The sequence below is a fragment of the Neofelis nebulosa genome, chromosome 6 (assembly GCF_028018385.1).
Source record: "Neofelis nebulosa isolate mNeoNeb1 chromosome 6, mNeoNeb1.pri, whole genome shotgun sequence".
NCBI classification, from domain to species: domain Eukaryota; kingdom Metazoa; phylum Chordata; class Mammalia; order Carnivora; family Felidae; genus Neofelis; species Neofelis nebulosa.
In genome coordinates, this window is record NC_080787.1 from 21548896 (window position 1) to 21693074 (window position 144179).

Genomic DNA, 144179 nt, shown 5'->3' on the forward strand with positions numbered 1-144179 from the left:
TGGATCACTCCACCAGGTAAAGAACCCTGAGCACCTGAAGTTCTAGCTGAAAGCACGAGAGATATAGAATGGGTAGTGGAAGGAGAAAGTCATAGCTATAATGTGTAAACTGGTGACTGATTAAAAAGTGAGGATTGTAATTGAGGATGAATGTAAAATGGTATAGTCACTATGGAAAAGAATATGGAGTTTCCTCAAAAATGTTAAAAACAGAATTATTGTATAATCCAGCAATCCCACTTGTGGGTACACATTCAAAATAATTAAAAGTAGGACCTTAAAGATATATTTCCATACCATTGTTTTTTCAGCATTATTATTCTTACTAGCCAAAAGGTGGAGGCAATTCGCATTTCCATCAATGGAGGAATGGATAAAGAGAACGTGGTCTATACATACAGTGGAATATTATACGGTCTTTGAAAAGGAGATCCTTGGGGCGCCTGGGTGGCTCAGTCGGTTGAGCAGCCGACTTCGGCTCAGGTCATGATCTCGTGGTCTGTGAGTTCGAGTCCCGCGTCGGGCTCTGTGCTGGCAGCTCAGAGCCTGGAGCTTGTTTCGGATTCTGTGTCTCCCTCTCTCTCTGACCCTCCCCCATTCATGCTCTGTCTCTCTCTGTCTCAAAAATAAATAAACGTTAAAAAAAAATTTTTTTTTAAAAAAAAGAAAAGGAGGCATGTGAGACGCGACGAGGAGTGTTTGATTTCTTCAAAGCATTTGTCCAGTCAGACATTTAAAAATGGCATCCAAAGAAGAAATAATGAGTGACCAGCGGTTTAGGAGGGTTACAAAGGACCCAAGATTTTGGGAAGTGCCAGAAAAGGATCGAAAAGTCAAAATTGACAAGAGATTTCGAGCAATGTTTCATGACAAAAGGTTCAAGTTGAATTATGCTGTGGATAAAAGAGGACGCCCCATCAACTACAGCACTACAGAGGACTTGAAGCGTTTTTATGACCTTTCAGATTCTGATTCAGATCTATCTTATGAAGATGATAAAGCATTGAATCAAAAGAAAAGGAAGAAGAAAAAACCCCAGACTAACAACAAAATAGAATCAAAAAATCTAGTTGAAGAGAAAAAGAAAGAAAGCAAAAAAATTAATCAAAAGGATTCTGGAGATAAAAATGATTTGGATAACTCCGACAGAATTCAGAAAATGGAAAAGTCATGCAAATCTAAGAAGGTAGATTCAAAAATAGGTTCTAAGAAAAACAGAGAAGAATTTACACAGAAAAGTACAACAGGGAAAAAAAACATTGTTCAACATAGTACAGATTCATGTCCCAAAGGAAAAGTAGACTTGGGCGTCTCTGAAATTGTGAAATCTCCCAAGCTCAAGTACTCTAAGACAAGAAGAGAAATGCTATCAGTGGTTTCGCTAATGGCAAGAGACAGTGATGGTTATGAAAACTCGACAGGTGGTAAGAGGTCTGACAAAGATGCTCTGGAGGAAGAATCAGAAAGTGCTAGTGAAATAGGTGATGAAGAATCTGAAGATGAGATTACAGGCGTTGGTAGAAGTTCAACTGATGAGGATGATGATGATGATGATGATGATGTTGATGGAAATGAAAACGATGAGGAGGAGGATGAAGATGAGGAGAGTGAGAATGATGATGAAAGCGACAGTGGTCCTGATCTTGCAAGGGGTAAAGGAAATATAGAAACTAGTTCTGAAGATGAAGAAGATATGGCAGATTTACTGCCAGAGGACTCTGGTTTTGAGCATGCTTGGAGAGAATTAGATAAAGATGCTCCTCGGGCTGATGAGATTACACGTCGATTAGCTGTTTGCAACGTGGACTGGGACAGATTAAAGGCGAAAGATTTGCTGGCTTTGTTTAATTCATTTAAACCTAAAGGAGGTGTTATATTTTCTGTAAAGATATATCCTTCAGAATTTGGAAAGGAGAGGATGAAGGAAGAGCAAGTTCAAGGACCAGTAGAGTTATTAAGTATACCTGAAGATGCCCCTGAAAAGGACAGGACTTCTAGAGAAAAACCGAGAGATTATCAATTCAAACGACTCAAGTACTATTATGCAGTGGTGGACTGTGATTCCCCTGAAACAGCTGGCAAAATTTATGAGGATTGTGACGGCCTGGAATTTGAAAGTAGTTGTTCATTCATAGATCTAAGGTTTATACCAGATGATATTACCTTTGATGATGAGCCCAAGGACATAGCCTCAGAAGTGGATTTAACAGCATATAAACCAAAATATTTCACATCTGCTGCGATGGGAACCTCAACGGTGGAAATCACTTGGGATGAGACTGATCATGAAAGAATGACAACACTCAACAGGAAGTTTAAAAAGGAAGAGCTTTTGGACATGGATTTTCAAGCTTACTTAGCTTCCTCTAGTGAAGATGAAGAGGAGATAGAAGAGGAGCTACAAGGTGATGATAAAGTCAATATGGAAGAAGACGGGAAAACAAAGAAAAGTCAGAAGGATGATGAAGAACAAATTGCTAAATACAAACAGCTCTTGCAAGTTATTCAAGAAAAAGAAAAGAAAGGCAAAGAAAATGATATGGAAATGGAAATTAAGTGGGTTCCAGGTCTGAAAGAAAGTGCAGAAGAGATGGTGAGAAACAAACTGGAAGGAAAAGATAAACTGACCCCTTGGGAACAATTTTTAGAGAAAAAGAAAGAGAAGAAAAGACTGAAAAAGAAACAAAAGGCTCTTGCTGAAGAGGCCAGTGCAGATGAACTTCCCTCTGATGTTGATCTGAATGACCCATGCTTTGTCGAAGAAATTACAAAAATAGGTATAAAAGAAAAGAAAAAATCAGTGAAATCTACAAAAGATGGCATATCTCCAGTGGAAGAAGCTGAAATAGAAAGACAAAAGGCTGAAATGGCTCTGCTCATGATGGACGAGGAAGAAGAGAGCAAGAAACAATTCAATGGTAATAAGATTTTAGAGCACCAGAATCTAAGCAAAAAGAAGAAAAAACTGCTGATGAAAAAGAAGGAATTATTAGAGGATGACTTTGAGGTAAATGTTAAGGATGCATGGTTTCAGGCAATGTATACTTCCCACTTGTTCAATTTGGATCCTTCAGATCCTAATTTCAAGAAAACAAAAGCTATGGAAAAAATCCTTGAGGAGAAAGCCCGGCAGAGAGAACAGAAAGAACAAGAACTTACTCAGGCAATAAAGAAAAAAGAGAGTGAAATTCAAAAGGGATCACAAAAGAGGTCCATTGATCCTGCCTTGTCAATGTTGATTAAATCTGTAAAAAAAAAAACAGAGCAGTTTCAAGCAAGAAAAAAACAAAAAGTCAAATAGCTGTTTGTTGTTTCTTTTTGGATTGAGAATGTGTTCTCCTAAAGTGTACTGAAGTGATGGAATATTATTGGGAACAAAGCTTTCTTTCAAGAATATGAACAAAATCTTATTCTGACAGTTGTAAAATTTCTTCCCCTATACAACAGTTTGACTTAATTGTGGATGATTGACAGATTTGTTCTGTATGTTTCCACAGATTAATCATAATTAATTTAATTAAACTGAAATACAAGATTTATAAAATTTTTGTATTTTATGAAATTGAGTCATACTAGTAGAAAATTACTCTTGTCCTAATTTTTTAAAAGATTATTTACAATTCTATATAAAAATAGAGCAGTGCCCAGTTGTTAAGTCTGAATAAGAGTTAGGAACAACTTGAAACTATGTAGATGCAATATGTTAATTTCTCTGGAAAAGGAGGCAGATTTAGGTGTCTATGTAAATTTATTTTTCTGGCCATAATGGATAGAAGCCAATAACTTCATTGTTTGTTCATGTTTATTATAGTTTGTTTATGAAATTAATTTGTAAATAAAGGTATAAAATATTTAAAAAAAAAAAAAAGAAAGAAAAGGAGATCCTGTCACACACTACAACATGGATGGAACATGAGGGCATTATACTAAGTGAAATAAGCCAGTCACAAAAGGGCAAACACTGTATTATTCTACTTAGATGAGGTATCTCCAAATAGTCAACTCATAGAAACAGAAAATAGAATGTTGGTTGCCAGGAGCTAGCAGGAGGGAAAACGGAGAGTTGTTGTTCAATGGGTATAGAGTTTCAGTTTTACAGGGTGAAAAAGTTCTAGAGCTCGGTTTCATAATACTGTGAATATACTTAACACAATCGAACTGTAGGCTTAAAAATGGTTAGGACGGTAAATTTTATGTTATGTGTTTTTAAGCTCAATTTAAATAAATGATAGAAACATTGAGGACTATGGTAGCTTTGCATGTTTTCCCATTGCTTATGTTTATCTGTATATATTAACCATTTTTTCCTCATTCTTCCCATTATTATTATTATGTATATATATATTTTTAAATTTTTTTAACGTTTATTTATTTCTGAGACAGAGAGACACAGAGCATGAACGAGGGAGGGTCAGAGAGAGAGGGAGACACAGAATCTGAAACCGGCTCCAGGCTCCGAGCTGTCCGCACAGAGCCTGACGCGGGGCTTGAACTCACGGGCCATGAGATCATGACCTGAGCCGAAGTCAGACGCTCAACCGACTGAGCCACTCAGGCGCCCCTATTAGGTATATATTTTTATACATACAAGTCATTGAAGGTCAACTTTACAATGTTTTCCTTAGGCAGTGGAATATTCAGTGCGACGTGAATGGAGCCAGTGATGGATACGATAGCTGTTTTGACTTTGTGTCTCCCAATTTTGGAGAAGCGTGAGGTCCTCTTACTTACCCAAAGGGTAGCCAGATCTTGTTGGGTGAAAACATAGAGTTGTTTCATTGCATGGAGAAGTTCAAACGTGTGTAGAAAAAAATTACCTCTAAGCTCCAAATGTATCCTTTTTGATGCTGGAACTGGATCCTCATTTTCTCGTATCATTTAGCTAATTCAGCAATAAGTGAAGACTTGAGTGATTCACATAAGAATATAAAGGACGTTTTCCTTCATAGATGTGTGTGTGTGTGTGTGTGTGTGTGTACGAGGGTGTGTTCCAATCCGTTAACACTGGCACGTATAGCCAGAAAGACTAAACAGATGGACTCCGGATGAGTGAAGTGTTACTATACATCGACAGTGAGTTTTCGGTCTCCACCCAGTGATATAAACACTAAAGCTTCTCCTCCCAGCAGTCATGGCCCCTAAATGCACTGCTTCATTTTGTTTTAAGTATTGTTGTTTACATTTATTAACAATACACAAATCATCCCTTGAATACATACAACAAATACCTGCAGAACTAAACAGGGTATTTTTAATGTCTTTTTATTTATTTTTGACAGAGCACAAGCAGGAGAGGGGCAGAGGGAGAGAGGGACAGAGGATCCAAAGCAGGCTCTGCGCTGACAGCAGCGAGCCTGAAGTGGGGTTCGAACTCACACGCCTCGAGATCGTGACCTGAGCTGAAGTCGGTTGCTCAACGGACTGAGTCACCAGGTGCCCCAGGATATTGTTAACAAAGGAAAAGAATCACAACTTATTGTACACATCTTTATACAAGCTATCAAGGAATGTACACCGGCCATTTTAATCACGTGATTGAGAACTAACAAGCTATAGTTGGAAATATTCTTTTTTTTTTTTTTTTTATTTAAATTCAAGTTAGTTGACATGCCGTGTAGCCCTGGCTTCAGGAGTAGAACCAAGTGATTCATCTCTTACATTGACACCCAAGGCTCACCCTGAAAAGTGCCCTCCTCAATGCCAATCACCCCTTCAGCCCATCCCCCCACCCGCCTCCCCTCCAGCAACCCCCAGTTTGTTCTCCGCATTTAAGAGTCTTTTATGGTTTGCCTCCCTCTCTGTTTTTATCTTATTTTTTCCTTCTCTTCCACTATGTTCATCTATTGTGTTTCTCAAATTCTACATATGAGTGAAATCGCATAATGTACCACTTTAAATTTCCCTTTCTGGGGCACCTGGCTGGCTCAGTTGGGAAAGCATGCAACTTTTGATCACGTGGTCATGAGTTCGAGCCCCACATTAGATGTAGAGATTACTTAAATAAACTATAAAATAAAATAAAATAAAATAAAATAAAATAAAATAAATCTCCCTTTCTTCTCCATAGCAGATTCCTTAATAAATAGCACCTTGAGCAGATTCCAGAACTTCCAGGTCACCTTCGGTTATTGAAAAATCCATTCCCTGAAAACCGGTGCAGCCACTCTGGAAAACAGTACAGAGGTTTCTCAAAAAACTAGGTATTGTGCTAAGCGAAGTTAGTCAGTCAGAGAAAGACAAATATCCTATGACTTCAGTCATATGAGGACTTTAAGAGACAAAACAGATGAACATAAGGGAAGGGAAGTAAAAATAATATAAAAACTAGGAGGGGAACAAAACAGAAGAGACTCTTAAATACAGAGAACAAACAGAGGGTTGCTGGAGGGGCTGTGGGAGGGGGTTGGGCTACATGGGTAAGGGGAGTTGAGGAAGGCACTTGTTTGGGATGAGCTCTGGGCGTTATACATAGAGGATGAATCCCTGGAATCTACTCCTGAAGTCAGTGTTGCACTATATGCTAACTCACTTGGACGTAAATTTAAAAATTAATTAATTAAAAAATAAATAAAATAAAATAAAACTTAAAAAAAAGAAAGAAAGAAAGAAAAAGAAAACTCCATTCCCTTTAAAGCTATAACCTCATTCCAATCTAAAGCTTTCCTTACCTTGTCACTGACCAAACTCCTGGATCGAGGGAGGCTGAAGCATGGTGGGAGGCAAGGTCTTGTTCTTTGAGCCCCCTTCACTCTTCGTCACCTCTGAGTGTGTGGTTTGATGGGGATGAGAGGACACGTCATCTTGCCTGTCTCTTCTTGGGAACAGATGAGTGTCTTGTACTGATCTGCCTGCTGATGTGGCCTTTCGTTGGCTGCGGCTGTCTCTGTTTTTCATTCCAACTGGTTATGGATACCCTACTTCATGGCGGGTCACCAGACACTCTATCTCTGCAGCATCGTGTGTATTCTTGGGAAAGCCTACAAGCCTGCCTATTGACCGGGTTCTCTGATGTGAGAGGTCTGGTCCCTCCTCAAAAGGAGTCTTTGGGCAAAGATGCAAATCCTCTTAGATAAAATTAGGGCAAAACCAATCAAGCTCAGTTTCGTTCCATAATGACCCCTGGAACTAAGGGAATTTTACATGTCTTTGTCACCAGATGGTTGCTCATTCCTTGGTTTTACTATCTCTTGCTGCCCTGCCAATTATTTCCAGTTCTTTTCCTTGTTTCCTTCTCTTCCTTCTTTTCCTTTCATTCCTGAAGTGCAGAGCCATAAGTTCACTCCTTGGGCAAAGATCTAACTAGAGAAGGAGATGCCAGTCTTCCCTTTGTGCACATCTTGTATTTTCAAGTGATTCTCTTCTCTTCCTCATTTTGCGTGGGAGTAGGAGGTGGGGGGCAACCACAGCAGTCCCGTCGGGCTGATAATTCACATTTATGATGATACTCTTTCTCCCTCATCAGTCTTAGCCTGATATTAGGGAGGAGGGAATGTGTATATCTGGAGTCCACAAATTACAGCCCATGGGACAAATCAGGCCCACCGCCTGTTTCTGTAAATAAAGTTTTATTGGAACACAGCCACATTCATCTATTGTCTATGGTTGCTTCTGCACTACAAGGCAGAGTTGAGTATTTTTTTAACAGTCCCAAGCTGAGTGTGGAGCCTGCTTGGGATTCTCTCTTTCCCTCTCTCTCTATCTCTGCCCCTCCCCCGCTCTCATGCGCACTGGAGCTCTCTCTCTCAAAGAATAAAATAAAATAAAATAAAAATAAACGTTTTAGAAAAAGAAATAAACATTTTAGGAGCGTCTGGGTGGCTGAGTCAGTTAAGTATCCCACTTGGGCTCAGGTCATGATTTCACAGTTCGTGAGTTTGAGCCCCACATCAGGCTCTGTGCTGACAACTCAGAGCCTGGAGCCTGCTTCTGATTCTATCTACCTCTCTCTCTGCCCCTCCCCAGCTTGCGCTCTGTCTCTCTGTCTCTCTCTCAAAAATAAACATTAAAAAAAAATTTTTTTAAGAAAAATAAACACTAAAAAAAGAAAAAGACTGTTTTTGCCATCTCTTAAGAATCTCTTATGGAGATTTATGGCCCTAATTGTATGAAACTTAACACCCCTTTGACCACTCTCCATTCCATGGACAAGAGCTTAATCCTATTTAATATTTTGTTACAATTGCTTAGACACACACAAACACACACTCCCCATTTGAAGTTTGACTCTGCTTGATACTTTAGTCTTTGGAACATAGACTTAAAGTCACCAAATAATATTACTTGAATTTTTTTTAAGATTTAATTTTTAAGTAATCTCTGCACCCGTTGTGGACTCAAACTCACAACCCTGAGATCAAGAGTCACATGCTCTGCCAACAGAGCCAGCCAGGCTCCCCTAGTTGAATTATTTATAGCCAAGATTCAATGTGACTTTCAGAGACAGAGAGAAATAGAATTATTTCTTACTCTATCCCTCAAGAAACTTATGTTTGAGATCTCTGAATAACGAAGAATTAGCTAGCCCCTGACTTTGTTGATTTTCTTTACAGTATAGTGTTTCCTATTTAATTAATTTCTGCTACCTTTATAATTTGTTTTTCTACTTTCTTGGGTTTATTCGGTGTTCATTGTCTACTTCCTTTTTTTCTTTTTTTTTAGTTCTATTTATTTATTTTGAGAGAGAGAGAGAGGCAGACAGAGAAGGAGAAAGAGAATCCCAAGCAGGCTCTGTATTGTCAACACGGAACCCGACAGGGCTTGGAATCATGAAGCGTGAGATCATGACCTGAGCCAAAATCAAGAGCAGAGACCTTAACCAACTGAGCCACCCAGGCGCCCCTGAACTCTTGCTTTTAAGGATGAGCCCAGGACCCTCATGCAGTTCTTATTTAAGATTTTTTATTTTGGTTTTGTTTTGGGTTTTCTGCAGCTTAGCTATGGTGTCTCTGGGTGTAGAATACTATTTGCCAAATTTCATTGACTTTAAAGTTCACTTTTTTCCTTCATGTTTTAATATTTCTGAAATCAGGATGCGTCTTACAACTAAAGGCCTTTTACAATAAGCTGCTGGTCAGACAGCCATCATGGTATGATTGTCATTGCCACATGGGCAAGCATGGGTTAAGCTTGGGTGACTTCAGGGCTTCCATAACCAATCTCTTTGGACTTTGACTTTTGTCTCCCAGCCCAGGCTTCAGCAAACTGTGGTTCACAGGCTGGCTGCCTATTTTTGTAGGCAAACTGTACAAAACACGGTAAAGTTTTATTGGACCTGTTTTTGTACAAGCAAACTGTAAAAAACGTTGTAAAATTTTATTGGAACACACCCACGCTTATTTGTTTACATATTTTTTATGACCACTTCTTTTTTTTTTTTAATATGAAATTTATTGTCAAATTGGTTTCCATACAACACCCAGGGCTCATCCCAACAGGTGCCCTCCTCCATGCCCATCACCCACCCTCCTCTCCCTCCTACCCCCCCCCCCATCATCCCTCAGTTTATTCTCAGGTTTTTGAGAGTCTATGACCACTTCTTTAAAAACCTTTTTTGAATATTTTGATCTACATTAACAACCTCATTGATATTCTTTTCTGGTATTACTGCCTTTCTTTCTTTCTTTCTTTCTTTCTTTCTTTCTTTCTTTCCTTTCTTTCTTTTTTGATAGATAGAAGGAGTGCAAACAGGAGACAAGGGCAGAGGGAGAGAGAGAATCTTAAGTGCCATAGTCAGTGCGGAGCCAGACTCAGGGCTCAATCCCACAACACTGTGACCATGACCTGAGCTGAAATCAACTGGCGGATGCTCAACTGACTGAGCCACACGTGCGCCCCTGCATACATTCTTTATTGCGGGTGCGCCCCTGCATACATTCTTTATTGCGGTTAAAAAAAAATAATGACATAAAATTTACCCTCTTGACTATTTTTAGTGTATAGTTCAATAGTGTGAAATATGTTCACATGGTTGTAAAATAGATCTCCAAACCTTTTTCATCTTATTAACCTGAAATTCTATATTCATTAAATAGCAATTTACCTTTTCCCCCCTTCCCCAGCCCCACAGAGTCACTTTCTATGTCTATGACTTTCGTTCCTTTTCAAGGCCGAATTTTCTCATCCACTTATCTGTCACTGGGCATTTGAGTTGCATTCATGTCTTCGCTATTAGGAGTAGTGCTAGTTAACATGGGGGGTGCAAACATCTCTACCCATAAACTGCTTTTGTACTGCAATGGTGGAATTGAATAATTATGACAGAGAACCAGAGACTATATGGTCTGCAACCCTAAAATATTTACCATCTGGACTCCTTTTTTTTTTAATGTTTTAATGTTTATTTTGAGAGACAGACAGACAGAGTGTGAGTGGGGGAGGAGCAGAGAGAGAGGGAGACACAGAATCCGAAGCAGGCCCCAGGCTCTGAGCTGTCAGTGCAGAGCCCGACACGGGGCTCGAACTCACAAACCCTGAGATCATGACCTGAGCCGAAGTCAGACGCTTAACCGACTGAGCCACCCAGGCACCCCTTAATATCTGGCCCCTTAAGAAAAGGTTCCAGACCCCTGATCTTAGGCCAGTAAGCCTCTCAGCTGTTTTTCTCAAATCACAAATCTCTTGACGTCCATTTCTCTGGTATCTTGGCTTACTAATGCCTCAACATCTTGCTGTGTCTTTCATGCTGTTAGAAAGGATGCATTTAGGGGCGCCTGGGTGGCTCAGTCGGTTAAGCGTCCGACTTCGGCTCAGGTCATGATCTCGCGGTCCGTGAGTTCGAGCCCCGCGTCGGGCTCTGTGCTGACAGCTCAGAGCCTGGAGCCTGTTTCAGATTCTGTGTCTCCCTCTCTCTCTGCCCCTCCCCTATTCATGCTCTGTCTCTCCCTGTCTCAAAAATAAAATAAAAAAATGTTAAAAAAAAAAATTAAAAAAAAAGAAAGGATGCATTTATATTTCATCCAGCTTCTTGGTTGTTTTCAGTAGAAGGGTTGGTCTGAATTGCACAGTCCATTAAAAAAGTAAAAGTCAGCTCTAGCACCTTTTAATAAATTCTTTTTCTCTTTAAATCGACCGGAATCAGTTTCTGGGAATTTTTTTTTTAACGTTTATTCATAATCTTTGAGAGAGAGAGGCAGAGACAGAGCGCGAGTAGGGTAGGGGCAGAAAGAGAGGAGACACAGAATCTGAAACAGGCTCCAGGCTCTGAGCTGTTGGCACAGAGCCCGATGTGGGGCTTGAACCCACGAACTGTGAGGTCATGACCTGAGCTGAAGTTGGATGCTTAACCCACTGAGTCACACAGGAGCCTCTCTAAATTTTTATTTTCATGCTCAGAGCATCCCATGTTAGCCAGTAGAGGCCCTTCAAGGTGACTCTGGTGCCTTTGAAAGGTTCTCATCCTTCTTGGAGCACTACCCAACTTTCTGTGCCACCTTGTTTTGCAGACTTATCTTACACTTTCCCTGGCCAAGCTCTGGAACTGGTCTTTTCTCCAAGGAGCTTTAGATTAGCTGAAATGTTACCAAAGCCCAGGAACACATTGGTACAAGCAAGTCTTAACATCCAACTACAGTCTTTGTGCTCAATTGCAAATAGCAAGACTCTAATCTCAAAATAAGCCTTGCCTGACAGCCTCGTCTCTTTTTTTTTTAATTTTTTTAATGTTGATATTTATTTTTGAGACAGAGAGAGACAGAGCATGAGCAGGGGAGGGGCAGAGAGAGAGACACAGAATCCGAGGCAGGCTCCAGGCTCCGAGCTGTCAGCACAGAGCCCGAAACTGCGAGATCATGACCTGATCTGAAGTCGGACGCTCACCCAACTGATCCACCCAGGCGTCCCCTTGACAGCCTAAACTTTGAACATATAAAGCACCATGATCACGGTGATAAGTCCACTTACCTCCTGTCAGCATACAAAGTTGTTACAATATTTTGCCTATATTCTCTGTGGTATGCTTTATACTTTATATCCCTGTGACTCATTTATTTTATAACTGGAAGTTTGTATCTCTTTTTCAAATGTTTATTTGAAAGAGAGTCAGAGAGAGGGGGAGAATCTCGAGGCTCCATGCTGACAGCAATATTTCTATTTTTAGTGTTTTGTGGAAACTCCATACTGTTTCCTATGGAGCCTGAACCAACTTACATTCCCACCAACAGTGCCCAAGGGTTCCCTCCTCCCCACATCCTCACCAATATTTGTGATTTCTTGTCTTTTTGATACTAGTCATTCTGACTGGCGTGAGGTGGTATCTCACGTGGTTTTGGTTTGCATTTCCCTGGTGATTAGCGACGGTGAGCATCTTTTCGTGTATCTGTTGGCCATCTGGATGTCTTCTTTGGAAAAATGTCTATTCAGGTCCTCTGCCCATTTTCAAATTAGAGTGGGGGAGGGTTGTTTGTTTGTTTCTGGTGTTGAGCTGTATGTGTTCTTTATGTATTTTGGATGTTAACTCCTTATTGGATATGCCATTTGCAAATATCTTCTCCCGTTCAGTAGGTTGCACGTTTTGTTTTCTCGAAGGTTTCTTTAGCTGTGCAAAGTTTTTGACTTTGATGTAGTCCCAACTGTTTACTTTTGCTTTTGATGCCCTTGCCTGAGGAGATGATCAAAAAAAAAAAAAAAAAAAATGTATTGCTAAGACCCATGTGTAAGAGTTCATGGCCTGCGTTTTCTTTTAGGATGAACAGCCTAATCTAATGGACCCTGTCTCCCTCTATGTCTGTTGATCTCTGCCACCTCACTTTGTTTTATTCTCTTCCCAGAACTGACTCACGGTCTAAAATTGTCTTGCTTGCTGATATATTCTTATAGTTTTTCTATCTCTTCACCGTGACTAGGAAAGATCTATCTGTTTAAATACACAGGAAAATTGCCAGCGTGTGAAACTGGCACAATTTCTTTGCGAAATATATAAGTGAATAAGTGGAATCTTCTTGCTTAAAAATCCCATGAATGGGGTGCCTGGGTGGCGCCGTCGGTTAAGCGTCCGACTTCAGCCAGGTCACGATCTCGCGGTCCGTGAGTTCGAGCCCCGCGTCGGCTCTGGGCTGATGGCTCGGAGCCTGGAGCCTGTTTCCGATTCTGTGTCTCCCTCTCTCTCTGCCCCTCCCCCGTTCATGCTCTGTCTCTCTCTGTCCCAAAAATAAATAAAAAATAAATAAATAAATAAAAATCCCATGAAAACACAACCTATTTCTTTACCCTTATTTTACATTTATGACTGTTTTTCCAATGGCATTTGCCCAGAGTCCCACCATTGCTTAGAAAAGTTTCTCAACTACATATCCAGATAGGAAAATTTGGATGCACGGTAATGACTACCCCGTTAGGGTTTTAGTAAATTTCCTACGTTTTCCATATCTTTGCCTACCAGTCTACAATGTAGTCAAGTCACACTGTTGCTTTTTGTAACCGTATCCCCCATCAATCTCATGCTATGACTGTGGTTACTCTTTAAACCATTCTTCTTCCACTGGGTGGGTCATCTCTGATACGCAGCCATGCAAGTGGAAAGTCTAATTTAAACACTTCCTGTGGAGTCCTCTGTAAAGGCCACCACATGAATGCTAATTGTGGAGTCTCCATGCCTGGGCCACTCCGAGGTATGCGGAAAGGGATCACCAAAGGTGTTGAGCATCAGAGTTTAAACGTGTAGACGTGGCAGTAATCAGTGCTTTTCCTCCCGGCTCTTCATGACCCAGGAAATCTGCTTAGTGAAATCCTGAGAAAATGAATCTAAATGATAGTTTTCCAGCCAGTGATCCATGAGATGCAAGATGCACGTTAACCACCATGCACCTGTTTTCTCCTCCGCATTTTCTTAGTGATATAACTATGGATCTACTCTTTTGCCTTCATCTTTTATCTCACTTCCATAGTCTGGAATAGACAACTACAGAGTTTTCTTTTCTGTAATAAAATTTTCATCAGGAAAAAAATCACTTGAGATCAGGCCCTTGCTCTCATTTGGTCTAATGTTCTACACTACACTACATGTTCTTGGGACTCACGTACTGTCTGCTCTGTCCTGGGCAAAGGTAAGAGGCAGCTGGCCACAGCTCTCAATACACAGCCAGCGTGGAATTAAAAACCAAACAAACCGGTTTCGATAATTCAGCTTTGGTTCTGTAAGATGGTAACATTGGAAGTAGTGGGCTGAAGGATATACAAGAACTCTCTGTAATTTTTGTAACTTTTTTCCAAATTTAAAGTTATTTCAAAATAGAAATTTTTAAGAAAGCCCTCGAAAACCCTACCTTTTTGCTTTGCGCACCCGGCCTGAAGTTCACTAAGAATTCACTTTAACTGAAATAAATGGCCCCAAGTTCATAAAAAATTCACTTTAATCTTGCACTAACTTTCTCACCTGTTTCTCTTAATAGTCTCAGCTCCTGATCACATTATGCCCGAGATTCACCTCTACAGTTTTTTTTTTTAAATTTTTTTTTCAACGTTTTTTATTTATTTTTGGGACAGAGAGAGACAGAGCATGAACGGGGGAGGGGGAGAGAGAGAGAGGGAGACACAGAATCGGAAACAGGCTCCAGGCTCCGAGCCGTCAGCCCAGAGCCTGACGTGGGGCTCGAACTCACGGACCGAGAGATCGTGACCTGGCTGAAGTCGGACGCTTAACTGACTGCGCCACCCAGGCGCCCCTCACCTCTACAGTTTGACACTGGATGCTGGCCATCACTTTCTGAATTTTGTTTTCTTTTCCCAAGCACCCTTTATTTTTGGAGCCCACTTATCTGATATAGCTCCTGGGATCCTTCCCAAGATGTAGGTCAGGCTTCCGGGGGCTCACAACAGGACTCTCGTCTTCCAGATAGCTACCGTGGGTGCCCATCACTTTTAAGTTTGTAGGTTCTTCCCTCACGGAAGAATGAACATGGACAGCCCCTCACCCTCCTCTCAGAGACGTTGCTGACAGTCCTCCTTCACCAGTCAGAACTTGGCTCTGAGAGGTTGACCTCTGGTATGTTTCCCATTGGCGCTTAAGCCCTAAGCCACCCTGACCAGAAGAGGGAGTAGTTACAATAAGGAACCTTCCAGTTTAGTCATTAGTTTTCCCAACTCCAATTGTTTGCCTACTAGTCTGTTCAAAAGGATCCTTGATCCAGTTTCCCACTTGGCATAGACTGCTGCACTAAATTCTTACCGTTTAAAAAGATTAGGACCTTTTCCTCTCATTTTTTGAAACAACGTGTGCAAAGAAAAAAAATTTTAAAACCAAAGTCTCTCTTAATTGCATCAAGCAACGAAAAAGAGATAGCAACTGGGATAGCAACTGCCATATATATATATATATGGCAACCAAGATGTGTGTGTGTGTGTGTGTGTGTGTGTATTTAATTAGAATTATCATATATTTCAATGTATATTTATTTTCTGGCATTTTGATTCTTAACTCAATAAAGAGTATCTACCAGAAAGACCTACATCAGACCTCCAACATCGTGCACAGCAGTTAACGTGCTCTCTAATGCTGGGAAAACTCAAGGATATTGCTATCACTGCTACCATTTAAAATTGCATCACAAATTTCTGCCAATGTAAGAAGACAAAGAAGAAGAAGAAGAAGAAGAAGAAGAAGAAGAAGAAGAAGAAACAGGCAGACTTAATACTGGGAAAGAAAAGACAAAACTGTTATTTATAGATAATTACCACAAAATGCGAGGTATACTATACTGTGAAACTACTAGGAATAATGAAAAAGTTTAATAAAATCCATATACATGATCAAAATCATTGTTTTCTTTTATACTATCAACAACAACACAGAAATACACTTTAAAAATCCCTGCCATTTGCAACTACGTGGATGGAAACTGGAGGGTATTCTGCTAAGTGAAATTAGTCAGAGAAAGACAAATATCATATGACTTCACTCATAGGAGGCCTTTCAGAGACAAAACAGATGAACATAAGGGAAGGGAAACAAAAAATAAAAACAGGGAGGGGGACAAAACAGAAGAGACTCATAAAATAGGGAGAACAAACTGAGGGTTACTGGAGAGGTTGTGGGAGGGGGGATGGGCTAAATGGGTAAAGGGCTTTAAGGAATCTACTCCTGAAATTATTGTTGCACTATATGCTAACTAACTTGGCTGTAAATTTTTAAAAAATAAAAAATAAAATTAAAAAAAAAAATAAAGTAACTCTACCCCCAACAACTACACACTGAATCACATTGCCTTGAGTTGTTTCTTTTGTAGCTCATGTAACTTGTAAAAATTATCTTATTTCTATATTTGTTTACCTGTTTGTTTCCCCAGCCAAATAAAAATCATAAAGGAAAGGAAAAATCATCCCATTCCCGGTAAGCACAAAGAACTCTTTAAAATACAGAGCAATAAACATAACATGATATGTGCAAGACTTACATAAGAAACACCTGTATTAGTGAAATAGGGACACTTGGGTGGCTTAGTTGGTTGAGCGTCCAACTGATCCCACGGTTCGTAAGTTGGAGCCCCACATCCAGCTTGCTGCTGTCAGCAGGAACCCTGCTTTGAATTCTCTCCCTCTCTGTCTCTGTCCCTTCCCCTCTTGTGCTCTCTCTCTCTCTCTCTCAAAAATAAATAAACCTTAAGAAAAATATATTAGTGAAATAGGGGCGCCTGGGTGGCTCAGTCGGTTGAGCGTCCGACTTTGGCTCAGGTCATGATGTTGCAGTTGATGAGTTCGAGCCCTGCGTCAGGCTCTGTGGTGATGGCTCAGAGCCTGGAGCCTGCTTCGGATTCTGGGTCTCCCTCGCTCTCTGCCCCTCCTCCACTCACGCTCTGTCTCTCTCTGTCTCTCAAAAATAAATAAACATTTAAAAAAATTTAAAAAATATTAGTGAAATACATAAATGAGGACCTGAATAAATAGATGTATTCCAGAGTGATGTTGTCAAGGTATAATTACCCCCAAATTAATCAATATGAATTCTGTGCAAATTCCATCAAAATCCTAACAGGATGTTTCAAGGGATTTGATAAACTGTTTCTAGCATTTGCCTGAAAGTGAATGAGCAAAGATTGCCATGAACATGTTGTAAGGGATTCTTTGTCCTGTGCAGAGCAGAGATCTACTGTAATTTTTGAAATACGGTTTTGGCACATGAATAGCCCCAAACATCAATAGAACAGAGTAGATTCAAGAAAAAGACCCCCAAATATTGAGAATTTAGTACATAATCATATTGGCATTTCAAAGCAATGGGGGAAAAGATGGTATTTTGGGATAACTGGCTTTCCTTAGCAGAGTAAAAATTTAGGTGCCTACCTGAAATAAATTATAGATATTAGATGTACACACACACACACACACACACTAGGTGCCACAAAATAAATTACAGATGGCTGAAATCCTGAAGAGTTAAACATAGAGGGAAAAATAACTACGAAAGAAAAAAAAATACAGGAAAATTTTTGTATCTTTTGTGTGGGGAACATGTTATAGGTGAGGTTCTCCCAAAACCAGGCTCTGAAATGGAAATTTGTGTGCAAGGGAGCTCTTCAGATTCAGTACTTATGGGGGAAGAGAAGGGATCAGGATTAGGTAAAGAAGCCGGGCTGAGATACAATTACAATGAAGCCTCATCCAGGCACTGGGTGCAGGCTGACCCCCATGGGGAAGGTGACCGGGGATGCAGGGTGGCTCTCTTAGGCTGAGAGTGACCCTCAGAGAGGGCTGCCGGCTTCCGTCCCGAGGAGATCTCATTTGTGCAGTGCACAATCCACACTTGAGCAGCATGGATCAATTTCTTCTTGTACATTTGGGCAGCAGCTCCTCCAAGATCCCACAAGGATCTTTTCTTAGGGAAAACTTACAAAGGGAAGATTAGTAGAATGACTTACAGCTTCCACTGCTGCCGCTGGTCTTGAAGCCATAACTGATAGTGTCTCCTTCTCTTTCCCAGTCCAGATTCCCCGTGTCCTTCACCAGAACCCCAGCGAGTTTGGATGGCTTACTTGTTGAGGTGAGCCAGACCCTCATCTGAGGGTCCGAGGCTCTGATCACTATGCACTTCTTTTTTTTTAATTAAAAAAAATTTTTTTTAACGTTTATTTTTGAGACAGAGCACAAGTGGGGGAGGAGCAGAGGGAGAGGGAAACACAGAATCGGAAGCAGGCTCCAGGCTAAGAGCTGCCAGCACAGTGCCCGACGCGGGGCTCGAACTCACGAACTGCGAGATCGTGACCTGAGCCGAAGTTGGACGCTTAACCGACTGAGCCGCCCAGGTGCCCCTGATCACTATGACTTTTCATGCCATGGCTATTGTATTCATTTGTCCTCACAACCGAATAAGGGGGGCGCCTGGGTGGCTCACTCGGTTAAGCGGCCGACTTCGGCTCAGGTCGTGATCTCGCAGTCCGTGAGTTCAAGCCCCGCGTCGGGCTCTGTGCTGACAGCTCAGAGCCTGGAGCCTGTTTCAGATTCTGTGTCTCCCTCTCTCTGACCCTCCCCCATTCATGCTCTGTCTCTCTCTGTCTCAAAAATAAATAAACATTGAAAAAAAAATTAAAAAAAAAAAAAAACCGAATAAGGGACATAGATGCTTGCACATTCTGCAGTGCCAGAAAATAAGAAAGCATTCAAGGAAAAAGCCCAACAGTGATGGGAGTGTGTCGAAGAGAGGCGGGAACAACGTGAAAAGAATTACCTCTGGCCAAAGCTGAAACAATTGGGGGGGGGGGGAGGGAGAGGGGAGGAGTACTGGATTATAACCTGAAGTTTAAAATAAATATCTACGAGCCTCACTGATATAAATATTCGAATGAACTAGGGAAATTGACAAATCTCTCTTTTTAAAAGAAGTTTATTTTTCTTTATTTTGAGACAGAGATAGAGAGCAAGTGGGGGAGAAGCAGGGAGAGAGAGGGAGACAGAATCCCAAGCAGGCTCTGTGTTGTCAGCGCAGAGCACGAAGCGGGGCTTGAACTCAGGGACCATGAGATCATGACTTGAGCCGAAATCAAGAGTCGGACGCTTACCTGGCTGAGCCACCCAGCTTCTCGGAGACAACTCTCTTTTATAGAAGAATTCCAAACAATTGATGTGGGTATTCTACTCTAAAGAAGGTGGGGCTCAACTCCCCATTCCTTATATACAGGCTGCGAATAATGATTTCCTTCCAAAGAGTACTTACTGAGTGGAAAGGGGAAAAAAGAGTAACCTTACAGTGGAGAAACATGACAAACATTACTTAAGTCAGGTGATCAAGGTTAGCCTCAACTCTGATAAGTCATGTACCCTTGATATGATGTGATAGAAATGGCACTTAATCTCTGTGGTCTTCCTCCTCCAGTCTAACCATGAGCAAAACATCGGACAAAACCACAGTGGGGGCGGTGGCGGGGGGGGGGGCACTTTACAAAACACCTGACTAGTACCCGTCAAAATCGCCAAGGTCATCGAAAACAAGAGAAGTCGGCAAAACGATCATAGCCTGATGACCAAATGCCATGTGGCCTGCTAGATGGGATCCTGGAACCAAAAAAAGGACATTAGGTAAAAATTTAGGAAATCTAAATAAAATGTGCCATACTAATGTAATATGTTGATAGCAGGGGAAACTGAGTTAGGGGGTATATGGGCACTTTCAGTGCAACCTGCAATGTGTCTGTAAAACTATTCTAAAATGAGAAGTTTATTTATTCTTATGTATTTATTTATTTTTTTAAGATTTTATTTTTAAGAAATCTCTACACCCAGCCTGGGCCCGAACTCACAACCCCGAGATCAACAGTTGCACGCTTCACCAACTGAGGCAGCAAGGCGCTGCTTTGCACATATTTAAAATAAAAAAAAAAATGCTAGAAGAATTATCTTGTGAAGCTTGGTCTTTGGTGCATATTACCCAACTATCGAATAAAGATACACCATAGCCCCAAAGGTGGAAAACAATATATTAATTTATTTCCAAGACAACAACATGGAACATCATGAAAAACAAGGATGGGTTTAGAAGTTTCAGCCATCCCTGGAGGCTAGTGGAAACCCACTTGCCCAAACACTACAATCTTCCAATATTAAGGTTTTTAAGACACAGAGATGGACCAACGACAGACATGTAAACATCTTCTATTCCCAAAGGCTTCTCGTTCTAGAGGAGAACAATCCAGTGTAAAATGTGTCTTCTTCTCAGGTGGGGTCATTTAAAGAAGTTGAAAGAAAAGATGATTTTTAGACTCATTAGCTCCAGATGGGTTCCTTATGCTTCAACCCTTTACCACTTTGCACAGTTCCGTCTTTTTCGGTAGCTGGACAAAAATAAGGCTTTACTTCAAAGGCATTCCCTTAAATACAACGAACATTCAACAGACACAGTGAGAGAAAAAAAAGGCAAAACCGTATTAAGGGTATCATTAGCTGTAGTTAACTTTTTTTTTGGTGAGAATAAATAAATATTAAGGAACTCAATGGATGTAGGAATACAAAAGTAGACTTCACATTTTTCTGACGTGATAGGACATTTTCTCATATTAACACTGACACTGCTCTTAAAACCTACCCTCTCTGGTATACTAACTACGGCTTTATTTCACCTTCTCAGGAAACTGAACTAAGGAGACCAATAAGAACATCCCAATCCTCAGAGAACTTGTTTCCTAATGCTTATCAACAACCTCTCTAAGCCTTGCTTAATTTATCTGCAAAATGGGGGTAATCGTGTGAGCCTCCCAAGAGTGTTTGTAAGGTTTTAATGCAATGAGCCCGCTAACAGGCCTCAGCTTCGGTCTATTCCTTCCCTTCTTTCTTTGGAATGGTCTCTGATTTAGACCCTCATTTCTGACTACTCAGATCCCTGGCCGGACAGCCCAAACTACGACCCTGGATGTGAATGCGTTAAAATACAAGCAATCTGTGAGATTCTCTAGAGCAGCCTTCCCCACATGGATGCTATTATCAAGAATTTCAGACGCAAGTAGCTTCTGTCTTACTTTTCTCCTTGTCTCAAGCACATATCTGGTGTATAACAGACGCTCAAGAAATATTTACTGTGTGCTGAGGGAACGAATTGGGTAAGAGAACGGGACAAGGGATAAGCGACAGAGAAGCTCACTCACAGCTGAAAGCTCTTAAAAATCTAGGCACTCTTATCAGCACCAAGCATTGTAAAGCTACTCAAAAAATACTCTGGAGTCTTTAAAGTGTCTCGGCATAGAGTCTGGATTCCATTTTGCAGGTAAGATCACTTTGGTGGGGGGTGGAGGGTGGTGATCCAAGAGGCGAGTGATTCATTCCTGAGGGTTAGAGACTTGGGATGAGAGCCATGCAACAGCACCTCAGTTCTAGAAATATCTTCCTTCTGTGGGAACTTTTTAGCATTCGCCATGGAAAACAATGGAAGAGGGACCAGAGTACATTCTGACCCACAAGAAAGGTCCTGTTTCCCTGGGGTCCCTTTGCCGAAGCAGCCGCCAGTGACTGCTGTCTGATAGCATATCCCGCCTCTTGTTAACGACTTTACATTCTATACAGACCTTCAGACACGGTAAGCTCACCGTGCTCGTGTTGAAACTCAGGAAACATGATCTAGTTCTCCATTCTAGCAGCTCAGGTTTTAAAGGAGATTGCTGAGGTGCCCAGGAAGCTGTTTCTATGCCCGGGGGGCCGCTGAGCAAAGAGGAGGGGTATCCATGAACGCGTGGCTACGGGTCTGGCATAAGAGATTCCTTCTCCGGGGAAACACAGTTCCTATTTTCCTAAACAGTATTATCTATAGCTCTCCTTTCCGTGAGAGCATATCTCTCTGATGAGTATCTGGTGCAAAGGTCTGACGCCAGTTCCACTGGCCAGGGATCCGATCACGAGCCCGACGTGGAATGACCGTTAAGAGAAGGCCAGGATGTCGAACGTGCCAGCATCGACCTGCGCAGCCCTCCTGATTGCACAGTTCCCAGTGCCCGGCGGATGTTGTAACACATAATAACCTGGCCAGGTCCTGCAGCCGTGACCTCGCGGCTACAACCGTTACCGTAAGCGAGGCCGGGTTCTCTCACGAAGAAAAGGCCGTGGCTGCCCTCCGATCACGGGTTAGAGTGGCTCAGAAGTACCAGCTGGGTTGGATCACGGTTTCGCTCTGATTCAGGGTTCTTTCTCGAAGCCTCAGTTCCAGGCATTCCACAGTGAGGGGGTACGTAGTCAGCTCAAACTTGTTAGCAAAGAGGCTGGGCGAATTGATCAACCACTTCAAGTCCCCGTTTCCATAGATACAAATGCCATGTACATAGCGGCCTGCAGAGGAGAGAAGAAACCGTCAGAACATGCCTGGTCTGGAAAGCTGGGGGTGGTGAAGGGGCGCAGCGGCAGAGTGGGGCCTGTCTACTGAGTAGCTAACGCTGTGCCCGGTGGTCTGGGACTCGGTATGACACGGGGTCGTGTCGGCCCGGCCCACAAGGAAGTGAAACCCCTTCTGGAAAGCTAAGGGGGACACATCCGTGCTTGAACAACAGGAGGGTTCAATGATATGAGGCAAGAGCGGCCACAGGCATCGTGAGACGATTCATGTGTTCTGGCCTGAGGGTTATGGGTAGGAAGTTCCAGAATCGGACGGGTGGGAGAGGTCTTTCTGGGAGGCACCGGTCAGACCTCTTCTTTGAGCCGGGGCTTAGTCTCTCCGAGTGCTTACGTTCGTCTCCTCTTAGAGGAGAATCAACCCCACTGATGTGACCTGTCTCCACACGCCAGCTTGACTCCCCTCCCAATCCCCGCCACGTCTTTCCCGTGACACCCACACCACTCCTATTTTTTCAGCGCCCTGGGCATTTCTCCCCCTTTCTCTCACAGCCCCGACCCCTGGTAGCAACTTTGGCAGCTGCACCTTCAAGATCGTCGCAGAATCTGATCGCTTCGCACCGCGTCCGCTACTCCCGTCCCGGCCTGTGCCACCTCTATCTTCCCGCCAGAACTGTCACAATAACAACTGGGTTCTACTGTCCCCACCTCCGCCTGTTGGTATGTTCTCAGCACCACGGCCATGGGGACTGTTCTGCTCGCAAGGACACCATGATGTCTCCTCATCTCATGTGCACGCACAGCCCAAATCCAAGCAATGGCATCGAAAGTTCCTGAGTCTGGCCTTTGACCTCCGGCCCCTTGCTCACCTGATTACAATGCTTCCCAATGCTGCTCATTCACTCCGGCCGCAGTGGCCTCCTTGCTGCCCGCCCCCCAACCCCCCCACCGCACACCAGGCATGTTCTACCTGAGAATCCACATAGTTCTTCCTCCCCAGGCAGCCCCCTTCCGCCAGCTTCCGCCAGACCTCCCGCAGACTCCCTCTCTCACCACCCCAGGTATCTGCCTCAAGGCCGAGTTCTCAGGGAGGCCTCCTCTGACCCCCTTCCGCCTTCCCCAATTCATTTTTCTCTTGGCTCTCACTGCCAACGGATAGATTGGTATGCCACAAACGCAAATATTTGGCTTATTGTCTTTCTCCCTGGCCTGGGATGAAAGGTCTGAAGAGCTGGAACTGGAGGCCCTTTTGCTGTCCTCTGTCCCAACCTGCATCCGGGACAGCTCCTGGGAAGTATTAGGTGTTAAATTAATAGCTGTTGAATGAAAGGATGGAGACGAATGAGTGGAGAGTTAGTGGAAGGACAGGACTTTGCCGGGGGGGGGGGGGGGGGCGGGGAGGGAGGTGGCATCAGGGGCATGGATGGTGGCTTCATTTGGGGAAAATGTGCAGGGGGCGGATTTTCTCTACAAGAGGGAATTTGGTTGGCAAGGGGGTTAGAAAAGGAATGGGAGGAAGTTGAACCTCTTTTCTAGAGGTTTCTTGGCGCACACTGGAAAGACTACGGTTGACTGACTTAAACTGAAGGGCTGGGCCTTTTTTAATCCCATAAATAGGGAGAGTCTTTGAAGAGTTTTGAATGGAAGAATCAGAGGGTAAATTGGGCTTTAGCAGCATTAGTTTTACAGAGCTTTGCAGGGTACAGTTAGAAATCCACCACGAGGCTGCAGTAATAACGTAGACCAGAGAGCTGGTTCCAAGTTCATGGCGTTGGCATGAGTGGGAAAGGAAGGGTAATCGAAACAGAACAGAGAGAGGCTGACAGGATTAATGTCATTAATCGTGATTCATTTAATACAGCTGGCAGGAAGCACAATAGAGAGGGGAAATGGATGGGGGACAGAAGCCAGAGTAGTGGGCAGTCGGAGATAACTGGGGAGTGAGAACGGAATGCAGGTGCATAAGCACACCCATGCTTAAGAAAACAAAGTGGAGAGACCATTTCAGGGCGCGTGAACTAGAGGCTCACAGACGACGGGGTCTTCAGGCTACAGGCGATCATGACACTGAAGGAGAAGGAAAAGGGCCAGCACGAGGGCACCACTGGGACGCAAGAAAACAAGGGGATCCCTTAAGGGAAACCCGCACATAACCGAGACCCCGGATGGGGACCCTGGTTGTGGGGATGGGTGACTTTTCCTTCTCGGGACAGGAAGGAACAATGAGAAGCGTGTGTCCAAAATACCCTGAGATGGTGGAAGGGGACGGCATGACAATCCGGTAAGGGGATTTGGGTCACGTGTCTTGAAAGTTCTTCCTCAGGTTGAAACTGTTACCTTTTGGGGTCCGAAAGGCCGTTTGGGCATAGGATTGAGAGTTCAAAGCAAGCAGGAAAGATGAAAAGAAGTACGTCGGGAAGGGCACCGGGACAGTTCTGGAACAGTCCCCAGCAATGCTCTGGTCAGGGAAACACAAATGGCCAAAAGCAGATGGTGGAAGTGATTCCATGTGTGAGTTGGCCTTGTAGGGTCAAATGGCAGGGGAGCCTGGTTTGTTCGTGAGAACAGCAGGGGACGGCTGACCCAGTATAGAGGCTGGAAAAGGAGTCCTCAGAAGGATGCTAGCAGAAGGAGGAAGCTGGGACCGTTGAAACTCTGGCAATCCCAATTTTATTTTATTTTATTATTATTTTTTTTAACGTTTATTTATTTTTGAGACAGAGAGAGACAGAGCATGAATGGGGGAGGGTCAGAGAGAAGGAGACACAGAATCTGAAACAGGCTCCAGGCTCTGAGCTGTCAGCACAGAGCCCGACGCGGGGCTCGAACTCACGGACCACGAGATCACGACCTGAGCCGAAGTCGGCCGCTTAACCGACTGAGCCACCCAGGCGCCCCAATCCCAATTTTAAAAAAGCAAACACATGGGGGACTTAGGTGGCTCTGTCGGTTAAGCAACCGACTCTTGATTTCGGCTCAGGTCATGACCTCAAGGTTCGTGGGTTGAGCCCCGCGTCGGGCCCCACACTGCTTGGGATTCTCTCTCTCCCTCTCCCTCTGCTCTTTCCCCCTCCTCTCAAAATAAATATGTAAACTTAAAATAATAATAATAATAATAATAATAAAGCAAACGCATTTCAAACAACAACACATTTTAGGTGTGGGATATAGCAATAAACAAATTGGTCAAAAATCCTAACCCTCTTGGGGCTTCACTTCTGTTCTGGGGAGAAAGACAGTAAAGATATAAAGTCTGTAAGTCAGTGAAGAAAACCAGCCGAGTAACAAGAAATTGTCACCAGAGATGGGAGCTCCAAGTTCAAGACTGCAGAGCTAGAGTATTCTCTGTGATTCTAAGGGCCTATAAAGTAGGTGTGCATCCACGGGTTTGGAACAAATCCACCACTCACGACAAAGGGGGAAAGGTCCGGATTGTACTCCAGACTCGCAGGCACTGTTCTGCCTCCTCTGGGTTATGTCTTTTCTTTTCCCTATCTAGTGGTTTGGGGGACAAACTATTTTTAGGTTCGGAACCATATCAGGCTTTCAGATGTTCACTGGCATCACAGGCACTAAGAGAAGAAAAATGAGACATTTGTCTCAGAGGCTTGGGCTACCCAAGCTGTGTACCCTCTGCAGGTTCCTGGCTTGGAGCTACTCTCATGGGCCCACCTGTCGTGTGATAAGTAAAGGTCCCTATAAAAATGGAAACCTGACTAGCTTGTACCTTGTCTATGGGGTAGGGCCTGGATACAGGTGAGGACAAGGAGAATGAGAGTAAAGTTCTAGGGAGGGGCAGGGCTTGGTGCTGACACACAGAACAGAAGCTTCCGTGGTAGAGGCCAGAGGCGCAAAGTAATGACGTCACAGGGGTCCCTGCCGTGGCGGCTGAAGTCTTCCAGTGTTACAGCTGGAGAGGAGGTGGAGAAGCAGATCAGGTGACCACAGCAGTCCCACAGGGAGGACGACAGGGTTACAGGAGGACTGTGGAAAAGGCAACACATCTCAAGTATTGGGACCTCGACTAATGGCCATGGTCTCTTTTCTAAAGAAGTCCCCCAGAGATCAAAGAGCAAAGCAACCTTCTCTCCACTCTCTTCCTGCTCCAAGGAGGGCAGGCTGTGATGAGAATGCAGGCAGGGGGCGGGAGATGTCTTCTGGGGAAAATGTTGGCTGATTAAGGTAAAGACATGAAGATCCTGAAGAGCAGGGTGTACGGGACGAGAGCGTGTTGCCATCTTCAGCGGATGGGGCCCTCAGGAAGACACGAGAAGGGGATGGGGTGTAAATCTGAGACAGAGCCTTTAAAGAGGAAATCAAGTGAAAATGAGGTCACACAGGATGGGCCCTGATTCAATATGGGTGGTGTCAGTATAAAAAGAGATTGGGACAGAGCCGCACACAGAAAGAAGACCACGTGAGGACCCGGGAAGAAGGCGGTATCTCTAAACCTCTCAGAAGAAACCAAATCTATAGCCACCTTGATCTCGAACTTTGAGCCTGCAGAACTGGGAGGGAATAAGTTCCTGTTATTTAAGCCATCCGGTCATTCATCCTAGTGAATGAATACCATGCTGAGTAGGTACCAGACAGTGTGAATGGAACGTATGCCAGGGCTGATAAAAACACTTCTTTAGAAAGTTCTATCGCAGGGTCGCCTGGGTGGCCCGGTCGGTTAAGCGCCCGACTCTGCGTTTCGGCCCAGGTCACGATCTCACGGTTCTCGGGTTGGAGCCCTGTGTTGGACTCTGTGCTGGCAGCGTGGAGCCTGCTTGGGTCTGTGGTGAGACCATGACGTCACTTCTCATCCTGACCACTTCCCCTCCTCACCACCGCACTCCCAAAAGAAAGAGAAATAAATCATGTGAAGACAGCAGAAACTAGCAAGAAAATACCATTATAAGTCGAGCCCACCTCTCAACCCCCTCAGGAATCATGAGCTGGAGCATGTCGGCGAGACCCCGAAGTCTCCTTTTCAAGGCCCATGTCTTCAAGCCTCTAGCTACTCCGGGAAGTCGGATTGTTTTAAATACACAAGCAGTTCTCTCCGCGAGAACCCCTGTATTCCACAGCTACCTCCGTGCCAACACCAACAAGCAGTGTGGCCTCAAAGAGTGAAGTGAGTGCCTCACCATGGCAGCCTCCGTGTTTATCTTCCATGTCCATCCACTTTATAGCCCTGAGGTTACCGGTCCACGACGCATTTGGCATGGAGCCCGGGACACCTGGAACATTGATAAGGGAGAAAAGCAGACATGAGAACCAAGACAGAAGGGTGTCGATTGCATCAGTGAAGCCTCCACATCATGTTCACTTTTTCACTACGTTATCTTTCGCGTTAGATTTTCCATCACTGGTGCAAGACCTCAGAAGCTCGTGGTGTGAGTAGCTGGTGGTTATGAGCTCTGCCATGCTACCAGTAAAAATACATACGCACATATAGGTGTTTTTTCATAATGTGTGCCCAAGCCTGCAAAATAGAGGTTAAGAAATACCGTAGCAGGAAACCGTAATGCAGATGGACAAGTTGAGGAGTTTTGGGTCATCTCTCAATGGCCTTGAGCTGAATTCACTTTCAATCCTAATATCACAGCTATTTCGGACTTTCCATGTGACCTCGATCTTAAAATGAAAGCTCAGGAAACAGGCTACCCTAGGTGCTAAGCACTAATTAAGTGAACTTGCAGTATGAGGCATACAGAAGGGAAATATCTTGCTTACTACATGTAAACTCAAACAAATCCCTTAACACACGATCCTTCTTTATTTGTTAAAGTGCTTCTTGAGCATTTGGTGTTGCCGAGCATTGTGTGAGGCCCTGGGAACAGAGAGAGAGGAGACAAGACGTGATTGCCGGTCACCCAAAGAAGATGAACAGTTGACCCCAAGCAGGAAGTTGTGAGCTTTGAGTTTTTCCTAGGAAGACTGGTGTGCCCTGACCTCCCCAACTTCTCTATTTCTTTCAGGTGTTCTTTTGGCCAGACGTTTAGTTGCCAACCCACTACCCAATTAGTTACCGGATTCACCTTTGAAAAGTAAGAAGCCTTGGGGCACCTGGGTGGCTTGGTCCGTTAAGCGTCCGACTTTGGCTCAGGTCATGATCTCATGGTCCGTGAGTTCGAGCCCCGCATCGGGCCCTGTGCTGACAGCTCAGAGCCTGGAGCCTGCTTCCGATTCTGTGTCTCCCTCTCTCTCTGACCCTCCCCCATTCATGCTCTGTCTCTCTGTCTCAAAAATAAATAAACGTTAAAAAAAATTAAAAAAAAAAAAAAAAAAAAAAAGAAAAGTAAGAAGCCTTGAAGAGAGGAGAGGACAGCTCTAGAGGTCGCCATCTTGCTAAGCAGGGCTTTTCCTCCTTGGCATTATTGACACTTTAGGCTGGATAATTCGTTGTTGTAGGGCCTCTCCCGGGCATTGTAAGATAGCAGCATCCCTGGATTCCACCCACCAGATGCCACTAGTACATGCCCCCCAGTTGTGACCATTAAAAACATCTTCCGGTGTTGCCAAATGTCCCCGGGGTCGGGGGTGGGGGGGCAGAACTGCCCCATTTGAGAAACACTGTGCTAAACTATTTTAAATAACCCTCTCCATCTCAGTAACTTTTGCCTACTTCTATCGAATAGTTTTACCCCAAGGTTCCCATTATTGGAAAATAAGTACGTGGGAATCAAATGCAAATACAACAAAAGAAGAAATATTTTGCTTCATAAGAGCTCCGGCAATTTTCACCAGTGCGCAATGCAATCTGAATGTGATTCTAATGTATTGACACAGGTATGACATGTGTACCCAAACGGTAACAGTCCCTTCCTACAAGATCTGGTAGGCTGAATAATACCACTCCCCTCGACATATGCTCAAAGAAGTCCGAATCCTAATCTCTGGAACCTGATAATATGTTATGTTACAGGTGAAAGAGAATTCAGTTTGCTAATCAGCTGACCTTAAAATAGGGAGATTATTTTGAATTATCAAGGTCAGTGCAATGCAATCACAAGGGTCTTTAACAGTGGAAGAGGGAGGTAAAGAGTTAGTCTTTTTTTTACTATTTAAAGGTAGAGGAATGGGGTAAGGACCACGGTCATTAGAAGCTGAAAAAGGCCCAGATCCTACAGAAAGGAACGGAGACCAGCCAATGTTTTGGTTTTAGTCTGGTGAGACCGTGTCAGAATTCTGTCCTACAGAACTGTATCATAATACATTTATGTTGTCTAAGCTTCTAAGTCCGTGGTAGATTGTTACAATGGCAAATAGAAAACTAATACACATACTAACTAGACAAAAACTTACTCAAGATGATAAGAATTTTTTCATAAGAAAAAAGAAACTGGGCAAGACCAATAATTTTCAAGAAGTTTAAGTGGATTGGGCACACAAACATGTTTCCTCTTTAAAAACACTAATAAAAATGTGCATCTTCAGAAGAAAAAAGTTCTGTTCTTCTGCCCTGATGTCACATGATAATTATATGATGCTCTGAATCAAGAAGTGTACCAAGGTCTCCCAACCAAGATTAAATTATGCAAGCCTTTCCTGTAAATAGCATGAATCCTTACCCCCAAGGGCTCACTATAAGACTGATTCTTTTTTTCTTGTTGCCAAACTTGAAAAGTTTGCTTATAAATCTTGAGTAGTGAAGAAAAACAGTATTTATTAAGCAATAATTTTTCCTATTGCTTTGAGTTGCATTTATTACTTTAAAAACTACTTTAGCATTTGCCTTTCCCAAAAGAAACTTCTTTATTTTGTTCTTAGTACACATTTTAAAAGAATTCAGAATAAAACTTGCCTTGGTTGAGTTGGGGGTTGGAGGGAGGACCGTCCAGAAAACAAAGAGATAATTTGGTATATTTAATTGTGTCAGCAAGATTAGCTGACCTGGACGTGATTTTTTTATGATTATTTGTTTGTTTATTTGTTTTTATTAACTTTTTTTTATGGGGGGAGGGGCAGAGAGAGAGGGAGACAGAAACTGAAGCAGGCTCCAGGCTCCAAGCTGTCAGCCCACAGCCTGACCTGGGCTTGAACTCACGAAACACAAGATCATGACCCAAGCCAAAGTTGAATGTTCAACCGACTGAGCCACCCAGGTGCCCCTACATGGATGTGATTTTTATGAGTCTATTTTGATTAAATAACTACAGCAGAAGAGGGTGAAGAACGCATTGCCATGAGAAAAAGTCCCTACCCTCCTTTACATTTTTTTTTTTACAAAACGAGATATTTTTTTCCCTCTCCTTTTCGTTAATACTGTTCACCAAAAACTGACTCTTCCTCAGAAACACATTCCTTATTCTAGAGATAAGATGGTGACATTTACAATTAATGACTGCTGTCTTTTTTTTTTTTTTCTTAATGTTTATTTATTTTTGAGAGAGAGACAGAGGGTGAGCAGGGCAGGGGCAGAGAGAATGGGAGACACAGAATGGGAAGCAGGCGCCAGGCTCTGAGCTGTCAGCACGGAGCCCAACACGGGGCTCAAACCCACAAGCTGTGAAATCATGACCTGAGCTGAAGTCAGATGCTTAACCGACCGAGCCACCCGGGCGCCCCATAATGGCTGCTTTAATGTCTTTAAAGTAAACACATAGCACATGTGAACCTCCTGCTCATGAAATTATAAACCTCAACTTCTATACTTTCTGTTTAATGACAAATCTCCAACATGTCTGTTTAAATACTACTCGTATTCATGCCTACAAAAATTATAGTTTGAAAAATAGAATCGGAGAGGGGCACCTGAGCAGTTCGGCTGGTTGAGTGTCACACTCTTGATTTCGGCTCAGGTCATCATCCCAGGGTTGTGGGATCGAGCCCCGAGTCAGGCACTGCACTGAGTGTGGAGCCTGCTTGGGCTTCTCTCTTTCACTCTCTCTTTCTGCCCCTCCCCTGCTCACGCGCGCACGCTCTCTCTCTCAAATACATAAAATGAAAAAAAAATTGAAAGGAAAAAAGTAGAACAAAGGAGACGGACAAAGTCAAATTCTATGTTGTCTTTTCTTGCAAAGAATGCTTCCTGAGGCACAGGAATAACTGGCAGGAGTGGGCAGAGCCCCTAGCGTTGCAAGTGTGGTGGTTGTCGGACTGGGCACCCCCTTGGTGCTTGTTAGAAATGCAGACTACCAGGCCCCACCCAGACATCCTGCACCAGAATTGGCATCTTCACAAGATCCCCAGAGGATCCTGGCACACGAGGAAGTCTGAGAAGCCCTGGGCTTTCACCGACATTGCAAAGAGGACAGAGCTCCTGTGTCTCCTCTCCTTGAAGTCCCTCCCTCAGCCTTCAGCAGGTTTCCAGTTAGCTTCTCTCTCCCCTTTCCTCACACTTTGCCCTTGGGAAGGAATCTCGTACTGTGTACCTTCCATCCTTGGGTTAATTTAACAAACTCGTCCCCATGGCCAGGAATACATGCGTTTGAGAAGACCTCTCAAGTCACTTCCTTGGAGATGATCAGCCTCCTCCGTGTGAGGAGAAGCCATGTTGAACAGAAGACCAGTCTGCACCGTGCCTTGACTTCACAGCATTTGGCCCACCGGGGATTTTCAGTCAATGTTAAAAGGGTCAATGAGTGCCCATGGTCAAGGGTTGCCCCTCAACTCGGTCTTCAGGGATGGCCGCTTAGCTTGGGTGTCGACAGGACAGGCCTGCTTGCTACCTTGGTTTTCCAACAAGCCACTGTACTTTAAGGTGTAATCATGTTCTACCTCTTGATATCAAAAAGTACTTATTCAATTCTCTCAGCCAAGGCCAGCCAGCTTCAGTTTGCCTCCCAGCAATTGTTTAAGTGGCCACCAATCACTTATTCTCCACATCCGTCCTACTGGTGCAACTAGCTTCGGGAAGTGATAAGACCCTCAACAAGACTTCTGGCCACAGCTCGAATATCAGCTCAATGTGAATACTTTGCAGGCATCGCTTGATTATTATTTTGAGGAGATAATGGCAAGCAAGAGACTGAATGGTCTAAATGTGCCATGTGACCACTATTCAGTAACTGAAGGGGCCTTGGTTTAAAACATACATGGAGACCCCAAAGCTACTGATCCCATCACTTGGGCCAACGTCCAGATGCTCCTTCTCTTCTAAAAGTGTCCACTAAGCATAACTATTTCCTGTTTTTCTCCCAGAGATTGACCCAAGGCATAATCATCTACCACCCCCCTCCCCATGGAACACACTGGCCTTCCCGCTGGGATTGGGGAACTTAATTATTATCCCAGCTTTGTTGCTAACCAGCTATGTATGCTGGAAAACCATTTAACACCACATAGTCTCTCTTTCAAATGAAGCATAGATCACATCAGTGGTTGTTCAACCTTTTACACATTTTTTAGAATTTTATTTTATTTAATTTTTTTGAGAGAGAGAGAGAGAGAGAGCGCACACACATGTAAGCACAGGAGAGAGAGAGGGAGAAGGACAGAGAGAATCCCAAGCAAGCTCAGTGCGGAGCCTGACTCCAGGCTTGATCTCACAACCATGAGATCATGACCTGAGCCAAAATCAAGAGGTGGGACGCTTAGCCCACTGAGCCACTCAGGCACTCTGATTTTTCAACCTTTTAGATTGCAATCTACAGGAAAACTATTTTATTTTATTTTCAGAGAGAGAGAGAGCACAAGCCAGGGAGGGGGGAGAGAGAATCCCAAGCACGCTCCAAGATGTCAGCGCAGAACCCAAAGGGGGGCTCGAACTCACAACTGTGAGATCGTGACGAGCAGAAATCAGGAGTCAAATGCTTAATCAACTAAGCCACCCAGGCACCCCAAAACAATCATATATCATCATATGCACACACACATATGTAAAGTAAATGAAAGTTTCACAAATTACTCAGGCTTATTACATGTAAGTAAGGCACTTGTTTATTTTATGTTATTTTTTCATAATAAAATTCTGGTCAAAACCGACTCAAGTGATTTCTGGAACCACTAAATGGGAAATAGTGCTGTTTTAAAGATACTGTACTGGGGGAACCTGGGTGGCTCAGTCGGTTAAGCATCCAACTCTTGGTTTCAGCTCACGTCACTTTCTCACAGTTTCATGAGTTTGGGCCCCACATCAGGCTCCATAATGACAGTGCGGAAGCTGCTTGGGATTTTCTGTCTCCCTTTCTCTCTGTCCCTCCCCCACTCTTGCTGTCTCTGTCTCTCTCAAAATAAATAATAAACCTTAAATTTTTTTTTAAAAAACATAAATAAAAACACTTTACTTGATGACTGTGTTATTGTTACTGCTGTTATGATTATGATTATTATTGTGCAGGATTCTGGGAGGGTAGTTATGAGGTATTATGGATAAAGTCTACCCTCCATTCCTAAGCGTCCTAGGAAGGGTCTATTTTGCATTATTTCTAGGACAGGGCAAACAGAATACACCGATATTATCAGAGGAACCATCTTAAACTATAAAATCCAATTCTTTGATTTGCTCTTCATAGGCTAATGTAAACAAAAGATTTGAGATAAGTTTACAGAGTAACCAAGACTGTTTTTCTTGGAGCTTAGCCATTATTAGTCAAATAACTGCATTTGTTGAATAAATGAACATGGTTCTTTGAAATGCAAACTTTATTTATATTGACTTGACTTTCTCCTTATTGTTCTTAGGCAGTGCTGGCCTCATTTTGCGAGACCTCCATGTGGTAACAATTCCAGCAACTGCTTACTCCTTAAGCTCAGATATATACTTTTCAACTTACCAAATTTTGTTTTTAAGTGTCAAAAGTCAATGCTAATGCCAATGTACAGACAAGGGTTTTCTCACAATTAATGGTGGTGCCGTAAATCGGCATGACTCTGGAAAATCACTTTGGAAATACGTGGGGAAAGTCACCATCGCCCTCAGTTCCCTTTGGCCCTTTAAACCAATAGCTTCACAATAAGCTAAGAAAATCATTTTTTAAGTATTTATATATGAAGGTGTTTATTTTGACATTATTTATACATAATGATTAACATCACAGGCTCTCAGGTCAGAGTCAACATTTCAAATCCTTATCTCTGCTATTACTGGCCGGGTGACCTTGAACAGTTAGGCAATCTCTATAAGACATCACACACTAATCTTCAAAACCTCACGGGGTTTTGTTAATGTTAAATAAAATAATGTATGTGTTGTGCTTAGCACAGTGCCTGGCATACTTAACTAAATAAATGGTTGAAAACATAATCTATTAAAATCACGGGGACAGGGTAGCTGTGGCAGAGATTGCTTCTTTACTATAACCAGAAGCAAGTTTACCAACTTCGGCGCTACTGACATTTGGGCTGGATAATTTGGGCTCTGGGGACTTTCTTGTGCACTGGAGGATGTATATATACCAGCATCCCTGGCCTTTACCCACCGGATGCTACAAAGCAGTCCCCATCCCTGTGCCTCCTACTCCCCACTCCCCACCCCCCACCCCCATGACAACCCAAAACGTCTCCAGATGTTGCCAAATGTCCCCCAGAGGGCAAAACTGCCCTTGACTGAGAGCACAAAATTGTCCATTATTAATAAAATCACGAACAAATATTTGCATGTAAAATGACCATATAGTTTTTAGTTTATAAAACTTTCTTCAACGGTACTGCTTTTATATTTTTAATGAGTTTATTTACATACTTCTGAGACTTATCTGCTTTGCTGACCTAGGAATTGTACTTGTGAATATTTTAAGAATAAGGCAACAAAAGAAAAAGATGCACAGTGTTCAGTGGTGATTCACTTTCACAACAACAACAACAACAACAACAACAACAAAATGGAAAATTATCTAGTAAGTGGGAAATATACCGTTAAGTAACTTGTAGCCTTTTTGTCTCATTGTTAATTACAGTCATATTTAGCCATAAAAAGGTACATTTTTGGTTGTTGTTCATTAATCACTTAGGATCTGTAACACACAAACTTACTAAAAGAGATCTTGCTTTGTTTCAGGTGGATGTTTTCTAGAGCTCTGCAGTCTGAGACAATGGCATAGTATCCTTAAAACAACATCACTGCATTCAGCTCAGATAATTGCCAACAAACTGACTCACTTTTGGTTGTAAAAGGAAAAGATGAAATGAGTAAAGGAAAAAAAAAACAAAACAGAATTTTATTTTATTTTTTTTAATGTTTATTTATCCATCTTGAGAGAGAGAAAAAACTGGAGGGAAGGGCAGAGAGAGAGGGGGAGGGGGAGAGGGAGAGAGACAGAGAGAGAGAGAGAGAGAGAGAGAGAGAATCTCAAGCAGGCTCTGTGCTATCACAGCCCTACACTGGACTCGATCCCAGGACCCTGGGATCAAGACCTCAGCCAAAATCAAGAGTCAGATGCTCAACCGACTGAGCCACCCAGGTGCCCTTAAAAAAACCGGAATCTTAGACTCAAAAGGCTTTTAGAAATTTTAGTATGTTTCAATATTTTAATATATTCCTTCTCATTGGCATGCCATGTAAACTAGAGCCTAGGAAATTTAAGTGAATTACCCAGGAGTGTGGATGTGCTAAATACCTTGTTGATTTTGTTTCAAGATAATTCACCCAATTATTCAGTTTTCCTGAATGCTTCCTATGTTCTAGAATAGATGCTGAGGGTATAGCTATGAACGAGATGTCCTTGGAGCTGTTGGCCTACAGTATTCAGAAATTATATATTTATTAATATTTTTCCGAGTAGCCAGAACCCTCCCCTCAAGAGGGGAGGTGTCGGATTACTTTGAACTGTCTGCCCTGTGTCTGTTTTTTCAAGCCACTTGGAGATGCTAAACCCACCAACCACTCATCCCCGACAAACGAAAGCAAATTCACACTTGGCCATCATCCCAAACCTCTCCTGTGGGTGCCCATTCTACCTCTTACTAGAATTCTGTCTCTTCGCTCCGTTTCTCATTTTACCTCTGCTTCTGCTCCCCCTGGATCCAGTTTGACATTTATCTCCTCTCCCAAAAGCTTGACTCTCAACTAGCATTTTTAATTTCCTGCTTTGGATGGCCGCTAATCAAGCAGCTCGCCCCAGTGAGCTCCCCAGAACCGAAATTATAGATCACATTCAGGCCACTCGGACCACATTATAGGTCACATTCAGGCCAGGGCGATGCCAGAATACTGACCGTGACGCGGAAGGACTGTTGCCATCTTGTCCCCAGACTACAAACAGCAAACTGGCCGCTCACAGGCCGCATGCGATCGATCGTAGGCCTGTTTGGTTCGACCCTCACAGAAGTGTGGGTTGAACACTGAAAAAGAAAAAAAAAATTTCCCCACGGAAGTTCAGATTGCCAGTGTCCCTCGACAACAATTCACTGGGGCTTTGAGAAGCCAGGGATTCTCCTACTGCCCTGTTCCCCACCATGCTTCACTCACTCATATTGTCTACCTGGCCCTGTCAACGCGTAGTCTGTAAAAGTGTGTTCCCAGACCTCGTCTTTCACATTGCCCACCTCATCATGCATCGCTGTCCACGCACACCTGGCTGTCCCGCCACCCTCGGGGGAATTCCTAAATTGGTCTCCCATTTTCAGCGGTCAGGGGTAAGGCTCAGACTTTAATGTTTTTCAACACGTCCCCATAATCTTAAGGTGTAGCCAGGGTTGAGAGCACCTGTTTTTCACAGAATATTTTGTTGAACATCCCTTCATAGGGATAAGATTTTTTAGCTTCTAAAACGCCAAGCGTTGTGCCTCAGTAAGGAGAGATTTTCTTTTTCACCAAAGAAAGCAAGTTAAAGTTTTAGAGACTCTAAAAGTACGGAACACTCCAAAGGGACCAGTTATGTTCCAGCTGCCCAAAATTAGTCATCGTGGCACCTTTGCCTTGTGAATATTTCCTTCTTGTCCTCTTAAAAATATTATCCTATCGTTGGTGAAAAATTGAACCCTGGTTATGGGAATGGATTCATATAATGCGTAAAAGCACAAAGAACAAAACTGAAAAGTTAACACAAAACCCAAACACCACACCATCCTACACCTACTGGTAACAACCATTACAAAAACATTATTTCACAAGAAACAACAAGTGTTGGTGAGGATATGGAGAAAAAGGAACCCTCTTGCACTGTTGGTGGGAAAGCACACTGGCACAGTGTCCTCAAAGAGTTAAAAATGGAACTACCTTATGATCTAGCAATTCTGCTAGCGGGTATTTACTCCCCAAATGCAAACACATTAATTTATGCACCCCAGTGTTTATAGCAGCATTATTTATAAAGCCAAATTACAGAAGCAGTCCAAACGTCCATCAGTTGATGAACGGGTATATCTACATATGATGGATTATTACTCAGCCATAAAAAAGAATGAAATCTTACCATATGCCATGACAAAGGTGGAACTGGAGGGTGAAATACTGAGTGAAATAAGTCAATCAGAGGAAGACAAATACTGAATGATTTCACTCATGGGGAATTTAAGAAATAGAACAAATGCGCAAAGGGAAAAAAAAAGAGAGAGAGAGAGAAATCAAGAAGCAGACTCTTCACTATTGAGAACAAAGTGATGGTCACCAGAGGAGCAGGGCTTGGGGGGGTTGAATTAAATAGGGGATGGGGATTAAGGAGGGCACTTGGGATGAGCACCAGATGATGTACGGAAGTGTTGAATCACTATGTTGTACACCTGAGACTAATGTAGCAATGTATGTTAACCATGGGATTTTTTTTTAAAAAAAGAAAAAGAAAACATTATTTCATAAAGTATCTTCTTATACAAATAAATATTTCCATGTCACCTTAAGATTTCAACATAGCGGGGCACCTGGGTGGCTCAGTCGGTTAAGCATCTGACTTCGGCTCAGGTCATGATCTCGTGGTTCGTGAGTTCGAGCCCCACATCGGACTCTGTGCTGACAGCTCAGAACCTGGAGCCTGCTTCAGATTGTGTCTCCCTCTCTCTCTGCCCCTCCCCTGCTCGTGCTCAGTCTCTCTCTCAAAAATAAGTAAAAACATTAAAAAAAAAAAAAAAGACTTCAACATACCTATTAACGAGTTGACTAACCTATATTGGGTAATGATTGCAAATAACCCTACACAAGTGGCTTTTACCATTGAGATATATGGGTTGGGTTTCCTTAAATGAGTCTAGGCATTCCCTTTGCACGTGTTTACTGCTTTCTAAGGTTTATCAATTCAAAAAACTGTTACCTTAGGACTGAAGTTTTATTAGATTCTAGAAACTTGAGAGATTCTGTTATTTGTAGCATGTGAACATTAAGTACAGTAATTGTCTCTGTGATCTATTTGTTTAGACGTGTTTGTTTAGAGCTCCGTTCCCTTACATGATAAAGATTTCTCGTCAGGGTCATTTGCTATTAAATCAACTGAGTATAGCATGCCCTGTATTGCTGTGTTGTCTGGGAAGAGGTTCTCAGCAAATCCATTAGATGAATTTTCATCTTGCCCAGGACACAGGGCCTTCTTCACCTTCAAAACAAGGCACCAGGCTACACCCAGTTGGACGTACATCAAGAATTCATTTGCAAGTGGTAGAACGTTTCCTCCAATTCCTTGTAAAAGCAGCCAAATAAAAACCATGCCTGTTTAGGACTCTTGTCTGATTTTAATCCCTATTTTCAACCCAAGACAGGTCCAGAGGAGCTGAAGGTCCCTGGTAAGTTGCATTTGTTGCTGCACGTACTGGGGTGTATATACAGGTTGCCAATTCTGAGAATTAAGTGCTTATCTATAGCAAGCCTAATCTTTTATACAGAACGGGACAAGTAGTTCTTCTGTTTACAGTAGTCTTCTGCAAAAATGAGAAACATCTAAACAAACTTTCAAAAGAGAAGGAACACGGGAGGAAGAGTCTTGGGATGTGCCCCGGATACGTGGGGGAGGACCTGCCCCCACCCCTACCCTGCCACCCCCTCACCCCATGGAGTTTGCAGCTGTTTTTAGAAATACAGAAAGCCACAGAGTAGGCCTAGCATTTCTCCTGGAAACATCTCCTGAAGCTGAACATTTGGATAAAAAGCACTGGGCTGCAATTAGCACAGCAACCCAAAGAAAGGCAGAAGTAATTTATGGGGGTGGGGATGGTTGTCACTTTTGGAAGTGACCGGGGTTTTTTGGAGTACTAGCCTAACATGGGTTCTTGTGATGGTTACTCAGGTAAGGATCAGTTTGAGAGTTCAGTGGTCAATTCTAATAAGTGCAGTTTTGTTTATATGCAAAAGTTCAATAAAAAGTTTAAGAAAGTGGGGCGCCTGGGTGACTCAGTTGGTTAAGCGTCTGACTTCGGCTCAGGTCATGATCTCGTGATTTGTGGGTTCGAGCCCCACGTCGGGCTCTGTCCTGACAGCTCGGACCCTGGAACCTGCTTCGGATTTTGTGTCTCCCTCTCTCTCTGCCCCGCCCCTGCTTGTGCTCTGTTTTTTTCGGTTTAAGAAAGTTATAGAATGTGTAGGAAGGTGATAAAATAAAACGTGAGCCAAAGAAACGTTGGCCCCTTCAGTTTCTTGCCCTTGTCTCTCGTCCTCCGCCCAGAGTCGTTTTAGGAATGGAAGTGCCAGTTTTGAGTTATCCAGCTGTGAGGTTTTGAGGCCTCTATTCTTAAGGACTTGATACTGGTGTTTTCATTTGTGCAATCGTTATTTTCAGTATTTTAGAAACTCTGAATTATGGACATATTTAGATCAAGACCAATAACTAATATACTTAATTCATGGTAAGAGATACACTCTTTTTTTTTTTTTTTAATGTTTATTTATTTTTTGAGAGACAGAGACAGAGCATGAGCAGGAGAGGAGCAGAGAGAGAGGGGGACAGAATCCGAAGCAGGTTCCAGGCTCGGAGCTGTCAGCACAGAACCTGACTCAGGACTCGAATTCACGAACCGTGAGATCACGATCTGAGCCGAAGCCAGATGCTTAACCGACTGAGCCACCCAGCTGCCCCAAACTCTTTTTTTTTAATGTTTATTTATTTTTGAGAGATAGAGAGTGTGTGTGAGTGAGTGGGGGAGGGGCAGAGAGAGAGGGAGACAGAGCATCCAAGGCGGGCTCTCTGCTGTCAGCATAGAGCCCAGTGTTGGGCTCGAACCCACAAACCGTGAACCAAAGTCAGACCCTCAACCGACTGAGCCACCCAGGAGCCCAGTAAAAGATAAACTCTAAAGTCATCTACAAAATCCAGACAAATCTTCTTCTGTATGAGTTTTTTTGTTTGTTTGATTTTCAGTAGGCTCCACGCCCAATGTGGGGCTTGAACTCATAACCTGGATTAAGGGTCCCATCCTCCACTGACTGAGCCAGCCAGGTGCCCCCTGAATGAGTTCTGATAAGAGATCATATTGGGATGTTGTGACGTGCTCATTAGGCTGTTCTTGTATGACTGACTGAAAGGACTCACAATGGAAGTTTTGTGAGTCGGTCATATGTGTTTCTGGAATAAAAGTGGAATTCAGTTTTTGTTATTCTTCCAATTAAGTTTGTGACATTCCCACTATGTAAAGATCATCCTTGACTTACAATGGGGTTAAGTCCCAATAAACTCACTGTAAATTGAAAATATCAAGTTCAAAATACATTTAATACACCTAACCTATGGGACTTCAAAGCCTACCCTAGACTACCTTAAATATGCTTAGAATACTCATATTGCTTCCGGTTGGGCAAGATCATCTAACAGAAAACTTATTCGTAATACAGTGTCGACTCTCTCATGTAATTGATTGAGTACTGTATGGAAAGTGAAAAACAGAACGGTTGTGGGGCACCTGGGTGGCTCAGTCGGTTGAGCGTCCAACTTCAGCTCAGCTCATGATTTCACGGCTGGTGAGTTCCAGCCCCGCATCGGGCTCTGTGCTGACAACTTGGAGCCTGGAGCCTGGAGCCTGCTTCAGATTCTGTGTCTCCCTCTCTCTCTGCCTCTCCCCTGCTCGCACTTTGTCTGCGTTCTAGAAAACCTTCCAGATCCTTGGTAGTAATCTCAGAAGCCTCTGCATCTTGGGAAACTGCCTTCTCCCAGAGCCTGTTGTCTCTTAATGCGGACAATTGGGTGGAATCAAAAAACAAAACAAAACAAAAAAACCCTGACAGTTTTTAATACTTACTAGGCACCATGCGGCATTTTCAGCAACCGATATTATGACACGTAATTTACTTATAACGGTAGTACTATTATCGTCCACATTTTACAAATACAGAAACTGAAATTCAGAGTCATTACATAATTGGTCTCACATTGTATACACTAGGAATCTGCAAAGCTGCACTCAAAGCCAAGTAGTCTGGTTCCAGAGAGCCTCTTCCCCTCCCCCACAGTTCATACACGACCCAGCCTCTGTCTCGCTCAGCATTTATAGGCACGCCCCCCAAATACCCTCCAGAAACAAGGAGAAATGTGCTATATTAAAACAGCCAGGCAAATGGGGATATTGTGTTAGTACTAGGTACCCAATATCTTCATGTGGTCAGAATTTTATGGTACAAAAATCACTTCTCCCCACTGCCTAAGGCGATTGGCCTGAGTTTCATTAAGTCATGGCAGGAGTGGTAGCTGGCATCTAGACAAGAACACAGTGACTGCTACAAGGAGAGAAATTCACTGCTCAGAGGCCATTGTTCCAGTAATCCCACTGGAAGGGCGGGGGGTAGGGATGGAATTGGTCATAGAATCACCAATGGCCAAGCTGGGAGGAATATTCTCCATTATCTTGTAAATCATCGGCATTGTCTCCATTTTACATATGAGTAAATTGAAGCCCACATAGGATAACGTAACTGCTCAAGGTCATACACCTGGTACCTGAAACCTAAGCCTGTCTGCCTCTAAAATTTTTACTCCTTCCACTGCATGCTCCAGAGTTAAAGCAAAATAATGCAGGAAAACTTTTTTGAGATCACCCAGTTCAATTTCCTCATTTTATAGAGAAGGAAACCGAGGCTCTAAGAGATGAAGTGACTGAAGTCCAGTTAATCAAGGACAAGAGGCTGGAACCTAGAAGATAATTTTGTAATGTGCATATGTAGGTCACTGGCCTTTCTTACATGGTTCAGTGGCTGGAATCTGAAGAGCCTATGTGTTCTAATCCTTGAGTGTCTTTTGGGGTCATCCAAGACCTCATCCTTAGAGGCCACCCAGAGATTCTTCCGGCTCTTCTACAAACATCTTTGAAGAGAAATACTAGCAAGTCATAGCCAATGCTGTGAAATGCATTATTCTCCAGATATATACATATGTATGTGTATATACATATATATACATACATATGTATATATACATATATATATACACACACAAATGTATGTATCTGGAGAATACATAAGACATATATATGTCTTATGTATTTGGGGGAGGGAAATTGAATCAGAACTGCCCAATATACAATTCTTACTTTTTAATAAATTCCCAAACACCTTCGCAACTGTCTCCAATGTCCTAAAACCAAAATTAACTGAGGCTCAGTTTGGTTAAGTCATTCGGCTAGTGTCCTACAAGCTGACAAGGCTGGGATGCCTAAGTCTGTATTCTCCCCTCCACACTGTCCTGCAAGATGAGAGAAACCTCGCACAAAGCTCAGAAGCTTGAAACCTGGGGAATCTCAGATTAAATGACATATGTGAAAAATTAACAAGATAATTAAACCCAACAGAGAAGGCTCTACGAGGACTTGTGATGGAAAATACATTAAGATTTAGCTGAAGGCAAAATTTTTCCTTTTGTCATTTCCAAAGTCAAACATACAGGGACTCATAAAATAGACGGTCAACTTGGCCTTTTTTTTTTTCCTAGAGGAAGCAGTATACAGTAGCCACAAGAGATGAAAAAAAGCATCTCTAAACACTGCCCATGAACAGTCTATGTCACCAATCAGCTTACTACTCTTAGTAACATTCTCTACCCATCTTCCCTACAGAAAGAGGAAGGCCAAGAGAATGGACATTGTTAGCAATCATTATTCTGACTCTTGCTTCTAATGCTTACAGAATTTGTAGATTCAGCTTTGTCCATTAAAAAAAATTAAAGAAGAAGAAGAAGAAGAAGAAGAAGAAGAAGAAGAAACAGAAGAAAAAGAAACAGAAGAAGAAGAAGAAGAAGAAGAAGAAGAAGAAGAAGGAGGAGAAGAAACAGAAGCAGAAGAAACAGGAGAAGAAGAAGAAGAAGAAGAAGAAGAAGAAGAAGGAGGAGGAGGAGGAGGAGAAGAAGAAGAAGAAGAAGAAGAAGAAGAAGAAGAAGAAGAAACAAAAGAAGAAGAAGGAGAAGAAACAGAAGATGAAGAAAAAGAGGAGGAGGAGGAGGAAGAAGACGTAGTCTGGTTGATGTAACATATCCTAAAAGTTTAAGTTGGATACAAAGAGTTTCACTTTTCAGCAAATCATTATTATGGGATACATAGAAAGCCTTAGCCTGGACTATTGGAATGTTATATTTCCTTTGAAAAGAAGCAGCTTACTCATTTCTGAAAACTGGAGTCTACTCCATGATTTTCTATAAATCGTGTTTTCTTGCTTTGAGTTTGTGTGGTACTTGTCAAAGCTGGTCAGTGGGCACAAGAGGGTTATGGTGACGTGTGTTGGTGAATTTCATGTTAGAGTTTATACATTATCCCGGTGTAAGCAGCTAGGAGGGACGACGTCTGTTTTAACTTTGAGGAAGTTGAACGCCCAAAATGGGAAGGATGTGGCTGGGCCAGCAAAAACCTGCACAGAGTGATTGTGAAAAAGCTCTCATTTCTTTCAGGTCCTTGCCGCGCTGATTTCCTTTCCTGAGAAATTATATTATGTTCCACATAAATACTGCCTTAAGTCCCTTCGGGTTCACGGTATGGCTTAAGAAAACAAAACAACCTATGAATCCCAATCCCCGTTTCTTTCCCATGATGTGATTGCAAAAATAAAGTCCTGAAGACGCTATCGACATCCTTTGAATTTTCGAGGAAATGCTTCTCACGGAGGATACTTCACAGTGTTGGTGGGAGGATGCAGTAAACGGTGTTAGTAGTTTTAAAAATTACACCCAGTAACATTAAGGGAAATCAAAGTTAGAAAGAATGAGTACCCATCCCAGCAAATTAAGCTGGTACATGGTGGTGGAACTGTAGTGTAGACCCTTTTGTGGTAAGAATATATTTAAGTTTTATCTTTATCTGTATTTAAGGATCCTCTTGTTACCATGTAGACAAACTCTTTTTTTTTTTTATTGTTATTATTTTTTTATTTTAGAGAGAGAGCATGGGAGTGAGGAAGAGGGGCAGAGGGAGAGGGAGAGAGAGGGAATCCCAAGCAGGCTCCTCGCTCAGTGCACAGCCCAACATGGGGCTGGATCCCACGACCCCGGGATCGTGACCTGAGCCGAAATCCAGGGTCGAATGCCCAATTCACTGAGCCACCCAGGCGTCCCTAAGTGGACAAATTCTTAACCTCTCACTTTACACTCAAGTTTTTCATTTCCTTCTCAGAACGGCTGAGAAGTAGCTGCTGTTACCATGACGGTAGAGATGAGGAGTTTGAGGTTAGGGTTACCCATGATCACCAAGCTAACAAGGGCAAAGCTAAAATTCATCAGCAGTTTTGCCTCGTTCCCGAGTCCAGGGGATATTTGCTCAATACGAGTACTTCCCAAACGTCGGTTATTTGCACATCACTTTTATAACAGCCACTATAATGCAACCAGCATCACGCTTTTCCTTATATAGGCTCGCTTTCCTTTTCCCTGGTGACTGCCTTTTTTTCACAGTCAAGGAGAACCTCTGATGGAAATGAACAGAACCAACATTTGCTGCCAATCTAAAAAGGGGCCAGTGTCTGTGAAAGATGGTCTCCACCAGTGGTTCTCAAAGTGCGCTTCCTAGACAAGAAGCATCAAGTCACCTGGGAGTTTGTTGGAAATACAGATTCTGGGGTTTGCCCCAGGCCTCCTGAATCAGAAAATCTATGGGTAGGGCTCGGCTATCTGTGTTCCAACAGGCAGATCCTGGGAGTCCGTCTGAGAACCACTGCACTGTATACATTATCTTATTTAATACTCATAACTGCTCTGGGAACTAAGTGCTATACGTTATTCCCGTCATCGCAGATGGGTAAACTGAGGGTCAGGAGACACTAAAACCAGCAGCACATAGTTAGCAAATAAGGGGAGCCAGGGCTTAAACCCTGTTTGTCTGGCTCCAAAGCCTTTTCAGAGTATCACCTGGACTCAAAGCGGGATGGAAGGAGATGCCGTTGTAGTGGTTCAGAGAAATAGAGTTGAGACATTTAGGTTAAGAAGATAATTTTGACATTGATTATACATCTATTATGGCTTTGATACACAAAATAGTTTATTTTACTGCTTAAAGGGTCACTGAAATGCAATACTATGTTTTTGTTTAAAAAAAAAAAAAAGGCAACTGCTGCTTCTAGAAAATATTTGTCTTGGTCAAGATGATGCCAGGTTGAAAATTGGAAAAAATGGTCTTGCCACTTCTAAAATGGATGCTGTATTAATCCTTTGTGCGCGAATAAAGTCACATTAAGTTCAGCTTAGTGAATGTTTACCAATCATAATGGTATTTATACTTAATTAAATCTTCATATATACTTTAATCCAATTTCTTTTGTCTTGCAGAATGTTGTTCTAGAGATTAGGAATTAAAAGCTAACTGAGAGCAGTGTTTCTGCATTCTTTCCTTCACGGGGGTGGGGAGCAAAGTATGTTTGGGCACAGATTCCCCAGTAAAGATGATCCAAATATTATAGCATCACCAATGACCGGAAGCATCATAAATGATCCTTCAACTGCCTACAGCTTCGGCATAGCTCAACTATGTAGATTGTATGCAACCTGTCTAAAGTTTCTCTACTAGGAACTCAGCACGTTGTGATCCAGACTCATCCATCAGTCTAGGTACTCAAGAGCCAGAGTGAATTGTAAATTTTCAATCTTCCCCCAAATTTCTGGTCCTCAAAGGGTCTAGGTTTCCTCCATGAGGAAACACAAGCCAGAAGGCCCAAACCACCAACACAATATTTCAAAAATCATGTCCAAATTTATTACGCGTATTTAATATTATGATCTGGCTATACAAACGTAGCATCGTTTTAAAATTCTGTTATATGGATAGGAACCCATGGAAGTTTCTGATTTATACAATTTTTCCTTCAACCAGAATTCACCTCCATATTGGTCAAATAAGTGTCAGTGTGGATTTTCATCTGGCCGCAGACACACACAAATAGCTGTATGGTAGAACTGACTGTTCTAATGACATTTTTAAGACATGATCCTACCAGTCCATCAATATTTATAATTCTCGGTCCCCGGCATGACTGAATGCATCCTTTGTGGTTCTAGAAACTGATTTCTAAACTTAGGCTGATGTACAGAGAACACAATGCATACTTTGAAAAACACTGGGAGTGACCCGGCCACGCCCAGATTTAAGGGCCAGGTAGGTAACCTTTCGGGTAGGGAACACCTACCTTCTAAATAGCTCAGTGTTTACATCTGCTGGGAGCGACACCTGGAGAAATGTTTCCAGTTTCTTTCTATTGTTGTCTTTTCTTAACCTTTCATTTCCTTATACCCATGTTTCTTTCCCCCTAATCCAGTAGCGAAGGAGCAGCCCAGATCAAATGAAGACAGGAGAAGCCCACTGCACGAAAGGGGAGCAGGCCAGGAATCTAACAGCAATACTAACAGCGGGGCTGGAGGGGCGCCAAGTTGGGGGAGAAACTCCAAGCAGGCGCACGTAAGATGGAAACGAACCGCAGGCATCCACGTTGGGAGCAGGTGCTTTCTCTTGGAATCAGATGCGACTGCATGATGGGCCCGGGGCTACCCGGAAACCAGATTTCTTAAGGAGGAACTTTGCCCTATGACATTCCGACTGGAACTCCGAGGCTTGCCAATTCTACAAGGTCTTTCTGATACTTTTATCTTCTCCTTCACTGATACCACGTGTTGGCCTAGCTCTTGTGGAATTATACCTCCACGCGGTATCTTACCTGCCATTTCTCTAATCCTTACTATCGAAGATTACGCCACCCCTTGTTTGGATCCAGGTGACAAATCGCTTCAAAGTAAGGAAAACTAAAGCGTTTAAGTCAAAAGCAGCTTCCTAAATGTCGGCAGATGATCTGTGCAAATAAAGAACACATTGTGTCTGTCGTCCTTTGTTTCTCGCTTACAGACAATAGGGGACCTGCTATAAAGATCATTTTTCTTCGTCTGTGTATTTGTGGGATAAAAAGAGTATATGTGGGGGCACCTGGGTGGCTCAGTCGGTAGAGCATGTGACTTGATCTCGGGCTTGTAAGTTCGAGCCCCACATTGGGTGTAGGGATTTCTTGTAAATACATAAATAAATAAATAAATAAATGGACAAAATACTATTAAAAAAATGAACAGACAAAACAAAACTCATAGAATACAGAGATGGGTGGTTATCAGAAGGGAAGGGGTCTGGGGGTGGGTAAGATGGGTGAAGGGGGTTAATTGCATAATGACAGGTGGTAACCAGACTTCTTATGGTGGTCACCTTGTAGTGTGTCCATAAATCAAATGATTATGTTGTACACCTGCAACTAATCCTATGCCAAATTTTACCTCAATTAAAGAGAAAAAGGATGTGTACCGTTTTCCACGCATGATGTTTCATTAATTTTATTGTCTGTAAACGTAGTAAAATATCTCTGGAAGGATATATAAGGAAGCAATCTATCAGGAACTGACGGAGTGCAAAATAAAGAGATCTGACACCTTTTGAATATATTTCCTGTTTTTTAGAAAGCTAACTTAAAAAAAATGTTTTAAAAACAGGGGCAGATATTCAGGAAAAGAAAAAAAACAACTACAACAACAACACATTTTTTGAGTGGTGGAGTGGGGGGAAATGAGTCCAATATACTAAAATTCTAAATCCGGAAACAAACTCCTTGAGGTCATGTCTGTCTTCTTACAAAAGGCACTCTCGGTCCATGGAACAGTAGTTGGTACAACTAAGGGCTAAATAAATATTTGTTGACTGCTAAAAATATAAATGTCAAAATGTTCTACTAATTTTTGAAGACTTCTATTCACTGTGAAGACAAAGTCTTGATACACTTCACAGAGACTAGGTTCAAAGTCTCAGCCTGCTTGTTCCTCCCCCACCCCCCCACCCCCCCCAGCCTTTTGTAAGAATACTGGCCATTTCCACTGGTTCACAGAAGGAAGAGCCAGACCAAAGCCTGTTCCAGATGGGGACTGGGGAAGCTGTCACAGAAGCCTGTGTGGGGTTGGCCATCAGTTCCAGCAAGGACACCTTCCCATGACTCCAGTTAGCACAGTGGCCCTGCTAAGCCTCAGCGTGTTCACTGTGTTCCAACACACGCACACACACACACAGACACTCTCTCTCTCTATTCCTGTTAACTTATTTCCAGCTTAAAGTGGTCAGCTGGAACTTACCTCCATGGCCCCCCCTCATTTTTTTCCCCACCCTTCCCCTGTCCTGTCTCCCTTCTGGGATTCTACAGGGAATTTGCTTCAGACATACAGGAAAGATGAAATGACTATTCCCTTCTTTGCTGGTGCAAGTTCAAACTTCAGGTCACACAAATCCAGGGTTAGATCCCAGCTTTGCTTGGACAAGCCGTGTAAAGATGAGCATATTACTTCAGTCTCTCTAAACCTCCTTTTCTTCCTCTGCTCGTGAGGATTACAATGATCATTTCTCCTAATTAAAAGAAATGATGGGAGCACCTGGGTGGCTCAGTAGGTTAAGCAACCGACTTCAGCCCAGCTCATGACCCCGCGCTTCGTGGGTTCGAGCCTTGCGTCGGGCTCTGTGCTGACAGCTCAGAGCTTGGAGCCTGCTTCAGATTCTGTATCTCTCTCTCTCTCTCTCTCTCTCTCTGTGCCCCTCCCCTGCTTGCAAAAAATAAATAACCCTATTTATTTAGGGTTAAATGAACCCCTGTCTCCAAAAAATAAATAAATATTTAAAAATTAAAAAGAAAGAAATGATGAAATACATACGTCTGCAGCAAACTATACCAACAGAAAACAATATTAGACACCACGTATCATATATTTACACTTTTTTTTTTAAATTTTTTAAGTTTATTTACTCTTGAGAGATAGAGACAGAGCATGAGCAGGGGACGGGGAGAGACACAGAATCGGAAGCAGGCTCCAGGCTCTGAGCTGTCAGCACACAGCCCAACGCGGGGCTCGAACTCATGAACCGCGAGATCATGACCTGAGCCGGAGCCGGACGCTTAACCGACCGAGCCACCCAGGCGCCCCTATTTACACGTGTTTAAGACAGTCGTTTGTAAATAATCAGGATGAACACTCACTACACTATGATACTGTTGGTTTACTCCTGCTCCTACAAGTCTGTGTGATCTGACAATTTAGCAGCTCATGGGATAGCGTATGTCTCTGTTCCCAGTCCTCTTTCTGCCCTGAGTAGACTTTTGAGACCACGACTCCAGTCCGGCTCTGAGGAATGCGGAGTGATTGAGAAAGGAGCAACCACTATGCATCTACTTCAGAGATGAAGGTGGCTTCAAACCACACTCCAATGTGTCACCAGCAGTCCTACATGTAAGCGCAGGGAGTGATTTCACACACAGCAGGCACCGGGCCACCCTCACACAGGGCCGGTACCCACAGCCAGGCTGGCACAACAGTGGAAACTAGTCGATGGAGGCATCACCAGGAACAGGTGGTGCAGGCCACACAGGTGTTCTCGGGCAGCATACGGAGAACAGAACTTTGAAAAGATACTCAGTCCTGAATCAAAGAGGGAATTGCGTTCTGTTTTCTGCCTTCAGTCGCCTGGCACCCCTTGGACCCCTTTCCAGATTATCATAAACAATGGAAAAGACTTAACAGTATATAAAACCAAGCGGCTGCAAACTGGAATTTCTAATTATCTGTGACTTGGAAATTGAGAATTTACTTTGGATCGACCCCAGCTGTTGATCAACTCTGTCTATTCCAACTCATTTTACCCAGTTCTTCTAGGCAACACCGTACCAGACCGCTTGTGTTGAAGCCAGTCGGTTGAGACCTGGGCACTTGATCAGATCTCAGACTAGAGACATTTCACTGAAGAGATCATTTATCAACATCCAAAGATTCTAAGATTCGAAAAACAGCCCCATCGACTGGGAGCATTGAGTTTGAGGATCAGTGTTAATACCCTGTAACACGCTCTGAAAGAAACACTACCTATTAGAACTCATAATTCTAGACTGCTGATGAAAAATCAATTCCATCACGTTGTAGCTGTGCTTATCCAGAAAAGCATGAAAAGCATTCATTCACAAGACTGAGCTAGCACATGTCGATTACACCTCAGTTAAAACAAAAGCAAAAACAAAACACTGAGCTACAAGTCGGTTACTATGTGATACATGATCAAAACAGCTTTGCCAGACCTCATAGTCTGCATACTTCTTAGATCACCATATTGCACATAGTTACAAGACGACAGAGCTGGCACTAAACTGTCACTAAAAAGCAACCAGACTATGAGTTTTCTAAGGGCTAACATTTTTTCCCAAATAATTTCAAATGGGTCTGTTCTCTTAGAAGCGTTCCATGTTAGTGGACTCAATCTATGAATAAGAAAACGTTGGAACGGCAACCGGCACCTACCTGGAATCCTGTTAAGTGTCACCCAGAAATGTTCGTCGGGGCTGTAAGTATCTTTTGACCAGTGTAGTAGATCAATGGCCCTTTTGTCATGGAAGACAAAGTTGACAAACTCTCTCGTAAGGGCCACATAGGCAGTGCCAAAGTAGATGGTCAGCTGATGTGGAGGCGAGGTTTTCAAAATATTAGTATTTTTCACAAAAGAGCCATCCTTGCCTATGTGCTCCTGGTGGACATACTTAGTCCGTTTAATTGCGTGATCCGGAGGCAGTACCCCCGGGGTAATGTTTTTCCCTTTAAATCCTTTCAGATACCGGACTATCTCCTTGTTGGTTTTCAGGGGGAAATCTTGCCCACACGTGTTGATGGCGTACCTCCATGGGACCTTGGAGGCCGCAAGGTCTTTTAGGCAATTCAGGTCAGCCTGGAGCCTGGAAATGCCTGCGTAGACCACAGGTTCTATCTTTGACGCGACAAAAGCGTTTTGGAAGCAACTCACTAACCGCCATACAGATTCCTTAAACTCAGCCGGGGCTTTCTCATCCACATGAACACAGTAGACGTTTTGGGGCATATAGATAGCCCTGAAGAGCCTTTCAAAAGTGTCAAAGTCCTTATGGATGACCATGACATAAGCCAAAGGGAAAGCGACTTCTTCTTCCGACAGGGGGCTTGTGATGTAGTGATTCTGGATCAGGTAGTCCTTACAAGGGACGCTTCCCAAAGGGGATGGTAAGGTCTTCCCCCACAGAAAAGCTGACTTAGCTCCTAAGGCGTCATCACAGGCTTGCACTGGAGAATACCTTGGACTGGAACTGTTCACCTTCCCGAAACTCTTTGGCACGTTTAACTGGCTACTATAAAGGATCACCAAAATAACCACAGAGAGCAGGATGAAAGCAAAACAGCAATACCTCCAAAAGTTCATTATTTTCACTTCCTTGGAGAAGGGATCTCTCTCCAGGGATGGAGAAATGACCGGCCCCTGAAACCTCGCGCGCGAAGAGGCTGAACTGACGGCTCTTCGCAGTCTGGGATTTCGACAGCCTCGCAGCGGGGCGTCAGCGCTTCAAGCCTCATCTACTGTCTCCCGGATCGCGGCGTCCCTCCTCCGGGGCGCCGGCCCGAGAAGAAGCGATGCTCCCCGGGCTCGGCGTGCTCTTCCGACCCTCGGTGCTGAATCCCGGCCGCGCTCCGCCCCGCCCAGAGGCCCTCCTCATTTGCATACGGAATGCGAGTGGCGGATCGTTGCAAATTACCTACTGCATTGGAAGGACGGGTCCTTTTCGCCGGGGCTGAGTCTCCCCGGCTTCACCCCGCCCCCCTCCGATCCTATCTATTCCGATACCATCTCCCTTCTCTTCCCAGGACCCCCCCCCTCACCTGGCAGAGTAAATGCTCCCACTTTGCCCCCCGGGGAGCCCCGCGACCTGCTAGCCGCCCCGGGGAAACCACAAGGTTGAGGACCTCTGCCCCTCGGGTTTTTTTTGTTTCTCTGCCCCTCTTTGCTTGTCAGTGTTGTTTCTACCTCTGGGCATGCAGACACAGATAAGAAAAAAATGCACTTGTAACACGTGTTAAGCAGATTATCAGCTGCAAAAAAAAAAGAAAGAAAGAAAGAAAGAAAAAAGAAAGGAGAAAAAAAGAAAAAGAAAAAGAAAAAAGGCTGGTGAGGTACGTGTTCCCCGGATTAAATCAGCCAGTTTCCCATGGTGTTATATACCACCGAGTCTGTGGAGGCTATGGGAAGAGGCAAAAAAGCATCACCCTCTTGGGGTATGGCAGAAGGAACCTAGCGGTGACTGACTTGTAACATTGAAGGGTCCGTGTGGATGACACAAATGTAAATGAAACAAACACACGTTAGTTTGCACACCAGACCGAAACGTGAGAGTCCTTGTTCCCAGAGAGAAAAGTTGGCTCCCCTTTCACACAGAGCTTCAGATAACTTGAGCTGTCAACACGGTATTTATCTACGAAATGTGGAGTGACTAGCCACTGGGTCTTTTGAAAAGTCTGACAGCTTCAGATTTGAGTTCATTTCACAGAACTCAAAGAAGTCTCCTTCCCACCAAGCCACCTCTCCCACTTCCTTATTCTGAAGAAAGAACAAAGGCTTCGGGGCCGCTGCAAAATTCCTGGAAGTATCACTCAGTGTAATTCAAGGGAGGCAGGAAGAAAGAGAAGCCCAGCAGGTCCGGTCACATTACACAGGGGTTGTCACAGCTCACCTGTGCCAGGTGCCTGGAGCACTCAGCAAATGTGGAGTGCCTTGTAGACCTATGAGGGCGGTAAGGACGCTTCTGGGGAAAAGGGACTGGTCCAACTACAAAATCCATTGTGACAGTCACAGTGGTATGCTAAAAATGCCTGCACCCATCTCCCGTCCCACCTGTCTGGGCAGGATCAGCTGCCTCTGTTAGGAAAGTGTTCGGTGTATAATGCAGCGATCTCCTTGCCCCCTTCCTGTCCCACCCCTCTCCCCTTCCCCCGACTCCCCAGCTTACTGTAATGGGCTGAGCTAATGAATGACAACAGTGTCACGGATGTGATGGATACGGATTTGGACACAGACCCGAAGAGTTGGCGGGGACCTTAAAGATATCTAATTAATACAACCCTTTATTTTACAGATGAGAAAACCGAGGCCAAGAAGAACATTCTTTTCCCAAGTCATTCAGCTGGAGAGAAGCCAGAAGGCTTCACTCTGCAGCTCCCTAGTCCAGATGCTGGAGCTAGTCCATTTGAGCCTCAAATCCCTGCTGGTCGCTGACCAGCTGTGAGACCAGGGTAAAGTTACTGAACCTCTCTGAGCCCCAGCTTCTTCATCTGTGAGATGCACAGTCACAGTGGTTTCCGTTTCACATGGCTGAGAAGAACATAAAAAGAGATGACTCTGGGGGCACCTGGATGGTTCAGTCGGTTGAGCGACCGACTTCGGCTCAGGTCATGATCTCACCGTCCATGAGTTCGAGCCCCGTGTCGGGTTGTGTGCTGACAGCTCGGAGCCTGGAGCCTGCTTCTGATTCTGTGTCTCCCTCTCTCTCTGCCCCTCCCCCACTCATGCTCTGTCTCTCTCTGTCTCAGAAATAAATAAACATTAAAAAAAAAATAAGAAAAAAAAGAGAGATGACTCTTGTTCAGGGTTTATGTTTATGATCATACATGTTCAATAAGCATTACCAACTTTGTTATTGTTTCTCTTTAGAAAAATATCCAACATCCCCTGACCTTGTTAATGAACTGATATTTTGACTTCTGTTCTTAGTAATGGCAAAGAGAAATTTTTACCCTCTTAAGGCTTTCCAGTGGGTTGCTTTATTTCTACTGAAACAGAGGGGAGGTTAAATTCCACTCTTATCCTTCCCCATCACTCTCCCCCTTCGCCCCAGACACAAAATAGAAATATGCTGTAGGAAGGGAAGAATTGAATAGCCCATGTGGATGCCTTCACTTCCCTTCATTCTTAGTAGAACCACGCCCTTTTCTGTAAAATACATCCTTGGCAGAACTTTCTCAGAGAGCAGGAGTAGGGGAGGGCTGGGGGGGCAGGGAGGGAATTCTGGGCTCTCATTGTAGGTTCGGGGTGGTTTTCCCCTCTTTTTGCTTTGAGCCTTGACCCTACAGTAGAGTCCCAATGGAATGCCAATACAAAGCAAACTCAACAAATCTTTCATCAGGATTTATTCAACACAGATTGCAAGCGGGGCTGCGAGAGAGGCGCGATGTGATTTACAGCTCCAAACAGCACGACCCAGGAGACGCCTATCTGGTCTGTCCTGAGACAGACCTTATGTACAATGGTTTAGATGAACAACGTGAGATTGCGAGGTGATGCCCTGCTAAGCAGTTAGCCCAGCGGGTAGGTTTGTTTTGCTTGGTATCTGTGGCAACTGAACAGGCATTTTCTTCTAGCAAATAATTGGGGCGGGCTAAGCTGTTAACTTCCAACCAGTACATTATTTCTGCTCTGGTCACTGCAGTTGGCTTAACCTACCGCAAACTGTCATCAAGCGGGCATTTTGTATGACCTTCCCCTGCCTCTCCGTACCCCAGGATAATCTTTAACATCACAAACGAGGAGATAGCACAGGAGGCAGCTAACAACACATCATCAGCTCAGCTCTGCACGAACACCCAAGGCGAGGCTACCTAAAGGTTTCTGAGAACACGATGGGATCTTTTCTCCCTTACAGTCACTGGGTTCTTAGTAACTTAGGAGCCACGTGTCTGCCCCAGCTGAGCCATGAGGGGTAAACGTGGAGGCTGGTTTGGTTCTCGGCAGGGGCAGGCTTGGAATCCGGGCCTGACTCCTTTCCAAGTGCTCATACCTCTCTACCACAGATCACTCCTCTCAGCTTAATTATTGCTGCTGGCTCACAACAATGCTTTTTGACGGGTCCCCTCATTTCCGCCAAATGTATACCATGCTGTGTCAGTCTGGCAACCCCAAATGCTTTGGCTATGCGGGAGACACAGAAAATAAACAAGAAAGGATCTCCCAGCAACCAACGATCACAAATTTGTGGGCTGGATTCACACACGTGAATGTGTCGGGGAAGAGAAATGAAAACAGTAGGTGAAGCTGGAGGAGGAAGGGAAAGACAGGGCTGGTAAGTTCACAAGTGGCAGCTCACATTTGGGCGAGGTGTCATGGACACAGAGGGAGGGTGGGGACTGCAGCGAAGAGCCTATGTCCCACCTAAAGCAAGCAGCTCCCTCTCAATGCTGGCCAATAATGCCACGCTGGCCACGGGGCCTGTAATTTTTTTTAATGTTTATTATTGAGCGCCAGAAAAGGAGCATGCGTGGGGGAGGGGCAGAGAGAGAGGGAGACACGGAATCTGAAGCAGGCTCCAGGCTCTGAGACATCAGCACAGAGCCCGACGCAGGGCTCGAATCCATGAACCGTGAGATCATGACCTGAGCTGAAGTCAGATGCTTAACTGACTGAGCCACCCCGGTGCCCCACTCTTCAAATATTTTCAGAAGTGAGAAATCTGAATTTTACCCTTTTTTTTACCCTGAATTTTTTAAAAAATTCCCAGACTCTTTGAATGTGACCAAGTACTTAAGAAATTTTTAAAACACAAGTGCACGCATGTACATGCACCCTGAAGGCTGCATGGAGCCTTCAAGATGCAAATTTATCATCTTTGTTTTAAGCATCAAAGGTCCTGTTCATGTACGTTGAACCCCTCTCCGGTCTTAGGCCATGAGCTCTTAGTATAGTTGCAGAGTCGACAAAGTTATTCAGACCCAAGCAGCTAAAAAGTCACAAATTCAGGAGGACCTGTCTGACTCAGTTAAGCGTCCACCTCTTGGTTTCAGCCCAGGTCATGATCTTACGGTTCATGAGTTCTAGCCTGGCATCAGGCTCTGTGCTCAGAGTGCAGAGCCTGCTTGGGATTCTCTGTCTCCCTCTCTCTCTGCCCCTTCCTCACTCATGTGCTCTCTCTCTCTCTCTCAAAAATAAATAAATATTATTTTAAAAAGCCACAAATTAACAGAGGGATGTAGCACGGGGACACCCAGGCACCTTGTTGTCAGCAAGTGATGGGCTGCGGGTGAGTAAGTTCAAGAAAAAATCCAGAAGCAGAGCACTTCCAAGACCATTCAGTTAAAGGATGGCTGCCATCCGTTCAGCTCAGGAACCATTTTATTACTGCCGATCAGTACCCCCAGCACTTGTAAATTATCAAATACGTTAATGTCTATGAAAGGGTTTGACAATCATAAAGATCAGTGCAAACATTGAGCCAAGCAGACCGTCTCTGAAAACAAGCAGAGCGCTAACATTTAGTGAGAAGGTATATAAATGTATTTATCTATCTTATGCATACCTGCTGCACATTCTATTTAAAAAGTCATTTGTAAAGGATGTTTATTCAGAATTTTTTTTTAAGTAACCAGTTTCTGCACAAAAGGGGAGGCTTTTAATTATTTAGTAATCACAATTATGACAAAAATTTTTCCCTGAAAGTATTAGGCAATTATGTTGACCACATGATTCTACGTCAGGCATCAGCATTTTTTTTTTTTCTATAAAGGGCCACAGAGTAAATATTTTAGGTTTGTGAGACATTTGGTTTCTGATGTAATAACCACTCACATCTGCTAATGCAGCTCGAAAGTAGCCATAATATGCGCCTGTGTCCTGTGAAGTCTTTATTTGTGGACACCGATATCTCAAGTTCATATAACATCCATGTCACTAAATAGTCTTCGTTTGGTTTTTTCCAACCATTTAAAAATGTAAAGTCATTCTCAGCTTGTGGAGGGTACAGAAATGGGTGAGACTTAGCCCATGGGCTGTGTATAGTCTGGCGATCCCTGTTCTAGACTGCAATCGGGTTCCTCCAGGCCTATATTTTGCAATACTGGAATCTTTGCAATCACCTATAGATTCTGTATCTTTCCAGACAAAGAAATGTGAAATGGGGCCAATTACACCTGCCTGAAGCCCCTTTACATCCATCATCTGGGTTATAGTGCACAGCACTGGACTGTATGCTTCAGTTTCCTTCCTTCTATAAAATGGAGGTATTAAGAGGACTGACCTTATAGGGCTTTAAGGAGATTTAAATAGGTTCAGGATATAAAAAGAGCTTAGAACAATGTCTTGCATGTAAGAATTACTCAACAAGTCTTAAGGCATCTCTCTGTTGCCAAACTTGGCTCACCCAGGAACATACCTGCCCCGTCTACTTCCTAGATACTAAACAGTGAAGCAGAACAACAGTGTTTGAGGGGTCATTCTGCCGCCTGAAAGATCCCAAAGGATAGGTGGGAGCCCTCAAGGTCACTGTTATCATGGGTGGCATTGGCCTCTTCTGTTCTGTGCCCCCGCCCCAAAGTGGGGCAACTACACTTCAGGCTTCTTCAGCCTGTATTTCCAAACCATTTCCAAATGGTTACCTCTTCAGAGAGCCAGCCTGCTGGGTCACCCCACAAAAAGGTTACCACAGAGACAAATACACAGCATAGTGGGGGAAGACCAAGGCTTTGGAGCAGCATTATATATTTTTTAAGACTTTATTTTATTGTTTTTTAACATTATTTATTTTGAGAGAGAGAGAGCACGTGCACCAGTGAGGGAGAGGGGAGAGAGAGAGAGAGAGAGAGAGAGAGAGAGAGAGAGAGAATCCCAAGCAGGCTCCACGCTGTCAGCGTAGAGCCCGATATGGGGCTTAAACTCACAAACCATGAGATTATGACCTGAGCCCAAGTCAAGAGTGAGACACTTAATGGACAGAGCCACCCAGGCGCCCCTGGAGCAGGGTTTAAACAAAGCTCTGCTGCCTCCTACGTGACCTTGGAAAAGTCTTTGGGGATCACTGTCCCTTAGTTTCCCAATTGTTAAAAAGGAATAGTCTTTCTAAGTGGTGGAAAGTCAATCTGGCTATGAAGCCTTCTTCCGAATCTTCTCCTGATCTTCCACATACGGTCACCCTAGCTTACCTCACTCTTCTGGGGTCGCACTCCCTTTTCTACTTCCCTAGAGGCCTTCTTGAGGTAGCAAAGCTCTTTCCCTTCCGGGGTCAATTGCCCAAACAAAAACAAAAGCGAAAACCAGACAAGAAACACAAACAAAAATGTTATCTTTGGTTATATTCTGCTCAACTTCAAGGAACAGAATAGTGACGGTTGTCTTTCTATGCAACGTGTCGGTTTCCAAATGTCTCCTTTGAGAAAAATGATGGCAGATTCATGAAGTGAATTTGCACGTTCAAGGTCTGTCCAAATCTGGGATATGCTTCTGCTACCCTTCTCGTACCAACTGCCTCCAAACTCCTCCACCTACATATTTTTGAAAGTTGAACTGATGTTGCAAGGGGTTGGTATTTCTACTAAGACCCAGTGTTTTACCATTCAGCAGCTGCGGGAGATCTGTATCTTGAAGATACTCTTTATCTTTTGAACATTTTCAAATAAGTGGAAACAAAACAGTTTTAAAATAGAAATAGGGCGTGGCTTCCTCCAACTTCTACTTTTAATAGCCCTATTAAATTCTTGACTTGAGTTCAGTTTATTTAATCCACTCTCCTACTAGCTTCTTTCCCACAGAACCTGTCATTAACTTGAGCTTAGACAGTGTATTAGGGCAGAGGGCTTGGATCAATCCCAAAGAAGCAGGCATTTCTTCTTTCCTAGACGTTAAAGCCAAACAAATTTGTCTCCAGGATATGTCCTGTGTTTGCACGTAACTGAAGAAGATCTTTGTATTTGATTCTCCCACTGGTTAAATGGTTTTCGATTCAGATTTTATGTTTACCAATTTATCCTTTGAAATGATTTCCTTAAACTCTATCCTTTCTCCTAAAAAAAAAAAAAGAAAGAAAGAAAGAAAGAAAGAGAAAGGAAAAAAAAAAAAAGGAAAATTTCTTATAAATAAAGGAGGTATGGCCCCAGTCTGCTTTGGTTAGGGCCCTCGTGAATGATAGCGTAGTTTCAATCACTACCCTTCAATGTGTCTTCAGTGTTTTGGAATCTGCAGAGCTAAGTGCTTTTGATGATAACAGTTTTCCAATTTACTGATCAGTGCTGTTCTGTGGAACACAAATATCTAAGGCATTAATTCTTGATCCCAAGATGACCTGGGCATTGGGAAGCAAGCAGGAATGTGTTAGGGCAGCACTTAGGGTGACCATCTGTCCCAGTTTGCCCAGGAATGAGGGATTTCTCAGGATGTGGGATTACCAGTGCTAAAACTAGGAAAGTCCTGGGCATACCAGGATGAATTAATCACCCTAGACACCAGCTGTCCTACCCACTCACAACTGCAAGATAGTTGACAAAAGAGTATTCGGGGCACCTGGGTGGCTCAGTTGGTTAAGCGTCCAACTTCGGCTCAGGTCATGATCTCACAGTTTGTGAGTTCGAGCCCCACGGCGGGCTCTGTGCTGACAGCTCAGAGCCTGGAGCCTGCTTCAGATTCTGTGTCTCCCTCTCTCTCTTCCCCTCCCCCTTTCACGCTCTGTCTCTATCTCTCATCTCAAAAACAAATAAAAATGTTAAGCAAAAAAAAAAAAAAAAAAAAAAAAAAAGAGTATTCAATAACTGGATGAGTGTGGAAGGAAAAGAAATGTTTAAACCATTGATCCGGGTGGAGGGAGTAGAGGGAATGCAGAGTAGAAATGCAGAGCATCAAAAGTCTGCAAACTGTAGTGTGTAAAACCCATATAGCCCTTCCTTACCTATCCCAAATCACTAAGGCGTGGGGACCAAATGATCAGCGTTTGTTGGACAGCTTTACAGTGAGCTGAAAAGAACTCACATACGTTATTCTAACTACACAGATGTTCCCCAGGGGGTAGGAGAATGTCTTAGGAACAACCTATATAATGCAGGGAGAACCTAAAAGGAAGATAGCAGCTATCTCAGTGTTAACTGTGTCTGAAGTCCCCTCCCCTCCACATCACATGTGACTCGAGAGGTCTTCTTTCTGTTAAGGGGAGACGAATAGAAGAGCATGAAGGTCTTATGAATGGAAGCACTTATTTTAACATGTGTAAGAAATGGCCAGTAAAGCCAGGAAACGTTAACTCATTTAACAGCAGCAGAGTCAACCAGCCATTTGATCTCTCCGACTCTCAATTTCCAAATTTGTGCAAGCTTAGCACAAATTGGAACTAGATGCTCCCTCAGGCTTCTTTCAGCTCTAAATGCTGTGATTATTCTAGATTCTTCCCAGAATAAAGAGGAGGCTGTTTTTACAGGAAAACTGCACTGGGGAGTTTTGTTTAAATTCACTTAAGTGCAGGGGAAAGTCCAAAACGTGGTAGGATAACTGACCAGAGATAAAATCCAAGAAGACTTGGAGGTGGGGTGGAGGGCGCTTGGCTCAGACAGACCAAAGTCCTTGGAGAGGAGAAACCACATGGGGGGAGGGGTAAGCAGACTTTCCGGGAGGCCCCCCCACCGAACACCCCACCCAGACTTCAGGGTCTAAACTGGGCAGTTTTCACGAGGGATGTAGGAGAGTGTTTGGGGTCCCGGGCAGGAGGGCTTTCCTTCTGTAGACCCCCAAGGAGCTCTGATTTGAATTGAGGACAGAATCCCAGATTTTCATGAAGGAGGAATCCTGTGAGGAGTGGGGCTAAGGAAGGGGATGGCTCAAGAAGAGACTAGAGAAGCTAGATGAACTAGAGAAGCTAGAGACTAGATGGCTCAAGAGAAGAGACTAATGATGGCGGGAAGCTAATTACATTAGGATGATCTGAATATCTTCGGTTTGCTTAGTAAAAAAAAAAAAAAAAAAAAAAAAAATGGCAGCTTCAGCCTTCAATATGTTCACAGTTAAGTTCTGATCTTTTAAACCTGGCTTGAAAAGAAAGATTATGGGGAAGGAATATCATCCACCTATTCTCAGAAAACATGGCTATGGGTAAATATACTTCGGGGAAAACCTTCTGATGCTCATGGCTTTGACCAAAAGCAGCTCAAGAAAGAACACGATATACTCTGCAGGTCAGGAGGTGAGATTTCAAAAGATGAGCTTGTAAGCAGCTGTGGCAATAAGAAACCACATTAACACAAGGTTAGTTCAGAAAGTGACTAATACATTTACTGTTTTGGATGTAACTTTCTTTTTTTCCTTAAAAATTTTTTTTAAGTTTATTTATTTTAAGAGAGAGAGAGAAAGAGAGAGCAGGGGAGGGATGGAAAGAGAGGGAGAGAGAGAGAATCGCAAGCAGGCTCCACGCTCCCAGCTCCAAGCTCACCACAGGCTCGAACTCACGAACCGTTGAGATCATGACTTGAGTTGAAATCAAGAGTCAGACGCTCAACTGACTGAGCCACCCAGGTGCCCCTGGATATAACTTTCTAAGATTGTTCACCAACTGATGAGTTAATTTCATCAAATAAGTAGCCTTATGAAAACCCAGATACGTCCTTTAAAGCAGGGGCTTCTGCTGTTGGGCTGTTCTTTTTTACTTCTATGGTGTGGAGTAAGGCACCAGTTTGGTAAGATCAGGGACGGTCGACCTCGGATTGAGGCATAGTCTGGCTAGGGCCAGCACTGCTCCCCAAATAAGGTTGGCACTGTGAAGTATTCCCAAGGTGAGCAAGATGCTTTGGAAGCACAAGGAGAGAGAACAGTACCATTGCTATTGACCAGGAGTAGAAAGGAAATGTCAGAAATGTCCCAGAAGGACTGAACATGGCTAGAAAATGCTGTCTGAAACTGATCCCTCAGGACATGGCAAAGTAATCTAGGGTGTGTGTGTGTGTGTGTGTGTGTGTGATGGGGGTGGAGGTGGAAGGGGTGATGATTTGCAACTGACTGGGCAGCAGGCTGAGGGGCATATTAAAAACTATTTCCATTTAGGAAGAACAGTGCTGAAGGTATCAAATTCCAGATTTCAAGATATACTACAAATCTGTAGTAATCAAGACAGCAGGTACTGGCACAAAAATAGACACACAGATCAATGGACCAGAGCAGAGAGTCCAGAAATAAACCCACCCTCATATGGTCGGTTAATTCATGACAAAGGAGGCAATAATGTACAATGCGGAAAAGACAGCCTCTTCAAAAGTGGTGTTGGGAAAACTGGACAGTTACGTGTAAGAGAATGAAACTGGACAACTTTCTTACACCATATACAAAAATAAACTCAAAATGGATTAAATACCTACATGTTAGACCTGAAACAGTAGCATTCTTAGAATGAAACATAGGCAGTAATTTCTTTGATGTCAGCTGTAGAAACATCAATTCTAGCTATGCCTCCTTAAACAAGGGAAACAAAAACAAAATTACACTATTAGAACTGCACCAAAATGAAAAGCTTTTGTATGGTGCAGGAAATCAACAAAACAAAAGACAACGTACTGAATGGGAGGAGATATTTGCAAATGATATATCTGATAAGAGTTAATATCCAAAATATATAAAGAACACATACAATTCAACACCAAAACAAAACAAAACAAAACAAAAAGAAAAAGAAACGCCAAACAATCTGATCAAAAAATGGGCAGAGGACCTAAAGAGATATACTTTTTTTCAAAGAAGATATACAGATGGTCAATAAACACATGAAAAGATGCTCAACATCACTAATCATCAGGAAAATACAAATCAAAACCATAATGAGGGCACCTGGGTGGCTCAGTTGGTTGAGGGTCCGACTCTTGATTTTGGCTCGGGTCATGGTCTCAGGATCGTGGGATCAAGCCCCACACTGGGCTCTGCACAGGGCATAGATCCCACTGGGCTTGGGATTCTCTCTCCCTCTTCCACTGCCCTTCTCCCCCACCGCCCTCTCTCTCTCTCCCAAATTAAAAAAAAAAAAAAATGAAATGAAAAAATTAAAAAATAAAGGGAAAACCACAATGAGGTATCACCTCACATCTGTCAGAATGGCCAAAATCAAAAACACAAGAAATAACAAGTGTTGGCGAGGATATGTAGAAAAAAAGAACCCATGTACACTGTTGATGGGAACGCAAATTGGTGCAGCCACTGTGGGAAACAGTATGGAGTTTCCTAAAAAACAAAACACTAATCTGAAAAGACATATGCACCCCTATGTTTACTGCAGCATTATTTACAATAACCAAGATACAGATGCAGCCCAAGTGTGCATCTCTAGACGAATCGATAAAGAAGATATGGTATACATATATAATGGGATATTACTCAGCCATTAAAAAGAATGAAATCTTGCATTTGTGAAAACATGGACAGACCTACAGGTTATAATGCTTTGTAAAATAAGTCATCCAGAGAAAGACAAATACCAAATGATTTCATTCATATATGGAATTTAAGAAAGAAAAAAAAAAAGCAAAGAAAGAAAGAAGAAAAGACAAACAAAAACCCAGACTCTTCAATGCACAGGACAAACTGGGGTTGCCAGAGGGAAAGTGGGTGAGTGGGGCGGGTGACATAGATAAAAGGAATCAAGAATCTACTTTTTTTTTTTAATTAATTAATGTATTTAGTTTGAGAGAGAGAGACAGCACGTGCACACACGGTGGAGGGACCGAGAGAGAATCTCAAGCAGGCTCCACACTCAGCACACAGCCTGATGGGGAACTCGAGCTCACGAACCGTGAGATCATGACCTGAGCAGATGCCTAACCGGCTGAGCCACCCAGGCGTCTGAGAGCACACTCTGACAAGCACTGGGTCACATACAGAATTGTTGAATCATTACATTGTACACCCGAAACTAATATAACATTGCATGTTAATTACACTTGAATAAAAAAATTTATTTCTGCCTTTCACAAAGATGGTGCTGACGGTGAAGAAGGAAGTTCCTGTCCTTCCCAAAGACAAAGGCAAAGCAAAGGCTTTGAAGTCCAAGAAAATGGTGCTGAAAGATGTTCACAGTCACACACACACACACACACACACACACACACAAGGAAGATCTGCAGGTCATCTACCTTCTGATGACCCAAATGCCTCTGAAGGCAGCCCAAATATCCTTGAAAGAATGCCCCCAGAAGACACAAGCTGGACCACTGTGCCATCATCAAGTTCTCCCTTACTACCCAGTTGGCCATGAAGAGCATAGAGGACAACACACTTGTGTTCACTGTGGATGTCAAGGCCAACAAGCACCAGATTAAAGACACTGTGAAGAAACTCTATTACCTTGACGTGGCCAACGTCAACACCCAGATCAGGCCTGATGGAAAGAAGAAAGCATATGTTTGACTGGCTCCTAATTATGATGCTTTTGGATATTGGCAACAAAATTGGGACCATCTAAACTGAGTCCAGCTGGCTACATCTAAATCTAAAATTTTTCACCATAAAAAAAAAAGATTTATTTCCATTTATGTCAATTCAATAACTATTCTTATCCCACTGGATGCTCACTGTGTTGGGCTGCCAAAAACATGAAAGACCCCATACGAGATTATACTTTAGTCAGGGTAATACGATATTCACATTCATAATCATAATGTAAAGAAGATTATAAAATGACATACAAGCATTACAAAGGTTTACAAAGTGTATCATCGAGAGAGGAAAAAAAAAAAGATCAGGAAAAGCTTCCTAAATGACAGGCCATTAAAACCAGACATATTAAGGCCATTATTTAAATGGGAGAGATGGAGAAGAGTGGCCCCGGTAGAGAGAGAATGACCTGAAGAAAAGTGCCAAAGGCAGGAACACAAGGAAGGTGGTTTTTCTGGAATATTTTTTTCAGAGAAAGCAGCAGTGAGAATTGACAGTGAGGTGGTATTGGTGATAATGAGGTGATATCTATTAGGAGTATGTTGATATCCGACATCCCATGAGATGTTTATAGTGAGCAAATCAATAAGCTGTGGGAACTCCCTGCAGCATGTGAGATTGAGAAGTTATTCTTAGAGCCATGCCTTAATTAGAAAAATATGTCGAGTGTTAGAATGGTTTGAAGAGAGAGAGACCCGGGCTAGTGAGGGCACTTGGACGGATCTAACAATCTATTTGAGAGGCATGACGGGCTGGAGTTAGAGTGGCCGTGATAGGAACAAGTTGGGTAATACTCACTAGAAACCATCCCAGACAGAATGTACAGAATGTGCTGATTAGATATGGGGCACAAAGCAGTTGGCTCCCAGGAAAGAATGGCAGTGCCAGTCACGGAGACTCTGGAGAAGTGGGTTTGTGGGGAGTAGGGAGGTGGAAGGGGGAACATATCAGCAGGTGTCGGTGGGAGCCTCAGGAAGAGATACCCAAAAAAGAGGGAAATGTGGGGGGCATGATACAGTGTTATGATTCATCAGAACCCAAACCGTGATGTGAATCACCAAGTAACAAAGAACATTAAGAGCCAAAAAGCAAGCTGAGGAAAGATTCAAGGGGGACAGTCACTGCAAATTAAAATTTCCCCATAATTCTGAATTTCTCTGAGAGTAGTGACCCTAAAATCAACTATTAACCAAGGCTCAATGGTCGGCGACCAAGAATCTGAAAAGAACAGTATTATCCATAGTTGGATGGATAATATCCATTATCCAAGTTCCTCAAAGAGGGATTGTAAAAGCAATGCCCTTTCACACATTTGGCAACATGACAACCTTTACATAGTGTTGAAATCGTAGCTCAGAAAAGTTAAAAACAGAACCACCCTCCGATCCCCAAATTGCACTGCTAGGTATTTACCCAAAGAATACAAAAATACTAATTCAAAGGGATACGTGCACCCGCCCTGATGTTTATAGCAGCAGTATCTACAATAGCCAAATTATGAAAACAGCCCAAGCATCCATCAACGGATGAATGGGTAGAGAAGAAGCTGTGTCTAGATACAACGGAATATGAATCAGCTATAAACAAGAATGAACTCTCGCCGTTTGCAATGACATGGGTGGAGCTAGAGCGTATTATGCTAAACAAAATAAGTCAAAGAAAGATAAATACCGTATGATTTCACTCATATGTGGAATTTAAGAAACAAAACAAATGAGCAAAGGGGGAAAAAAAGAGAGAGAGAGAGGGAAAGCAAGAAACAGACTCTTACCCATAGAGAACAAATTGGTGGTTACCAGAGGGGAGGTGGTGGGGGGATGGGTGAAATAGGAGATAGGGATTAAGGAGGGCATTTGTTGTGACAAGCACCAGCTGCTGTACGGAAGTGTTGGGAGAGAGAAATATATACATTTACACAATAAACGTATACAATGCATTTACCTAAATGTATCGTATAAATGTACACATATACAATAAATGTACATGTTTATACAATAAACGTACAATAAATCCAATTCAAAGAACGTACACATCTTATAGGGAGTCTAGGTTGCAAAGTCAGGGTGTAAAGAGGAGACGACACACAGTCAAAATTCCTCTGGAGAAATCCCTGGGGAACGTGCCACATTAAGACGACACAGAGTCTCCCTAATTCCAAGATGGCCGATTCTCCCTCTAATCTTGATCTAGATGGTAGTTTCTTCTACCGAGCCCCAGACAAAGAAGTTGGCTGGAACTGAGGAACTCTGTGTTATGAGATGTACACGGTATCATTAACATTAGAGAGCCATGGGGATGAAGACCCATCATGGGAATAAACAGAATCCACCTCGGGCTCACTCGAAACCCCAGACAAATTGCATGGAATGGAAGGCAGGGTGGGATGGCCCAAACCATTTAAATTTACCCACCGTGTGGGCCTGTGTGTGCGCATGTGTGCGTGCATACAGTTGAGTTTGTGCAAGTCGAATGAATAAAAGTTGAGACTCCATTGTGTTGAGCATTGCTCACGTATCAGGGGTTGTGTTAGGCGTAAAGGAAACAAAAATTATCAGGTGTAGCTTCTACCTTTGAAGCTCAGTCTCAAAGTCCGCTGGGAACACAAACACAGCACTACAAGACTAATAATAGTACAGTGTGATACGGGAGGAGTGAGTCCATGGCAGTGAGAATTAGGAAAGTCTTTTTAGAGAGTGACCGTAAGTTGACTCTTACAAGAAAGGCCCATGTCAGTCAAGTGAGGGAGAAGGAGAAAAAGCCCAGAAGATCGTGGCAGGGCAACTGGCATGAGTGAGGCAGGGACGGTGGAAGTGGCACATTTGGGACTCACAAGTCACCCAGGTAGAGCTGGAGTACAGCATGGGATGGGGCACATAGCGAGAGAAGGTGCTGGAAAGCCTAAGACACCAGATGGCAATGAGTGCCCTGCGCTCAGTGAAGGGGCTAGGACATCGTGTTGGAGGTGATGAGGATCTGCCTGAAGGTTTTCAAGGAGAGAGATGATCACATGATCAATTTTTATAAATGTCATCCTTGTCACTATGGAGATGGATGAAAGCAGGCTGAGAATAGTCGGGGAAAATACGTTGACCCTTGAATAACGGCAGGTGTTAGAGGTGCCAACCCCTTGTGCAGGAGAAAATCCACACATAACACTTTTTTTAATGTTTATTTATTTTTTGAGACAGAGAGAGAGAGAGAGAGAGAGAGAGGATGAGTGGGGGAGAGGCAGAGAGAGAGGGAGACACAGAATCCAAAGCAGGCTCCAGGCTCTGAGCTGTCAGCACAGAGCATGATGCGGGGCTCGAACTCACGAACCGCGAGATCATGACCTGAGCTGAAGTTGGACGCTTAACGGACTGAGTCACCCAGGCGCGCCCCACATAACCCTTGACTCCCCCAGAACGTAAGTACCAGTAGCCTACTGTTGATTGGAAGCTTTACCAATGACAAACAGCCAATGAACACATATTTTGTATATCATATGTATCATGGACTGTGTTGTGACAATGAAGTAAGCTAGACAAAAGAAAATGTTAGGAAGAAAATCATAAAGAAAAGAAAATACATTTATAGGGCTCTATTGTAAAAAAAAAACAAACAAACACCTGTAACTGGACCCACGCAGTTCAAACCCGTGTGGTTCACGGATTTGCTGTAATTAGAAACGAGATGAGGGGCGCCTGGGGGGGTGTAGTCGGTTAGGCATCCGACTCTTGATCTCGACTCAGGTCATGATCCTGCGGTTCGCGAGTTCAAGCCCTGCGTTGGGCTCTGCGCTGACGGTGTAGAGCCCGCTTGGGATTCCGTGTCTCCCTCCCTCTCTGCCCCTCCCCTGCTTGTGTGTGCTCTCTCTCCCTCTCTCAAAATAAACCAATAAACTTTAAAAAAGAAGAAAGAAAGAAGAAAGAAGAAAGAAAGAAAGAAAGAAAGAAAGAAAGAAAGAAAGAAAGAAAGAAAGAAAGAAAGAAAGAAACAAGATTACTGTAGGAGACAAGAGAAGACAGATGGCGGCACCAGAAACAGAGAGGAGGCTGACAGCCAGGTTCAGTTTATTGACTGTTCAGTCTGTAGTCAGCGCTATGCCAAAAACTTACACGCATCGCCTTGCTGCTTCTGCCAGTAACACCTATGAAGGTGGGGTGGCCAGGTCACATCGTCCCCGTGGCCGTCATACGAGGTGCCCACCTCAGTTCATGTACCACGTCCACTGAGAAGGCTTCCCCGACTCACCCCATTCAAAGCAGGTCCTTTTCCATATCAGCCTGTGTTCTCTGCAGAGCACTTAACAGAATCTCTAATTATCTTATCTGTCTGCTTTTTATTATCCGTGCCCCACGTCTAGAACATACACTCCACGCGAGCAGGGGTCTTATTTGTTTCATTCACTACTGTATCCCAGTACTTAGCACGGTATCTAGGTGCTCAACATTTATTAAATGATGACATTTTATAGATATTTATTACAGACGACCTTTTAGAGGCGAAGGCCAGAATCACAACAATAACAACGATAAAAATTAACGCTTAAAATATGGGCTGGGCAATAGTCCAACTCATTGAAGCCTCACGTATTTGATACAAAATTATTATTTTCCGCATTACAGATGGGAAACTGAGGTCCCCAAATTCAGGTCACTGGTCCAAGGTCACACAGCTTGTAAACGGCAAAGCAGGGATTCAAATGCAGGCAGTTTGGCTCCAGGCTCCACGCTTTCACCACCTTGGCTTTGCTACTTGAAGACTGGGCTTTTGTATAAACACCGGGTCATGTGGCTGGGATGGGGCAGCTAGGATTTCAGCCTGGCTCTCCCCAACTCTTGGAACCCAAGCTCCAGGGAAAGCCAGATCCCCCAGGATGGGGCAGTGAGAACGACGGAGAGAGAGAACCCAGCCTGCAGGGAAGAGCTAGAAGAGGACACACAAAGGCGACTGTGTAAGTTGTGTTCTGAGTGCGTTGGATTTGCGGTGCTCCTTGTATCCACTCTATCCTTCACTGTGCCTCCTGCTTTTGGAGCAGAGCATGTTCCTCAGCCCTTCCGATTCCCTCTTCGCCTCTCGGTAAAATGGCGAAATGTGCGTTTCGATACTGACCAGACGAGATTCTTGAGAAGATTAAGCTGAGATAATGCAGACCCAGATGGGGCAGATGGGCAGTCCCCTCCTCTTTCCTGGACCTCCTGCTCACACAAAAAAGCCCTGAGTTCCAGAAAGAGGGGCCAACCATCCAGATGACTTAGGGAACAAGAGAGAATATTTTTGGGTGGGTCCCATTATACATCGTTCCTCAAGCTCGACAAGACTCAGAATCCGCTAAGGTTCATCTTCTGGACACTTGCAGTTTTTGCAATAATTAATGAAAGTTTCATAAAACCAGGTATAATTTAATCTAAATGTGTAACACAGATCTTATCTCTCCTTCCTCTAGAAATTTCTTTTTCTTTTTTTTTTTTTAATTTCTTGCTAGGTTATATGAAATACTTGTCTTTGGGTAAGTCACATATTTTCATCTTAGTTTCTCTTCTGCAAAATGGGGGTGGTAGCTTTCCTTTTACAGGGGTCTTGTGAGGATTAGACGAGATCCTGCGTAAGTACTTTTGCAAAATAAGTACTATCCAAACATAACAAAGAAACATTATTAAAAATGTTTTTATGAGACAGAAGGGCTATGTTTATTGAGATGACACCACTTCCACAGAAGTAATTTAATTAGTATTCTCCAAGTTACGATTGTTCAAGGGCTTAAAGTTTTAGGTCTTAACCTGAATCTTGCCCTTCTGATACCAGATGGAGATGTTCATTAACACTCTACCTACAAGACAAGGAACGATTTTGCAGTGGGGAGCGTCCTTTAGTCTGACCAGGGTCACCCTAAGGAACCATCTTCAACTGTAGCCTGCCCTTTGGGAAAGTGACCCAACAAAGGCTCATCAGTATCCTTCACCCCCTCGATTTGGTTAGGGATAGTGATTGGCACCAAGCAGGACAAATACGAGGTCTCCCCTAAACTTGTTGCTAGAACTCTCAGGAAAAAGACTCTCTTGTCCCCTAAGAGTGCCAACTGTCAGAACCAAGAAACGAGAGCTACTTGTGGCCATCTCTGACTGCAGGTGGGGGGAGTCTGTCTGAATGGGGCCACCACAGGCAGGGAGAGTGACCAACTTGGCCCAATTCACCTGGGGCTTTCCTGGTTGTAGCACTGGGAGTCCCATCCTGGGACCCCCGCCCCCCCACCTTTAGCTCTGGACAAAGAGACAGGTTTTCACACCACAGAGAGACCATCTGGCAGACAGAGTCCTGAATTCCGAATATGTTGTTTCCACTCTTGATCCAGATTTTTTGGAGTCCTTTCTTGGGCATCTCAATTCTGTGACCCGGTAGGCTCTTGCGTCTATTTAAGCAACTTTGAGTTGTGTTTCTGTCGCTTGCCACTTAAAGAGTCATAGCACATTCCCAAAGAATGTGCACATATAAATAAAACTCAGCGTTAAAAAAGCAGAATAAATCGAAGTAGGAAACACGCTATTTTTAGGTTTGAAAAATGAGGAAATGTGACCATGCGGTCACTGCTGAGGTTGAGATAATTTATTTGAAGAAGGGGCTCTGAAAAAAAAAATGTATACAAATGGAAAAAGGAAGAGAGGCAAACGAAAACATTCTTATGGAGGAAAAACCTCACGGCATGAGAAAGGTCAGAGTAATGAATGCACGAGCAAAAATTCAAAAGAATAAACTTACACAGTGAGAAGGGGGGAAAAGTATAGCTGGAAAAAAAAATAACAGTTTTGCCTTTTCCATTAGGGATGGACTGGCCCTGAAGTGTGACCAGAAGACAATTTAGCCATGGAAATGGACTGTAAGAAACAAGCCTAGCGGCTGTTTCTGTGGGTACTGAGCAATTTCACAAGATTTAAAGCAAAAATCGAAATGGCCTCTAACATTCCACCATGGGGCGGGGAGGCCAAAGACAATGCTATAGGAATAACCACAAAAGCTAGAGAAAATGGTGGTTTCTTAAGGTGACACAAATGATTACAAAGATCTGATGAGTTAGAAAATCTAACCATGCACCAGAATTCAAAGTGGACTATTGGCTCTCTGTTTATGCTCCTGGAGGGTTTCCTTTGAGAATATGGCCAGAAGGGAGAGGTCTAGACCATCTGTCTCTCCAAGAGCCACACGGAATGGGCTGATAGCCGCTCCACCTGGCCTCCCCTGAAGAAGGATGTGAGACTGGGGCCTCTTACCCCGAGAGACTCTTTTTGGCCTATTTTAGCACCATTTCTCTCTCTCTTTTTTTTTTAATCTTTATTTCTTTTTGAGAGAGAGACAGTGTGTGAGCAGGGAAGGAGCAGAGAGAGAGAGAGACAGAGAGAAAGAATGCAAAGCAGGCTCCAGGTTCTGAGCTGTCAGCACAGAGCCCGACGCGGGGCTTGAAATCACAAACTGTGAGATCATGACCTGAGCTGAAGAGGGACGCTCAACCCACTGAGCCACCCAGGCGCCCCTAGCACCATTTCTAATTCTAATGCAGATTGGAACAAGCCTAAGGGTTGAAGACCAAGAAAGAAATCATTTTCTCAATAGAAACACAATTTGAAGAAAAAAAAAAAAAAAAAGCCAGGCGAAGCTACGTAATTCAGTGCTACCTCTGCGAATATTCTTTCTATTGAGTCTCATAAACTATTTTCACTTGGTTTTCTGATGTCATGTAACGGTAGGGTACTAGTCATTTCCTTGGTCCTATGACAACTGTGGGTGATTTGGGGAAGCTGATGTACCTGTGCATGGTATTTCTAACACAACCACTTTAAGTTAGGGTGTTAGGCAGAAGAGAGAAGGAACTTTTGAGACAGGAAAGGAACAACACTATTTGTACTTGCACGTTTTGCAAAAACGATGTTGACACCGTACTTACTGAAGGACTTTTCCTCTTATAACGTGACATCGAACATAGAAGAGCTGGGGCACCTGGGTGGCTCAGTTGGTTAAGAGTCCGACTCTTGATTTTGGCTCAGGTCATGATCCCAGGGTTGTGAGACTGAGCCCTGCATGGGGCTCCGTTCTCGTGGAGCCTGCTTAAGAGTCTCTCTCTCCCTCCGTCCCTCCCCTGCTCACATGCACTCTTTCTCTCTCTCAAAAAAAAAAAAAAAAAAAAAAGAGCTGATATGGTTAAAAGCTATCTGGTAATGAAGGACCAGACTCACATCCCAAATCTTAAGTCCCAAAGGGGACTCAAGCATAAAATCCTGGAGTTACTTGAGGGTATGATTGGATTTTACATTGCCTTTGAAGATGGAGATATCCAACACGGGCTAGAGCATTTGAAGATACTTATTTTATTTAATTTATTTATCTAGAGAGAGAAAGAGAGAGCATGAACAAGGGAGGGGCAGAGAGAAAAGGAAAGAGAGAGAATCCCAAGCAGGCTCTGCACTGTCAGCAAGGAGCCCTACCTGGAGCTCGAACTCATGGACCCATGAGATCGTGACCTGGGCTGAAACCAAGAGTTAGATGCTTAACCAACTGAGCCACCCAGGCACCCGATGATTTTTTTTTAATACCTTGCAATTCATGAAGGCCCCACGTACAAGCAAGATATCCTTCTGCTTTCTCCCTAAATCAGAATGCCATCCCGCATGTAAGAAAGGAAGGAAGCAAAGCCACAGGAGACGTCACATTATCCTGAAAAGCATCCCTTGTAGAATCAGATCTGACAGACCACTGACCCTGGACCATGCTTGCTTTTCTCCTTGGAGGATGCTTTTGGTGGAGCTCTCACCTCCGAAGGAGATGGAATGCATTTGCCGAGGCTAATGGGCAACCGGGAATCTAGACTCACCAGCATTTCCACCTTCCTACAAATTCCTCATAGCTGTATGTGCAGTGTTCATGTCGTTCTGGGCATTGAGTCTTCCGCGAGGAGAGGCAAAGGCAGAGATGAAGGGGGTCTTCTTACCTGGGCTCTCATTTGGTAGCTGGGGAGATTTGAGGCTCCAAGAGATTATGTGATTTACATGGAGTCATACTATCTCTCTGAGAAGGCAGAAGCCAGCATACCATACCACAGCCTATAGCAAAAATGGTTTCCTTTCCTCTGCCTATCTACATATCAGTCTTGGTCTCCTATCTTGTCTATTTTTCTAGGGCTGGAAAATGGGGGAGGGGGGAGATTCTTTTTTCCCTTGGTTTTCTCTTTCTTTCTTTATTTACTTTGAGAGGAAGAGAGAGAGAGAGAGTGCGGGAGGGGCAGAGAGAGAGACAGACAGACAGACAGAGAGAATTCCAAGCAGGCCCTGCTCTGACAGCGAGGAGCCCAACTCGGGGCTCAATGCGGGGTCTCACTCATGGCTCAATCCCAGGAACTGTGAGATCATGACCTGAGCTGAAACCAAGAGACAGACACTCAACTGACTGAGCCACTCAGGCGACCCTCCTTGGTTTTCTTATATTGATTTGACATTGAGAAGACTGATCATCCATCTGTCACAGTAACCAGACATTTAACCCCAGCCTAAATACGTGTTTTTCTTCTTTCAAAATGTGACGATTCAGGCTTTTGTTAAGAAATGCCTTCATCTCAGACCAGATGTAAGGAACCGCATGGCTGGTACCAAATGTTATAAATCAAAAGGGAATAGTGAAAAAAGGAAGGGATAAATATTGAAGTGTGAAAATCAGCCTCTAAGTACTGAGTCCCTCCCAAATTATATGACAATGATGGAAACAACAGACAGAAGGTGGAAAGATGGCGGCCGTACGGAGAGGGAGGCCAGGAAAGACAGAGGGCACAGTACAAGAGCAAACCCTGTTCCCCAAGCCAGTCGCCCTGAGATTCAGAGCCCAAACGTGGTATTTTCCAGAGAATGCTGGCATGTTTATTGCCCAGCAGGCCCTGCCCTGCAGCCTGGGAGGACCTACCAGTGTTTCCAACTTGGCAGGCCCCCAAAACCAGAACAATGATTGTTTTTCTCCTGCTATAATAATGCTGTTGAGTTCATCAGAGGTCCATTTTGTATTTTTCATGGAGACCAAAGCTTGAGATTTCCTGCAGAAGAGATTCTATCATGTTTCATGTAGTTTTAAAAAGAATCCATCTGGTCCATTAGTAAAGGTGGAAATGTTTTGATGAGAAAAGAAGGAGCTATTCCTAGAATCTCATTCTTGAGCTAAAGCAAAATGTATTTTCTTTTCCAAAAAAAAAAACCAAAAACCCCTACCCGTGTGATACGGTATACACATGAGTCCAACCATTTCTCAACTCACCGGGTCTGAGGGAGACAACTCTGGTGTAAAACTTCATGCTTGGCCATTCGTTCATTCACTCACTCACTTATCTAATATATATTTATTGACCATTTACTATCTGTTCTAAGCACTGAGGATGCTTAGCAGTTAACAAGATAGGAAAATGACCCCAACTTCGCACACCTAATAATGCAGAGGAGGCCAAGAACAACCTCATACAAAGACGTCAATGTGATTATTCCAAGGGGTGATACACCCTTTGAAGGAAGAATAAGGGGAGTGGTCAGCTCATATCTGGCTGATGGATGGGGTAGGAAGGAGAAGCGCTGGCAAGAGAGGGTCTGGCAAATTTGGGGGAAAGAAAGAACACCACTATGGACTGACAACAGCGATACCTATTGTGGTAAAGATTTAGTAAGATGAACGCAAAAGAACACGATCAGTTGTAAAGCCATACCTCTGAAAGGTATTCCTTGGCCGTGCTAGAACCTGATTCTGCATCCAGAAAGGATCAGAGAGAACTACAGATGTTCCCTTTCATCTGGCACATCTACTAAAAGGGAGCAGGCTCTCGAACGGCCTTTCCAAGTAGGGCACGCTGCTGTCCCCTGAAACACGGCGTCGCACATACCTGGGATCCTGTTGAGCGTCACCCAGAAATGCTCATCAGGACTGAAAGTATCTTTGGACCACCGGAGCAAGTCGACCGCCCGTGGGTCATGGAGGACAAAGTCGGTAAACTCTCTTGATAGAGCCACGTAGGCAGAGCCGAAGTAAATGGTGAGGTTATGGGGAGGAGGTGATTTCAACGCCGTGGTTCTGATCACATAGGAAAGCTCTTTGCCCAGGTGCTCCCGGTGGACGTATTTAGTCCGTCCAATGGCGTGGGCTGGGGGCAGCACCCCCGGGGTAATGTTTTTCCCTTTAAATCCTTTCAGATACCGGACTATCTCCTTGTTGGTTTTCAGGGGGAAATCTTGCCCACACGTGTTGATGGCGTACCTCCATGGGACCTTGGAGGCCGCAAGATCTTTGACGCAGTTCAGGTCGGCCTGGAGCCTGGAAATCCCCCCATAGACCACTGGCTCCATTCTAGAAGCCAGAAAAGCATTTGGGAAGCAGCTCAGTAATTGTTCCACCGCGCCTTTAAATTCGACTGTCGCCTTTTCATCCACGTGAACACAGTAGACGTTCTGAGGCATGTAAATCGCTCTAAAGAGCCTTGCAAAAGTATCGAAATGGTGATGGATGACCATTATATACGCCAAAGGAAATTCAGCTTCTTCTTTAGACAGAGGGGCTGTGATGTAGTGGCTTTGGGTCAGGTATTCCCTGCAAGAAGACTTGTCTTGTATCCTCAGTTTGTTTCTCCACAGGAAAGGCGTTCTGCCTTTGATAAAGGATGTGCAAACCTGAGTCAGCATCCAAGTGTCTGAATTATTTAGCCTCTGGAAGCCCGGCTCTCCCCCGAACCCAAACACGTAGAGCACGATAAAAAGGACGACGCAGGAAACAGAAACTACGAAGAGGTAACGCATGGATGAAGGCAGCATGCCTCCCGGAGGAGCAGGTTGTCAACGACGGGCAAAATCTGCCAGGCCTCCCCCAAGCTTACTTCTCCCTCTGCGTTCTTATTCTGGCACATACTCCGCGAACTCCTAGCCTGAAGGACGCGCTGGGAATCGATCCCCTTTCAGGCCGGGGAGTCCCGCTGCTGGCTCCGGCCCCCGCTGCTGGCTCCGGCCCCCGTGCTGATATTAGCAACCGGTCCCGCCTCGCGGTCTCTGCTTCTCAAACCGCCTTTGTCTAAAGCCCAGCAGCAGGTTCCAGAAGCCCGGCCTTTCCCCTCCCTCCGCTTCCCTGCCCGCATCTGCTGGCTGTGGCCCTAAAACACTGGCAACTTCTTTCCCCTGCGGATTTCGTTTCTCAGATCTCTTTTCTTTCAGTTCCCATGTGTTTCCCGCACCACGCCCCCCCCAACCTCCCCCCTCCCCCCTTCCCCCTCCCTCCTCCCCCGCTTGTTATTGCCATTCAGGGAATTAGCACAGTGAAAGGCAAAGCTGAAATGTGTTCTGGCAGGCGTGCCGTTTCCTGCTGGCCATCCACGGGCTGCGGGGTTATCCCCTCCTGTGGCTCGTGGCAATCCCCCCTTCCAGGGGTCCTCCCACTCTTCCAGGTGACGCGGCCTCCATGCTCAAATGCTTTAAGGAAAACAACCAATGCTTTAATGACAAAAGTGACTGAGGTGACAGAGATCTAAAATGAAAAAAAAACAACATCATCCATCCTGGCTTTCCGGCCCCGCCCTACCTTTTTCTAAAACCAGAGATCACAGGACTTCCAGTCCTGGGGGGAATCTGACAGCGCAGGCTCCTGGTCCTGTGACTCATAGGTGAGGTGCCATGAGGTGCCAGCCGCACCCCCTCACCCCCCCCCCCGCCTCCACCGGCTTACGGCATCCACTGCGGGTTTGTCACAGAATGTTGGGGTCACAGAACAAGTCCCCAGCTGCACCCCCTGATTTCCTTAAAGCCCTAGAGCTCCACCGGAAAGAACTTGAATCCTGGCCACAAGTGACGTTCAGATTCCGGGACCCCAGGGCGGGGGGAGGGGTCACTCAGGTTTTAAACACCCAGAGAACATCATCTAATACTCAGATACATCCTTTATATCGGCTCAGTCGGATACTGACCACCTAGGATGGACGCGATTTCCTCCAACCTGTAAATAGCAGTGTTTTGGGTAAAGAATATCAAGCTCTTCGACTTAGAAGTTTCTTGTCTTCAACCCTTCACTTTCCCACCAGCTGTTTTTTTTTTTTTTAATATAGATGAATATATTTTATTTAAAATGACTTTGAAAATGCCAGTTCAACCACTGAATGCCTTCCCACCTCTCCTCGCTCTCTGAATTCAGAACCCCAGTCCCTCCACCCTGTGGCATTAACTCACAATGCACATTGAGCCCCCACCCCGTGAAGAAATGATGCCCTCCAAGGTGCTCTCTTTCCTTCCTTTGGAAAAGCCTCTACACTGCTATTAATGGAACTAATAGGACAATATGCTGATTCCTTGCTTTGGCCCGGATAGGAAAACAAATGTGAGCCCCCGCGATCCGAAACCACCCTGCTCCAAGTAAATGCCACGTCATTTCCTGTACAGTGGTTTTTTTGTTTTTGTTTTTGTTTTCAAGTCAGCTCGATGCCCAACGCCGGGCTCGAACTCACAACCCCAGAGCCCAAGAGTTACATGCTCCATCAACCGAGCCCTGTAGTTTTTCTTTCTGCCAGTGTCCATTGTTCCCATTTTTTATTCTTCCAACTTATACCTTATTTTCCTCTCTCCTTTACTAAATTCTCCCCGTTCTTTAAGACCTGCCACAGATAAACTCCATGTAGAACCCACCTTCAGATTTTTAGGCCAAGTGGAAAAGAGAAAAGGTAACCCTTATGCGGGTAAAGCAGATGAGTCTAATTCTCAGTGTCTTCCATGGAATAGAGCAAAGAAAATGATGGAGAGCGCATGATAATGGAAAGCTCAGTGACGAGCTTCTCTTCTTCCAAATACCTTTAAAGATTAGCTTATTGTATATTTTATTTCAGAACAACAGAGAGTAACTTCAGCATCTCGTTTGGCAAAGCCTCTTGGCTTAGAGTGAATATTAATGCATTTGCAGTCTGACAAAGTGTTCAGGGTACAGACGCATAACTTAATCAGGCCAACAGAGTCTGTTTACATTGCTGTTTCCAACTGGCCGATTACACAGGGTTTCAGATCTACACAGGCTTAGGGGACAGACATTATAATGCCATTATATTAAGAAATAAACACACACCAGCCAAATTAGGAGCGATCCTAATGTTTCTGTATTCAATCTATTACCTCGAATGGCATTGTTTGCGTGTTAAACATATAGCTGTTTTTCCTCTCTGCCCTTTCGGCTGTCCTTGTGCCAATTTGCCCCCCCCCCCCGCCCCCCGCCGAGATTCTGGTATTTAGAAAAAAAAAAAAAGCTCACAGGAGAACCTTTTAAGAAACTTCATGTTGCAATAGAGAAAGGCTGTACCTGTTACCTTTCCCTCCTAATAGGCCAGAAGACCTGCTTACTCAGAACACACACCACGGTGTGTGTTTTCACTACTGAGACTGAGCAGCTCAGCCTTCCTTCCCTACACGCCTTTGACTACAGGCAGGGACCGGTTTGGCACCTGCAAGCCTAGCAACCAAACCTCGGGGCTCCTTTGGAAGCAGTTATTCCCAAACCAGCCAATTAATCAGGCTAGACGTGTTGACTCTCCCCTGGGGCCACATTCAGAGCCTGCTCTTCATTCCATTCAGCAGTTTTTATTTTCTGTACATTATTTAAGAATTTTTCCAGCTATGGAGCTGTCCAGAACCCAGCTCCAAAATGAAGAGGGTATCCCTTTATTTGAAATGATAGAAGACTCAGAATCTCTATGAAATAAAGAAATAGGGGCGCCTGGGTGGCTCAGTCGGTTAAGTGACCGACTTCAGCTCAGGTCATGATCTCAGGTTGTGAGTTCAAGCCCCGTGTCGGGCTCTGTGCTGACCGCTCAGAGGCTGGAGCCTGCTTCAGATTCTGTCTCCCTCTCTCTCTGACCCTCCCCTGCTCATGCTCTCTCTCTCTCTCTCTCTGTGTCTCAAAAATAAATATAAATATTAAAAAAAAATTTTTTTAAATAATCAAAGAGGTGAAAGAGTATCCTCTGGCATCCCAGCCTGATCGGCTTCCCATGTGAAGGGGGAGACCTAAAGAGGGCTGAGCTGAAGACAGTGGCACAACAGAAATTGTGGCTAACCAGGCAGTCGTAAAAGACCTTGCATGAAGCACTTGGCCTTCATCTTGCTGCAAAGGAACACCACCAAAGACATTTTTAGGTGGAGGAGTGTTCCCAGGCAACACGTGCCAACAGGAGAACAGGAGGAAGGGCAAGAGCAAAATAATCCACGGTGAGAAGTTTACGTCAGCCCATAAACGCTTACGTTTATAATGATAATATAATCACGTTAATAATGATAATAATCAGAGCACCTGGGTGGCTCAGTGGGTTAAGTGTCTGACTCTTGATTTCAGCTCAGGTCACGATCTCAGGGCTCGTGGCTTCGAACCCTGCGTCTGGCGAAGGTGTGGGGCCTGCTTGGGATTCTCTCTCTCCCCCCTCTCTCTGCCCCTCCCCCGCTTGTGCACATGCACACGGGCTCTCTGTCTGTCTTAAAAGAAATAAATAAAAACATTAAAAAAATAAAGTGTTTAAAAAATAATAATTGTAAATAAAGCCTCTGAAAGTATGAGGTAAAGGTGCTGGCTACACCTTAATTAAGTGTCTTCTAGAAACAAGTCCAAGGCTTTAATGAACCAGAACATCAGATATGGCATCTTTTGAGTTTTTCCTTAAATCAAGAAATGCAGATAGAAGGATTTAAAGTCCCAGGGTCGCTAAGAAATTAGTGGAAAGTCTAGACTTGCTTTTTCCTTCCCTCAACGTTGTAATGTAGAAATGTGAATGTTACCTTATTTATACTATTTACCTGTTTGTATGTGTTGAATGAATGAATGAAAGACCACACACCCCCCCCCCCCATGGTTCCAGGTGCTCATGGGTAAATGCGCTCTTAGCTGGAACTGGGAACAGAACAACTGGTGTCTTTTATTTTGACACACAAAAACTGACCAGATTGATTGACCAGATAGATTAAACGATATTTAAAAACCCACAACTTTCAATCAAATTTCTGTGGGAAACCATGCAAGATGTGTTTTCATTTGAATATCAAGAAGGGGTGCCCACTCACCCCCACAATATTGCTAACAGGTCAAGGTGCAAAACTCAGGACACCTGCGTTCTAGTTACTGTTCCACCTTTAACTGATTATGTGATCTTGGGCCCCCACTTGCTTCATCTTTAAAAAAAGAAGATGCTCCCGTGGTGCCTGGGTGGCTCAGTCAGTTAAGCGTCTGCCTCCTGGTTTTGGCTCAGGTCATGATCTCATGGTTCATGAGATCAAGCCCACCATGGGGCTCAGCAATGACAGCACAGAGCCTGTCTCTCTCTCCCTCTTTCTCTGTCTGCCCCTCCCCTACTCTTGTGCTTGTGTGCATTCTCTCTCTCTCTCTCTCAAAATAAATAAACTTAAAAAAAAAAAAAAAGGATGTTCTCTATGGTCCCTTTTGGCTAAAATTATGGCCCTTTGAGCCGTGATTCAGAATGTGAAAGGTGAGTCCACAAAGCAGCAGTGACGAATCCAGGAAGTGTGAAGTATGGCCCCCGTCCCGCAGGAGATCGTCTCCTCGCTAGGCTTCAAAATACATTTAGCTGAAAATACGTAACCAATGAAACATTGAAGACTATGGATCCGTTCCAAACAAGAGGGTAGCCACTAAACGTAGGGGGCACTCAGAGGAGAAAAAGCTCCCTAGAAGCTGGGATGGTGAGAAAGCGCCTCCAACGTGTGTGTTCCTACACTCAGAATCTGGAGAAGGCATTCATTCCAGTTGGAGACGTTACAGGAGGGAGCAAAAACGCAAAAACAAGAAAACCCAATGTGGAGAAATTTCCCAGGCAGAGTTGTGAATCTAGAACCTCACAGGCTGAGCAGCACATAAAACCTTCCTATCAGTGAACCGCGACCTCAGAGTACCAGTCGTAGCTAGAAGGTGACCTGTAGGACAGCAGGGACATCTCCCCCCTGTTCCTACCGTGGTCCGGTAACTCCAAGAGTCTTCTCTTGTGTTACAGCCAGCGGGCCATTGGGCACACACTGCGTTCAATGCTTGTTTAAGAGGTCCAGAATTTAGCGATGGGGAAGGAGTGTTAAAACCTATAATATAAATTTCTATTTCTGTTTCTATTTTAATTTATACCCGCCATTTTATTTTACATATTGGAATAGCATAGGAGAGCTATGCTAGGAGAGCCCTTCATGATTTTTTCTCTTAAGTGGATGTTCTAGTTACGTCTAGTTCTAGATGCGTGATTTTACTGTCCCAATAGTCCTTTCTTCACTCTCATGTTTCAGCATACACCTAGAGAGACCTAACTATGAATGTCCCATGTCAGCACTGAACTGTGTTTGCATTTCCTCATGTACCTTTTCTTTGTTTAATCGCGTGTACTTATGTAAACTTCATTACACTTTCATCATTGTTCTGGGACTTGTTTTTCCACTCCCAATTAACTGTTGTCCTTTAGTTGGGAGAGACATTGAGGGGATACAGGCTTGAGCAGGCATACCACATTTAAAATGTTAAATAACAGCAGAATGAAGTTTGTTGAAGGAGCATTGAGAGCATAAGTCATACGCTGGCAGAAATGGTTGGGTAAATGAGGTGAGATTATATCATTTCTTGGGTTTGCTGATGGCTGTCCTTTGGAAGGTCATTTTTGTGTGGTTTCCTTTGTTATTGAAGCAGACCAAATGACTCAGGGATTCATTTTTAATTATAAAATGTAGGTGGGGGGCACCCGGGAGGCTCAGTCGGTTAAGCGTCCAACTTGGCTCAAGTTAAGCAGTTAAGCATCCATTTCGGCTCAGGTCATGATCTCATGATTCATGGGATTCATGGGATTTTCCTCTCTCTCTGCCCACCCCCCCCCCACTCCCGTCTCTCAAAATAAATAACTAAACTTAAAAAAATAAAACATAGGGATTTATGTTTTTCCCTTGAATGCAATTCACAGGAAATTCACAGGAATTCACAGGAATTCACAGGCAAGTAGAGAATGCGGACAATCTAATTCCCTTTGGATGGCCAACTACATAACTCTGTTCTGGGGGACCAGATAGTTTGTCAATGGAGGTTTTTGTTTGTGTTTTTCATGATAATGATCATGATGTTAAAGAGAAGAAAGGAGACATTTCCAAAGCACACCTTTAAAACAACAATTCTCCCATAACTGGGGAGTCCTGGGGTTCACTGGGGAAAATACACCTTCTCCTGAGACACAATCATTTTGCTTTCTGTACCCTTCATCTAATTAGCAACAGAAGAAGCTGTTTTCTAGATCGTGGAACCCAAAGCATTATTAAAACTCTCATTTTGGAGGCAGGAAGAAGTTTAACGTGCAGAATCTTAAAACCTAGAGAGCAGGTCCAGAGCATGGTCCAGCTAGATGGGCCACATCACAGTGGTGTGAGGTGAAGTGATCTGCATCTGATTTTGATGGAGTGAAGGGATCATGGAAACACTTCCTGGATGCTAAAGAGTGCTAAGCAAATACTTGCAAAGCACAGTCTACACACATTCAAATAGGCAAATGTCCAAGCATGTGAAGATAGGAGGCAATCTCCCCGTAGCTGGAGGCTTAGAAAATGAAAAACAAATGACCCCAAAGAAGTCACGGCCAATTACCACTGATGAAGCGTACCACTGAATGTACATGTGGAAGTGAATTCTTTAACCTTGGAAGAACTAAAACATTTGTTTCTAAAAGTGTTCAGCCCAAACTAGGTATTCTCGTGGCTTGGGGATAAGGATCATCCAGATCAAAAGTATGCAAACTTCTGTCAAGCATCCCATCACCTGGAGGGGTTGTTAAAATACAGGTTGCAGGCAAGAGGTAGTTACTTCCAGGTGGAATTTATCAATCTGCATTTCTAGCAGGCTCTTGGGACCAACATAGGCAAGCACACCTCTGCATAATCCCAGTCTCCCACAAAATATGGAACAGGATTATTTACTGACAAAAGCTGATGTTTTGGGCATCTAATATGCCATAAGTTGAATTAGAGGAGGGGTGTAGGAGAGAGATTAAAAAATAAGAACGAGGGGCACCTGGGTGGCTCAGCATCCGACTCTTGATTTCGGCTCAGGTCATGATCTCATGGTTCGTGGGCTCGAGCTCTGCGTTGGGTTCTATTCTGAGCCTGATCGGGATTCTCTCTCTCCCTCTCTCTCTCTGCCTCTCTCCTGCTCACACATGCTCTCTCTCTCTAAATAAATAAATAAACTAAAAAAGAAAAAGAAAAAGAAAATACAACCAAGAGGGAAAAAAAAAAAAAGAGAGAGAGAAAGAGAGAAAAAAAGGCAGAAAATACCAAATCTTGGTGCAGGTGTGAAACACCCTGAACCTCATGTACTGCTGGTCAAAGTGGGAATGGACACAACTCTGGAAAATGCAGTATCTACCAAAGTTGAGCACAGGCAGGTCCTACGACCCAGTGATGCCTTTCCCGGGGATTTCGTCAATAGAAGTGCATACACGTTTATCAAAGGACATGCAAGTCAATATTCGCTGCAGCCATATTCACAGCAGACCCTAACGCCCACCAACCCAAATGCCATCAGGGTTTCTCAGCCTTGGGACTACTTGCACTTTAGGTTGAACGTGCCTTGTTGTGGGGGCTGTCCCTTGCATTGTAGGATGTTTAGCAGTATCTCTGGCCTCTACCCACTAAGTGCCAGTAGCCTCCTTGCCCCCCTCCCATCCCACCGCAAGTGGTGACAACCAAAAATAGTTCCAGGTATCGCCAAATGGTCCCTGGGAGGCAAAATCATCCCTCCTCACCTCATGCACCTCCTTCTGTCTACACAGCAATGAGAATGAAAAAATATAGCTGCCTGAAAAAAAAAAAAAAAAAAAATATATATATATATATATATATATATATATATATATATATATATATATCTGCCTGCCACACAAAACGTGAATCTCACAGACACAACACCGAGCAAAAAAAGCCAGACAGAAAAAGAGTACATGTCGTTATTTCCATGTTAATGAAGAACAAAAAAAGGTGAAAGTAATCTATGGTGTTAGACATCAGGGTAGTGACTGGGATACTGGTCACGTTCTGTGTTTAGATGGTTGTTACTTGGGTGTGTTTTGTCAGTGACACCGAACTGAGCCCAACACTCCTTACTGATCTGTGCACTTTCCTATGTTATAAAATTCTTCACCAAGAATGAATGAATGAATGAATGAAATGAGTCATGGTCCTTCTGCCAGAAAAACTCTGCCTGGTGAACCTTCCAGGTGAGTGGGGATCAGGAGTCCTGGAATAACGAACGCTCACGAGTTATCATCGCCTGTGGCCAAATACTCTCCAGTACCACGTACTGGAGCCCCCTTACTTGTTCCTTAAGCAACCTGACTGCTAAGGGGGTTCCCCCTCTGGCTCCTGACACCAGCCCACCTGCCCGACGTGGAATTGACGCTCAAGAACCTCCCGGTCTGGGGTCACTCGGTGAGGAGGGGTGACCCAGGGCTGGAATGTGAGTCATTGTGCCATCCTGCGCCTCTGCACGCAGGCCCCCGAATGGCATCAGTACCCGGATGTGCCCGATCACTTCTTCCTCCTCCGTTCTGACTTGGGGACACCAGGTGCTCAGATCTTGTCTCATGCTTCCTGGATCCCCAGCCCTTCGCAGTTCTCAGACACCTGCTGTCCCGGTGACTTTTGCCAAGTTTCTTTCTTTCTTTCTTTCTTTTTTTATTTAAGCTTTCCTTTCACAGGAAGACTAAGTCTGAGGCCATCCACATGATTGATATATTGACAGGGGTTTGATACACTATTGCAAGAATTCTGCCAGAATCAGTCACCAGTTTTACCAAAACATGCCCCTGCTCCACAACTTGAATAATGGAGTTGAATAGCTTTCATTTGGCCCTTTAATTGTTATTGGCCTATATATATATATTTTTTTTTTTTGAGAGAGAGAGAGAGCACAGGGGAGGGGCAGAGAGAGGGGAGAGAGAGAAAATCCCAAGCAGGCTCTGTGCTGACAGTGCAAAGCCTGACATGGGGCTTGATCTCATGAACCATGAGATCATGACCTAGGCCAAAATCAAGAGTCAGATGCTTAACCCACTGAGCCACCCAGGCGCCCCTTTATATATATATATATATTTATTTAGTGGGGAGGGGGGGAGAACACAAGCAGGGGAGGGGGCAAAGAGAGAGGGACAGAGGATCTGAAGCGGGCTCCGCACGGACAGGCTGACAGCAGGGAACCCGATGTGGGGCTTGAACTCACGAACCGCGAGATCATGACCTGAACCGAAGTTGGACGGTCAACTGACTGAGCCACCCAGGCACCCCCGTTGATATACTTTTAAGGATTTTATTCGTAAGTAACCTCTACACCCAATGTGGGGCTTGAATTCCCAGCCCTGAGATCAAGAGTCACATGCTCTCCGGACTGAGCCAGCCAGACACCCCTCCATTTGGCCCTTGTAGATCCCTCCCTCTGTTCTCCACCCTGTAAGAGGGCTGACATATAGGGTCAAGCAGCTCTGGCTCCCATTGGGTTTGCCAATGAGGGCACAAGACAGGGCTCAAGTGGCTGGCTCCCCAGCTCTTTTCTTGCCATCCTCAGCAGGAGAGCTGTCTCCTTTGACGAAAGTTCTTCTCAAAGGGCCCCTGGCCACAGAACTTTTTTCCAACCACTCCTTTCAGGTTGGAGAAATGGTAATAGTTCCACTATTACTGGCCCTCGGTTTTGTAATACCCCTTAGAGTTTCCCTCCACTCTGCCCACACCTTCAGAAATAGTCCCTGTGGTAAGTCTTTCTTGCTTAGCCTAATTTCTAAGTACGCTGTGGGTTTCCTGCTGGGTCGCTGACCCATACAACACTGATAAAGATAACACTTGAGATGATACTCGGCAGGTACCAAGTCGTCGGTCAGCATTTCACAGAGAGCATCATTCAAGGCTCACAGCAACTCTGCAAAGTAAGCACCGTCATTAGCCCCATTTTACAGATGAGCAAGTGAGACTCAGAGAGGCCCAACATATTACCAAAGCTCATGATGTCAGGTAGAGTTGGAGCCAAACTTTGTATTTTACATATTGACGTACTGAACGGCCTCCCAACACAACTAAGTTTATGAAAGTATCAAAATTCATTCCGAGCACCCGGTCTCTCCCAGGGGCTAAAGCTACAGCCAGGGGGAGGTGGATCCTGGGAGCACGTTGTGGGGTGGGCATTTCAGCTAAGCACCCCGAGGAGGACTGATTTCACAGGGCAGGAGCGAGGAAATCCGTGAAGGCACTGAGGCGAACCAGGGCTGGGTTCCTCGCTGCTAGGGAAGGAAGTGGAGGGAAGAAACCCCGTGTTGTTGGATTGGAACTGGAGATCTCAGTGTGAACTTGTGGTTGTAATATCTATTTGGAAACCTAAACTATAGACGGGCATGTGCGTGTGAATATGTGAATGACTTGGAGTACCTGTTCGAGAATGCACACGCGTGACTGTGTGTCATGTGCGTAGACAGATGTTATGCCTACACACACATGTGTATTTTTTTCTAGCTCAGAGCCCTGAAAGGACGTAGAAGTAATCATGCGCTTGAGGGCCCAGACCGTGGCTTCTAAATATTGTTCTCTATGAAATGGAACTGGGTTCCTTGAAGAAAATGACTGGTTCCAAGACAGGTTAAATGCAAGGAAGGAAGTTCTCAAAGAATCACGGTGTTGAAGGGACACAACAGCCAGCTTGAAGGAGCCCCCGTTGGCTAAGCCTGGGATCATTTCAGCAGAAAGATAACTACAAGTTGTAATGGATTGGAACCCAGTGAGTGAAATGGGAATCCGTGTTCACAGGGATATGAACAAACAAACACACGGGAAGAAGAGAAGACTCTACCTTATAGATGAATGTCAACTAACGTGTTTCCACAGCATTATTTCTTTGGTATCTCTACCCAAGAGGCATAACTTGAATCTAATCATGAGGAAACATCAGGACTGCACTCTTCGAAAATGATAAGATGTGAGAGGACACCGACAGACGGAGAAATTGTTTCAAATTTGAGGAGACTAAAGAGGTAGGACCGCTAGGACAGCTTGAGAGTGTTGATCAGATGCCAGGTTTATGAAGGACATTTTTAGGATAACCAGTAAGACTGGAATAGGGTCTGTGGTTGAAAGAGTGGTGATGTGTCATTGGATCATTGTGCTGGAGCACGTAGGAGAGTATCTTTTGGTTAGGTTTTTGTTTTTTTTTTTTTAAAAAAAGGTTTTAATTCCAATAGAGTTCACATACACTCTTGTATTAGTTTCAGGTGCACAATAGAGTGATTCAATGATTCAACGGTTTTACCCAGCGCTCATCACAGGTGCAATCCTTAATCCCCATCACCCATTTCACCCATTCTCCCATCCACCTTCCCTCTGGTGACCATCAGTTCTCTTTAATTAAGAGTTTGGTTTTTGGTTCCTCTCTCTCTCTCTCTCTCTCTCTCTCTCTTTTTCCCCCAGTCATGTTTCCATTAAATACCCTGCTTCAGGGGCGCCTGGGTGGCTCAGTCGGTTAAGCGTCCGACTTCAGCTCAGGTCATGATCTCGCGGTTTGTGAGTTCGAGCCCCGCGTCGGGCTCTGTGCTGACAGCTCAGAGCCTGGAGCCTGCTTCGGATTCAGTGTCTCCCTTTCCCTCTGCGCCTCCCCTGCTCACGCTCTGTCTCTCTCAATAATACATAAACTTTAAAAAAACAAATTTTAAATACACTGCTTCAGCTGTGGGAGCTCTTACAGGGCAGCATGGTGGATTAGACCGATCCTGAATTAAAGGTCAAACAAACCTAGATTAAATCACTTTACCTTCTGAAGCCTCAGTTTCCACATCTGCAAGTTCCAAGTAATGATATCTACCTCCCTCAGAGGATTTTTGTGGCACTTAAATGACTCACTCAATGAAGCCTCAATGTCAAGTCTTTCTGCTTTCTCCTTGAGAAAGCATTTGGTCTACAGAATTTCTTCTTTGATACAATGTGCATTACTGACGTCAACAAAACTGCCAATGTTGGGGCTGTCCAGAATGTGGAAATATCCCCATTTTGTGGAATTAACAGAGGATAATGATGCTACCTGAAGATCGACGCTCCGTTACTGGATTCAGCTCTTCCCTACATTTTACGAACAACTGGAAATCTTGCCCCTCTGAGATTCTGAAATGTAGGCTCTACTGTGTGATGCTTTATTAAGGGAATACTTTTCCGCAGTTTCTACCCCATGACATATATTGAAAACAATGATTTGTCTGGCACCAGTTTAAAAATATATATGTGTGTGTGTATATATATATATATATATATATATACACACGTGTGTATATATATATATACACAAATATATATATATATATATATATATATATACACACGTGTGTATATATATATATACACAAATATATATATATATATATATATATATATATATACACATATCAACATGCAGCTTGTCTGTGACCACCGCCAGCCCACTGACACACACAGGCACAGCTGTGAGCACAAACCATAACCAGGAGAGAGGTTGCTGTTACAGGAGACAGTTCAGGAAGAAGCTAAAAGCACGCTACACACTTTGGAAAAAGGCCCAGCTGTTTCCAGCTGCACTATGCATTCGGCTATGTTGGGTACTATGACCTTCAGAACAAGTCAAGGTCTCTACTCTCAGGACCCACATTTTGTCAATAGCGACCTATCATTGCGAGTTCTTTCATCCCCAATCCTGCTTTGTCATTGATTTCCTTTCCCCTGCTGTCTCAACCTTCCCTTTTATGGCTTCAGAGAGAGTAAACAACCAGAGCCTCAAGCCTCAGCCCTCGCCTGGCTTTTGCCTGATTCATGAGACCGAAGACACTGGAGTCAGACAGAACAGGACTGAGCCCTGTAAAGTCCCAAGAGCTGCTAAAAACAGCTGCACACGGCTCAGCATGTGCATGGAAAATTCTACAAGGGTGGCTTTACCTTCCATAAAAATTGTTACGATCTTTCACCAAGGCAAGAAGGGGGTGAGGCAGGATTGTATGCATTGCAGGAATCTGAAGTTCACTTCATTCCTAATAAGGAGAAAACTACACACAGAGACACATTTACAAATCCTCTGAGGTAAAAAATGGTTATGAAACCCTGTCAGACACTGCCCTAAATTTGTCAAGCTCAGTAACACAAGAATTAGTATTGGAAGCAGTAGACCGATGTGGCTTCAAACAAACCCCCCTCCTGCTTTTCTTGGTGTTCGAATGACAGTGAACACACCCCAAAATGGAGACCACAGCCATCGGGTGACTCTTGAGAAATGGAAGGAACAAAGACTCAAAGCTGTAGAAACTCTAACCAGGACTCCTGTACAAACCCTTCCTCTCACTTCTAGAGAAGAGCAAAGATAAGGACATGGACTGAAATAGCCAACAGGGTTTTATTAGAAAGGAAGGAATTGCAGCCATTCGGTTCTTAAAAAGAAGAGGAATTATGGTTTGCATAAACCCAGAGAAAAAGGGTCATATCACCGCAACCACGTATTCTAAGAGCATCTCAATTACATGGGTTGCTTTACTTACTTTTTAAAGGTTTTCTTTTTTTTAAGTGTATTTATTTAAGCAGTCTCTACACCCAACATGGCGCTCGAACTCACGACCAGGGGATCAACATGACTCCACCAATGGAGCCAGCCAGGTCCCCCGCCATATTTATTTTTTAAAAGAGTCTTAGCCGATTGCTTATCAGAGGATTCAAGAGGCAGAAACCCTAACGCTCTGGCCATGCAATGTGTCCTTAACTCAGTGTTGGACAACTTCATCTCTTAATCCACACCATCTTCAAAATGAATTTAACCATCTTGGCTCTGGTACTTCCACGCCAGGTGTCCTTGGGCAAGTACCGCAAATTCTCCATACCTCGGTTTCTCCATCTATAAAATAGGATTGCAATAATACCAAGATTCAAAGAAATAATGTCCAAAAGGGAGTTCATCCTCTCCAAAGAAGATATACCAAAGGCCACCAAGCACGTGTAAAGGCGTTCAACGTTGTTGTTCGTTTGAGTGGGGCAAATCTGCACCGCAGATATAATTTCACACCCTCTAGAATGGTGTAAATAAAAAAGACAGGCAGTAACAAGGGCTGGTGATGCTGTGGAGTAATTGGAACCCTCACCGACCGCCCCTGGGAACGTGAGAGGTTGCACCTGCTTTGGAAACCAGCTTGACAGCTCCTCAAAGTGCCAAACAGAGAGTTACCATATGGATCGGCAATCTCACTCTTGGAATCTACGCAGGAGAAAAGAAAGCACGTGTCTATACAAAGACTCGTTCGGGAATGTTCACAGTAGCATCATTCCTAGGGGCCAAAGGGTGGACACAACCCAAATGTTCTATCAACGGATGAATACACAGAACGTGTTATAACCATATTATGGAATAGTAGGTCGTCCATATAAAGGAGTAAAGTACTGATTCAAAATAGCACACAAAGTAGAAAGGGCCAGACATGACAAAACACATATCATTTGATTTATATTTAATGCCCAAAAAAGGCATACCCAGGCAGACAGAAAAGTGGGGTTTGGGTGTGGAAATAGAAAGTGGCCGTAAATGCACACGAGGTGACGAAAATAATCTAAATTAGGCTGGGGTCATGGTTGCACATCTCTATAAACATCCTAAAACTCATTGAGTTGAAGACTTGAAATGGGGGAATTTGGTGCTTCGAGGTGTGTGAACTGGATGGCTGAATTGCACACCTCAATTTTGCGATATGTAAATACTGCCTCAAAGAAGCTGTGAATTTAGGGAAAGAGAAAAGGTTATCTGTCCAGTTCCTGACATTGTAAGGACTCACGGCTTCTGGAAAGGCTTTACAGCACCTAAACCCAGGGTTGACAAAGCAGCTGGCAATTCCCATCAGCCTCTTATAGGCTGTCCAGACATGGACAGTAGGAAACTTCTGGATCTGCCTGAAAGCAACACCCTATTTATTTCGTAGTGACAACATAAGGTGAATTAAATTCAATCTGATGCCCAGCTTTGTGTGGGTTGAGGCTGGCAAAAAGGTAAAGCCCTCAGGACCCTCTAGGCCTGCATTCCATGAGGCCAGGCAGCTGCTAAAATGACAAAACCAAAGAAGATAAGGGCTATCTATTTGGCAAAAACAGAGCAGCCGGGGCACAGAGGACAAAGGTGGATTCGGCCTGGGGCTGGGGCTTGTCAAAGGTTCACAGCGATGGTACAACTCAGCTCCACCCTTCAAAGAAAATCAGGATTTTTCCAGGCAAAGAAGGGCCCAGGGGAAGATCTGGCTTGAAGGCCAAGGGGCCTGTTTGGGGCCTTACAATTACACAGAGAATTCAAGTTGTAGTCAAATATCTTTGACTATATTTTCTGGATATTTTATTTATTTTTTATATAAAGTTTATTTTTAAGAGAGAGAGCACAGGAGGGGCAGAGAGAGAGGAGGAGAGAGGATCCCAAGGGGGCTCCACACTGACAGCACAGAGCACAATGCGGGGCTCGAACTCACAAACCCGGAGATTACGGCCTGAGCCGAAGTCAGAAGTTTAACCGACTAAGCCACCCAGGCGCCCTTATTTTCTGGATATTTTAAAACAAAGCCTCTCAAGGCCAAAATGAGTCTGGCGAATTCCCTTCATTGTTGATTTCACTTTTCCAGACCCAAACTGAAAGGCACAACTTCCATCTCCAAAATGCATAAAGAGGGTAAATTATGCTGACCTTAGCAATCCGATGGCTAAGAACTCCCACAGGCCAACTGCACTCCCAAGAGTGTTTTCCAGTGGATTCAGCATAGGCTTATCCTTTGGAAAAGGAGATGGGAAGTTGGGGGACAGGACCCCTGCCTTGTGGACTGCTTAAAAGCTGAACCAGGACTGAAAAGAAAATAAACTTTCTGCAAAGCTTAAGAATTGTCGTCATCTGATACCACATTATACCTTTTATGGCTACCATTAACAACTTAGGCAACAACAGGTGTTGGCGTGGATGCGGAGAAAGAGGATCTCTTTTGCGTTGTTGGTGGCGATGCAAGCTGGGGCAGCCACTCTGGGAAACAGTGTGGAGGTTCCTCAAAAAACTAAAAATAGAACTACCCTACCACCCAGCAATTGCACTAGTAGGCATTTGTCCACGGGACACAGGTGTGCTGTTTCGAAGGGACACATGCACCCCCATGTTTATAGCAGCACTATCGACAATAGCCAAAGGATGGAAAGAGCCCAGATGTCCATCGGTGGATGAATGGATAAAGAAGATGTGGTACATATGTACAATGGAGTATTACTCGGCAAGCAAAAAGAATGAAATCTTGCCATTTGCAACTACGTGGATGGATCTGGAGGGTATTATGCTCAGTGAAATTAGTCAGAGAAAGACAAATATCCTACGGCTTCACTCATATGAGGACTTTAAGAGACTAAACAGATGAACATAAAGGAAGGGAAGCAAAAATAATATAAAAACAGGGAGGGGGACAAAACAGAAGAGACTCATAAATATGGAGAACAAACAGAGGGTTACTGGCGGCAGTGGGGAGTGGGAAAGGGGATGGGCTAAAGGGGGCACTGAGGGGCACTAAGGAATCTACTCCTGAAATCATTGTTGCACTAGATGCTAACTGATTTGGATGTAAATTTAAAAAATTAAATTAAATTAAGAAACGGAAAAAAAATGTGTGAAAAAAAAAAGGATTGTCCTCATCTGTAGAAAATCTTGTATTAGACAAGCTCAACAGGGCTCCTCTGTCCAACTCATCCGCTCCTCAGTCAACATTATATGGGAACTCTGCAGAATGATAAGGCTAGGCACATGTCTCAGTCCTGGTGCCAATCATTGAGTGCACATTCTCACATCTGGGGCACGTGTGGTAGGTGGGAGCCTGAGATCCACGCATTTAGTTAAAATGCAGGGAGGAGACAGAATCCACCCAGGAGTAGAGTTGGTGGGGAGGGTGACTGCCTCTGTGGGGGAGGAAAGGAGAAGGGAAACTTCTCTGAGGAAGTGACATATCAGCTGAATCTTAAGAAGTGCCGAGCACGAACAGGGAGAGTGAAGAACATTCCAGAACAAGGGGATGGTACCCTGCAAGGGTGGAGAGACCATTTGTCTTTGGACCAATCTAGATGACAGAAGCCTGCAGAGTGGGAGGCTTTCAACCAGTCACGGAACCCTCCTTCCTAATAAGAGGAAAGAGAAACCAACTTCTTAAGGCTCTACACATTTGACATGGCTAAGAAAAGCTACAGCTGGGGGAGGGGGAGGGTCACCTCGTGGGCCACAGACCCCATTTCTAGCAAAATATCCCTGCACCTTCCAAACCAAACGTTCATGGTTTTTGGGTGTTTTTTTTTTTTTTTTATTTGTTTCTTTGTTTGTTTGTTGTCACACACAGAAGTTTTGGAATAGTAACACTCAACCTTCAAAAAATCAGTATCTAAGAAGTTAGTCTGTGTCCCCTCTTTTTGAACACTGAGTTCCTACAATGTGCCAGATCCTTCCAACAGGCTGACAAGGAGCCAAGATGTCTGCTTTAAATCCCACCAGCAAATAGCAGCCACCTCTGACACCCCGGGGTAAACAGATCTTTGGATCATTTATTCAACGCACTTCACAGACCTCTTAAGTCTGGAATGCATTCTAATTGACCCCTGACTCCAGTTCTGTGAGGCCTGATGGCCCTTACTTTTTCTCTCTTCAATCTACTTTGATCTTCCTCGGTATAAAATTAAGATGAGTCGCCGAAGAAAGAGATGTCATTTCTGAACATTAAGTATTCATAATATTTTCATTACATTGATTAAGTCCAAATATTAGTATCTTAATTTAATGAAGTTAGGGTCATGTCTCTGGTTCTTCCTCAGAAATCCCAGAAGATGGCATAATTAACAAAGCAAACTTGTTCATGTACATCATCATTATTAGGCCAACTATTTTTGAGAGTAATACTTGGGGCTATGTAAAATGCACATTAATCAACTAAACTACATCGTAGGGCAGTTTCTGATTTGCAGAAATTATAATCTTTTTAAAAACTCAAAAAAAAAAAAAAAAAAAGCCAGTCAAAATCTCCAGCGGTCCTTGGTTCCGTTGGGTCATCAGAAGCAAGTAAGCTTGTTATTCCATAACTTAAAACATAGAAGACACTGTATTTCTAGGTGCCCTGTTCCTATCAAGGTGAAACTGGCAAGATGACACAGGTCTGAATTATCCTCTTGAGAGAAAAGAACCGGGAAAAAATAGCCTAACTTCATGAGGAAGGATAAATAGAAAATTCAGGAGAGAATATGAGCCACAGAACACCCCAAGAACAAATCCATTGATCAGGGAAGGAGGGCAGACAAAAATGCAGCACAGATGGGACCATTCACAGGTTGCAAACTACTTCCCCCTGACGTGCCCCCATCTCTTCTGGAGAAAAAAACCCCTAATACTAGCATTTCCTTTGTTATCTACATAAAGGTGAAGTCTGTCACACCATTTATCCTCTTCTCAAGAGACCACATTTCCTTGAAAAGAACCGATTCCCCATTCATCGATTCCCTTTCCTGTAAGTTGACAAAAATTGGTATTTTCTAACAGATACATGAAGAGATTGTTCAAGCTACTTGTAAGGCTTACCTCCCCAAACTTTCCTCCCCCTGCAAGCCCACCCCTTACGCCCAGTGGATCTTGGAAGCTCCGTGAACATAATGCGTTTGAGGAACATGAATTCGGTCTGGGTCTAGAAGATATCAGCCCAGTCACTGGGGGCACAAGCATGAGTTCCCAGGACCGTCGTGACTCAGATCCGCTCTTCCCTGACTCTCTCAAGAGCTTGGCATCTCAACATCGCATTTCTATAAAGACTGGAACTAAAGAGATCAATCTCAGATAATGGTGGAGTCAAGCTAGTATGGAATCTACAGCAAAAGGCCTCCCCTACCAAGGTCACTGGGGTACATGGATGACACAGAAAACCATCAGCTCTGGTCCATAGGCTGGCTCCATGGGGAGAGAAAAATGAGAAGCAGGGAGTCTGCCTTCCAGGTCCATGATCTCCAGTTTTCTTCCTTTCTGTGTTTCATCCCCCCCAGGCACCATGACATTCCTTTCCGACCCCCACCCCCCACCCCATCTCCACCAAAACCTGCTGTCAGGTTTCTTTTTTTCACTCATTCAGATTTTAATGTGAATTCCAAAGAAACTCCCACGGAATCATATTACGAATGCTCCTTTGTAGCAAGTGAGGCAGAAATCATTGGTCACTTTTTAAATCTTTAAATCCAAAGAATATTGGACGAGTGCAACACCCCCTAAAAGTCCCTATCCCAGGCAAAACCACGCAACCCAGGTGAGCAACTCAGAAGTAATTCAGAAGGAAAGTGGAGGTGTCTCCAGATGGATCTTTTCCACAACTGGAAATCATGCCCAGCTATGTCAGAGGATTAAGAGGGTGCCATCTTGTTTTGGACTGGAATAAAGAAAAGAGGTGGGGGAGGAGAGAGTTTAGAGGGGGGCGGGAGATGGAGGTAGAGAGAGGAAGCAGGAAGGGCAAGAAGCCCTGACTTCACAACAGCTTGTGAAATTTATTAGGCAACTTCTTTATTTTTTTAAATTTCTATTTATTGGAGGTGGCGGGTGGGGAGCAATCACTTCAAGACCACACGCGAACCCCCTTTCTGTGCCCCTTTTGTCCTCCTGAGCACCTTCTCCTCTGGACTAGGCACAAGTTCTTACCTTCTGAGGCTTTCCAGAGGACCTGCCGCTCCTTAAGGAACTTACTATAGGGACAGGGGGGCCACGTCTCGTTTCGTGCTTTAAGCCACATGACCCAGCCACCCGGGTCATGCTGACTGCAGCAACTTGGGACCCAGACGAAGGTCAGTCATCTATAGAGAAGGCCGGGGCACCCTATGAAGTGATGCGAAATGAGAACAGAGATGCTCACCGTGCCGTTCCCACGTGACGCAAAGCAAGACTCTGGGTGTATCTGAAGGGGACACAGTGAGAAATTGGTATAAACAGAACCGCACAGGCTCTGGCAGCAGAGTGGAAAGACGCAGAAAGTATAAGCCATGGGGCAGGGGGCACCGGAGACGAGTGGAAGCTCTGAGGCAGGGGTAGGAATTTCAGATAAGGAAGAAGAAGCAGGCAAAGCAAAGGAAGGGAACAGGGATGAAGACGTTGGGACACAAGCGTGGCTGACTTCTCAACGTTGCTGCGATGGCGTTGCTATCATCCGACCATTTTACCCAGAGTGGGGAGGGTGCCTGGTACAGGTACACCCATTACCGTAGCTCCCAGCCACGTGTCCAAATGATATTTGGGGTATACGGGGTTAAACAGAATATATTACTTAAATTAATGGCACCTGTTGATTTTTCTTGCTCTCTAATGTGGCTGCTGGAAAATCTAAAACTACATTTATGGGGGCACCTGGCTGGCTCAGTCAGTTAGGCGTCCGACTTCGGCTCAGGTCATGATCTCACGGTTCGTGGGTTCGAGCCACCCCTCCCGTCGGGCTCTGTGCTGACAGCTCAGAGCCTGGAGCCTGCTTCGGATTCTACGTCTCCCATCTCTCTCTGCCTCTCCCCCCCCCACACACGCTCTCTCTCTCTCTCTCTCTCTCTCTTAAAAATAAACATTAAATGGGGCGCCTGGGTGGCTCAGTCGGTTAAGCGGCCGACTTCGGCTCAGGTCATGATCTCACGGTCCGTGAGTTCGAGCCCCGCGTCAGGCTCTGTGCGGACAGCTCGGAGCCTGGAGCCTGTTTCGGATTCTGTGTCTCCCTCTCTCTGACCCTCCCCGTTCATGCTCTGTCTCTCTCTGTCTCAAAAATAAATAAACGTTAAAAAATAAAAATTAAAAAAAAATAAACATTAAAAAATAAAAATAAAATAAAATTACATTTATGGCTCACAGTATATTTCTACTGGGTGGCGTTGCTCTAGTTCCCCATGAGGCCATTTTGTCTGTGAGATTTCTTTCCCCTGACCTACGACTTCTTTGAGAAGCCTAATAAGCCCCAAATCACTACAGTCAACTACAATAATCTTAAAATGTTCTAAACGACCAACCACCAATTCGTATGTCAACTAGAAGTACCCTCAAAATAGAACGGACTCAGACTTCCACACAGCAAGAGCAGTAGTTTAACAAGACAGCCACTTAAGTTTTTGGTTCCCTTCCCTCCTCATGACCAAGCACTATACTCAGGCCCACCCCAGGGAAGGGACACTGGCTTCCAGAAAGGATCCGACATACACATAAGACAGAAACGACTTCAAGGGCTCACTCCTCTACATTTTTGAAAAGCATGGAGCAGCACATTTGTTTTCCATTGTTTCACTGATCTGTAACTGCTAACCAGAGGTGTAAAAGTCCATCTCCAACAGATAAATCAGGTTGAGAAGCTGGGGTGTCTGCTTAGAATCCTCCTTTAGAATCACAGACCCTCGGAGTGGAAAAGACAAGGCCATCTTGTCTAACACTTGATAAATGAGGCGCCTTTACAGCATTTCTCCTTCTCTGTGTCTCCATGTCCCTTGGGCTTGTGCACCACTGAGGAAACTACCCATTCTAATCCCAGACTGATGGGTTTTTATATCTCCCACCACTAACCCTGGATTCTTCTCCCAAATGCACAAATCTTTTCATTATGTGAAGATAGCGATTCTTCTTCAAATCTTTTTCAGATCGAATATGCTTTTTGTTTGTCTTAGTCCTTTGTAGAGAAAAAATGGGGTTTGGCCTTTTTCCAAAGCTATCTTTGGAAGCTGCTTTGTCAATGCCTCCCTTAAAGCATGGTGATTATACCTGAACAGTGTGCATCATACTTGATCCTAGCAACATGTAAGAGAGAAGTGGGGCTTTTACCTCCTTCATTCTGGACACTGAATTCCACATAGACAACTATATGGTCATGACTCACCCACCACACTTTCTTGAGTCCTGATTTCTTTTATCTCTACAACGTCACGTCTTCCAGCTTTTGGAAAACCACATTTTAAAAAACATTCTATGCAATATCACCTCACACCTGCTAGAATGGCTGTTTATCAAAGGACAAGAAATACCAAGTCTTGACGAGGATGTGGAGAAAAGGGAACCTTCTTGTACTGTCGGTAAGACTGTAAGTTGGTGCAGCCACCAGGGAAAACAATATGGAGGTTCCTCCAAAAATTAAAAATAAAACTATCCTATGATCCAGCAATCCACTTCTAGATATTTATCTGAAAAAAACAAAAACACTAGATGAAAAAGATATGGCAGTCCATGTTCACTGCAGCATTATTTACAACAGCCAAGACATGGAAACAACCTAAGTATCCGTAAGTGGGCGCATGGATAAATAAATAAATGTCGTCGAGGTCCATCCATGTTGTCACGAATGGCAAGATTTCATTCTTTTCTATTTTTTTATGGCTGAGTAACATTTATATATAAAAAATATATATTTAAATATATATTTAATATATAAAATATATTTATATATAATATATAGATTATGTTTATGTATTAATATATTTAAATATATGTTATATTTTTATGTAAATATATACATAATATATAAATAATATAGTTATTACTTATATATTTTTATATTATATAAAAATATAAATAACATATTTTTAAATATATATTTAAATTTTTATATATATTAATATTTTTTATATATAAATGTTACTCAGCCATAAAAAAAATAGAAAAGAAAGAAATCTTGCCATTCGTGACAACATGGATGGACCTTGAAGACATTATGCTAAATGAAATAAGTCAGACAAAGAAAGACAAATACCATATAATCTTATTTATATGTGGAATCTGGGAAAAACAACACCACCCCCACCAACAAAACAGTCACAGATACAGAGACCAGATTTATGGTTTCCAGAGGTGGGTAGGCAAAATGGGTAAAGGTGGTCAAAAGTTGCAAACTTCCAGTTTTAAAATAAATAAGTTTGGAGGGTGTTCAGCACGGTGACTGTCATTAATGACAGCATTTTGTATTGTGGGGGCCAAGGACAGTCCACTCCAAAATGTGCCATTTTGGCATTTTGATTGTTTTGAATAAAAGTTACTTAAGAGTCAGTGCAAAAACAACATCCTGACCCTCCTCTCTCCCCTTTGTGCCCAGAAAGCAGGAAGTAAATCTCCCATGTGAAAGCTACTTTCCCTGTATCAGGAGATGAAGACACATCCTTATCAACAGAGGTAGGAAATTCAGAGCTGAGAAGAATATGTAAACAAACCTTGGTACTTCTATTCATTCACTATCTCAGCCCAAATCCTGTTTAGAATTTCTTACTGATTGAAGCTCCCCAAAATAAGTTTTCTTTGTCCTGTCAATTCCTCACAGATTTATTGTCTCTTTGTCTAAAATGTATAAAAGCTGGATGCCCTCGTCATTTCTCTGGGTCTCACTTTCATTACTGGGTCTCTTCATGCCGTAATTAAATTTTGGGGTTTTTTTCCCCCCTTCCCATTAATTCCTCGCATGTCAAATGAATTTTTAGACCAGCCAGAAGAACTTTGAAGAGAAGAGGTAAACTTTTTCCTCTCCGACAATATATTTGAAAATTGCTATTCAGAAAGCTCTTAAAAGTTCTCATCACACATACAAACAAGTTCTCATCACGGGAAAAATAAAATTTATAGTGGTAACCATTTTGCAATATCTACAAACAGTAAGCCATGCTTTATACCTGAAATTAATAGGTTATATATCAATTATACCTCAATTAAAAATAAATCTTAGGGGCACCTGGGTGGCTCAATTGGTTAAGTATCTGACTTCGGCTCAGGTCGTGATCTCACAGTTCGTGAGTTCAAACCCCACATCAGGCTCTGTGCCGACAGCTCAGAGCCTGGAGCCTGCTTCGGATTCTGTGTCTCCTTCTCTCTCTGCCCCTCCCCCGCTCACACTGTCTCTGTCTCTCAAAAATAAATAAACATTGAAAAAAAATTTTCTTTTAAATAAAAATTTTTAAAAATCTTAAAAATAAATAAAGAGGTTGTTTTCAAGTGGTTGGGGAGAAAAAACAGGTTTCTAGGTCTATGAAGTTTTGTATAACAACATCTAAAACAGGCACCTGGTTCGCAGCCCTGGGTGTCTCTGAGAATTACCTGGACACGGAATGAATGAACATTTAAGGCGAGGTCCACCCAGGTGGTCAGGCCCTTTGGGAAATGGTACTTGGCCTTAATGAAGCAACAAGCTCAAGAAACCGTGAATCTGATCGTCATATTGATTCCAGTTGCTTTTCCCTTGGCTGTGAATCTGAATTCCTATTTTGATTTGAACTAGCAGGACTGAATCAGTTCAGTGTCAACAACTTGAGATCATTCAACTCATTTAGAACGTGGACCAAAGGGAAGGTACAGTTAATTTAGTAACCACTGAGAGCTAATTGAAATCAAGTTAAAGGAGGGGCGCCTGGGTGGCGCAGTCGGTTAAGCGTCCGACTTCAGCCAGGTCACGATCTCGCGGTCCGTGAGTTCGAGCCCCGCGTCAGGCTCTGGGCTGATGGCTCGGAGCCTGGAGCCTGTTTCCGATTCTGTGTCTCCCTCTCTCTCTGCCCCTCCCCCGTTCATGCTCTGTCTCTCTCTGTCCCAAAAATAAATAAAAAACGTTGAAAAAAAAATTTAAAAAAAAAGAAATCAAGTTAAAGGAATACCAGGCTTACGAGACCTGGTTTATACAATTGGCAGGATCGCGTGCTAGCTGGGTACCTTGAGCACATTCATGCAATCACATTCCTTTAAGCCCCTCTAAATGTCTGGTTTGATTCCAGGAAAGAACTTGCAAATAAAAAATTTTGAAGTCGTCCCCTGCTCCCATGTTGAAAGGATGGGAATTTGCAACAGGAGCAAAAGTATTATTAAAATGTCCGAGGGCGCCTGGGTGGCTCAGTTGGTTAGGCGACCGACTTCGGCTCAGGTCACGATCTCACAGTTTGTGAGTTCCAGCCCCGCGTCGGGCTCTGTGCTGACAGCTCAGAGCCTGGAGCCTGCTTCGGATTCTGTGTCTCCCCCTCTCTCTGCCCCCTCCCCTGCTCACACTCTGTGTCTCTCTGTCTGTCAATAATAAATAAACGTTAAAAATTAAAAAAAAAAGTGTCCGAACTGCCATTCAAATTTACTTTATGAGCTTTACTCCCGATTGTAAATAACATCACCCTTAGAGGAGAATTGGGTTTGATCTTTTATAAGCACAGCCAGCTTTGCCCTCGACCCTTTGCCCTGTCTTGAGATTGCCGCACACATTTGAAGTGAGTCTACGGATCCAAAAAGGCAGCGTGGCATAGCAACAAAATCAAGTCAGACGGTTGAGCTCTAGCTCTGCCTTGCCCATCACTATGTCTCAGTTTCCTCATCTGTGGCATGGAGATGAGTCGGATCATGAGTTACATCTGGGAGCAGAACTGCTGGAAAGATTTTTTTTTTTTTTTTTTTTTTTTTTGGCAGTTGCTTCAAACTTTATTTGAGCATGAACGGGGGAGGGGCAGAGAGAGAGAGGGAGACACAGAATCGGAAACAGGCTCCAGGCTCCGAGCCGTCAGCCCAGAGCCTGACGCGGGGCTCGAACTCACGGACTGCGAGATCGTGACCTGGCTGAAGTCGGACGCTTAACCGACTGCGCCACCCAGGCGCCCCTGGAAAGATTTTTTGATTAACATTTAAAACGGTAACGGTCTTCCCCATTCAACATTTTTTTCTTTTTTTTTACTATTTTTGAGAGCGGTTTATTTATTCAGTACCGATCGTGCAACGTTTACTCACAAGAACAAAAGTTAAGAGACACACACGTACCTGGAATCCTATTGAGCGTCACCCAGAAATGTTCATCGGGGCTATAGGTGTCCTTGGACCAGGAAAGCAAGTCGAGTGCGTGCTGATCTTGGAGGACAAAGTTGGCGAATTCCCTCGTGAGGGCCACATAGGCAGTGCCGAAGTAAATCGTCATGTTGTGAGGAGGTGGAGTTTTTAATTTTGTTGTTTTAATCACGTAGGAGTTTTTTTGGTGTAATAGCTCTTGGTGGACATATTTAGTCCGTCCGATAACATGACTGGGGGGCAGCACCCCCGGGGTAATGTTTTTCCCTTTAAATCCTTTCAAATACTGAACTATCTCCTTGTTGGTTTTCAGGGGGAAATCTTGCCCACACATGTTGATGGCGTACCTCCATGGCACTTCAGAGGCCGCGAGATCTTTGATGCAGTTCAGGTCGGCCTGGAGCCTGGAAATCCCACCATAGACCACTGGCTCCATTTTAGAAGCCAGAAAAGCATTTGGGAAGCAGTTTAGTAATTGCTTCACCGCATTTTTAAATGTATCCGTCGCCTTTTCATCCACGTGAACACAGTAGATGTTTTGGGGCATGTAAATCGCCCTAAAGAGTCTCTCAAAAGTGCCAAAGTCTTTGTGGATGGTCACTGTGTAAGCCAAAGGGAACCCCGCTTCTTCCTTAGAGAGTGTTTCTGTTATATAGTGACTTTGAGCCATGTAGTCATAACAGGTAGATTCACGGAGGGTAGTTTTCAGGGCATTCTCTGTTGGGTAAAATACCTTCCCCTTAAAAATCTGATGACAGACTTCTGCTAACAGGGAGGCATTGGACAGAGATGCCCTCAGAAAATGCTTATCCTCCCTTAACTCGTTCTTATAAACAAATACAAAGATCAGGGCCATGATAAGAGACACACTAAAAAGACAATGCTTCCAAGAGACCATCATTCAAAGCCAGAAAGTGAGTAAACGCCTCTTGAGATCGGATCAGAGTGTAGATATAGTTAACTTACATTGCCTCCGGAATCCGTAAATCATCCTCTGGGGACTCGCAATTCTGATCGACTGCTCTGGGCCCTTCCAGGAGACGGTTTTGTCCTTTTTCTTTCTTCCTTTCTGGCTCATTCGCGGCTGTGTTTCATTTCAACCTCTCTATGACACATTTCTGAAGTAGCTCCTGGGGACATCTGCTCTGCTCTCTCTCCGGTGAACCTGCCACCTGTTACCACACGAAAACCAGCTGCCTCGGGAAGATTCTGATTCTGATGTGTCCCCCCGTCCCCACATTAAAATCACCGAAGGGTGAGGTCACCATTCCGCAAGTGATCCCTCTAAGATTTCTACTGTAGCTTCTTCTCCCGGCCAAAGGTTGCCCACTATGTCAGCTCCCCAACTTCCTGTTAATCATTGCGTTCAACTGACTGACTTTGTTTGCTTAAACAGCACTGCCAAGTTAAAAGCTTCAGCTCTAAGCATGTGAACACTGCCTGGAGAGACACTCTGTCAATAAATATTTAGTGCTTAAAAATTAATTGCTTAACCCTGTCTTTTTCCACACACACACCCTCCTCCCTATATTGGCCGGCTGTGCTATTTTAGCAAGGCATATGACTGGCTGCTGAGCCAAATTCTTTCCAGGGCTTAATTTTCTCTGCGGCGAGGTGAGGTCCTTTAAAAGGTACATTAGCAAACTTACGTCACCGCCTAACTTACTACACAAAGCGACTGGGGGGACTTGGTGAATAAAGGTTAATTAAAAAAAAAAAAAAGCCACCCCCAAAAGGAACAGTTGTGGTTACCCAGAAATTGTGTAAAGGCTAAAACTGAAGTTAGTGAAATGTCAGGTTGATTTCACACCCGGCCCAAGTTGGGCACCCTTGGAGTAGACTGACGCCCCAAGAGGTAGGAGAGAAAGGTTGTCTCGGTCTGGGAGGTTCCAGAACTCAAGGAGAGAGGCTTTACAAACGTACGAGCGCTTCCAAAGGAGTATCCCTGTGTAAAAAAATGAATTTTACCGCCTTCATAGGTCAGTCATGAGACAACATATAAAGAGTTCATGGCCACGCCCAGCGACACCCAGGGCTGCAGAGAGGAGAGGGAACAAAAGCCCCCTCCCCCGTCATGAGTCAAGAAAATGACGCAATCATCACTTCTCCTTTGCAACCTTTTTTACACTTCCCTTATTCTTTGCTCCGTGAGTCTATGCCAGTTAGATGATCTGTCAAAGACAGCAGGGATCACTTTTACTTTATCTGGTAGCTTGATGCATGTGGGGGTGAGAGCGTGCCGCGCCCACTCACAGAAGTTAGCGCTGCACTGGCATCTCTCTTGTCTGTTTCTGGCTCCCACCATCGTCTGCCCGGGCTAGACGATCAAATATTTATTGATCGAGAGAGCTCTAGTTTTCATTTCCCTGTTTCCCTGATCACATTAGTGTGAGATTCCAAGTATTAAGGATTTCTCATCTTTGTGTATGTACACGTGGGTACAGCCGACGTCTCTATTTTCTCAATGCATCTTCGTTATAAATACCACATAATAGGGGCGCCTGGGTGGCTCAGTCGGTTAAGCATCCGACTTCGGCTCAGGTCACGATCGCACAGCCGGTGGGTTCGAGCCCCGCGTCGGGCTCTGTGCTGACAGCTCAGAGCCTGGAGCGTGCTTCGGATTCTGTATCTCCCTCTCTGTCTCTTAAAAATAAATAAACATTAAAAAAATTTTTTTTTCTAAAAGACAGCATAATATTTTAGACTGCTTTGTAAACACAGTGTTTTCATGTCAGGCAGTCTATTTACCTCTTGCCCATAGACGGACACGTTCTGACTTTTCCTGAGAACACCAGGGCGATGCCTGTGTGCAGCCCGGGTCTTGCGTTTACTATCATTGCCACGGGGCCACCGGGTCCTCATTGGGCATTGTCTTCCCAATCATCACCTTAGAACACAAGACTGGAGTTAGTATCTCATGTTGTTTTTCCCACCCCAGTTGAAAGCTGACGCGTTGATGAGGTGATTGTCAATTTTATTTTGTAAGCCTCAGGAGCAGGAAACGATGATAGGGCCATTCTTGTGGAAATTCTCCAGAACTAGGTGAGTCAAGTCTTACTTGTTTTCTAAATCCAGTTCTAGAGCATGATTCAGATGCATACAGTCTTGTCAATAGGACCCAAAATAGAATTGGATCAACCCAAATACCTGTTTACATAATATTTCTTGTGTGCTTAACGGCCTAAGCCACCCAGGCACCACTCCGGGAAATGCATGTCTTTTCTTTCCTTTCGTTTTTTCTTTTCTGTTCTTCAAAAATTGTATTGGCTTGTGTTTCCTTCTATGTGCCCTTTTAAGTTTTATTCACTGAAAACTTGTATGAAAAAAATGTGTTTTTTTATTAATTACTTTATTTATTGTTTAATTTACATCCAAGTTAGTTAGCATACAGTGCAACAATGATTTCAGGAGTAGATTCGAGAATACCCCTTATCTGTTTAGCCCACAACCCCTCCAGCAACCCTCTGTTTGTTCTCCATATTTATGAGTCTCTTCTGTTGTGTCCCCCTCCCTGTTTTTATATTATTTTTGCTTCCCTTCCTTTATGTTATCTGTTCAGTATCTTAAATTCCTCATATGAGTGAAGTCATATAATATTTGTCTTTCTCTAATTTCGCTTAGCATAATACACTCCAATTCCATCCACGTTGTTGCAAATGGCAAGATTTCATTCTTTTTGATTGCCAAGTAATACTCCATTGTGTATATATACCACATCTTCTTTATCCATTCATCCATCGATGGACATTTGGGCTCTTTCCATACTTTGGCTATTGTTGATAGTGCTGCTATAAACATGGGGGTGCATGTGTCCCTTCGAAACAGTACCCCTGTATCCCGTGGATAAATGCCTAGCAGTGCAATTGCTGGGTCGTAAGGTAGTTCTATTTTTAATTTTTTGAGCAACCTCCATACTGTTTTCTGGAGTGGCTGCACCAGCTTGCATTCCCACCAGCAGTGCAAAAGAGATCCTTTCTCCGCATTCTCACCAACATCTGTCGTTGCCGGAGTTGTTAACGTTAGCCATTCTGACAGGGGTGAGGTGGTATCTCATTGTGGTTTGGATTTGTACGGAAATGCATCTCTAACGGCTGGCTGACTTTTCTCTGAATCTACAGCTCCCTGAATTTATAGTTGCAGAGCGAAGAACATTTATAATTTAGTGCTTTGCTGCAGTTGAATCCTTAATTGCACCTCACCTGAACTTTTTGGCACTGTTACAAAGCCCGCTGTTGCCAGAGAAGCATTCACAGTTATGTAAAATAGAATCTTCAACAATGCTAAACATTTTTAAGGACTAGTATCAGGGCTCCTGGGCGGCTCAGTTGGTTAAGCATCCGCCTCTTGATTTCGGCTCAGGTCATGATCTCACGGTTTGTGAGTTTGGGCCCCGTGTTGGACTCCAGCACAGAGCCTGCTCGGGATTCACTCTCTCCCGCTCTCTGCCCCTTCCCCTCTCGTTCACATACTCTCTCTCGAAATAAACCTTAAAAAAATAAAGAAAGAACTAGTACCAGTCGGTTTTGGTTTGTTTTTCATCAACCCAGTCTATCTGATGCTCTCTCTCCTTCTTGGTGCTCATGTAGGAAACGTGGGAAACGCTGGTTCTGATCCTCCCGGTTTTCCAGAGACCCCGTGCAACGTGCACCATTCATTCTCTTAAGTCCTGAGCTCTGATGCATTTGCGTTTGTGCGAAATAATAGAAGGGAATGGTAATGGGTGACCAAAAAGAACAGATGATTCTCCATCCGAGCTTGAGCATTAGATCGACGTTCATGTCCCAAATTCTAAGTTGGAGGCAGTGACTGGGTGGGATGGAGTTCTGAAAAACGTGGGAACCAGTACAGACCTGTGGCTTGGTCACTCAATAAATTGCAGGGTGCATATTTATGTCCCACAGTTCAACCTATGCTTGCTTTGTTAGTATTACACGTACTATAAATTCTCACCCCCGGACATCAATGAATTTCTGTTCCTCTAAGAAAACTGCACTTAGAGTGTAATCTCAACAATGGTCTGTAGAAGGGAGCAGAAGGGCTTCGTTTCTACGGAGGTGGATAAGCTGTCATGATCTTCACCTTACTTGTTTTGGGGGCCACATGATGCCCAAAGCGCTTTCTGTGTAGTATCGTCATGACATCACCTCTGCGCCCAAGTGAGAAAAACCAGGGAAGCCACATGGAGACTTGCTCGGAATCTACGAAAGCCTGGGTGAGGTCGCAGGAAACAAGCGTCTTGGATTAAGTTGGTTTTACGTGCACTTGACATTTTGCCCTTTTTCACTCTTCTAGCTCTTGCCCTGCCTTGGCTCTCCTCTCTTCCTCTTCTGTCTTCCTCTATTTATTTGTGTATTTACTATCGTTAAACTCAGGACCCTGTTTAATCCTCATCAGTGCTTTTTTCTAACCACAGGAAATAGCCTGAAGCAACAGGGCTTTAAATAGACAAAAAGAGCCCGGGCTCGCATGTCAGAAAGTCTCCAGTTGGACCAACGCCAACGTGGACAGCTTGGAGCCCCTGAACGACACATTTAGTCTCACACTTCACAGCTTCCTTGTGGGTAAATTTGAGAAAACACCCTTGTAGCTGTTCTAACTCCCAACGGCTGCTTCCTTCCTAGCCATGTCACCCGCACCTCCGAGTCTTGGTTTTTCATATCCCAAATCTAGGCAACATCAACCTCCTGGTGGAGCTGAGAGGATTCTAAAAGGAATACGGCACCCAGCTCGGGGCTGGCCGGAGGCGTCAGACCTTGAGGGAAAGGCTTGGAAAAGCAGGGTGCAGAGAGGAAATGAGGAAGGTTGTGGTAGTTTATTTAACACAGAATAACTGGACATAGGATAGTGTGGAAAGCACAGAAAAGCTGGTTCTTTTCAAGCACTCAATTAAATATCACTGGGACAATGCAGAGCTGAGGAAACATGTTGAAAAGTGAACAGCACTTCAATAGTGTCAAGTTGAGTCTCTGAGCCCAAACACTTTCCAGCTCATTTGCACACGAAGAGACAATGGGCAACCCTCAGTTTCAATGCCAAGGGCCAACGGAGGAGTCTGAGCCCACGGACTTCGGATGTTTGAACAGCCGGACCTCCCCCCAGTTCAGAAAATCCTCAGGTTTGGGTTCCGGTTGGATTTTAGAGGTTGGGTGTCAGGAGAGAAAATAAAACAGGGGTCCGTCCAATCCTGGTGCCTTTCTAGATTTCTCTGCTTTCTCTTTTCTGCTCTATTCCTCAGAAAGTCGTCAATTTGATTTTGAAGTTAGAGGAACGTAAGGCCTCTGCTGCAGCAAGTGATCCTACGACAGGGGAGACCCTGTGCTTCTGATCACTGAGAATAACAGGCTGAAAGAGCATAGCCTCCCTTCTTCCGACTGCAATATGCTGTTCGATCAGAACAGAGTGCAAAGAAGTGAGCCCCTCATCTGTAGGACGCCCGGACACCGGAGTTACAGGGTCCCCATTTTTAATTCCCAAAGCCCACAGTCTACAAGAAACTCTTTAATGCCTATTCCCTCTTTGGCCAATACCCCATTGGATGGGAAAAACCTTCTTGGGGCATCTGAGTGGCTCAGTCGGTTGAGCATCTGACTCCTGATTTCCGCTCGGGTCATGATTCCAGGTCGGGGGATTGAGCCCTGCGTCGGGCTCCGCGCTGAGCGTGGAACCTGCTTATGATTCTCTCCCTCTCTCTCTTTGCCCGTCTCCCCCGCTCGTGTGCGTGCTCTCGCTCGAGAAACAAAAACCTTCTTTACAAGAGGTCAAAGGCTTTGTAGAGAGTAAGATGGAGTCACTCACGTCAAGTAGTGAGGTGATCAGGAAAGCAGCCAAGGGTGCTGCAGCTAAGACCAGATACCCCCCAGTGCAGCACAGACTGACAGGACGAAGGACGGTTAATTCGTAAGGCTACACGAACCTGGAAGAACCAGAGCTGATCATCAATAGGATCAGAAGAGGCCTGCAAAGGCCCGAGACTAATTAAACTCTTAAAAAGGAAGGGCTCTCGTGGCAAATTGCCCAATGCTCCACATGTCGGCTCTTACACGTCTGACCGCGTTTGAAAGGCAACTGCCACCACAGGCTGTGTGCCTGGTTGATCTCTGAACACGACAGAGATTCTCCACTGTGGTACACACTGAGAGCTGACCCAGACCAGACCAAGGCGTCACCCCAACGGCGCGCCCGCGGATTGACTTCAAGTGTGGTTTCTTTCGTGTCGTATTCCGTATTGCATCCTGTTTGTTGCATGACTTTGTACTGTGCTTTGTTTCGTGTGCTGGGGTGGAAGCCAAGTCAAATTCGAGGTGAAACGTCCGGGAGTTTAGAATCCCGAACCTGCTTTACAAATGTTCACCTCGCCTCAGGATTGAATAAAGCCAACGTTGTAGAAAGACACAACCTCAGGACTCGCCTTCCTAACGCGCTCGCCACGGGCCCAGCTTGCAAAAATAAGAAAAATAGAACAGTAGCTCCGCGTTTGGCAAAACCCCAACTTACTGAGTGGATCCGTCTGTAGTTCTGGGAGACAGATTGTCGTAGAAATCACTTGCAAAACTCCGTTCTTTTTCTAGCTGGTCCAGCGTTCCATTTCAGTGATCCTTATTCTCAGCTGAAGTTCATACCTCACAGGAATGTTGTGGGGACTGATTAAGTAAAGTACGTTTTAACCACCAGACGGTGCCAAGCATTTTATTAAATTCTGGAAACACTTTCCCCTTGCCTCAAGGAAACCGGGGAACATAATGTAAACCATTAAATTAGAAATGAATGTTGTCCTTTAATAAAAACTTTAAAGTTGTAATTAAACATATATGGACACCAACGATTTACCAAGACAAATGAAAAATCACAGTCCCCAGGAAGAACATCACATAATGAAACACCACGCTAACCCGAGCTGTTCTTTGAGAAACCCTGAGGAATGGAAATCCCATGTACCACTATCAAAGGGCTCATTCACTTGTTCAACATGTTTTGTGGATTTCCTTTAGGCCAGGCAGGATGCTACGTTCTGGAAATATACAACGTAAAGGCAGCCCACACGAGTACAATCGTATGGGATCGTACACGGCTCTCAGGATTAAATCAAGGTAACTCGGGGCTCCTGGGTGGCTCGGTCGGTTGCGCTTAGACTTCGGCTCAGATCACGATCTCGTGGGTTGTGAGTTCGAGCCCTTTGTCGGGCTTGCTGCTCAGCGTAGAGTTGCTTTGGACCTTCTCTTCCCCCTGCCCCTGCCTCTGTCCCTATCCCCCGCCCCCACTCATGCTCTCTCTCCCAAAAATAAATAATTAAAAAAATATTTGAAAAAATTTAAATAGAGGTAGTGCAGTGTGCCTCTTCCTTCAATCTCCTCTCTCTGGTCATTTTCCCCAAATTAATCTCTCTCTCTCTCTCTCTCTCTCTCTCCTTCCCAGGAGGATAAAGTTGCCCAGAAACACCCTACAGCAAATACCTGTTCTCTTTAAGGTAAAGGCAGCCTAACCAAATTACCCTTGGTGTTTAGAAGCAGAATAATAAAAGCTGGAACGTGGCCACACAAAGTTTGGCTCGCCTTTAGTCCCACCCTCAAAGGGCTGGCCTGGGAACACAAGAAGGAACTGTGGCTGGAGCTTTGATGTCTCAAGTTACTGTAATCGGGTTACTACCAGCTGATCCCTTCCCTACAGAATCCCGAAGGGTTTTGAATCTAAGGCTTCCAACCCGAGAGAGGTTATAAGAAGTTGCAAAGGGAAATAGTCGTCCTTGATATAACCGGAGCTCCCACGAGGGCTCCCTGAGGTAGGATGCGTAAGCATTATTCTCTGGTATTTTTCAGAGACTACCCTCCATTTCCCCCACTCAAAGTTCGCTTTTGCCAGAGAAGGGATTTTGGGGTTCTCTTCACAGATCACTTGTGCTGAAGATTCCCCCTTAAATTTAGTTCCATTGGGAAATCCTATAGTCTCAGATCCACAGTGAGTTCTAAGGAATTTAGATCCGTACTCCTCACACACATCAGCCCACTGAAGGAAGGGGAATCACAAGGAGGCAATTCATAGGAAATGCCCCAGATTAGGAGTTAGGAGGGCAGATTCTACCATCCACGATGCAAATTGTACCTGAACAAGTTACTTCTTCACTCCGAGCCTCAGGCCAGGCAAACAGGAGGGCCTATGTGCTCTTAAGGTACTCTTCCAGGAATGAATTATGATTCACGTTCCAGGGAACAGGCTAGGTGCTATTACGCTTTTACCCAAGTTCCTCTTTTCCCATTAATGGTTAGAAGCAACTTATAAAATCCAATAGGTTTTCAAACTCAAATTTGTAGTAGAGTCAACAGAAGCTAAAGGAATAGCAAATCAGCAATTCTTTCTTTTTTTTAAGTGTATTTATTTATTTTGAGAGGGGGAGTTGGGGGAGGGGCAGAGAGCGAGGGAGAGTGAGAATCCCAAGCAGGTTCCGTGCCTGACTCGGGGCTCAATCTCAAACTGTGAGATCATGACCTGAGCTGAAATCAAGGGTCAGATGCTTGACTGACTGAGTCACCCAGGGGCCCCAGCAATTCCTAAAACAACTTTCTCCTGAAAAGACTAAAAGCAGCCCAACTGTGTGTGTGTGTGTGTGTGTGTGTGTGTGTGTTTAATGTTTATTTATTTTTGAGAGAGAGAGAGAGAGAGAGAGAGAAAGAGAGAGAGAGGGAGGGAGAATGAGAGGGGGAGGGGCAGAGAGAGGGAGACACAGAATGGGAAGCAGGCTCCAGGCTCTGAGCTGTCAGCACAAAGCCTGACATGAGGAACTGGGAGATCGTGGCCTGAGCCGAAGTCAGATGCTGAACCGACTGAGCCTCCCAGGCGCCCCAAGGAGCCCAACTGTTTTAATAGAACTTTCTCTTGAGTGTAAGGATAATGAGAAATTATTGTCTTTATATACTTATTCCTGTTTTCCATGTTTATAGTCATGGATTATTTTTCTAATCTGAAGAGAAAACTTGTAACTGCTTTGGCTGGTTATCTTTTCCCTCATCCTATACTGTGCTCTGTGTAGACACAGATCTACAGTTCAACTTCCTTATTTGTATTCAACTTCCTCATTAACTTCTTCACAGCCTGGCATTCTGTACCACTTGCAAAAGTATAAAAAACAGAGCCCACTCCGTAGGACTCTTGCTACAGAGGTAAATAAAATGCTTTATGGGAGTCTACATCTTTTACCAACAAAGGAATAAAGTCACCAGATATCTGTATTCGTATACATCGGAGTTTTTCAGACCTTTCCAGCCTATGAAGATGGAAGAGGGGAAGAAGAAGTAGCTCTTCTGAGGGCTAAGGATTGGGTCCTCTCATTTTAAAGAGCCAGTCAAGCCAAATGATGTCAGCCAAATGGATTTTCCATTCCTTGGCGATGACCTAATTACTTCACCATACTCCTTAACAGGTCCCGCCCATTCAAATAACTTCAGGCCTTCCCTGCTCATTAAGAGCTGCATTCTCTCCTCCAAATACCCTTATCATTTCTTCTAGGGACCCACCTAACCTACTTTTCTCCATAATTAGCAAGACAACATTTAAATTCCACGCCCACCACAGAGAAAACTGGTAACTCACAGACACAGAAAAATGGCTAATATGCATTAAAAATTCACCTCCACTGAATTGCAAAGAAAAACAATAATGCAACTCCTTTGCTCTTTAATTCAAATAGCTTAAAAAAATTTTTTGTTTTAATGTTTGTTTATTTTTGAGAGAAAGAGAGAGAGAGAGGGAGACAGTGTGTGAGCAGGGGAGGGGCAGAGAGAGAGGGAGACACAGAATGGGAAGCAGGCTCCAGGCTCTGAGCTGTCAGCACAGAGCCCGATGTGGGGCTTGAACTCACGGACAGTGAGATCATGACCTGAACCGAAGTCGGACGCTTAAATGACTGAGCCACCCAGGCGCCCCTAATTCAAATAGCTTTTAAAAAGAAATACACAGGAATATCCATGGTTAGCAGAGCTCGATAGCCTTCCCACTGCATCTTTGAAAGTGGAGATGACTTTCTCATCTGCATGAACATAGTAGAAATTTTGAGGTGTACAAATAGTCTCAAAGAGCCTTTCAAATATATTCAAGCCTTTGGGGATAACCACGACCTATACCAAAGAGAACTCAGCTTCACCTTCAGGCAGAGGCTTCAGTAGGTAGTGATTTGAGATCCAGTATTGTTGACAAGTTACGTTTCTCAGTGGTGTTGATGAGATTCAGAACAGCCTGCCCCAAATATGCCTCTTGGGCATATTGATTATTTTGAATTAAGATTGAAAAAAGGTAGTTCAAGAGGAATGCACTGACTCTCCTTTTTCCCCTGAAAGCAGAAGATAAATCTCTCCTGCAAAAGTTACCCTCCTTGTACCAGGAGAAGGGGAGACATTCTCATCACCAGAGATAAGGAATTGAGGGCCAAGAAGGAAGGCCATATAAGCAAACCTTGTATCTTTGTCACTAATTTACTACCCCAGCCCAAACTTCATCTTCTGAATTCTTCACGCATTCATTATTTCTTTGTCTAAAAGATATAAAAGCTGCCTCCGTGGGTCACTTCTTCGAGTATCAAATTTCTATGAGCTCCCACACCTCTGAAATTAAATTTGTTTTTCTCCTTGTTCATCTCTCTTATGTCAATTTAATTATTAGACCAGCCAAAGCACCTAGAAGGGAAGAGGGAAGAGTTTTCCTCTCCCCTGCAGTGTCGCTGGTATATTTTCATCCCAGAAGTTTTCCTTTCCTGTCACCATCCTGTCATGGACTTCTGCAAACACTGGAGTAATTTTGAAGTTTGAGGTTTTCCTCATTCGCGGGTATTTTTGTGAAACTAAATTGTCATACAGGAACACAACAGTTACAGAAATGGCTAGAAGCCATTCAACAAACCCAAACACCTTCACCTTCATTTTCCCCATCATCTCTTTTTATTTTTCCCTTGCTGGACTTCATACCGTTGCTGATGTCAGTCTTCACGTTTATCCTGAGATTGTTGGGAAATCTACTCCCACTTGTGATTTTGAGCAAGAAGAGAAATGGTGCCACTCACTGAAGGGGATCAACCACAAGTCCGCAGCTCCTCTCTTACAAGGAAGGGCGGGAGCAGATCTGAGAACATGAGCCACTGGGGCCAACAGAGCAAGAGCGGGACAGTGTTGACTACCTTCGTCCAGGTCAACCTCCAGTGAAGACCCTGACGAATCTGTCACAGCTGCCCATTCCAGGGGGTCTTCCCATGCGGGGGGTCGTTTGTCCATCTTGCAGCCCTTTTACTCCAGAGAGGGCCACCATCACAATCACTGATGTCATCTCTGAATACAAGGGACAGTATATTTCTTCAACTTCGGGCAGTTTCAGCTGTGGTAAGGCAGGTCACTGTTGACATTAATATTGACTGCATCCAGAATTGCTCAATAGCAGCGTTTATCTTTATTTAAAAATAAATATCAAGGGGGGGTGCCTGGGTGGCTCAGTCGGTGTAACGTCTTACTTACTTCGGCTCGGGTCATGATCTCGTGGTCCGTGAGTTCGAGCCCCACCTCAGACTCTGTGCTGACAGTTTGGAGCCTGGAGCCTGCTTCACATTCTGTGTCTCCCTCTCTCTCTGCCCTTCCCCCGCTCATGCTCTGTCTCTGCTCTGTCTCTCTCTCAAAAATGAATAAACATTAAAAAAAATTTTTTTTAAATAAATAAATAAACATCAAGGGGTTACCTGGATGCATCCGACTTCAGCTCAGGTCATGATCTCACGGTTCGTGAGTTCGAGCCCCACAACGGGCTCTGTGTTGTCAGTTCAGAGCCTGGAGCCTGCTTCAGATTCTGTTTCCCTCTTTCTCTGCCCCTCCCCCACTCATGCACATGCGTGTGCACTCGCTCTCGCTCTCTCTCTCTCTCTCTCTCAAATAAATAAACACTAAAAAAATAAATAAAAATAAAAAATAAAAATCAGGAATTCATAGAACTTCAGGACTGGAGGGAGTGTTGCAGATTATTCAGACCAACTCATTCAATTCACGGGGAACACTGACAATGAACTATAGCTAATATTCTTTCACACTCTGGTCTCCATTTTCTCACTGACAACTGGTGAGGTAAGCATCGACATTATACCCATTTGGCACACCAATAGGCACCAATGGAAGCCCACATGTACACTGACTTGCCTGGTAGCCAATAATGAGTTAATGGTAGCATCGATTCTCAAGTCTAACTCTTCTGACTCCATGGGTCTTCCTCCTGGAATATTCTCTTCCCCTACCTTTTCCTGTTGAGTCCTTCCCACCCATCAGGTCCCCGTGGGGGCACTACTTCCCTGGTGTCCCTTCCCTATTCTCCCCAGTCTGGGTTAGAAGAACTTCCACCTTCCATATAGGACTTTGTACCCTTCTGATTGCTTGTTTGCTCCACCATTAGCCCATGGAAGGTCCTTCTGTCTACTGATCACTGTATTTTCAGCACCTACCTTATAGTAGACACTCATCATTGAATTAAGTCTGGTCTCTCCTTTTCCCTCTACACAGACTATGGCAGGGGGTGGGGACAGGGCCTCAATGCAGGCTTCCATGTGCTTTTTTACAGCCCGTGAGCTAAGAATCGTTTTACATTCTTAAGCTGTTGCAAGAAAATCTGAAGAAAAAACTGCTTTGTGATGGATGGACATGATAGGAAGTTCACCTTTTAGCGTCCATCAGCAGAGTTTTATTGGAACTCATACATACTCGTTTGTTCACAAATCGGCTCTGGCTGCCTTCCCGTTGCAAGCACAGAGTTGACTGGTTGTAACACAAGCCATCTGACCACCAATGCCTAAGACACTTACTCTCTGGCTTTTGACCAGAAAAAGTTTGCTGATCCCTCCCCTGTTAATTACTGACGTCTCTAGAAGTCGTATTTTTTTCAAGTCAAGATGATTGTTGTGGACTTCGTACAATTTTACAACTTTTGGATCACTTCCTTTGCTTTACTCTTTTTCCTTGTGAATGCTAGAATAACATCATATTTAATAGCAGGGCACGGGTTTTCAAGAGAGGCTTATGTGGCTGTGCTGGTTCCTCGCTGGGTGACCTTGAGCAAGCTGCCTTACCTTTCTGTTTCAGTTTTAGCCTCTGTAAAATAAAGACGATACCAGTAGGGGGTTTTTGTGAGTTAATGAGTTCATAAGTGGCATGCGCTTTGTGCAGACTCTGACACATGGAAAGTATTCTCAAACTGCTGGTTATTATTATCTGCACATGGTCACTTTTAAAGTCTCCCAGCACCCCTAGGGAATGGGAAATTCGTAGCACAGCACTCTGCCTGACTCTGTCGTTCACAGACATTGACAAGATGTGGTGTTGCCACACAATGGCCCTGTACCATGTAGCTTGGCATGTCTTTCCTTTCCTCTCCGTTGTTGAAAATCTCATGAATGAGAGGACAAAAGATTTTCAGGCCATTATAGCATTGCGTTCCCCGTCAGAGTGGGCATAACTTGGAGGAAAGAACACGTCTTCAAAGACATAGGAACAGTGCTCAATGGGGCATCGGCGGGGCTCTGGAAAGCGTGTCCCCCTCAAGGTCTCAGTCCCACCAGCCAGCCAAGGGGTCCAGAATGCTATTGAAGAGGTCTCATTAGAAAGCCCATGACTTAAGTGATTTCGCCAAGAAGGGTGACACAGCTTTCCTTTCTCCATCTCATTAAGCCATTAGCAACCAATGCCACTCAACAGAGGGTCTGAGAAAATGGGACGAGCAGCAGGTTGGCTTAGCTAGAAGAAAAGCAAGCGAGCTCTGGGGTGTGGGGTGCTATCGGGCATCCTTCATAGTGTGCTGGCAGGAAGGGAAGGCAGGAGGGAATACGAAAGCAGGAAGATGAAGTCTGGGGTCATGCACCATCACTTACGTTATCATGTTCGGAATTAGAGATGCCTTAAACATGCAGTCGTCCCCCAACGTCCTAGGTCCGCTCGCTTCAAAATTCAAGTTTCGTCGTAATTATTTTCGTGTCGTTTGACTATTACATTTTCCATTCTAGTCCTTTCTAAGGAAGTTAAACGGCTACAGAAGAGAATAGGAAGGAAGGTAGGGTCATCTTATCCCATGCTGCCGCTTTACACGGGAAAGCAAGGTGCCGTCCTGAGAAAGAAAGGGACCTGCCTCAAGTCACAGGGCTATCGAACACCGGCCCCAAGAGTGCCAGCTGGCCAATGCAGTCAGCCACTTTCCAAAGTGTTTCCTTCCTCTGTCCGACAGAGAAGACTTCAGAAAACAACATTTCACAAGCGCTTGCCTATCCCAGCTCACCCCCCAACGGAAAGACAATTGAACAAGGGCTGAGATGATCTTCATAAGATTTGTTCTTATATTCAGTTTCTATCCTCAGAACCCAAGCCAAAGGTAACATTTGTGCTTTTATTTTTTTATTTATTTATTTTTTAACGTTTATTAATTTTTGAGACAGAGAGAGACAGAGCGTGAACGGGGGAGGGTCAGAGAGAGGGAGACACGGAATCTGAAACAGGCTCCAGGCTCCGAGCTGTCAGCAAAGAGCCCGACATGGGGCTTGAATCAACGAACTGTGAGATCATGACCAGAGCCGAGGTCAGACACTCAACCCACCGAGCCACCCAGGTGCCCATTCTTGTCAGTAGAATATTTCTGGTAAAAACAAGAACGAACCTAGCACACGAGCCCACTTCCAAGCATACATTTGATGTCTCCACCATGAGGTCCCACTGCGGATCTTTTCACCCCTCTTCCCTCCATCACCAGCACTCCGTCCTTCCACGGCTGACAAATGCTTGCATTTCTGTCTGATTGGCTGGAACAGGTATGCCTGCTGCCCCAGGAAAATCTGACACAGAATCGTTTTCTAACCCCTAGTACTGAGGTCCGAAACCTGTAAGATTCAAACTCTGTCCCTAGTCACTGACGTTGACGACGCGCCAAATCATTTTCCTTCGCGATATAAAAACACACAACATAAAACTTCCTTTCTTCGCCACCTTTAAGCGCACAGTACAGAGCGTGAACCATACATCTATTGTGCAACAAAGGTCTAGAACTTTCATCTTACGTAACTGAAACTCTGTACCCACGGAACACTTTCCAAATCGCCCCCCCCCCCGCCCCCCCCGCCTCTGGTAACCACATTCTGCTTCTTGTTTCTATGAATGTGACTACTTTAGATACCGCATGTAAGTGATATCTCGCAGTCTCTGTCTTCTTGTGACTGACTTTTTTTCATCAGGTAATGTTTGCCGAAACGTTTTAGCAGGCACCGCTCTATCCAGCAATCACCAGGTGAGGGCCTGGTGCTGGCGAATGTTCCCGGGAATTACTATCATACTAGAGAGTAAAACAACAGAGTAGTTTGTATTTATACAGTGTTTTCACATATATTATGCCATCGTATCATTTCAAGTAGGGTGTTTCGGTCTCAGTTCTGTTGACGTTTGGGGCTGGAAAATTCTATGTTGTGGGGGGTTGTCCTATACACTGCAGGAAGTTTAGCATAAAAATTCTGGCCCATCCATTCTGTCTCCCTCTCTCTCTGTGCTTCCCCTGCTCATTCTCTGTCTCCCTCTCTCAAAAATAAATAAACATTAGGAAAAAAAGAAAAAAGAAAAAAGAAGAGCCACCTGGGTGGCTCAGTCCATTAAGCAAACGACTTTCGCTCAGGTCATGATCTCATGGTTCGTGGGTTAAGCCCCGCGTCGGGCTCTGTGCTGACGGCTCAGAGCCTGGATCCCTGCTTCAGGTTCTGTGTCTCCTTCTCTCTCTGTTCCTCCCCTGCTCATTCTCTGTCTCTCTCTGTCTCTCAAAAATAAACAAACATTTAAAAAACGTTGTTTTTTTTTTGTTTTTTTTTTTTTTGTTTTTTAATTCTGGCCCATCCACTAGATACAAGTAGCACACCCCCAGCTGTGATAACCAAAAATATTCCCGGACATTGTCAAACGTCCTCTGTGAGGCACCTTGGACAAGTATGCTAATTTCTTTTTTCTTTTTTTGTAATGTTTATTCATTTTTGAGAGGGGGAGAGAGGGAGAGAGAGAGAGTGCAAGTTGGGGAGGGGCAGAGAGAGAGGGAGACGCAGAATCCGAAGCAGGCTCCAGGCTCCGAACCGTCAGCACAGAGCCCCACCTGGGGCTCGAACTCACCAGCTGTGAAATTATGACCTGAGCCGAAGTCGGACGCTTAACCGACCGAGCCACCCAGGCACCCCCAGTAAGCTAATTTCTAAAAGCCATGAAATGGAGCTAATGTTACCTACTTCACGAGATTCGCATAATGACTAGTAAATACTGAATGAAGCTGCCTGGCAAGCAGCAAACACCTAAGAAATGAGTCAGCATTTAATAACAATGTTATATAAAAGAGATAAAAGTGATTAGCCGGGTATCGATTATGACTCATTAATATGACATTGGACAATAGAAGTTCACTGGACGGGAACTGCTATATTCTGCATCTAATTGGGCTCTACTTGTAATTTGCTGTGTGATGTTGGCAAAATCACTGAGTCAGTCCCTCTGGGTCTCAATCTCACCTACTGTTAAGGAGATTAAATAAACTTGCCCCGTGTCCTTCATAAGATTATAATGAGATTAAAATTATATACGAAAAGGAAGGTACTTTGAAAATTTAAACTGACTACAAATACAGGTCATTGCCATTATGATGTGTTTTTTGTAATGTTTTTAAGGCGATGTTGTGCGCACACCATAGAATCCCCCCATTTGAAGTGTGCGCTTCAGTGGTTTTTACTATATTTACAAGGTCAGACAACCATCACCGCTATCTGATTCAATAACATTTTTATTATCTCCCAGAGAAATCATATGCCTATTAACAGTCACTGCTCTAACCTTCCCCCAACTCAGAGCCCAGCAACCACTAATCTACTTTCTGATTCTATAGATTTGCTTATTCTCAAGGTGTCATACAAAGGGAGTATGATATAAAATTGAATGTGTATAATTTTACGATCATTTATGCAAGAATATTTAGTCAATTTATTGGATAACTTCTCCACAACAGGGATTGAGCTCAATAGGTTCTCAGTGCTTGGGAGACAGGGGTGAGTGATAGATTCTTTCTAGACACACACACACACACACACACACACACACCTACATTGGTTTGTGAATAGTGGTTATCTCTAAGTTATAGGATTATAGGTTTTTTTCAATATACAAACATATTTTATTTGAAATAAACAAAAATGCTTACACAGCTCACCAGGTCCCTTGGAAACAAACTTGTTTGACTGTATTACTGAGCAAAAAGAAAGCTGAAACACAAACCCCCTTCTTTTTTGACATGTATTTGGATAGGTAGGTAAGCCACTGCTTGTTTTTTTTTAAAAAAACTGAGCTTCCCTTAAGACCGGGTCATAGAAGTGTAAACAATGTAAATGAATCCACCATGACCAGCTGTCATAGCATATCTATGTCACCTGTGTATTCGGAGATCACACATACACCTGCCAATATACCCGGGAAGGGTTGCTGTATCACAGTTACATTTAAGTTCTTGGCAGGGCAGGAAGGAGGAAGAGTAACTTGGAACAAGTTTTACATCCTCTGTAGAACAATTCACTAGTATTCCCTTAAGTAACAGGTTACAAGAGAAAGCCTGGAGCGTATCCTTTTCACTTGGCTTTGTTTTTGGTTTTTGTTTGTGATTTACGTAGTTGTTTGAAGCATCTGCCTGTAGTACAATCCCGCCACAAAGTATTAAAGCACGAGATACTGTCAGTGCTTCAACATCTGCATTTTTCAAGTTTTATACTGTACTACATCCCTAGTATGTCAGCAGCTCTTGAATAATAAAATAATGATAATTATAATAATAATAATAAATGGGTAAAACTCTTCTAAAAATGCAGATGTCTATAATTATAATGGTACCAGGTGGGAAGGAGACAATGAGGGAAGAGAAAAAAGCAAACACGTTCACGCGCAGGGAATGTGGTTCAAGTCCTTGGATTTAAAACAACTTCTCCAGAGAAGCTGGCTATAATGGAATTTCCAGAAAACTTCCTCTGCCCCCACAAAAGGACCGGAAAAGCCCAATCCAAACTATTGAAAAGTAGTTATGAGATGCTGTAAATGATGATCAAAGCAGTCAGAGGGAGAAGGATGAATGTGTCTTCCATTGTAGCATAGTCTGACGTTGTTTTGATGGTTTTCACTAATTGCTGTCTGACGTTCATTTTCTGCACACTCTACGATTTGAAGAAACTCTTTGGCAGTTCGGACTTCATTCGAAACAGTTCCTGCATCCTGTACATCTTCCTGACTCACCGACTGAACATTGCCATCTTGGTCACAGTGAACCTGAATCTTAAGTACTCCGACCACCTGGGCTGTAGGTGGTGTGGTGGTGAACTTCCGCTCTGATCTCCAACGACCATTCCGGAAGTTCTTAGGCTGCAACGGTGGCTTTCAATACAGGCAATAATGGTCTGTTGCCCGTCTATAGTTTTAGCACAAACAGTACGGAAGCCGTTGGGGTAATGTTCTTTCACGTAGGCCCTGAAAGCACCATCAGAGGATTCTCTCCAAGACTTCAGACCTCCATCCGCGTCCTCTGGCTGGGAGGTCACTTGCTTCTTTCTGTAAATGATCAAGCTTAAAGGAAATTTTGGTTCTCGGGTCTAAAAATCTGCTATTACCCAGGTCACCACATTCTATAATTAAGACCTGATCTTCATACCCTTCTATCTTCACAGGAGCGAACTGATCCATGTTATACCGAGCAAATGCATGCGCTGCCCCTTCCCTGAGGAGATTGTCATTATTAGGTAGTAGCCGGACATCGTTGAACACTTCATTAAATTCCCCTGGTGGTGCCTGAGTGATGAATTTAGCAGCTATGAGTACCTTCTCCACATCCAACGTCCGACCCTCGAAGTCGGCCATCTTGGACTGCTCTGGCCCAGCCAGGCCAGGATTATGGATTATTTTTGTTACTTTCACTCTATTCCAGAGTATGTGTTGCTTTTATTCAAGGGGGAAGCATTTTGTTTTGTCTCGTTTTTAAGAGGTAAATACTGGAATCCAGAAATATCAAAGTGGAGGTGAGTTTCGCGGAACACTAAGCGTGGGCCTCCTGTTTCAAAATGACTGTGGATCTGAAATTCCTAAGAGAAAGAGAACTACCCAGAGACTTCTGGTGGCATATATCAATGAGAAGAAAAAGAAATAGTATCTGATTTTTTTTATTAAGCTCTTTTCTGTGTCCTGGATAATTTGATTCAGTTTAATGAAATTAAGAGATTAGTCAGGAAGAAATAAAACACTGTCTTTCTTTCTACATAGTCTTTCCATAGCCGAGAAAGATTGCTGGGGTGGGGGAGGGTGCGTAGAAGCATTCATTTCCTTTAGTTCTTCCATCTGCCCTCTCCTTGACTTTGACCTCTGGGCCACTGAGTGTGGCACGCAGGCCGCCTGTTATATCCTTCCTGGCCAAATGCTTATAGAGTGGAACCCTGGGCTGATTAATGAAAACAGTGCTCAAGATCAATCCTTGTTCTATTTTGTTCTGCTGTCTTATATTTCAAATTTAAATGCCTAAAAGTTATTTATCAACTTTTATTGTGGATTACTTCTGCAAAAACAGTGATCTGAGACGTGCTAACTCCCCTTCTCCAAGACTGACAATTCTAACGAATTCTGAGATGCCAGGGGTCCTGTGTGGCTCAGTTGATTAAACGTCCTCAGGTCATGGCCTCATGGTTTGTGAGTTCAAGCCCTGTATCCGGCTCTCTGCCCACAGCTCAGGGCCTGGAGCCTGCTTCTGATTCTGTGTCTCCGTCTCTGTCTCTGCCCTTCCCCTGCTCACACTTTGTCTCTCTAAATAAAGAGAAAATAAAATAAAAAAAGGTTCTGAGATGCCATGTGGTATTCGATCCAGTGTTGTCCAACCTCATTTTTTTTTTACCAATCTAGTTTTTATTTTATTGTGTAAAATATACATAAGATTAAAATGTATAATCCGATGGCATTAAATACACTCAAAATGTTGTTCAACCATCACCACCATTTCCAGAACTTTCTGATCATCCCGAACAGAAATTCTGTACTCATTAAACAATACCTCCCCATCTCCATCCAAGCCCCTGCTAACCTCTATTCTGCTTTCTGTCTTTATGAATTTGCTCATTCTAGATACCTCATATGAGTGCAACCAAATGATCTTTGCCCTTTGGGGGTTGGCTTCTTTCACTTTGCATAATGTTTTCAAAGCTCATCCATGTTGAGGCCTGTGTCAGAATCTCACTCTGTTTTGGCACAATAGTATTGCGTTGTATGTATGTTACATGTTTTGTCTCTTCATTCATCTGTTGATGGACACTTGGGTTGTTTCAAACTTTTGCCTATTGTCAACAATACCTGCAGAAACCACTAAAGTAGAAACAGAAAAAGAAAACAGAGGAGGTCTATGGGAAAACAGAAAAAAAAAATCATTGGCGTCAGACTCTCGTTTTGTTAAAAAAAAAACAAAACAAAACTGATCACACTGAGCCCGTCAGGCGCCCTGGGAGTTTCTTCAAATGTTAAATATATAACATCTGTAAGACCCACCCATTCCAGTAGTACCATACAGCAAATTCTAATTATGGGAGGGAGTTATTTCTATAAAGGCACCACAAAGTCTGAATTAGCTAACAATGAATCACTGCTCCTCGAAGAAATACATATATCATACATAAAAGATATAAAGAGATACATATCATATGTGTATATATATGTCACATAGATTATTGTCTTAAATCTTAAAGACAACTCATCCCAGTAGGTTCTATTTTATTTTACAAAAAAGAAAACAAAGTTCAGAAATGTTAAGTGAATGGACTGAGGCTACCCCCTAACAGGTGCCCGAGTGGGGATTCAATCCCTATTCAACTGACCCCAAGGTCTGGAGCTTTACATATACCTCTGAACGGTCTGGTCGTCTCTGACAGAAGAAACAAGAAGGCAGAGCATCAGACAGAGCATTGTCTTGTTTGACTCTGGCTGGGAATGTGCAAGTCTGGAGACTCGTTTTTTTTTTTTGCTCTGCACATGTGGGCAGATGACCACGGGTACTGATTTGGGGGTTACAAATGTTAGTGAGTAGGTGAATTTGCAAGTATCAAACCCATTAATAATGAAGAGAAATCTGGGGCATCTGGGTGGCTCAGTCAGTTAAGTGGCAGTTAAGTGTCCGACTTTGGCTCGGGTCATGATCTCACGGTTCATGGGTTCGAGCCCCATGTCGGCCTCTGTGCTGACAGCTTGGAGCCTGGAGCCTGCTTCGGACTCTGTGTCTCCTTCTCCCTCTGCCCTTCCCCTACTTGTGCTGTCTCTCTCTCTCTCTCTCTCTCTCTCTCAAAAATAAGTAAACATTAAAAAAAATAATGAAGAGAAATCAAAGCATATCTTCATGCATAGTCTGTTCAGGGTATGGCTGAGCAGGGCATCTTTAGTTGTAACAGCAAAAAAAAATTGGATATAATACAAATGCTCACTAGTCTATTTCCTGTTCTCCTTCATGTCCTACAGGCCCAATTTCTTCCCTAAATCAGCTGTGATATATTAGACACATCCTCTGTCACGTAATACAGATAAGTGGCAAATTATACGGAGAGTAGGAATGAGGAGAGTGATCCCCACTTCTCAAAAAAAAACCAATCTAATTATTCCCACCTCAGGGGCTTAAGTTCAAAACCCCGTTCCCGAGGGTAAACTGGATTGAGTAACTCATTTCCAAATTACGGAGCATGGAAAGAGAAAAATCATTACTGTGGAGAAATCTGGCAAACATTACCTTGGCCAAGTGATCAAAATTAACACCTCAGTGTCATTGTATGGATGTCGGGGACTCCCTGATAAGCTGTGATGAGAAGGGCGTTTCACTTCAACCTTCCCCCCAAAACTCAGAATTGCGGGATAATTTAAAGACGATACATCAGACAAATCCAAATTGAGGGACATTCTAGAAAATACCTGGCCAGTATTCCTCAAAATTATCAAGGTCACAAAAACATGGCAGAACAGTAACTCTGAGACCAGAGGGGACCAAGGAGACACGGACAACTCAATGCAATGAAGGTATGATGGGTGGGACTCTGGGTGGAATCAAATAAAGTCTGGAGTTCGGTAGCAATGTATCAGTGTTAATTTCTTAGTTTTGACAAATGTACTACCAAAGTAACGTGCAATTGTAACATTAGTGGAAAACTAAAACCAGGTGACTGGTATATAGGAACTCTCTGTACTTTCTTTATAACTATTCTGTAAATTTAAGGTCATTCCAAAATAGAATTTATTTCTTTAAGAAATCGGATTAGTAGCTCTTATTCAGGCAAAAGCAGAGCTCGGACCCTTGTTGCGCAGTGAGATATTTAGGGGCACTGTGGATGCAGCCTGGCTTTCAGACAGGATCCAGCACCGCTGACAGATCCTCTGGTCCCGCACTCAGGTCTCCAAGGTCAAGCCCCAAGTCCAGAGAATGCCAATTGGCTGACATTTAACATTCTGTTGGGGCAGCTTAAACATTGACAGCTTCTAAGTAGAAAATTGTCATGAGGTCTTTTGAGTCCATAAAGAGAATAAGGGTGGGTGTTCTTTCATTAATTGTGGCATCCATTGATAATCTGATTTGATAACATTCTAGAAAAGTTTGGAATAAAGTACAAAAAAACTGTCTCAGCTTTATTGGGTTGCTGCTCTGGTAAAAAGGGCAGAGTTCTGGAGTGCCTGGGTAACTCAGTAGATGAAGCGTCTGACTCTTGATTTTTGGCTCAGGTCAAGATCTCACATTTGTGGGTTGAAGCCCTGCATAAGGCTCCGGGCTGACAGTGTGGAGCCTGCTTGGGATTCTCTCTCCCTCCCTCTCTTTCTGCCTCTCCCCTACTCATGCTCTCTCTCTCTCTCTCTCTCTCTCAAAATGAATGAATAAACTTACAAAAAAATGTAAGCGGCATTATTCTATGCTAATAACAGTTGTCCTTCTCAGAACAGTAGACAGGTTGTAGAGCTCCAAACAAACGTAAGTTTGGGCGAGTAGGCCAATGAGGGCTGTGTGTGCTTGGGGGTGGGCTCCCTGTCCAATGCCGTGGAGACGTAATTCATCTCAAAAGCGTGCAATACAATGACAAAAACAACCCACTCGAGACCAGGCTCTGGAGCATATCATATGCACCTCATAGCACACACAGAGACAGAGGAATATGTATGTACGCATGCTCTGGAGAAAACATGGCTTTTTCATAGTCTAAGGATTCCAGATATTTCTTGCTTTCATTGCCAGAAAGCGCAAGCGATTGCTACTAGCAAACATCGCCTGCGAGAAGTCATTAGCGCTAATCTACCACGGTTGGTACCAGCCTCATGGAGCCAACTAGCCCCGACGATGAGGTCACAGGACTCGAGCCATGTGTACGGTGATCTGAAAACAGCCAAGTAATGAGCAAATGTGAGGAGCCACCTGGCTTTCAGCTGCCAGGACGTGACTTCACAAATAGGTGACTGCTGCTCCATAGAGGCTTTCTAAGGCTGGCCAGAGACCTTAATGATAATCAAGATGCTCCTAGGAGAAGCTACTGTAAATTGAGTTGCCATTTCATTTCATTCAATTAAACTTCCTATTCCACGACTGACGCTTTCATGCGGAGAGCCAAATAAACACCTGATGTATATACACAGATATATACGTATACACACACATATACATATATATATATATATATATATATATATATATGGCACACAACCCTAAGAGTCATACCTATATATATACGTATATGTGTGTGTGTGTGTGTATACGTATGTATATACGTAAATCTTTTTTTTTTTTTTTGTATATACGTAAATCTTAAAGCAAGACCTAGGCAGCATAAAATGTTCAGAATCCATACAAATGGTTCAGAGCAGGCTTCTCTAGTGACCCACCGTGATTCAGAGCACTATGATGCCCTCTCTGCCTTTCCTGTCAGGTGCTCACTGGGCAGCGAGGAAGGCTGTGACTCTCGATGCCACTTTCTTGCTTTTCTTGAAGCATTGGGCACGGGCCTCTGCACGTTTTTCCAGCGAAGAAGTCAATGCAGCAGCCCTGAAGCTTTCCAGCCCTTGGGAGGCTCAACTGAGCCGCTGGGGCAGCAAAAGCCCTGAGTGGATCCAGTCAGGCTCAGTCTTTTCCCTTTATCGATGCAGGTGTCAGGAGGGCCCCTTTTTCACTTGACATTTATGGGAAGTAAGATCAATGCTTCCAGAACTAATGGCAATGGAGAATAGGACTGGTGAAGCTTTGAGAGTCCTTTGTGACACTCCTTCCTCACGTCGCCGGTAGATGGGGAGAGCCAGGATTCCACAACAGCTGCCCAACCCTAAGAGACAGGAGACAATCTCTCAGCCATTTTGAAAGGAGGGAATGTAAATGACCACAATTTTCTCAAGCCAAAGTTCAAGTTGGGGCAAGATCAAACTTGTCTGACCATTCCGCCCTTCAACTTTGTTTGCATTCCAAGAAGGCAGTTGAGGTTGGTTCTAGAGAACCCACCCTGGGAGGTGGGTGTGGTGAGAACACACTTGAGGAATGTTCCTTCCTTTCCAGGTGCCTCCAGAGATCCCAGATGCAAGTAGAGGTCCCATCCATCCATACAGTGATAGGGAACCAAGGTCCTAGTGCTCCTGAGATCGATGTGAACATGTTAACCTATCAGCCGCACCAGACTGCCTCGGAATCCATTTAGTTGGCTAATTAATTGGAATTCCCCATTAGGATTAGCCATTGCATTCTAGACTAAGCCTGATCAGGACTGGGGCTGCGGGGCCACCCCAGACCAGCTCGCCTCTGCTTTCATGAATAACTTTTCTTTTTTTACCCCAATAGCCTGTCCCTGTGTTGGAAACATCATTAAAGAAATTGTCTACTTACACCTTAGAAACTTTTTTTTTTGCCTTTATCTCACTTTTAATCCTGATTTAAAAAAAATTTTTTTTAATGTTTATTTATTTTTGAGACAGAGAGAGACAGAGTGCAAGTGGGGGAGGGGCAGAGAGAGAGGAAGACACAGAATCTGAAACAGGCTCCAGGCTCTGAGCTGTCAGCACAGAGCCCGACGCGGGGCTCGAACCTACGAACCATGAGATCGTGACCTGAGCCGAAGTCGGACGCTTAACCGACTGAGCCACCCAGGCACCCCTTAATCCTGATTTTTAAAAAAATTTTAAGTTATCTTTGTACCCAATGTGGGGCTTGAATTTACAACCCCAAGATCAAGAGATCAAGAGTGGCCGGCTCCACCAACAGAGCCAGCCAGGCGCCCCTAACCTTGCTATTATAATGCACATATTTTTATCATGTACTTCAATAGTATGTAAAAACAGACACTGAGACCCCACCACGTACCTTGTCAAAGCCTCCGTTTTCATTCAACTGTGGAAGTAACAGGACTAGGGTCACCCTACAGACATTAGTTGTATTTATTGGATTCTCACCCCTTTCCCAAGAAGACTGGAGCAAGTGCCTTTATTCATCTATTATGTACAGAGTTACCCAGATCTTCAGGTCTGAGAGTTTCTGCCAATGACCAAGAAATCCTGAAGGCGTATTAAGCAAAGCGGAAAGTCCAAGGGCAAAAAGAAGAAAGGAGAATGGAGACCTATGAAGGAATCCCTCCTTCCTGCAACTATCTTGCTCTCCTCACCTCCCTGCCTGGTGAGCTAGGACGCATTCTTCAAGTCCTGGCTAAAGGTCACCTTCGCCAGTGTTTCCTCAACCTCCTTCCTCTGTGCTGTCTTGGTGAAAAGCTTTACCTTTCTAATACGCCCTCTGCCTCGTGCAGTCCAGCTGACGGATCACCCTAACCAGTGTGTGCTGTTTTAAGCAGCCATCGTCTGTGAAAACACAGATTTACAAGATCATTTAATTAAAAGGTAATTTACCAAGAAGTTGTTTCACAAAGTAAATTCTCAGATTTTTCGTTTGTTTGTTTGGTGGAATTATGGACAATAAAAACATTAGGAAGGGGCACCTGGGTGGCTCAGTGGGTTAAGAATCTGATTCTCGATTTTGGCTCAGGTTGTGATCTCACGCTTCCGGAATTTGAGCCCCACGTCAGGTTCCATGCCGACAGTGCAGAGCCTGGTTGGGATTCTCTCTCGCTCACTCTCTCTGTTCCTTCCCCTCGCACTCTCTCTCTGTCTCTCTCTCAAAATAAAAATAATTAAAAAAAAAAAATTTAGGGGCGCCTGGATGACTCAGCGGTTTAAGCATCCAACTTTGCCTCAGGTCATGATTTCGCAGTTCGTGAGTTTGAGCCCACGTCAGGCTCTGTGCTGACGGCTCAGAGCCTGGAGCCTGCTTCGGATTCTGTGTCTTCCTCTCTCTCTGCCCCTCCTCTGCTCACACTCTGTCTCTCTCGAAAATAAAATAATAAAAATGTTAAAAAAAAAACAAAAAAAAAAAACACATTTAGGGCTCCTGGGTGGCTCATTCGGTTGAGTATCCAACTTCGGCTCAGGTCATGATCTCACGGTTCGTGAGTTCAAGCCCCCCTTCAGACTGGCTGCTGTCAGCACAGAGCCTGCTTCGGGTCCTCTGTCCCCCTCTCTCTCTACCACCCTGCCCCGCCAGCTTGTTCTTGCTCTCGCTCTCAAAATAAATAAATAAATAAAGAAGAAGAAGAAATGTCTCCAATAGAACCCCTGTGAACAAGCAAAGTGTAAGACATTGGGTGATCAGCATCCGAAGGGCAGGCGTGGACAGAAGGGCCTTTACACATTTTTTTTTTTAACGTCTATTCATTTTTGAGAAACAGAGAGAGGCAGAGCATGAGCAGGGAAGGGGCAGAGAGAGAGGGAGACACAGAATCCGAAGCGGGCTCCCAGGCTCCAAGCTGTCAGCACAGAGCCCAACGTGGGGCTCGAACCCACGAACCGCGAGATCATGACCTGAGCCGAAGTCGGACACCCAACCGACTGAGCCACCCGGCGCCCCAGAAGGGCCTTTCAAAGAACTCAGAGTAACTGGAAATCCTGGTGGAAGTCCCCACCGGCAGCAATAGGCCACACCGATGTCACTGTGGGTCTAGGAAGTTGTGGCTAGAAATACTAACTCACACACAAGCATGTCCCCCTCCGCTGACATATGGAGACACTTGATGATGAACACCTGGAGGACGAGATGAACCTGGGGAACCTTGGCCTCTGTGCCCGCTGCAACCAGGCTTCTCTTCTGGGGATGGAAAGCCTTCTCTTCCTGACACACGTCCACGGTTGGATGGTCGTCATGCTTAGAACCTGCTTCACTAAGCCGGTCAGAGCACAGAGAGAGAGTGCCTCGCCCCCGCACAAAATGACGCAGGCCCAGAAGACAGCACGGCAGCAGGCAGTGTGTGCTACCTTCGGGCGGTCGGTGAGGCCACGTCTGTTCTGACACCCGTGGCAGTGTGGTGGGGTGGCCAGGAGTGTGGGTTTTGAGGACAAACAGATGTGGTTTCAAATCTCTGTTTTTCTCATCTTCGCTGTGACCTTGGGCAAGGAAGGAGTTTATCCTCTCTCCATCTCACTCTCACTATCCCCAGGAGAGGGACTGTTATGGATTATACTGGGCCTCCCAAAATTCATGTTGAAGAACTTCACTCCCAATATAATGATATTTGGAGACAGAGCCTTTCAAGAGATAATTAAGGTTAAAGAGGTCACAAGGGTATGGCCCTAATCCTGTATGACCAGTGTCCTTATGAGAAGAGGAAGAGACACCAAGAATCAGTGTGTGTGTGTGTGTGTGTGTGTGAGAGAGAGAGAGAGAGAGAGAGTGTGTGTGTGTGTGCGCGCGTGCAAAGAGAAAAAGCCATGTGAGGACACAGTGAGAAGGCGGCCATCTGTGAGCCAGGAAGAGAGGTTTCACCAGAAACCAACCTTGCTGGCACCTTGACCTTGGACTTCTCAGCGTCCAGAGCTGTGAGAAAGTAAATTTCCGTTGTTTAAGCGAGTTGGTCTGTGGCATTTTGCTATGGCAGCCTGAAAACACGAATATAGGGACCAGGGGCACCTGGGTGGCTCAGTCGGTTAAGTGTCTGACTTCAGCTCAGGTCACGATCTCACGGTTTGTGGGTTCGAGCCCCACGTCCGGCTCTGTGCTGACAGCCCAGAGCCTGGAGCCCGCTTCGGATTCTGTGTCTCCTTCTCTCTCTGCCCCTCCCCTGCTTGCGCTCTGTCTCACTCTGTCTCTCAAAAATAAATAAATGTGACAAAGAAAAATTTTAAAACCACACTAATATAGGGACCAAAAGAGTGCCTACCTTCCTGGATTACCATGAGAGTTCATAAGATCATGCACTTAGCACAGTGCCTGGCAAGTAGAAAGCACTTGATAAATGCTTATATCCCTTATCCTCATCGAATGTCATATATCCCAGGAGACAGTCAGTGCTGATTTCTCCCAGAACATGGGTGCTCCTCATTAAGTCATATCCCGTCTCACACATCTTCCAGCATTTTCATCACTGGACAAACATCAGTCATAAAACTTTTCCAACACTGCACTCCTTTTCGGGCTGGAGCCCTGTGATCGCGGCTGTCATTTACTGACCTTTCCATACGCTGGCCACTGGCAGGGGCGGGGGGGGGGGGGATCTCCTTTATGAATTCTTGCCGGCTTAGCAAGGAGCACACCGGCTACCTCATTAACACATCAAACAGAAAAGGCTTCACACAGAGCCCTTTCAGAATGGCAGAAGCAACCATGAGACCACAGATTGGAAATTGGCTCAGGAAGCTGTCACACAGCAGGAACGGAGGTGGAACACCCACATCAGGCATGAGCAGAGTGCATGAGAATCTCGAGGGTTTTTTTTTTTTTTCTGAGATCAAGCACCGGGGATCAGCAAAAGGGGTCACCAAGTCTGAGGACGGGTGAAAGAAAGATCCAGAATCTTAAAGCCATTTGAAACTGGGTGGAGAAAAGGAAAAGGTATGGAAATGAGGAGGCTGTACCAACAGTATTAGCCAAGCACTGGTTTTCAGGGACTGTTTGGAAAGCCCAGGGCCCAGGATTCCTGGGTGGCTCAGTCAGTTGAACGGCTGACTTTGGCTCAGGTCATGATCTCACGGTCCATGAGTTCGAGCCCCACATCAGCTCGCTGCCTAAGCAAGGAGCCCGCTTTGGATCTTTTGTTGCCTCTTCTCTCTGCCCCTCCCCTGCTCTCTCTCTCTCTCAAAAATAAATAAACATTAAAAAAAAGAAGAAGAAAGTCCAGAGCCCATGTCCCACGAGTGTACCTTTTCTGTTCTTAAAGAGGCGGTACTTGGAGGTTAACAATCATTCCACAAGTACTGACTGAGCACCTACCCCATATAGGCACTTTGCTGGGTCCCACAGGGATAAGGCAGAATCGGGACAAGGGTAGAGTTTAACAACATACCAAGGAACAGGAGCCTTAGTGCAGACAGCTTCACTCCCGAATAGGGAAGCAGGTGAGATGGTGTATATGGGATTGGTGTGTCGGGGGATGGGACAGAATGGAGCTTATCCTCCCTTGAAAATGACTTATCGGGGCGCCTGGGTGGCTCAGTCGGTTGAGTGTCCAACTTCAGCTCAGGTCACGATCTCGCGGTCCGTGGGTTCGAGCCCCTTGTCGGGCTCTGGGCTGATGGCTCGCAGCCTGGAGCCTGCTTCTGATTCTGTGTCTCCCTCTCTCTCTGCCCCCCCCCCCCCCGTTCATGCTCTGTCTCTCTCTGTCTCAAAAATAAATAAACGTTAAAAAAAATTTTAAAAAAGAAAATGACTTATCAACATGAATTAAAAAAAAAATTAAGGGGAACTTCCACATTAGCAAATACTGCTGGCTTCCTCAGAGGGTCATCAAACCTGAGCAAGTAGCTGAAGCCCAGCCCCCGGTTACACCTAAGCACTCAATAAACATCACCGACCCTCCTGTCCCCTACCTCTGGGGAGAGGACAGAGAGAAAGGGCACAGAAGGATTTTCTCTCCCGTGAGAAAGTTCAAGGTATGCCCTCTTGTAGAAATCCGCCCCGTACAATACAAATATCAGAAACAATGACAAGGGCCAAACCCAGAAACATTCATTTATACCTAATAAGAAGTCTAGAATGAAAAATCTCTGCCCATACAGGTTGAATTAAGAAAGCATTATGACACCACGGGGAAAGTTTGGGCCAGCAGATATACAGACCCGCAGTGCAGGAGATTCAGCAGCAAACATGAGAGCAACAAATTACCAACAAGGACTTCAGAAGAATTGTGAGCATCGAGGGATCACGGAGGCAAAGCACCTGCTGTGACAGGCCTTGCCACCTGCTGTCCACCGTGCTTATAGGAGAGCAGCAAGGGCTTCTGTGCCAGAAAAGCTGGAAAGCTCCTGGGCTAAGATCTCGTCTGGGAATAAAGGGTATTCGAGGCAATTTCCTTTTTTTTTTTTTTTAGACACAGCTCCCTTTCAGAATTGGTTGAAAGCTGTGAGCCCTCCCTTTAAAACCAAACATGTTTAGGGGTCCATGGACTTCTCAAAGTTGATCTCTGGAGAGCCAAGCAAAGGATCCCTTATTCCCACCATAAGAAAGAAACAGTTCTGGCCAAAATTCACGACTCAGGCAACAACAGGTGTTGGCGAGGATGCAGAGAAAGAGGATCCCTCTTGCACGGCTGGTGGAAATGCAAGCTGGTGCAGCCACTCTGGAAAACAGTACGGAGGTTGCTCAAAAAATTAAAAATAGACCTACCCTACGACCCAGCAATTGCACTACTAGGCATTTATCCAAAGGATACAAGAGTGCTATTTCAAAGGGGCACATGCACCCCCGTGTTAATAGCAACACTATTGACAATAGCCAAAGTATGGAAACAGCCTAAATGTCCTTTGACAGATGAGTGGATAAAGAAGATGTGTTGTATGGAAACCAATTTGACAATAAATTTCATATATTAAAAAAAAAGATAAAGAAGATGTGATATATATATATATATATGACTATTACTCAGCAATCAAAAAGAGTGAAATCTTGCCATTTGCAACAATCTAGTTCCTTCTCAGAACTAGAAGGTGTTATGCTAAGCGAAATAGGTCAGAGAAAGACAAATATATGATTTCACTCATATGTGGAATTTAAGAGACAAAACAGATGACCACGAGGGAAGGGAAGCAAAAGTAAGATAAAAAACAGAGACGGAGACAAATCATAAGAGACTCTTAAATACAGAGCATAAACTGAGGGTTGCTGGAGGGGTGTTGGGTGGGGGGATGGGCTAAATGGGTGGTGGGCATTAAGGAGGGCACTCGTTGGGCTGAGCACCGGAAGTTATATGTAAGTGATGAATCACTAAATTCTATTCCCGAAACCATTATCACACTCCACGTTAACTGCCTTGGATTTAAATTTAAAAAAAAAAAAAAAGCAGAAAAATGAAAAAGAAAGAATTCTCTGAGCAATCATATTGCAATATATGAATGTATCTCATCAACGTGTTGTGCACCTTAAACAGACACAACAGTATACATCAAACATACTTCAATTAAAACACAGACACACACACACACATACACACACACACACACACACAAACCCTATTTGAGAGGGAGCCTGGAGGCAGCTGGTGGGGACAGTCCCTTGGGTCACCGTATGACTCCACCTGGGCCACCCACTGGAATCATCTGGAGACTAACGTCTGGGGGGGCTGGAAAAGTACCGAAGCTGGGGCCCCATCCTGGAATGTCTGAATAGATTGTTCTGGATGCAGCCCGGGCATCTGGGACTGTCAGAACTCCCCCCGGGTGGTTGTGAACAGTGCAGCCAGAGCTGAGATCTAAGGTATTAGGAGAAAAGGTGCCAAGGATCAGGCGAGGGACAGGAGCAAAGTCTACAGGGCAGGAGAAGCAGGACGGTGTTGAAGAAAACAGGAAACAGAACCCAAACATGGAAAGCGGAACTCTGGTTGAAAATCACTAAATGTGAAATAATGAGCATGCGCATAAGGGAAGAAGTGGTGACGACACAGTTGGTGTGGAACAGTATTGTGGGAGGCAGACACGTTCACAGAGCTCTGAAAAATAGCCTTGATGTCAAAAGGCCAAAGGTTGAGCAATGCTGAACATGCCCTTCCCCCAGCAAACCCAATTCATAGCAAAAGTACATTAATAATGAAAGCCTCAGTAGAGGCACGAATGGAGCCCAGGAAGTGAAAAATAAAACCACAGAAAGGAAAGAAAGAAGCCATTGAATAATAGGGCTGGTATCAGTTTCCATGAGCTTCTCCCAAGAACTGGGAAATAAAATATTTCCCTGAGAGAGAGAGAGAGAGACTGTGAAACCAGCCTAGGCGGCAAGGGACAGAACTTGACCCTAACTGCTGATATTAATGTTCCCAAGGAGAGAAGAGAGGGTGGCAAAGTCTTGGAAAAGCCATCTGAGAATTGTCCTGGGGAACCAGTGCTTGGTCAAGGACTTGGGGTCAGCGTGAGGAGACAGAGCAGCAACCTGGGACATTAGATGTTCAGATCTAGCAATGCCTCTTGATTTGATGATGGGCTCATCAAATCACCTCCTGGTTACGTTTCATTTTCCACGTGGTATTTCAGTCTACCTGCCCCGGCCGGGAAGAATTTGCAGTTCTCATGCACAGGGTAGGTATGCGGTGTTCTGATCTCCCATCAGTCTCGAGGGTTTGGTAAATGTCTATTCCCGACAGACAGATTGGCTCTCGACTTTCTGACAAATTCGATTCTGCATTGGCACGGCTGAAGAACAGATTCTGGATCAGAGAAGACCCTCTTGTTAAATCTCTCGGGAAATACCTTCTTGGCGTGGCCTAGGCTAGGCTTCCCATGCCCATTAGAGATTTCTGCAAGGATCTTAGAAGTCACAGAGAAAGCAGGAACCCCTCTGTGGCGTCACCACCTATGGAGATCTAGGTAGAAGAGTAAAGAACATGGGATCTGGAGATAGATGGCGGGGATATTTGCAACACAATGTGACCATACGTAAGTGCCACTGAACTATGTATTTACAAATGGTTAAAATGAAAAATTTCGTGTTGTGTATACTCTACCACAATAAAAAGGAGAAGACAAAGAAAGTCACAAGGGAATGGGTGGGGCTTCTGCCCCGGAGGAAACATCTTAGACCACACACTGGGGTCACCCCGCTAAATCCTGAACCGTGTAACTGTTATCCTTTGTAGCAAAATGGGGCAGTGATGTGGAGTTCAGGGACATAGATTTGGGGCTCAGAGAGTAGCACAGGAGAAAGAACAAACCTTGCTGGTGAGGAGGGTGGTCAGATGCACAAGCATCCTGCTCTGGACGCTGTAGACGTGATCACGGATTCATGGAACACAGATTAATAGATCTCTATTGAATGGAGAAGAATCACCTGTTGGGGGCAGAGTAGCATGTACATTCTGATTCAGGAGAAGTGCCCAGGTGATGCCCATGCCACTGGTTGGTGGAGACTGCTACCAGAAGTTACCTCCATAGGGGTTCTGGTTCTCCCTGGAAGGCTGGTGCTTCCTCAGAAATAAACCCCACGGTAACTTGGAATGCCTGACGGCAAACCTCTTTGGAGCTAATTAGACAGACCCTTTGTCCTGTGATTTCCTAAGATCGGCAGAGCCACAGATAAAACTGATACCTGCACACCATTCAATCAGCACCAAAATTTTACTCATCCAACGCCCACAGAAATGTGACTCAACGTCCTGAAGTATGAATTTTATGATCATTCGAGTGTGGTGAGGCCAACAGCTCAGACAATGGCCATTGGAAAGATGGTTTATTACTCAGGGTTCACAAGTGGAGGGGACACGTCATGCATGGGGTGGTGGGCGCACAGGGAATCACCAAGGTTCCTCAGGAGGAAGAGGGAGTGGAGGGAGTGGGCAGGATGTGGGCAAGAGCCCTTACTGTGGTTTCAGCAGGATCCGATTGAATCATCAGGGGCTATATTAAGAACCAATGGAAGGGAAATGAAATTTATTTATTTTTGAGAGAGAGAGAGAGAAAGAGAGTGAGAGCGAGTGAGAGCGAGAATGAGCATGAGTGGGAGAGGGGCAGAGAAAGAGGGAGAGAGAGAATCCCAAGCAGGCTCCACGCTGTCAGCACAGAGCCTGACTTAGGGCCCGATTCCACAAACCATGAGATCATGACCTGAACCGAGATCAAGAGTCGGATGCTCAACCGACTGAGCCACCCAGGCACCCCACAAGGGACTTTTATAATGTGCCTGTTCCCCTATCCGCCGTTGGTGTCCACCTCACTCCCCCACTGTCTCCCACTTAGATCTGCCCTCTGCCTGGGCTCTCAGTCCCTTGGACATCAGAACTTGGTTACGTTTCCACCCTCAGAATTCAATGCACCTCTTTGGGGTGCGTTGAAAATAGGAGAGCAGCTGAGGAAGGCTGCTGTATTCAGAATTGATCAGATGTTCGGGCAAACTTCCCTCTGCCTCTGCAAACTCTCCGGCACCATCAGGATTCAGTGCCCTGCCTCCCGCTGTGGAAACGAAAATGGGGAGATCGGACTCCCACTCCATCAGCCAGAGCCCAAGCAAGTGATCCAAGCTCTGCCATCTAGATGCTGCGGCCAAGTGCTTGAATTCTAAGGAAGTGATGCAATGATGCAAAGACAATTCAGAAGTCATTCACGACAACAGCAGTGATGTCCTGGGCCAATGCGCTTACCCAATCATCTCTGTCGTGTAGCCTTGGCTGTGACCCCTGTTGGCTGGCCTCCCTTGGGTCCTGTCTAGTTTTAAGCCTGGATCCACAGATTTCCCATCCATTCCGTGAACTCCCTGGTAGTCTATCAACCAGTTCTTTCTCTGTGTGTGTGCACAAGCATTGTTTTCTGTTGCTAGCCACCAAGATCTCAGCTCACACAACCAGAGAAAAGATGTCTGTGTTCGTGCCCAGCCGGCCACCTTGCTGACACATTAGTTTCCCGTTGCTGCTGTAACAAATCCCCACAAACGTTAATGACTTCAAACAGCACCAACTTATTATCTGACCGTCTTGAGGTCAGATGTCTGAAATGGGCCTTACAGGCTAAAATCAAGGTGTCAGTTCCTCCTATAGGTTCTAGAAAAGACTGTTCCCTTGCCTTTTCCAGCTTCTGGAGGCCACCTGTATTCCTTGGGTCCTGGACCCCTTCTCCATCTTCAAAGAGCATCACTCCAACCTTATTGCACCTCTTTCCTGACTCTGACCCTCCTGTTTCCCTCTCGTAAGGACCCATGTGATGACATTGGCCACCTGGACAATACAGGATAATCTTCCCTACCTGAAGTTCCTTAACTTCGGCATAGTCGCAAGGTCCCTTTTGCCAAGTAAGGTAAGCTATTCAAAGGTTTCAGGAATTAGGACATGGACATTTTAAGGGGGACCATTAGTCTGCGCATCACAGCACACTAGGGAAGCTTCGGCTCCAGAATGTACTCCCTGGGCAGGTTTAGAACGGAGGGCACTAAGTGCAACCCAGAGTGCTGTGTAGCACTCCGACCCCAGCCCAACTGAGCTCACTCCCTTCTTGACTTCTTTTCGCCGATGAAGTTGTTCGAGAAGCCGTCACTCACACCAATGAGCAAGAGAGAGCAGACACAGAAGAAATGATGACAGCAGCACTGAGGCAGGCCACGGCAAGGAGGAGTAATACAGACTTAGCACAGCGGCTAGAATCTCTGGTTCCTCTTTCCAGGCTCCATGGAAGCTCCCATGAGCTGCCTGCCAAAGTGAAGGGACTCCAGAACCCCACTCGTGGGCATGGGCGCCAGTTGGCTGTTAACGTGACAGCCCGGGACACAGGCTAAGATACCATGAGTTAGAGGATGAGGCAACCAGCCAGTTTATAAAATGTACTTTCTGCCTATAGAGGGGAACTACATCAGAGAGAGCCGGGAGTTTGGGGATGCACAAATGCTTCTCTTCGGCTCTGCTTGTGCGAAAGGTATCATGCCCAGTGACAGAAGTTACCAGTCCATCATGACGTTGCAGGTGTTTGGAAATTCAGAGAAGGATCTGGGGCAGAGGGGGTGCTCAATAAATGCTTCTTGCAGACATGCATGTATGGGTGAATGCATACATGAGTATAAAATTGTGAACCGGGTTATATACCAGACATGGCTGCCATCATCTGTTCAGCAGCAACATCTTTGAGGAGGGACCGTGCTTCGCTCGTGTGGGCTGACAGGAGCCATGACTGGCTTTCCAACAGCTATGTTGTTGTGCAGCTTGGCTTGAAAGGTGAGCTGGGCCAGTCAAAGTCTTTTGAAACATTGGAACAGGGGTATTGAGACAGCAGATCAATAAGTCATAAGTGCTAGAGTCGGAAAAGCTAATGAATCTAGAATCAAATCATTATAGCCGGGGTGCCCGGGTGGCTTAGCTGGTGAAGCGCCTGACTCTTGATTTCAGCTCAGGTCATGATCTCAAGGTTCGAGAACTCGAGCCCCGCATTGGGCTCCCCACTGACAGCAAAGAGCTTGCTTGGGATTCTCTCTTTCTCTCTCTCTCTCTCTCTCTCTCTCTCTCTCTCTCTCTCTCTCTCTTTCCCTCTGTCCCTCCGCCACTGTCTCTCTGTCTCTCCCAAAATAAATAAACCCAGAAACAAATAAATCGTTATAGCCATGTTCAAGGTAAAGCTAAGAGGAGCTGGTCGGGAGACAGGACATAAGAAAACATCCGGACATGCTCATTTCTGCATGGGCAGTGCATTTTCCCCTCTGAATACTCTCATCGTGCTTGTGTGTGGTTTCTGCCTTCATATCATTTGAGTTTGCCTACACTTTTCTTGCCATGGTCTGGACGGAGCTCTCCACCACTGTCATTCAAATGTCCCTCTTATATGCCCAAACTTCTGTGTTTCTTGGTTCAGTTTCTTCATTGCTCAGCCGCATATGGACCAGGCTGTGTATCAGGCATCTACCTCTGACACTCAGTCAGCTATGGACGGGGAGATGGGGTCACATAGTCCCTGGAGCGCTACAGGGGTTATAGTGTCAGGAGAAGTTAGGTAAGAAGAGGGGGTTTGGCCTCACAGATAAATTAACTGGAATGTTCATCATAACCCAATCAGCAGGCTCACTCAGGGATTTCATTCTCTTTCAACCCAGAGGACTGAACTGTTGTATTTTTTTTTTTTACATTTATTTATTTAAGCAATCTATACACCCAACATGGGGCTCAAACTCATGATCCACAGAACAAGAGCTACAGGCTATACCAACTGAACCAGTCAGGTACCCCTGAACTATTGCAATTCTTAGAGTTACTACTAGCAACTAGGGGTGCCTGGGTGGCTCCGTCGGGTAGGCGTCTGCGTTCGGCTCAGGTCATGATCTCACGGTTCGTGGGTTCGAGCCCCACGTCAGGCTCTGGGCTGACAGCTCAGAGCCTGGAGCCTGCTTCGGATTCTGTGTCTCTGTCTCTCTCTGCCTCTCCCCTGCTGGCACTCTGTCTCTCTCTCTCTGTCTCAAAAATAAATAAACATTCAAAATAAAAGATACTACTAGGAACTGGTCTTGCCAAGTTTACCAAATTTGGGATTCTTTGGAATTTTCTCCCATCAGCTGAGCTATCATTCCAGAGTTGCTGTATTTCAGATTCGAGGTGTGATTTCTATTTTGCCCTTTAGGCGAAAATGGTTCCACGGTAAAGAAATCAGAAGGTGACAACATCTCCAACACGTCCTGGGTAGTACTCGGAAATGACCGTTGAGCTCAGAAACCGTGGTAGATTGCAAGCTGCCTGCACATTCTTTCCCCCGGGGACACTGCGGGCCCCCCCCCTTTTTTTTTTTTTGCAGTGTGGCTTTGCAGCTCCTCCCTCCCATCAAGAGACTGTGTCTCCATCCCTGGAATCTGGACTTGGCCTGGTGACTTGCGTTAGCCAATTGGACATGAGCACACGTGATCCAAGCCGAGGTTTGAAAAGTGCTCGTACATTGAGATTCACCTTCTCTTGCTGCTGTCAGCAGCTTGTCTGTTAGCAAGTCTTGGCTTGCTTCCTTGAGAATGAGAAACCGTGTGGAGAAAGGCCTCCATCATCTCAACTCTTCCAGCCGAGGCCCCAGACGTATGAGTGAGACCACCTTAGTCTGTGCAAGCCCAGACAAGAACCACCCAGTCAACCCTCAGAACTGTGCAAAATAACAAAGCTGCTGAGCTTTTGGGTGTTCTGTTATGCAGAAGCTTCCTGATGCTGATGCCTTCTGGTGGGACCCTGTAGCATCCTGCTTCTCATCCAATCCTTTGGCTCCAAGGTCAGGGTCCCAGTCTTGATAAGATCTGCTATCTCATGATCTAATGGCCATCTTTAGACTACACGTCTTCCAACTGCCCCTCAGTCCCCATCAGCCCAGTCTGGTGGTGATCTTCCCACTGAGAAAACCACAACTCTTTCTTGTACGCTAATGGCCTTGGCACATTTCGATATTCCGTGATTCTTCTTTGAGCCACTTACTGGCAGGAAGAAGGGCAGGTATTGACAGTAGAAAAAGAAGAAAGACTTGCTCTGGGTGTATGACACACAGCAAGGCTGTGAGTGGGAACGAGCGCGTGGTCGAAGCTGTGCAAGGTGGATGACAGGAGGGGGAATAGAGGCCACGTGTGCCCTCCCAGATGGTGCCACATGAGACGTAACGGAGCGCCCTGGGCAGGCTCACTGGCTCGGCCATCCTACTGCTGGGTTTAAGCCCTCACTCAGCCTTTACCTGCTGGGTCATCTTTGGTGAAAGATCCTGCCATGGCCGGAGTCCCGAAAGCTCTGATATCAGTTAGCTAGTGCTGCCTAACAAAGCTGTCCGGAATGTAGTAGCTTTTAAAACAACAACATTTATTATTTTTCCACAGTTTGTGTCATCTTTGGCAAACCTGACTTCTCTGTATCTCAATCTCTTAACTTGTGAAAGAGGAAATACCGGGATGTACTTCACGATGTAAACCACTTAGAACACTCTGTAGCGCATCATCAGTGCTCTTTTTAATTTTTTTTAAGTTTATTGATTTATTTTGAGAGAGAGAGGGCAGGGGAGGGGCAGAGAAGGGGGAGGGGAGAGAGAATCCCAAGCAGGCTCAGAGCTATCAGCACAGAGACGGATGTGGAGTTCAATCCCACGAACCGTGAGATCGTGACCCGATCCAAAATCAAGAGTTGGATGCTTCACTGACTGAGCCACCGAGGCTCCCCCCCGCCCCATCCATCAATGCTGTAATTATTACCCCCAGGTTCTTGTAGGTTTGAACTCGAGTCACTGACCCGCTTGTCTGCTAAGGGAGCGAGGTTTGTATCTTGCTAAGTCTAGCCTTACATCTTCTATGAATCATTTTGAGGCTTCAGCTCATGACAGTCATGCTGTGAATCAGTTTCCTATTCTTGACAACAGAGAGAAGATGCTATCTAATGGGGTCGTGAGACTCTTGGAGAGTATATACTGAGCTTCCAGAACTTGATATGAGACGACGACTAGTCAGTTAAAGAAAATGGGGCGCCTGCGTGGCTCAGTCGGTTAAGCACCCGAGTTCGGCTCAGGTCACGATCTCACGGTTCGTGAGTTCGAGCCCCCGCGTCGGGCTCTGTGCTGACGGCTCAGACCCTGGAGCCCGCTTTGGATTCTGTGTCTCCCTCTGTCTCTGCCCCTCCCCTGCTCACTCCCTGTCTCTCTCTCTCAAAAATAAATGAACATTTAAAAAAATTAAAAAAAAAAAAAAAGAAAAAGGAATCATGTAGTCTCAGTTCCCCTTAGACATTGGTGGAAGCTGCAAGGTCAATGTTACTGGCCTGGTGTATACCATCAGGGAAGCTGAGGCTGAGGTTTCTCACAAAGCCTGCAGGGAGCCCCCTGGCTCTTCTCTTCAGAGCCCACTTCTGGTCATCATCTAGACTCAGCTCCCCGAGTTGTTAAAAAATAAAATAGAAAATTCAGTTTCTTGGTCACACTAGCCGTATTTCAAGTGCTCAACAGTTACATGTGGCTGTGGCTACCCTGTTAAAAAGTGCAAGTAAAGGGGCATCTGGGTGGCTCAGTCAGTTAGGTGGCCGACTTCGGCTCAAGTCGTGATCTCGCGGTCCGTGAGTTCAAGCCCCGCGTCGGGCTCTGTGCTGACAGCTCAGACCCTGGAGCCTGCTTCAGATTCCGCGTCTCCCTCTCTCTGACCCTCCCCCATTCATGCTGTCTCTCCCTGTCTCAAAAATAAATAAAAGTTAAAAAAAAAAGTGCAAGTAAAAAATCTCTCTCTTGTCACAGGAAGTTCCATCAGACAGCACTATTAGATCTAAGATTCCATCGCTGATTCACACCCTGAGTCCAGCTGGCAGGTAACAAGAAAAGAATTTCTCTGGCACGCTGTAATTTGAGAGGCCTCCCCACCAAAAATATTTTCCTTACTTACAAAAGAAAGTATCTGAGTGTTCATCATCCATTTCTTCAGATGAAAGTGCCTCTGTGTAAACTTTAAATACAACGCAAATATCTCAGCAATACGATATAGCCATCAACACCTTATTTCATCTGCGACTTCACTATTCTTTCAGCAAATATTTGTTGAGCATCCAACGTGTACCCACATGCTGGAGATGTGGCCTAGTTTTTGTTGTTGTTGTTGTTGTTCTGGAAATGCTTCAGAAACTAACACAGATTTCCTATATTCATAAGGCTAAATATACACATAAACAAACTTATATATAACCCTTCAGTTGCTATAGAGAAAGTCAAAGTAGGGTAGAGGAATAGAGAGTGTGAGGCAGCAATGGGGACTATGGACTATTTAAATCAAGCGGTCAGAGGGGCTTCTTCATTAAGGTGCAACAGAGAATTGAACAGAGAATTGAATGAGGTGAATAAGGAAGCCCTAAGCATCTCTGGAGAAAAAGCTCTTCAACCGAGACCATAGCACGTGCAAAGGTCCTGAGG

General features: G+C 44.3%; 2 protein-coding genes, 3 long non-coding RNA genes and 1 pseudogene across 11 annotated transcripts; 3 read left to right on the forward strand and 3 right to left on the reverse strand.

Annotated features, from left to right (window-relative positions):
• Positions 1 to 680: 680 nt before the first annotated feature.
• Positions 681 to 3831, forward strand: LOC131513800 (ESF1 homolog). The gene has a single exon (XM_058733029.1). The coding sequence runs from the start codon at positions 740 to 742 to the stop codon at positions 3299 to 3301; it is 2562 nt and encodes an 853-aa protein (XP_058589012.1). The 5' UTR covers positions 681 to 739; the 3' UTR covers positions 3302 to 3831.
• Positions 3832 to 13848: 10017 nt separating this feature from the next.
• LOC131513801 (uncharacterized) lies at positions 13849 to 18010 on the reverse strand. Its single transcript, XR_009262803.1, has 2 exons — positions 14663 to 18010; positions 13849 to 14419 (listed from the first exon to the last, which is right to left on the reverse strand). It is a non-coding gene; the product is annotated as an uncharacterized LOC131513801 (long non-coding RNA).
• Positions 18011 to 19886: 1876 nt separating this feature from the next.
• Positions 19887 to 117430, reverse strand: GCNT2 (glucosaminyl (N-acetyl) transferase 2 (I blood group)). Of its 7 annotated transcripts, XM_058733032.1 has the most exons (4): positions 117167 to 117430; positions 102268 to 103463; positions 27363 to 27455; positions 19887 to 22230 (listed from the first exon to the last, which is right to left on the reverse strand). In XM_058733032.1, exons 2-4 carry the CDS (start codon positions 103190 to 103192, stop codon positions 22040 to 22042), a joined length of 1209 nt encoding a protein of 402 aa, XP_058589015.1. In that variant the 5' UTR covers positions 103193 to 103463; positions 117167 to 117430; the 3' UTR covers positions 19887 to 22039. The 7 variants fall into 7 exon arrangements, with proteins under 7 accessions (XP_058589015.1, XP_058589013.1, XP_058589016.1 ...); XM_058733030.1 differs by lacking the exon at positions 117167 to 117430 and having other exon boundaries at positions 102268 to 103927; XM_058733033.1 differs by lacking the exons at positions 102268 to 103463; positions 117167 to 117430 and adding an exon at positions 75356 to 76454.
• Positions 38767 to 43183, forward strand: LOC131513805 (uncharacterized). Its single transcript, XR_009262805.1, has 2 exons — positions 38767 to 38811; positions 43130 to 43183. It is a non-coding gene; the product is annotated as an uncharacterized LOC131513805 (long non-coding RNA).
• Positions 52476 to 53861, forward strand: LOC131513804 (uncharacterized). The gene is made up of 2 exons (XR_009262804.1): positions 52476 to 53062; positions 53405 to 53861. It is a non-coding gene; the product is annotated as an uncharacterized LOC131513804 (long non-coding RNA).
• Positions 117431 to 121349: 3919 nt separating the features above from the next.
• On the reverse strand, positions 121350 to 122208 carry LOC131515362 (F-actin-capping protein subunit alpha-1-like; annotated as a pseudogene).
• Positions 122209 to 144179: the final 21971 nt, after the last annotated feature.

Coding starts and splice junctions, on each gene's coding strand:
- LOC131513800 (XM_058733029.1), top strand. CDS start 740: ATGGCATCCAAAGAAGAAATAATGAGTGACCAGCGGTTTAGGAGGGTT.
- GCNT2 (XM_058733032.1), bottom strand. CDS start 103,192: ATGATGGTCTCTTGGAAGCATTGTCTTTTTAGTGTGTCTCTTATCATG. Junction 27,456..102,267: donor GACGCTCAATAGGATTCCAG/GTACGTGTGTGT, acceptor TCAATGTTCCAG/GTGTCCCGGGCTCCATGCCA. Junction 22,231..27,362: donor TAAACACGGAGGCTGCCATG/GTGAGGCACTCA, acceptor TCTCCTCTGCAG/GCCGCTATGTACATGGCATT.